We start from the raw sequence: 144,179 nt of genomic DNA, 5'->3' as shown, positions 1-144,179 counted from the left end.
CAACGAAATAGTGACTGATATAGCAGTTTAACTTCTGCAGACATGGCTTGAGCGGCATGGTCCGTTTGATGCTGTTGTAGATGGTGCCAATGTAGGCCTTGCCAATGGGCATAATTTCAGCTTTTCACAGGTGAGCGTGAAATTATTGAATTTATTAGCACATTAGGAAAGTAACCACTTAATGGTTCTTTGCCCTTGGTTGTAGCTTAACACTGTTGTTGAACAATTACGTCAAATAAGCCCTTCAAAGAGATTGCCTCTTATAATTTTGCATATAAGTCGGGTACATGGTGGTCCTGCTCAGAATCCAAAAAACAAGAGACTTATAGAAAATTGGAAAAAAAATGGCGTTCTTTATGCTACACCTCAAGGTTCAAATGATGACTGGTAATGCCGTACTTCCTTAATATTTAAGTTAGATTGAGTTGCCTAATTTCCTTTTTTTCTTATTTTACATTTCCAAAGAACCTAATGATGTTGATTGATCCATGTAGCTGACTCCATCTAGTGGGATAGGGGTTTGCTGTTGTTAATTTGTTGTACCACACATTTAGAACATTGATATGAATATAAATTCTCTATAGTCCTACAATTCAGTTGTACTAAAATGGTGTTTTGTTTATCACAGGTATTGGTTATATGCTGCTGTTAGTTGTAAATGCTTACTGCTAACAAATGACGAGATGAGGGACCACTTGTTCCAACTATTGGGTTCTAATTTTTTCCCGAGATGGAAGGAAAAACATCAGGTATTCTAAATTATCCAAGAATTTCTTATAACTCTGTCCTGATTCCAAATGCATTCATTATAAGACTATTCTGAATTCTGCTTGTCTTCTGTATCCATAACCATTGACTACCCAAGGTCAGCGACAAGGATCATAAAACTGCCCCTTGAGAAAAAAGAAATTATTAAATGGGCTGTTGCACATTGTCCTCAATTTAATTGTCAAATGCCAATATGTCTTCACACAACAATGTTTGCTTAACTGTAATACTAGGTAATCTAATAAGGAATTAGGAGGTCCTGTGTAGAATAAGCTTATGAATCCTACTACCCTGATACTTAAAAGAACTTGCATATATAGCATAATTCATCATGCTTCTGATCCAAAAAACTGCATTTTTTTGGGATGATATAGTTTGATTGAGAAATCAAGGGAAGAAGGTAACTCTATACTTGAGTTTTGGATTCAAACTTTGGAACAAATGGATTTTTATAGGAGTAAAACAAAGTAGATGCATTGTAATTTGAGCAAGAAACAAGAAGAAAAAGAATACTTGGAAGTAAAATTGGGGAAATATACCATACTATAGGTTTTAGATTTAAATATCTGTTATCTATATTACGGAATGATGGCGAAATCAATGAAAATGTCACATACAAGATGTAAACTAGATGATTAAAGTGGAGGAAGGCATTGGGCTTTAGGGTTAATTGTGATCAAAGTACCTACCAAACTCAAAAAGAAAGTCTATGGTAGTAAATGTTGGACTTTAAAGGGGCAACAAGAGGAAAAGGTGGTAGATTTGAAGATTTTAAGATGGATGTATGGTCACACATGAAAGGATAGGAAACAAAATCATTATAATAAGATATTGGTGTAGCACCTGGTGACGGATTCATAAATTTTAAATTGTGGGAACAATATTCATATATGTGGGGGCAATAGTAATATTATAGATTGATTTTTATTACAGCATTTAAATTATAGGGACAATGTATAATTATACAAGTATATGATATTAAGAAGAAAAAAAAAAACATGTTCGTGCAGCTGCCTCCAAATTTCAAAAAGTATATCTGTCCTTTGTGGCACCAATTAAAGAAAAAAGATAATAGAAAATTGGTTAAAGGGGTTTGAACATGTGCAGAGAAAGTCATTGGAAGCATCAATGAGAGTAGATTGCATGATATCTAGCCCTGTAAAAAGGGGGAGAGGGAGCTCAAGAAGGGCATTGGAGGAAATTGTTTGGAGGGATCTCAAGATAAATAATATCCCTGAGAATTTGTTTTTTAATGACATTGTGTAATCCATGTAGCTGACTTCACCTAATGGGATAAGACTTTTGTTATTGTCGTCGTCTAAAACTCACTAGAGTTTGTTATGTATCTGTGCTAGAATCAGTTCTCAAGAATTTTAGCCTTTCTTGATGCTGGATTACTGATGTATTTGTCTTTTGCCAATGATTTTTGTATTAGGTTTTTTACTCCAATAATGAAAGGATTGATGATGCATTTTTTGGTTTACAGGTTCGAACATCAGCCTCAACTTGTGGACGCTCCCTAATTATGCCTCCCCGTTATTCAATAGTTATTCAGGTGAGATGATAAACCGACTGCTTTTGTTGTTCTGTTGAATATAAAAAAACAGGTTTTCACCAAGCAAATGGTATATTGGTGGCTATAAAGTTATTCTTGCTTAGCATTGAAATATAATTCATATCTGTGTACTCAATCTGATTTTGTCCAATTCTGAGGAGCCTAGGGTTTGTCTACCCCCACTTGTATTTGTAGCTCTTCTATATTGAAAGGGAAAAAAGTGATTGACAGATAAAACTGAGCTTTCCAACTTACTTATATATGCTAAATACAATATTACTGCAGGAATCAGCCAGTGGTTGTTGGCATGTGCCAACTGTAACTACTGATGATCATGAGATCCCAAGGAAATGGTTGTGTGCCACAAGATCCAGAAAAGATTCATTACATAATCTATGAACATACTCCTCCAAGTCTGATTGCACATGAGGGAGCTGTATTTTCATCTTGGTTTGTTTTCAGTAGTCATCCCAGTTTTTTCTCATCCTGAGTTGCAGTTCATAGCAGCTATGATGAATGCAAGGCATAAGATACAATGCTGCTATTATTTCCCTCATTTTTGAGAAATCTATATTTTTTGTATCTCAATTGTTTTTTCCTTTAGCTCCAGGCTGCCCAGAAAAGCAGAAAGTTTCTCCTTCCTGTTGGAATATCTTTCAATTTTGTTTAATAGCTGATATATGCTGCCAGTATTCAGAAATAATGCTTAAAAGGCAAGTCTAAGCAGCATGCATCAGATGGCTTGGGGGAGTATCGTATTGTTCCGTGTATTCTGCTCAAGAGCCTTGAGTCAAGTGGTATTAAGTTATTTTAGGAGCTGATTGATCACAGGATCGAAACTGAGTCCAATTTAGCTTTACCTATACTTCAGTCTGCCTATGTAATCTGTATACCTCATTTGTAACAAAAATAGAACAACATTGTTGTGCAGCTTGTGCTAGCATACTTTTCCTGAAAATAGATTTGGTGTTATTGATGATTATTTGGGCCATTGAGTTCCAGACATGGATGTATAGACAGGATTCATACAAAATTTTTGGCCCCTTCACTTTATACATTTGATTTGATGTGCATCATGTATGACGAAGCACTGAAAAATGTTGTTTTATACAATTTTGGGACATTTGTTGTCCCTTAGGATTTTTATGAAGTACTCCTTATCCTTTATATAAGATCCTTTTAGTCAATTCATATTCTTTAGTTAATTTGTCAATAATTTGTACTCTTCTTTCAAAATTATCTTTTAATATTTTTTGTTTGTTTGTTTATTTAAAGGCCATATATACACACCCCCTTTAAACTAGTTAACCGTAGTGTGAGATATTGATTTGTACGGAAGAAACTAATAGCATATTTGGTTGTAAGTTGGCATGATTTTCCATATTCCTTTTAAAGCTAATAAATATTGCTTTTGCATTTTTCGGCACTTAGACATGGTTTATCATGTCATGACTGTGTTACCAAAAACACAATAAGTCGTATTATAATTATTATCATATTTGCTTCCATGAAAGATATAATTCCCTTCACATGATTTCAGGAGATGTTTAGGTTATATTTTGAAAGATATTTGATAGAAATTAGAACAAGGTGAAATGAAGCGTGCAAGTTAAAAGAAAATTTACTGGTGTCAATTTGCTCCCCACACAAAATTAAGCAGACACTAGCTGTGATGTAAAACAACAAAATATAATCATATTAAACTCAAGTCAAGCATGTAACACAGGACACAGGAAACTTCAATTGCCGTTGATCAAGCCAAACAATAATCTATTTTTGGTACTAATAATTACGGTTGTCATCTTATGTTATCCATAACCTATATGCAAGGGCCTATTGTATCCTGGCTATCTATATCTCTTGCATCTGATCGTTACAGCAATGTAATCAGTCTTCCCATTATCTTATAGAGCCAAGGAGGGAAAAATGAAATGGCTCACACTTGAGAGCAGAAACACACCATTGCACGCCAAAAACCTTAAGCTGAACATTGCTTTAACAGGGAGTTAAAGAAACATGAATTGCAAGCAGCAACTTAAAAAGCAGACTTCATTCCACCATGGGAGCAATGAATGCAACCCTCTATATTCCAATCCATTTCAAGATGATAATACATATAACATTTAATAATACATCATATCCTCAATTCAATCTCTATTGGGTAGTATAACAATTGATTCCAAAATGAAAACAGTCTTCGCCAAGCTTTTAAAATTCTGGCTCCTATGGGCAGTTTTGCTGCATTTCTTGATATTGTGAGAAATTACAGACAAATGCAGTCCATACCCTGACATTACAGCTGAAATCGCGACCACTAACCGTTTTTTAAAAACCTTGGTCTAATCTTCATCCAAAAAAGAATCAAAAAATATATAAGCCATCTTCCTCTTCTCCTTCATCATCATCATCATCATCATACAACAACATATACTCTTGCCCCAATTCCTCATCCTCACCATCATCATCATCATCATCTTCCAAACCAAAACCATGTTCTTCTCCCTGTTCTCTTCTCCTACTATTCTCCCTTCTTCTCTTGGGCACCAAATCACCAACCTCCCCATTCTCCACCCCACTCCACGGCACCCACAAATCAGCGTGGCGCCCGAGCGCCCTATCCCAATCCCCGACCACCACGGTCCCCAAATCCGCCTCCCTGGCCCTCCTCAACATCTCCGAAAAATCCGAATCATCTGAAACCAAAAACAGCCAATCAATCCCTCTACTCATCGAGTGCACCATTTGCCTCTTCAAGGCCCAATCCGCCGCCTGAGGCTTATCCTGCACAGTCTTCACAAACACCCCCGCTCGCCTCAGCTCCGCCGCCAGCCCGTACCCGACCTTGGGCACTACAAGCGTCCTCGCCGCATCGTCATACTTATGGTTCCCGCGCAAAAAACGTTCTTTGAAACGGTGCCGTTTTTTTCCTTTCAAGGACTTGAGACGGTTGAGCTTCTTCTGGCGCTCACGCTGGTGGAGCTGCTTGAAGTGTTTTTTTAGGTCGAGGTGGGTCTTGCACTTGCGCCCGCACACGCCGCACGTGTAGGGCTCCGGTGGGGTGATGATTCCCTTTCGTTCGAGGATGTCGAGGTTTTTGCGGTCGCGGCGTTGCTGGAGGACCCACTGGGGGAGGTGGACGAAGGCGTGGCGGTTGGCGTAGGCGGAGAAGTCGACAAGGTCGCCGAAGCGGGCGGCGAGGGTTTTGAGGGAGATGGCGACGTCGTAGGGTGGGCCGCGGGGGGGTTTGTTGTCGAGGTCCCAGAGGACGACCACCTTGGAGGCTTTGGGGGCGTAGATTCCTTGGCTGTTCTTCACCATGTCGATTTCGATGCTGTTGTTGTTGTTGTTGTTGCTGCAGCATTGGATGCGTGGGAAGTGACGGTTGTGAGGGAAGGGTTTGGTAGTTGTAATTGTTGTGAGGGGAATGGAAGGAAGGGTAATCTGGGAATGAAGATTGAAGTGGATTGTGTTTGCATTGTGGAGGAGAAACAGAGAATTCTTCATGTTTTTCTCATTCGCACCACTCATGGATACAAAGATAAGGGGAAAAGCCAAGGAATCTCTTCCTCTTCACACTTCAGGAGTGGATTTTTTTTTTTTTGACAATTACTTAATGCACCTCCAAATATTCTAATATGTCCTTATACCCCTTTTCTCCCTCTCTCTCTCCCACCACCTCCTCCTCCGTGTTCCTTCACTTAGCCACCATTACTCTTGCACCAAACACAACACCATCATCACCAGATCCACCACCTCCTCCTCCGTGTTCCTTCACTTAGCCACCATTACTCTTGCACCAAACACAACACCATCATCACCAGATCCACGCGTCCAAACATGATTTCATTCCATCACCTTCGTGCAATTGCACACGAAACCCACCATTATTGGCGCGCCCACCATATGCATTATGGATTGTTCAATTCGTAATGCATTTGTACTGCGGATTGAATAATTCGTTATGTTTTTTTTGTATTACAGGTTGAGCAATCCGTAATGCAAAAAAAATACATTACAGATTGAGAATCCATAATACATTTGTGTTACGGATTGAACAATCTATAATGCGATTGGAGGTACCAAAATTCAGCACCACACTTACTTATTTTCTTGACCAAAACTCAACGTCGCAATGATGCACACTTCACTCCCCTAGCTTTCTAGTCTCTCCTCACACTCATGTTCACACACTTCACTTGAAGAAAAAGGGTATATTAGAAAATTTAGAGGTGCGTTAAATAATTATCTTTTTTTGTGGGAGCTTACCAGGCTTGTCCTTATGCAGCCCAGTACATGATATTTGACTCTCTTTTTTTGTACAAGTTTTTTTTAAGTGTTGGAGGGCACATGTTATTTGAGGCGTTCATTTCTTGCACTCTCACTGTTACACTATTGCATCCTGTACCTCCTATTGTATTAAAAAAGCTCTTTCTAGAATACAAATTTATATTCTAGAATGTAGTGTGTGAAGTGTTGAATGGAAGAGTGAGAGTGCACGATACAATAACCGTTATTTTGAGTGACAATTTATAAGACTATAACCTCTGCTTTCTGATTTACAAATTTTCTTATATTTAATCTATGTTTCACCTAGCAACTATTGAATTTATTAGTATCCCTAATACTCCAACAACAACGACAATGAGTCAATGACAACAACCGAGACACAATCTCTTAATTAATTAAATTATATTTAATAATTTAATGGTATTATTAATAAATATATTAAATTGTTTTTGCTGAATTAATAAATATATTAAGTCTAGGATTCAATTTGATCAAAATAAAAAAAAATAAAACATATGTAAAATAAAGCATTAGGCCAAATTACAAAAATTTTAAAAAAAGAGAACTAAAATTGTAATAAAAAATAGAAAGATCAAAATTGTGACATGTGAATCATTTTGTGTAGGTTTATTTTAGCTTAACTAAAAGTCAAATTTGAATCTTGAATATATAATTCTGTTAAATATTTGGAGATAATTATAGCTTAAAGTGATTCTATCTTACTCAACTAAAATTGTCTTTCATAAAAGATACTGATGATTTATAAAAAAATTAAAGCACGATCAAAATTACAATTCAGTCTATTTCTTATTATCCTAACGTGTAGTGAAATTTCTCATCATATCGTCTATTAATATTAATATTTTTTTTGCTTAATGAGAAGAAAATTCTAATTTCACCCTTATACAATGAAGCCAAATAATTTAAAAGTCGAAATACATTAATTCGAAATTGAAATGCATGCTATGGCCTATGTATAAGAGGGATTCTCACTTTAGCACTAAATTATATCTTGAGAATTTCTCATCTACCAAATGAGAATTTAGTTGGGCAAAAAGAAAAGGCACCAATAAGTGCAGTGGCTCGTACATAATACTTGATCAAATTGCATCCCTCTTTTTTTTTTTAGCATATATTGGGTTAAATATTTTAAAAAAATCACTTATTAATTAATGATTTTCCGTTTGGTTAGATTTTATCAATATAGTTTTTTTTAATGAAAATTAAATTGTTAATATAAATATTGTGAACTTATATTAATAAAAAAAGTATACTATATTAATAGTGTATTGTATTGATGTAATATATCGATTTCTTAATCCAGCAAAAAAAAATATTGATTTCTTATGTTAATAAAATTATTTATTAGTAGGCTTAAATATTTTTTTTCATGTAATTTTATATTTTTTTCATTTTAATCATTACAAAACGTGTTTATTTTACTTTTCGTCCTTAAAATATGTTATATAACATTTTTTTATTGTTCAAAAGTATTTTTTTTACTGTTCAAAGTGTTGTCTAAAGCCTTTTAAGAACAATAAATAAAACAAATACATTTTATAAGAACTAGATATTTTTTTTTGGTGGGACGAAAATAATAAAAAAATATTAAATTAGCGGGACAAAAATGTGTTTAAGTTTTATTAGTATAATACATAATTTTAATGTAAATTTACAGCATTTAATATCTATACTAAAAATTTATTTCATGTTAAACAAAATTTATACTAGAGTTAAATTCAAATATAATGTTACTAAATAGATTTTTTTGAGTGGAGCTCATGGATTTGAGTAGTTTCTTCAGTATATAATGACAAGTCTGACAAATTCATTAGGTCTGCTTATGGGTTGATGGAGCAACCCAGATATTTAATTTTTAATGGTAATATTTTATTCGGAGGTAACTTATAAATATAAATTAATATTGAAGTTTGCGGTAAGTTATTTATAAATATTATAAAAGTTTGTGATGAACTCTGAGTTTAGAATAATATAACATCTCCTTCTTCGTACTTTATTATTATATTGCAAAGAAAGGATACCTTACAATGCAATTTACAGTGATCAACCAAATATCACATGCAGTTCAACTTATAAGAAAAAGTACATATCTTTAACTTATCATTGAATTAATTAAAAGCGTGAAAGAAATTCTCATTGGCCAATCCAACACGATACATTACCATCTTACGAAATATATATTATAAAGCCATTAGCTATAATTTAAGCAAAGATGTTCACTTTTCTCAGCTGCATCAATTTGAAAAACCAATTCAATTATGTCTCATAATCAGATTAATTGGTCAGAGAATGATTATTAATTATTTTGGTTGATAGCTGCTTTGTGCCATCTGTTTTGAATAAAATCAATATGAACTATATTAGAAAAATATTAAACTGCTTTAGATCAGTAACGTTACTTCAACTTCTGAAGATTAATTAGTAAACGTTGGTTTACATGTCTACCAAAAAAAAAATTTGTTGGTCTTGATTTCTGCACAAGAAGATAAAATTAGGTCTAAAATTATATTTTCAGATTTACAACACGTTGGTCTATATGCATTTACTCGTCACTGTACCGCGTACCGTGCACAGTTTTTCGCATTTTATTACATATAAATTTCCCATCTAACATAATTTTCTCTGTATATATGTTTATTTATGATAGGTAATTTGCGTCAAATAATGTGTGTCGGTGTCAACTTTTGTTCAATTCTATTTTAACTGCATGCATGATACATTGAATTTGATGCTGTATCTGCAACTTCAGTACCCCAACAATATGCATCCAATAATGTTAGCATGAAGTATTTTTCCTTTGCTTGTTTTTGTAATTTGTTTTTTTTTCCTGCACTTAGTTTGGCTCCACTATGGCCATATTGAAGTGTCTCACTCAACAATGACTTTGCCATCTGGAATGAGACTATGAGAGTCATTATTCATGGAATAAGACAAAGTTTACATGTGGAAATGTTTTTCTCCAACCTCCATCTGGAAACATAGAACACTGACTTATGATGTTTAGGACGGTGCACTTAATGGCAGAGAGACTCGCACACTTGGAATTCTTTCCCAACAATGAATGGAATGTTGGAAATCCACTCGTAAATTGAGGGTATATTTCAATAACTTTTTTAAGGCAATTGCTACAAAAATGGAATGATTTTTTTTCTTTTTTGTTTAAAAACAAAATTACTATTAACATTTAATCATGTACATATTCAGTATTCTCATTATGATTTTTATTGTACCTCTAACATAAATTTCAATAAAAAAAAATCGTTTATTAATTCTTTAGCTAGTGTTTCTAGAATATTGATCAACATTTATTAAAAATAAAAATGAGTAAACAGTACTAATACTTATTAAACTCAAAAAAAATTATTTATTTCAAAAAAATGGTACAACTACTTTCCAAATACAAAACTTTAGTTTATTTATTTATTTATTCTTCCTTTTATCAGTTTATGTCTGTCATAGTGTTATTATTCCAAAGTGCCATTGCCAATTGTGAACTTTCACACCTTAATTGTTTTTTTTTATACTTTTATAGAGGGTGTAGATAATGAGAGAACCCAAAATCAGAGTTCCGTAAAAGCACCCATTTTGCATTTGGAACTTTGCACTGAATCAGATAGAGAAAGATTGTAATGAAACGTAATGCCAATAGCAAGATTATCTACAAAGCATCACATATAGTATTAATTTTGTTTATAATATGATTAGTGGAAAATCATTTCTACTGATGACAATTTGGCCACCACTAGTGAAGGAAGTGCATGAAATGGAAAGCACAACAACTCATGCAATGCAGCCCATGTTAGTTTTTTTTTTCTCTCTCTCTCACTCTCCTTTGAAAACTAAACAAAACAAAATACTAAATCAACAAACGCGTTTGCTCTCAAATGAGAAGTATTTGTCGGTTCCAATAAAATTAAATTAAAAGATACTGACAAAGAATTCATACTCCAAGGAAAACTCAACCTTATGTGACACTTCACCTTTTTTGTTTGATAACATAACTTAAGTACATGACATATCACCTCTTATTGCATGCTTTGATTGAACAAGTCTTAGTCAATGCTCACCATACCCCATTGCCCCCTGATCATTTTCTCCTCTCCTTCATTCCTTTACCATTACTCCTCCAAAGTCCAAACCACACCCTTCATTGCTAGAACAATAATCTATGCATAAGAAATTGAAAAGGAGATAAAGCATATTTTTTTCTTTTAAAAGATCATAGATGGGTCAAGTGATACATGTTGCGGTGGTGGCAGCATCCTTGGGATGTGTTTCAACCCTTTTGATGGTTTTTATATGGCGTTTGTGTCACCACAAGAAAGAGCACAGAAACTTTGTCCAACCCAATAGTTTGGCCAGAATGGAGAGCCTCCAAGCAGGAATTGCAAGACTTCATCAACAACCAACAATCTATCACCAATTTGCTGATCACAAAAACAAAAACAAAGGCAACTTTTATGTGTTTCATAATGGTGTCTCTAGAAGAGGACATTTGTTTAATTGGGATGATCATCCCTACCTTCTTGTTGATGCTGTGGAAAATGGTTGGTCTAGATTTGCTTTTACTAACTACAAGAGCAACATGCCATCTCCTTCAAAGAGATCAACCTCAACCCTTTTAGGAGCATGTGCTGCTGGTGAATATGGAAGGGAAACTGAGGCTGAGATAAGCTGGGAAGTGTGTAATGGATCAGCTGAATATATGCAGAAGATTAGGCTCAATCCTGGGTTGAAATTTAAAAATGTTCTTCACACAAACAACTTTTCCAATATGACTGTTGCTTCTGTCATTAGGACTGCTCTGCCACTTCCTGGCCCTCCTTTGGGGAACTATGCCTTCCCACAAGAGGCCTATTTTGAAATCACCATCTTGTGTTCTTGTGTCGATGATGATCATGAATCAGTTGTCGCGAAGAGAGAAGGTGAGAAGACAAAACTCCTCATTGAAGATGGTTCAAATGGAACAGGTGAATTGGACAGTGTTGAAGAAATGAAACTTGGACAGAAAGAGGGTGGTGGAAAGAGTGGTGGATCTGTGATGTTCTCATTGGGGTTAACAGCTGGAGGGGGTGTTCCTTTGAGAGTTCCAGGTAGCTACCTTCGGAGCATTGGATTCAATTCCAGTGGTTCTGTCTTTCTTGAAGGTAACTGAATTACCTACCCTTGTTTTATTGCTTGACATGTTCTTTTTTATTTACCATTTGAGCAAAGAAAGGCTTCAAGGCCATTACATTTCCTATAGGTCCTAAATTTGTAGACAAGAGGATAGGGTCATTATTCATTAGGTGGGGTAGTGATAAGTGCAGTACAAATTCAAAATTAATGAGTCATAACTCTTAAAGTTTTGGCTTTGTGCTTATGTTTTAGAAACAGAACAGCTTGACCCAATTAAAGACACATTTCTAATTCTCACCTAAAACATCTACATCAAAGGCCCACATGAAATGTTTTAACAGTCCACATTCCACAATATAACTACAATGTCGTACTTAGAGCAGACTAGACCAGTTATAGTTGTGTTATAGTAATGATTTTAATGGACAAAATTTAAGTGCTTTTTTTTAAGTGATTTTAGTGTTGTTCTCCTGTTAGAATTTGAGTTTTACCTTGATAACTTATGCTAATATTCAAAACAAACCTTTATTATGTGGATTAAAGTGGAGCCCTAATTCTAATTGAAAAACAGTATCATAAGCATACAAGGAGCTGCATTTTAAGTTTTGTCTGATTTTAATTTGTATGTTCATCTTTCCACATAACAATTTTACAACCAATCAAAAGATAAAGATAATATTCAAATAACTTCTGCAGGGCTTTCATTGTTTTTTTTTATTATTTTAATATATCTTGAGTTTTTTTATTGGTTATTCTTTTAGTTATTGTGTTTATGATAAATTCACTCACTTGTACCAAGGAGGTCTAGCTCAATTAGTTGAGCATGGTGTGAGTATAGTAAACCCCCTAGTACTGTCTTCGATTCTTACATATAAAAAAAAAAACCACTCACTTCTACATATATAGTTCAATATTTTTGCTGATTTATTCATGTTCCTTTTGACACATCTAAATTGTGAAACTTGGATACAGGAATGAAACTTGTAATGGAGTCTGAGAAGGCACAATGGGTAGGAACTGATAGGGTAATTGGTTGCGGGTTTGATCCAAGGCAGAAAAAGGTTTTCTTCACATTGGACTCAGAGTTGGTGCATGTCATTCACTGTCAGTCAGAGGAATTTGGCACTCCACTCTGTCCAACTTTGGCTGCAAATATAGACATTCAGGTTTTGGTTAATTTTGGACAAAGTGCATTCAAATATGCACCTGCAAATGCACAAAGAACACCAAATCCATGCTTCATAGCCCCACTTGTGAATTCCCCTGGTGCTACCCTTGGTTATGATGACAGCAAGGAGCTCTTCTCCATGGGAAGGATTGATTCTCAGTGGCTTAATCGATCCGCAAACAAAGGAAACATCCCCAATGGGAATAATACTCAAATCTTAGATTTTGATGAGGCTGATCTATTTGAAATAGTCTTGGATGGTTCAGAAAAGTCTCAAAACACAGTGTCATAGCTCATAGCAAAGGAGGCATAATTCAATGTGGTTGTCTTGTCTCAGGGAATTAACCTTATTTCTCCTTGCTCAAATACCCTTTGATCTCTCTTGGACCCTTTTTCTTTCTCCTCAAAACATAGTGCGGTAACTGGAGAGGATCTAGGTCCATTCAAACATGGGTATGGTATGGCTTTGCTGCACATACATCACCTTCATCTGAGAAGCATATTCGGCTGCCATAGGGGCTTAATGAATCAGTCGTATATTGAATGTAGAAAACACACCGAAAGAAGTTCATATACATGGCTGACTTTATTGTCAAATGTGGAGAGTTTAACACTGACTAACTAGTCATAACAGTTTTTTTTTTTTTTGTCTCTTCTTTTCTATTCTTAGCTCTTAGAACATAGTTTTCTTCTTTGGTGGCTAAGCACCTAGTTTTGCTTTTCAGAAGAAAACATTTCCTTTCATATGTAAATAACTAACTATGTAATCTGATGTAGTATATTACACTTTCTGGCTTTTTCTTTCAACTTTCTACAAACATTCTAATTGCAAAGCGGCACCATGATGAAAAATGTTATGCAACAAGAGCAAATTTTCATAGATATTATTTACAATGAAATCTTTCTTATCGGTTTTCTCTAATGTTCTTCTTTGGTCTCTTTGATCTCCTTTTTAACTTGACTAAAAATATCCAAAAATCTATCGTGGCTTCGTGAGTGATCCATGTTCATTATATTGATGAATTTTATGTTGGTCGTTGAGGGCCTAACACAAACCTTCCTCCTTTACCCAGGGTTGAGACAGGTTTGGGACTGACTATGAAATCATAAGCGGAGTTATGACAAAAAATGTTACAAGCAGGAAAAGTGTTTCATTCACATCGTGGCTATTAATAAAGCCACGAAGAATCCTTATTATCCTTATTGATTAAAAAAATTACAAGAAGAATCCTGAAAGGGTTATATTTGTATGGAGCAATTTCCTGTTACAGATGATTCGGCAATTCATGAAGCCCTTTTCTAAGTGATAAGCATTTTTTCTTTTGTTGTTGTTGACAAGATTTGGCTCTAACAACGAAACTTTGAAAATGCAACCAATAATAGCATTTAGTTTAGTGAGTTTCTGGCATTTGACTAGCGATATAAAACAATATTATCAAAACATATTTACGTGTCACCAAATCTTTAAGTTTTAAGTCAACATACAAGGGTGTGTGTGCCACGCTAACTCGCAATAATCATAAACTATAGTCCTCTTAAGGATTCACCCCTCTCGCTCAACATAATCTTCATAACCTCATTAAAATAATCTTAATTCCACAATGATATGACAAACATCTTTCAACCAATCTTTGTTGTGTGGTGCATTTAATTAAATTAAACATCGTGAGGTTCACTAAGTATGACTTTCTAGGAACCACGGCACAGCACTAAGAATTGAACGTATTTAAGAAATAATTTAGGAAACAAAAAGTATGTCCTGAGACTATAGTATTTGCTATTAATCATACCCGAAAGGAAATTAGCTAGTGATAGAACCGATGGCAATATCTACGTGTTGGCATGTGAGCCTTGAGGAGCCAAGGGAATACGGAGTACCTACCATGTTTTATCAACTCCTACCTACCTTAACCAACAATGATTGGTCGTAGTGGCCGGAAGTGAACTATAATCCCATAAGAACTTTAATTGTAATATGATGTCATTGATGTGTTGATGGTTAGTCTCACAACTATGTCTATGGAATAACCAGTCAAAACCCAGAAAAATCCCTACCTTAATCACGTGTATGACTCTTAATCATGCATTACTATACTAACTAGAAACTTTTTTTTTATCCATAGGAATCGAAGACAGGTACAGGAGGATTTACAATAATTCACTTATTCTGCTCAATCAACTGAGCTAGACTTCCTTAGTATACTAATTAGAAGCTAACGAAACATGAAGCTCCACTAACTTTCCTTGTTCCTTCTCTCAGTCATTTTGGAGCTGAACACCATTTATATGGTCTCTCTGCACAAGATGTGATCAAGAAATCATTGAAGTCCTTACCTCCTTAAGTTTGCTGTCCATTGGTCACTATCAGTCAAATGCATGCCCATGTTCTGAAATTATTTTCTCATGATATTAAGTTGCTGCTTGGGTTAACGAGGCTAGCTCCCACCCATTAGAGTAATGAGTAATCACACAACTGAATCTCTTTAAATTTGACAATGTGCTTCCTTATACTCATAAATTGCAGGTCGTGCAGTTACTTTAAACTACAGGTTAGGTGATTCTATTCATCATTATATTAAGTTGATGTACTTAACAATCCAAGAAAGGGTTTATGTTTTCTGTGTTTTTAGTGCCGTAAGACCTTCAAGATAAGGCCTTCTAAAAGTTATTCTTGGTCATTAATTAGAAGCCCAGTCCTACAGCATGTTTGTTAAGGATTTTACTTTAACCCTATATCCATTTGCAAGTTTCCACACACTCTTCAAAGAACTTCTTCCTGAACGAAGCATAATTTCATTCGGTGGAAAAACAAAGCCATGAAAATTTCTTTGTTAGAGGAACTAATGCAAAAGAATAGAAAAACAATGAGAAATCTTAACACCAGTGATGTTTGAAAAAAATTGAGCAAAATCCATCTAATTACCTTTTCTTCGTTGCGAGTTTGTGTTGACCACATTCTAGTTAGAAAATTAGTTAAAAATAAACCTTCCCTTGAACATGCCATTATGTAATTTACGTGAGACTTTAAATTTTCTGCGGAAATTGAGAAACAAGTTTCTACTTCACTGCTAAAAAGTCAGAATGTTTTTTTTTTCTTCCCCTTGCGTGCAGTACTTCTGAACCCATTGATCAGAGATTATTCTTTCTAACAATTTCTGATTCTCTATTTGCTATATATCCAGAATAATTGTTCTTATTGTTAGAGTGGGTTCAATTAATAAAAGATGGCAGAACAGTGCACTAGTTATATAAAGCTGTGCCCGATGAAGTATTAGCAACACCATCCCAAACATTCAACTCACAAGTTCTCCTTGACTCAAATCGTTAGAAATTTCATATGTTCAGTTATGACATTTTATTAGCTTTGTTATAACTTTGAATTCGTTGACATACTCTTAATAGGTAAAGTTGCCAATATACTCATTTTCAACAAAAGGTAAATCTTGAAAAGTTTCAAATTTTTATAGCCTCACAATCTTAATAATTAATAGGTTTAAATTGGTGGGTAAGTGCAATTAGAAATATAAGGAGATTGGATTGGATTGGAACGAATAAGACAAGTTTAAATATAAAAGGAAAACTTTGACTACGTATTCAAACAATGGTAACTGGTAAGGACCTTCGCCGGCTTTATTGTTGAATGGCTAATGAATGAAAAATGTAACATTGATACTTTTGATATCGGAATGTAATTCATAGGTATATTCCCCAACTCATGACAAGAAACAATAAATCCTTATTCTACTACTTTAGACAACCAATGAGCAACACGCACAAAATACTGTTACCCTAAACTGGAACATAAAATACTACACAAATTAAGAACTACGGGACTTTCTCTATCGCCTGGATTTCAAAATTGCTCACCTAAACACATGGAATCGAACTTATGTTTTGGTACATTAGATGAAAAAGAAAGATGTAGAGCGTTCAATTCTGACCACCCAGGACTGATGCTACAACCTTTTTCAATGATTCAGATGCCTTGAGCAGATCAGACTCTGAATGCCCAGCAGAAACAAACAATCTAATTCCCACAGGCAAACGGCATTTGTCCAATGTTGATCTTTTGGAAACAACCACAAATACAGATTCTTCTTTCAAAACCTGCAAATACACAACATTAAGTATGATCAAAATTGAAAGCAACAAATTAAAAACATTACCAAGCATCATTCCTTACCCGTTCCGCGATATTTTCAAGCAGATGCAGGTCATCTTTCATGGAACCTCTTGATTTCTCTAATCTCAAATAAACAATAGGTGACTCTGGATTACTTGTAATTGTGATGCCTGGTATTTTTGACAATCCTGCAGTGGCCAATTTATATAAATAAAATAATCATAGTGCTTAACCAAAGCAACTATATAAAATCTTTGTTTTCATGGGTGGAAAACAAATGCAAATAAATAGCAATATTCAAACTGTTAGGTATTGTACACAAGCCAAATAGACACTACAATTACGCTTGGGAAACCAGCAGTGAAATCAAAGCCCACCTTTTCTTAAAAAAGCAATATTTTTCTTCAGCTTTTTTATCAGATTGGGATTTTCCTCCAGGACATCAATAGCTGTAATTGCAGCACTTGCAAGATATGGGGGCAAAGAAGCAGAAAAGACATAACCAGAGCTACTCAATCGCTGCCAAGGTTGAAAACAGAGATATTAGAGCATGAAACGTGGATGGGAAACAATTGTCATCATCAAACAATAAATTAGTGACAGCACACCTCTCCATCATGCAACTTTTACACTACAGTTCACGCCTATAAATTCAGGAATAAATGATGAAAAGCAAATAAAACAGAAATTTTCCTTGAGAATAAATTCTTAATTTCCACATTTACAGATTTCAGTTTTTTGTTTTCAGTATACTAAGAAACCTAACACATTACTTGTATATGGTTATTAGTTATACATCACATATGACACTTTCATACTTGGTGATCTATAACTCTTGTACTTCCAGTGCAGAATCCTCCTTCTGTGGCTAATGCATGTCCCATAGAAGCAGTTATAATGTCTATCTTCTCAACCTGTAGCATGTAACCATAAATCACAAATAGCAATATAATTTTGAATATATGCACGCATGCATCTAGGGTGAGCACATGCACACTCTCAAAACAAATAAATCCAATACATACTGGAACTCCACAGTATTCAGTGAGACCTCTTCCAGAACTTCCAAGCACACCCAATGAGTTGCTCTCATCTAGCAAAACACGAAAGCGATATTTTTCCTTCAATTTAATGATCTCGTCCAAGGGTGCTATTTCCCCAGAATTCTGAAAATATTACAGGGAAAAAGATAACCAGGTATCAGTCAAGCACTCAAACAATTGTTTTCATGTAGGCAAGGCATGTAAGTGTAGACAGATGTTAGTATGGAAAGTACAGAAAAAATTACTCTTAGAAGTTGGGCTTAAGGCCTTACTTAATCCCACAAAACCAGCTTGTAAGGTGAGGACTATCCAAGCCTTATAACTAAGTGCTTAGGCCATATTACTAGGCAATGTGGGATAAAACACACCACTCACACCCAGTACAATGAAGGTGCTTGAGGCTGTCATGCAGCCTAAAGAAGCTGCAATCAAGACAGGCTAGGGGTGATTGCAACTAAGGCAGTTTTCCAACAATATTACAATTCAAAATGATTAAGAAAACAAAGGCAAGCAAACATAGTTTTCAAATGAATGGCATTACAACAGACACTGATATCATATAAGTCTAACAGCAACACTGCCAACACACATTTTTGTTTATTTGCAACGCCATTTTGGCTCTTATAAGAATAATGTGAACAACCAAAAATTTAGAAAATAAATGAAAAAATTGCAAAAGGTTGGTTGGCAACAATTATAAGATTATTTCTCTCGAGAACCAATCACTAGCATTTACCTGAACAGCGTTAAGTTTTAGAAGAGTTGGCCATGATGCCTTCATCAATCATGTTCCCCATTTTTTTAAAAATGAAATCAAATTTTAGAATAAGGTACAGAAGGCATATGCATTGTACAGACTTTAAGCCCATGGGGCTCTACGAAGAAGTGTGTTAGAGATATAAAATTGATCACATGTCTTTGCCTAACAGCTTTCGTTTTAAGGAGAGTTGGTTATTTACACTTTCCTATTTATATGTTATAAAGGCACAAAAGTGCATACATTAAAGCATGTGCCAGATTTATAAGTAGTTTCAAGCATATAGATTTGTGTTCTTTTGAAAGCCCAAATAATTACAAGTTCATTGGATAATAATATAAAACAAACCATAGGACTGTAACTCTTTAAGGCTGGAAGTTTATTTCAATCCTTCATAATTATCTTCAATTTGCATTTGTTGATTGCCCTACTATCTCAGCAGCACTGGCAGTTCATACAGAAAAAATTACCAATATCACTGGTTGCAAGAAGCAGCATGCAATTCAAACAGCTGCTTGTTTTGAAGCTAAGGGTTATGATGTGAGAACTTCTTTGAAAACACAATGTAGAAGTGTAAAGCTGATCTATCATTCACATGATAGACAGGATTTACCTGGTAGACAGCTTCAATAACAATATAACGCCTCAAATTCTTGGCCTTCTTATATTTGGCAGTAATGTTCTCTAAAGTTTCTCTTAAAGAATCCATGTCATTGTGCTTAAAATACACCACTGTGCTTCTAGAAAGATAAAGGCCATTCTGTATTCCCCAGTGGACTCCCTCATCCCTGTAAAACATAAAAACTTACAGAACATCAGAATTAACATTAACACAGCCTCCATTGATCAGCTGGTATCAAGTGAGTAACTGAACGGAGAAGTGACTCAGTTTGTTCTTTATACCATTCTAATATAGAAGCAAAAGCAATGAGACAAAACCAAAGAAAATAATTTTATTTGTGATGGAAATGCCCACTAAAAGCATAAATAAATGTCATGAGGTAAAAAAACAGATGAAAAACTGAATATTACAAAGAAGATATTCAAAGACAAACTTAGGCATACTTACGCCACAATTACATCTCCTTTTTTAGAGAAAGCGGGAATTGCACTGAACATGGTGGAAAGTCCATAAGAGTACAGAATTGATTCAGGGGTTCCTAAAAATTTTGCTATTCTTGCTTCACAGTCAAGGTGGACATCTGGGAAAAAGAAAATTATCATAAGCATACAAGCATTTACTCAGAAACAAACTTTAAGATTGAGTCCTACCAATTGTCCCATAAAATCCACGGGGACCACAAGAACCAACACCGTATTTCGCTAAAGCAGAAGAACATGAGTCCTATAAGAAAAAGTAAATATAAATTAACTACATCAACCCAATGCCCCAAAAAAGGAATTTATTATGAATATGGAGATCATTTCCTTACAAGTAGCTTTGGATGACCTATAAACCCAAGATAGTTTGCTGAAGCAAAATTGACAACTTCTTTGCCATTAATTATGGTATGTGGCCCAGCAGCACTGCATAAAAAATCACATTATTTTATATTCGACTTTGACAAGTAGAAGGGATATCTGAAATCTCACTTAATCATAGGGGTCAGGGGAGTACTTGTTAATTTACAATCCTTTTATCAAAATAAAAGGCAAGAATTTTATAAACCTAGAGGGTTATCCAGTGCACAAGGCTCCCATTATAGTGTGTTTTGGTAGGGTCTGTCGCAACCTTAAACCAGTGAACTGAGCAGAGAGGTTGTTTCTGCTGCTATAACCCAAGACAATTATAAAAAATCAAATAATAAAAAAATAAACAACCAACACCACCATACCAAGGTGGAAAGCTTACCAAAGCACTAGAGCTCTCTCTCAAAAAATTTCATAAATCCAAGTCAAGAAAATGTAACCAATAGCAGTGAAGTTGACAAGAATAAAACATGATAGCTTCAGGATTTCATCAACAAAATGTTTAAGATATTAAAAGTAAAAAAACAAACAAGGTTGCTACAACAAAAGAAAAAGAAATCACCTCTCCAGCACTGGTGGTTCATACTGCAACTCTTTATTAAGAGAAGGAATAAGGGGTTCTGGAACCCATTCGTCACATAACTCATCAATTTCCTGCAGATATTAAGCATAAAATTTAAAAATTGACAAAATACAATAATATGATGAATCTCAGATCGCATTGTACAAGAATTAGCATGGAACATTATGCTTACAGATTTAAGTCATAAGTTTTCCTTTAAAAGAATACGGTAATTATGTCCTTTTGAAAAATAACAGTAACTTTAGAGATTCTACACAATAATCGGAAAAAAAATCTACATGGAAAATTCTAGTTATAATAAATTAAATACAGAAAGAGACTGGTAAATTTGAATTTTGAAAACATATCTTGATAGAATTTGATATTTTAAGCAGTGGCTGCTGACAGACAGAAAAAACAAATTGCTAATATAGACAGATAGATAGAGAGAGAGAGAGAAGACAGTGAGTTACAACTTACAAGTTGAGCACACAAGTTAGTTATTCTTTAAAAAAACAATAATTAACTCAATCCTCATATCAAGTATTCAAGATCTTAAAAAAATTACTATCTTAGCTACATTCCAGAAATACATAGAACAACTCAATATTGCCAGCAAAGCTACCAACATGATACCAATTACAAAAGCATAAGCCTCCTATGATAGAATTTCAGTATAGACATAAAGATTGCGTCACATACGATCTTCTATGAATCCATTCGGAGATATGTTTCTAAAAATATAACAGAATAAACAATCACCCAAATAGCAATTCCAAATACATCATAAAGAGAGCTGCTATTATACAGCCACGGAGAGCCAGTGATTAGTTCCAAACTTCACAAACTGAAATCATCCCAAATTGATTTGAAGGCAAATGAAAAGAGAACATAAATATTAGAGTAGTTCCAAGTAAGCATCAGGAAAAAAAAGCATATGCTCAGCAAATAAGCATAGCTAAAGTCCATATCAAAAGAGCATATTTTTCATCTATAGGAACTCCAAAGATTAATCAGCCTTGCAAGTTTCAAATCCTCATAAAGAATAATAAGAGATTACCCCATGTCAGGCCCCTAGAACAACTAAAAACCATAATAACTGAATGTCCAATCCAACACTAGTTTACATCAAAGAGTTAGAATAAATTCTAAAATCCAAATAGAAACCAATATTCAGCTGGGCAATAAACTCATAACAACATCGCATGCAAATTAAAGGTGAAGTCTGCTTACATTTGATGAAATAGGAAAATAAAAGTCATTGTATCAGGAAAAAAAAATAAAAACAATTGATAATTAAAGAAATGTCAACTTTATTTTCACATAAAAGTTTACACAATCCATGCACCAGCTCTACATCACATTCAAAAAATAACTAAAAACCTGAAAATATAAATAAATAAATGCCCACACACACACAAACAGCGAGATAAAAAGTATTGTTGAACTAACCTTATTTGTTAAAGGCCTTTTAGGAGGCTTGTAACTTTTCTGTGAAAGCAAGAAAAGTATGACAACTAGCAAAAACACTTCGATAAACAAATGTCCTTCAAAACACAAGGCAAAACAAATGGAGAAAAATCAATCAATTAACAATCAACTAATCAATTCAATTACATTCATAATCATCCATTCAAAAAGAAAAAAAGAGCAAGTTTGAGTCGAGGAAATGAAAAAATACCACCGATATGGACTCCGAAAACTACAGCTCGCGCAGAAGGACCATCCGACGCAAACGTCACCCAATCCAACGTCGCGTTCAAGAAATTCACGACGGCTGAGGCCATCGCAGTCTCAATATATCGCAATCGAATCCGCAAGGCAACTTTAAGAGCCGCTCATGCATGAACGAACATTCACACTTCTAAAAAATTCCGCAACACTATCAAACCAATGCAACACACGAATCAAACATGAACATGAACGTGCTAAACGACAAGTTGTACCGACGAATCAATTGTGCTGGAAATGGAAAAAAAAAAATCCGCAGCACTCACAAATCAAATCAAATCACCTCACTGCAACACACACGAACCGAACATGAACATGAACGTGCTAAACGACAAGTCGTATCGACGCAACAACGGGGAAGCAAAAACGACATGACGTACCTGGCGAGTGGGAGAGGGAAACGGCGCAAGATTCAGAATGAGATGCGAATGAATGGAAGAGAAGAACGGAAAAGAATGGCAAGTGGGGAAATTTGATGGAGTTTTGGATTGATGAATGATCCGAGGGCTAGGATGATGCCACGTCATGCATTGTTACGCGTAACTTAACGGTTGTCATGATGCACACGAAGTTTTCTTCTCTCCCTCCTTTCCTCGTCTCTTCCTTCATTCGCTTTCTATTTTTCTTTTTCACCGGAAAGTTCCCCTCTTCTTTTCTTGTTTTCTTTTTGGGCTGCATCTGCGTTGATGTGGAAGACGATAACAAAATTAAATGACGTTGATTGGAATGTAATGAAATAAATATCTTATTTATTTTTTAGATATTTTATAATCTTATTTTAATAAATTTAGACATTTTATAATCAACCATCAAGTACAATAACTAATATGATTTTTATAATGCAAAATTTTTGTTATTCTTTTATTCTCGTGGATAAAAAAAAATTAATATGATATTAGGTGAGTCTTTAAAAAATATTTTAAATAAATATATTTAAAAAAAAAACATATATGATTTGTTTCTTAAAATAAACAGAACTTTAATTTTTTTAAATAAAAACAAAGTACACAAGTACGCTAAAAAAACATAAAGTTGCTTATTTTATTAAATAAGTGTTTATTTTAATAAATATGTTTAAACAAATTGACTTATTGTTCAAGTTTATAAAATTATTTCTAGTTCAACCTTTATATATGTAACTATTTAAAAATATTTGGACAAAAAAATTGTTACACATCATAATCTTATTAAATTTAAACATGATTGTCTCTTAAAAAATATAAGATGAATTATTTATTTAATCCTTGAAAGATGTACATATTATCAATTTCTAGTTTCTGGATTTTGGAACTCATCAATTTATTCCACAAAAATGTAAATATTATAATAAATTAGTTTTGTTATTGAGTCAACATTATTTTCTTTTAACGTGAGTGTACAATGACACATCATTCGAATATGTGATAAATTCACACATGCCCAAGGTGTTTCACATTAATGCATAATATTTTGGAATAAATTGACAGTGAAAATATGATTTTTTACCGTTGCATGTAAAGTTAATGAAGATAACAACTCTAAGTATTAAATATATAGAAGTTTATTCTTCTTCTTCATGTCATTCAACAAACTTATTCTCTTTCATTCTTCTTATTTGATTTAGAGCTCCTTGGTTTGTGTGATTCCCCTAAACCATGTTAAATGGATGGTGGGTCGAATTCAACCAAAACTACAAATGTGATTGCACTAAATTGTGTTGAATAGGTGGTGGTTACCTCCCATGTTTTTTTCTTTTCATTAGGGTAAATGTTCTTTAGTGTTGTACTCGTTTGAAAAGAAAGAATACTTCGTTGGTTTCAATTTCATGAATGCCACTTATGTGTTTTCACCGGCACCTTCTTCAACCTATGTGTTTATTTTCTTCCCCAAACTAATGCATATTGCTACACGCCTACAACCACTTCAATTATAGGTCGATTCAATTTGTTACTTCTATTCATTTTCCCATTCCATATTAGAGAAACTCTTTCTTGAGTTTGCAAATGTTAATGATTTGTGTAGCAATGTTGTGATGATCATGCAACTTACATGCCACACTTGAGCCTTCTCTATAAAGATCATGCAAAATCACTAATTGAAGATGATGCCAAAAGAATTAGAAAAGATGGGAGTGCATAATACTTGAAAAGATTAATTAATAATATCTAGCGTATTTGAGGGGGAAATTGCAAGAGGGAGTGTATTAATAATAAGAGGAAGTGGAAATAGCAACCCCAAATTGTAAAAAGAAGATCCATGGCATTCATATAGAGTAGTGGGCTGGGAATGTAAATACTAGTTAAAGAAGGGTGTTGCTAAGTGCACCAACCATATTGCTTCTACACTAGCAATAAAATTTAATTCCAAAAATACCCGTATATGGTTTCTTCTTCCTTTTAAGTTTTTTTTATGGTAACACATTCATTCATTCATTTTCTCGGTTTCTTATGATTTTTTCATTGCCATGAGAGGTGCATGGTGCCGCTTCGGTCGAGGTGAAAGTGTTATAGAGGTACGTCGGTGGTGGTTGTGGTGGTGGTTGATTTGGTTGTTAATGAAAGTACGTCAGAGATATGTTAGCGTTATTTTTTTTTTTTTTGCGTAAAATATGGATTAAAGAATCCGTAAGTTATATAAAACTTATGAATTCATTAATCCATAAGTTTTATATAATTTACGGATTGGTCAATCGTATGAGTTATACAGATTATAATCTGTATAACTCATATGGATTGGTTAATCCGTATGACCTATACGGATTTATAATATTATTTTTAATTAAAAGAAATATTTTTTAAATTTTTTTATTAAATTATAAATATATTAATATGATTGTTATAAAAATTAATGTGTAAAAAAATTATTTGTTTATTTTAAATAAGTGTAATTTGATAATTAATTTGTAAGTAAATGTTTTTATATTTTTAAAATGGTATTGATTGTAAAATAATTTATACTTATAATTTATGTATAATTTATTTCAGTTGTTGTGGTATAAAATTGACTGTTTTTTGTGATTATAATTTCATGAATTATAATTAAGTTGAATAATATAATTTATTTTAGTACATATGGTTATGTTATAATTTTTTTTATCTGTTATATGGTTATCAATTTTAAGTCGAAAAAGTTGATGTTATTGGTGTTTAATACATAGGGTTATCAATTTTAATGTTTTATAATATTATATGCAGTACAAAATTAGCTAAGATTTTGTGTGATAATATATGTATGGTGCGGTTAGGGGTTATTTGTCTGTAATTGAAATTTTTGAATGTCTTGTTAAGATGGACGAAGATCAATAAATGTATGTCAGTATAATGTTCAAAGAAGTTGATATGAATGAACAAAATGAAGAAAAAGTTGGTGTAAATGAAGAACAAGTCGATAGTTCAGAAGTATTCAATACTTATCATGTATTAATATGATTTATTGTTATTAAAGTAATTAAATGAATGTTCCTTGAAGACTAAATTTATGTGGATCGCATTGTAGGTGTTTACTATCCGAGATGTTGTTCTGCATTGGGCTCGATTTGTTGCTTATGAAATTGGATTTGTGGTGATGATTATGAGGTCAGACACAAACACTAATATAAGAGGAAGGACTTCATTTGTCTTAATTGGTTGTGAAATTAATGGTCAATATAGGTTTAGGAAGCAAGATTTTGTAAAAAGAGATATTGATAGTAGAAAATGTGGGTGTCCCTTTAAATTTCATGGGAAACTAGTGGTTAGAGATCAAGGGTGGATAGTAAAGTTAATGTGTGGGAGTCACAATCATAAAATGACAAAGTCATTAGTTGGACATTCATACGTTGGTCTATTGATTAAGAATGAAAAAATAATTATTGCTGATATGACAAGGTCAATGGTGAAACCAATAAATATTCTGCTAAAATTGAAGGAACACAATTTCAATAGTTATACAACAATCAAACAAATATACAATGCAAAAAGTGTATATCGTTCTTCCACAAGAAACAATGATATTTAAATGCAACAACTAATAAAACTTCTTGAACGAGATTAGTATATTCATTGATATAGATTAAAGGATGAAGATATTGTACGTGATATCTTTTGATGTCATCCTGATGCAGTGAAGTTATGCAATGTCTATAATTTGATATTTTTTATAGATAATACCTACAAAACAAATAGGTACAGTCTCTCATTACTTGATTTTGTTAGTGTGACACCAATAGGGATGACATTCTCTACTGATTTTTTCTATTTGGAGGGAGAACATCTAAATAATGTGGCCTGAGCTTTATAACGGTTTCGAGGTCTTTTTCTAAGACATGATGTCATCCTTGGAGTTATTGTTACCGATAAAGATCTAGCATTGATGAATGCAATGAAAACTATATTCCTTGAGTGTACCAACTTGTTGTGTAGGTTTCACATTGACAAAAATGTCATGGCAAAGTGTAAATCCCTGGTTGGTAAAAAAAATGCATGGGATTATGTGATGAATGTCTGGAAGGATTTGGTTGATTGTCCTTCTGAGGATTAGTTCGACGATTGTCTTAAGAAGTTTGAAATTGTTTGTTCACCATGACCAATGTATGTTGACTATGTCAACCAAATATGGATAATTTTCCACAAAAAAAAATTTGTTAAAGCCTGAACGAATAAGGTGATGTACTTAGGAAACACAACAACAAACTGATATGAAAATGATAATTTTTTATTAGGGTTTAGGACTTAATGGATAAAAATACTTGTATTTTTATATTTTTTGCATGTATTTGCAGGGTTGAATATGCTCATTTGGTTTTAAAAAGATTATTATAGAATAACCTTGGAGACTTATGTAGTGTTTGGAAAGTTATGAACAACATGATCATAGTACAACACACTAAAATTAATGCATCTTTTGAGACAAGTACACATGTGGTTGAACATATTTTTAAAGTTATCTTACACAAAAGACTACGTCAGCTGTGTCATCCACGTGATGAACATCCTTAACAACAAGGGCAGCTTCCTGTTGCCTATGTGTAAATGTTGTGGACCTTTATCACTGAGAAGCTTCATCTGAATCACAATTATCTTTTCTCCCCAAGGTTCTTCCTATAACTCTGCCTAAAGTCCAATCCAAACCTCTAGTTCTAACCATAATCTACACATTTAAACCATCATAACAGTTTATGTCAAAAATCAAACAATACTTCAATCAATTACTATTTAATAATTCATAAATAAATAAAATTATTTATATATATATTTTCAAAATATATTTTAATTAATTTTATGTAATCAAAATAACTTCTTTATTAAAAACCAACTTTAAAAAACACTATAATTAATTAATTAAATAAAATAGCAAAAAATATGTCTCCTTGCCTATTTTTTTTTACAAAAAATAATAATATATAATAATTATAAATATATTTATAATTAAAAAATAAACAATAATTATTTCAAAACAAAAATGAAAATAATATATTTTTATTAAAATATATTAAGTATTTAAAAACAACATTATAAATAATATATTTATAATTAAAAAAACAATAACTATTTAAAAACACAATTCAAAATAATATATTTTAATTAAAAAAACAATATCTATTTAAAAACATAATTCAAAATAATATATTTTTAATTAAAAAATAACTATTTCAAAAACAAATTCTAAATAATATATTTATAATTAATAAAAAACAACTATTTCAAAACAAAAATCACAATAATATATTTATAAAAAAAATAGCTATTTAAAAAAATTAATATATTTATGATTAAATTAACAATAACTATTTAAAAACATAATTCAAAATAATCTATTTTTATTCAAAAAATTAACAATAACTATTTAAAAACAAAAATCAAAAGAATATATTTGTATTTAATAAAACATAGATATTTAAAAACAAAAATCAAAATAATATATTTATAAATAAAAAAACATTAACTATTAAAAACAAAAATAAAATTAATATATTAATAAATAAAAAATAAAACATACGGATTATGTAATCTGTATCCATATAACTCATATGGATTGTATAACCTGTATAACTCACAAATCCGTATGCCTTATACGGATTTAAAACACGACATATAAGCATGACGGAAACGAAAAAAACCTTACCTCTACGATAGAAACAACACAATAGTGGTGGAGATGACCTGAAAGAGGCAATGGAGGCTCAGGACGGCGGTGGCACGACAGAGAAAACACACAGATGGAGGAGGAAGAAGCTTCATTGCAGTGGCGTTGTATGGATTGAACGAGGGAACCTGACTTTTAAAATTTAAGTGAAGGACATTTTTGTCACTTCACTTAAATTATTAGGTGCACAAGTAATGGTGCTGGTGCATCTAGCAACACCCGGTAAACAAACGTACAGGACCATCACACAAAAAAGTGGAACCTCGACTATTTCCTCAAGTGAAAGGCCCGTAGCCTTTTTGGTCTACGAGAAAAAAACTAATTACACAAAAGTTAATTAACCTTTTCCTTATTTGTCTTTATATTTATATTTATACCTGTATCCATAAAGGCTTATATTATTTTCACTTTATATATTTTTTATAACAGTATAGTTTACAAAAAATAATAAAAACAGCATAATCCTGTTTCCACAGTTTTTAGGTAAATTCTGGAAAACAGAAAATCTAGTGAAATTTTGTAATTACAAATTAAATTATATTAACTAAATAAAAAAAATAAAGAAACTGCAGGTACCTTACCTATGTTTATTCTTTAAATTGCATTAAAAAAGTGTTCATCAACATTAAATATTTAATAGGGGCATATTTGCTTATACATTTCTATTGGATATGAATTTATTTTTTTGGTGAGCTGGATATGAGTTATAATTGACGCAAGTATTCTTATTATCTCTGAACACGCTTTGAATTTTTTTATGGAATATGTGACTATAAACGTTTTAGAGCATGTTTATTTGACATTTTTTCCCCCCCACAAACGATGCATATTGAGTGAAAAGAACTCTAATTATTGTTCATTTGGTCAAACACCCGTTGGTGTTTGTTTGTATCTAATACAAAGAGGCCTTGCATAAGGAGCCAACCTAGCTTCACCAAATCATGTGCCACTAGTAATTGTCCTCAATGCCATCTATAGGTACTTATCTATAGGTATGCCTTCAACAGCATATTGACGCACGCTAATGATGAAAGCTAACAATGATGCACATGTTCTTGTCCCCAACTCCATGCTTTAAAATAAAATGTCTAAATTTCCAAATAATAATAATAATAATAAAATGTCTAAAGCAAGAGCGAGAAGATACTTAATTTGGAAGTATATATAGCATTTTATCCAAAACAGGATATAACGGGAAGGATATTATAGCAAAACACAAAATTAGATTACTTTTTGATTTGGGTTGATAAGAAAGGGTTGGGCCACATTTGATGATTATGTTATGGGAATCAAACCTTCTCTATGAAATCAATTACAAGGCTATGCTTGGTGTAATTGAAATCAGTGCATAGAGTCAAATGAACTTAGCTATTGGACAATTGAGATATCAACGTAGTCCAAAACTAGTTCCAATTACATTATTATTATTTAATAATGATTTTGGTTAATAAAGTGAAGGGTTGCCAGAGAGAGAATGATAGGGCTAAAGCAGGCAGAAAGATGGGAGATTGATCTGGAAAAGGAGGATTAATTAGGAATGATGTTAGTGATGGAAAGGAGTGGTGGGAGCATGTGATTTAAAGGTCCACATGGGTAGAAAAAAAAAAGCATAGGGAAAAAAAAGTGGGGTATAAGAGAGGTTGGTCCAGAATAAAAGAAAGCAATGGTGCAGAGGTAACAGCCTCACTGGAAGCATAAAAGAAAAGCTACCCTTGTTTCCAAAGAAATGAATCGTAAGTTTTAATTCCTAAAGTGAACTGTGTGAAGGGTGAACGTGGCATTGTTTCATTGCTCTAATGAAATTGTTGTCTTGAGATGAGTGTGGGGAGTAATACACCAAATTAGTTAATTTCCCAAATTATTAGATCTGGTATAATCATTTTAGTCTTTAATTTTGTGATTTTATGGACTAAAGTAATTGCCGTTTAACAACATCAGAAGCTAAAGTAATAGTCCTTTAATAATTCTAGGTATTAAAAATAATGTTTTTGTAATTTTGAGATTAAATTGGTTGTTAATTTTTATAAACTAATTTGATCTATTAATTAATTAAAGAGAGTTGCACGTGTTAAATAATACAACTAAAAAATATCAAAATGTAGGAGTATTTACAAGTTGATTTGAATCGATTTTAAAGAAAAATTAAAATACAAATTAATTGAAATTGTAATATTGTATAGTTTAATTTGATCCATTTTGTTAAAAGAATTTCATCAAATTCGAAACAAACAAACTCGTAAAAAGCAAGTTAATTGGTTTGGTTCCAATTTATTGGGTCTAATATTATAATAAAATTAAAAAATATTTTAAAAAATCTTATTTTTTAAAGGTATTTGTTTTAAGGTATCATATTACATTCTAAGGAAAAGGAGTTGGAACGAGGAAGAAGGAGGATAATTTTTTTTTTTTTAAAAAAGTAATAGAAAATAGACTATCATGAAGTTAAATGTTGATGTTGTAAAAGATAAACCTAATCCCGAAAACCAATGAAGGTTGAGTCTTATTTGGTTTAATCCAAGTTAAACTTAATAATAAAAAAAAAACGAACCAACTTAAATTAATGAATTTGGTTCAAGTGATTGGATTCTTTAAATTAAACCAAACCAATGATGACCCCCCTATTAAAATGGCTAAGTACTGTGAGAAAATAATAATTATAAGGTTGTGATAATTAATAATGACCTGTTAGAACCTAACCCATCAAGAGATCGTACATAACATAACTAAACTCCCTCACTTCCCCCCCAAAGCCACAGTGTGAGTGCCATTTCGTTTGCTGTTTGGTAAGCCTGTTAGTGTGTTGTGGGATAAAAATTATTTGTCGGATGAAGGCCATGTTTCAATCACGTACCTAGCAAAAACCACTATTGTTATAATTAATTAAACTCGATCCCATGATGTTACTAGTTAAGTTAATGTCCTTCTTCTAAACTTAACTCCAAGTGCATGTTATTCGATATCAACAAATAAAACAATGATGTGTTGCCTCAAGAATCCGAAATAAGCAGTTTGATACGTGGGCCCCACTTTGTGGTTGCTTTGTTGTTTGCATCTGAGCTAACTAACGTTCGAGTGACAAAAATCCAATGAATGAAGAGTTAGGTTCGAAGAAAAAAAGGTTTTGGGATCGTATCTATGTACCCACTTTCTCTCTACAGTTATTTGTTCTTCCTTCTAACTAAAGGAGGAACCAAGACAAGTGAAGTGTGTGCACTGTGCAGGGAAATTAAAAAGAATTCGTTTTTACTACTGCAACTTTGCTTTCCTTGTAGTTCACCACATGAAGGAAAATTATAAAAAAAATAAAAGAGAGAGAGGATGGGTCGTTGTCTATTTTGAATGCAACAGGAAAATAATAGAAAAATGTTCATAATCATTACCAAGCTAGAATTTTATTTTCATTGCAATGCAAGCAAGCAGAGTAATAGCAGTAAGGCATTTTCATGGTTCAGTAGTAAATGTATATAGTATAGTGCAATGTTTTTAGTACAGACTATATTGTATTTTTTATGAAAAATAATTTTGATCGAATCCTCTATTTAAATATTTAATTAGTTGAATATCTAAAAATTAAATTTAAAACTATTAATTAAGCTAAAATAATTTAATGCTAGTTAACTTACACACTTGATGGTTAATATGGAAAATGATAATTAAGTGTATGCAAGATGGTTTATTTTGAAGAAAAAAAATCACTTATGTTTTAGACATGCGCTTTTATTGTAAACATTTTTATCAATTAATAAAATAACAACTTACATATAATTTTTGAAATAATTATTAGAAAAGTTAATAATTTACAATGATATGATAAATTTACAATAAAAGATTAATTAACAGTTATTAATTTATTATTCGTTAATAAAATCCAAACTCTAAGTATGAGTAAAGTATTTTTTTTTTTTACAAAAAAGTATTAGTAAACTAATAGATGTTGATCATATGTTTTATATTATAATTTAAATTGCAATTGACAACCATAATTGCGAAAAAACATCAAAGTCTAAAAACCTTATTTGCAGACTTTATTGCAACTGCAATTCAGACTTCTTTTTTCAGTATTTTCTCTGCAAAATCCGTAACTTGAAGGAAATCTAACCTCATATTTTGGTGTGAGTGGAAGTATAGATATTAGATAATGCCTATAATATTATCCAGAATAGAGTACAACGGTTGGATACCAGGAAATGATATATTGTAGTTATGGCCCACTAATCATTTTTTTTGCCACTCTCTATATATACGCATATAGATATAGTTGTAGGTTCATAAATCTGCAAGGTAGCACATGGAGTTTGGACCTTCAACTGAAATAATAGGAGAGTGTATATTGTAGTCAATAATATACCATCAAATTGCATTCACAAGTCACAAGTCAGTACTATCATCACATTTGGTGGCCCCTTCTGCAACTACTTTGAACGGTTTTTCAGACGCTTTTAATTTCCACTTGGCTCCATGCATTGTGTTAATTCCAATCTGAATGCATAGCTGGTTAACGGGACATATAGACATGTTGAGTTATTTTTATGGAGACAGAGTAGGGAAAGTGCATAGAGCTAGTTTTTGGCTTTTTCTAGATGAAAAGATGAAGGGTTAAAGGAGATGTGGATTTAATTATCAAAGGGTACACTGTCATTAGTGGGAATAATAATGTAAGTAGAGAGAAATTATTATATAGTAATACGTAATATGTAATTATATTTTTTAATTTATAAAAAAAACATATTATATAGAGTTTAACTTCTATGTCAGTTTTAAATTATCATCTCATCATTATTTAAATTATTTTAAGATAATTATTTTTAAAATCAACAAGCAAATTTATCATATAAATTATGATTGAATGACTTATAAATTTTTTTACATTGTTAATCTATAATCTTTCTTTTTATCATTTATTTTTTTAAAAATATAATCTTTTTTCTCTCTGTTATTTATTCTATTATTCTTTTAATTATATGATTTTTATTTTTAAAATTAAATGATAAAGTACGATAATATTCTTAAATTAAATTTTAAAAAAAAAGATTTGATGATTTTTTTATAATAATTATACTCGATTCCAATAAAATTGAAAGATTATATACAATTAAAAAAATGGATAATGTCCTATGATTTATGATGAAAGGTGAGCAATAAGTAAGTATGCATAATAATGTAGATATATATGTACTGAAACACATGTGACAGTAACTAACTGATTGTTCGTGCATATAAGCTGATCTGTATTCCGTAGACATTAAATTAACGCCGGGGGAGTGCCTTTTTCACATGAATGCGAATGTTATGGTACAAGATTTATTTCCATAATGGTATACAGTACTTCTTAATGGACGTTCGTATCAACAAGCAAAATATATTACTTTAAATGAAACTTAATTTAATGTAACCAACGTCGTACCCAAAAAAATGATATATGAACTGAACGAAGCTAACGAAAAAAGAATAACAATATTACATATAAAACTAGTGAAAGGAGTAAAAATAATTGCACATATTTTTTATTTTCATAAATCACAAACTTGCGAAATTATAAGCTGAACTTGTATATATTAATTTAAAGCATGATTAAAAAAAGGAATATAATATTTTAAAAAGTTAAGTGAGGATTAATAATTTTTTCCCGGTGAATCAAAGGTATTGGTTGGAAGTCAGAAATTAATTCTACAAAATAACGAGATCAGGAATTAATTTTTTTAATGATTTTTTTTTATATGTACAGACTTAAAAATCCAACTTCTAACATGTCACACCGTCTTCTTACGGAATTAATGTGTTAACAAAATGTGGGTACACCGAACCTTATGATGATAAAATATGTCTAAGTATCCTTATAACAAAACTGTACAGAGATACTTTTTTTTATTGTTGAATGAAAATGACGTAATATTCCACTTTTTTTTTTGGAATATGTGTAGTAGTTTTCAATTTCAGTTCAATTTCAATATATTGAAAAAATTATGGAATATGTGTAGTAGTTTTCAATTTATAATTAATGATCATAGGATAGGATGCAAATATGATGAGATATTTACAATTAAGGAGAGTGGTAATGTTTCAGCGGTGGTTAACTAGATTATTGAGGGATCTATTTGGATAAAATTTAGTTTGTTTTAAATACAAATAATTTCATGTTGTTAAATATAATTCAGATGTATATTTAAATTAATTATAATTATAAAATTAACTTGACCACAACACTTTATTTTTGGTCCTGGGGTTAGTGAGACAAGACTTAATTTAATATAACGAACATACTACAAAATCTATACATGAACGGAATGAATTTAAAGGAAAAAGAACATAACATTACTTGTAACAATAGTAAAAATACTAATGAATTCAGGGGAGAAAGAACATAACACATTACATACTATTAATACATGTAACAAAAGAACATACCACAGAAACTCACGGTTAATCGTAATAAGACTCACTATAAATTAGTAAAAAACACTCAAATTAAATTCTACCATTAAACTAAAAAATTAGTAAATTTTTTAAATCTTATATAGTAATAATAAATTCACTAAAATAAATTAAAAATCCAAGTTAAATTCTTACATCACACCACAAGAATCCTTATATAAAAACTGCATAAGTATACTTTTTTTATATAGTTGAATGAAAATGACGTGGATGTTCCACTTTTCAAGTCACGTCACTCGGTTCGATTTCCATATGTCAAAAGAATTATGGGATATGTAATGTAGTTTTCAGTTTATAATGATCATAGGATGTAAACATAATGGGATATTTACAAGAAAAACGACGCACAAATAATATCATTTCAACAGTAAATAATAATAATAATATAATTTGATAATGTTTGTTCTTCAATGGTGGCTAACTAGAGCATTGATAAGTCTCTCTGCTTTAAATTTGGACAAAACTGATTTTAACAAAATCAATTTTAAATATAGTTAAAATATATGTATAAATTAATAAGAATTACAAATTTTGTATTAGATTATGTATTACGATAGAAAATAGTTCTGAATATTTACCGAACATTAAATATGTGTTTTTTCTAGTTAAAATTGTTATTTTTTTCTCGTGGTTATGCTTTGTTTGATAAGGTAGAAGTAGAGTGGAATAAGGATGTAATTTTTACGTTTTGTTTGATAAGATAAAAATAGAGTTGAGAAAGAAAGATAAAAAGAACGTGAAATTATAAAAAGTTCGTTAATTTGCCATCCAAGAAAGAATTTATATAAAAAAAAAATGAATATAACCGTGGATCATCTTTTTAGGTGTTTTACTGTACCACTTTTACTTATCTTAGGATTCATCTAATCCTCACACTAATATTATCATATTTCATAATGAATCATCCCTCTTCCTAATCATAAACTCTTCTTTGTATTCACCAACATCAGTGTCCGCTATTATCATCTCCTCATGATACTCCTCTACCAACATTTATGGTGAGTCTACCTTATATTCACACGGGACATCATGATGATAATTGTCATTCAGACCAACAATTATACTAATATTATAATAAAAAAATATTTAAATAGGGGGTTAAGCTTGTCATATTTGGAATAATTTGTTTTATAATTGATAAAATTATTATTTTTAAGTTTTTATTTTTTTATAAAATATTTATTTTAAAATTTGTTATCAATCATACAATATTACTGCAATGCTCGACCTACAAATTAAAGTACAAATACAATGCTCTCTCTATATATATGGCTTGATAGATGAACGAGTTTAAAAAATTATTTTTTAAATTAGTGCTTCTGTTTAATCACATGTATGAGTCTATGATATAAAAAATGATAAAATCTTACAAAAATATATTTAAATATTAAATAATGTAAATAAAATAAAAAGAACAAAATATATTATTATATACTTAACATTTTAGACATATATATTATTTCTTTGAAGTGTTCCCAATATGTTTTTGTAAAACCTAAACAAGGTAATTCAAATATATATATATATAAAATGGTTCTCTATTGTAGAATATTTGAATTGTGGATCAAAATATCTGGTATAATAACCTTATCAATTTTCATGAAATGAAAATTATATGATTTTTTTTTGTCTTAGGTTAGAGATACATGATGAGTGTTCTTTAATTATTATTAGATTAATTTAAAAATATTAATCATAAATTCTTTTATTAAATAAATTATTTTCACTCCTTCAATGTAACACTTTAAGTACATAATTAGAGTGTAAATCTCTAAAATTTTACTAAAGAAACTACAGTCGTCGTCTCTACAATCTAAAGGGCAACGCATATATTAAACATGTTTAATTTGAGTCACAGGTTACAAAGGATAAACTTATTATTAGCTGCAAGTAAATTAATTAGGGGGACTGCCAGTGTCTGACCAAACGAGAGATGGGCCCCACCATATTAGAGAATTAGCTTAAGTTGCATTTGCATGTGAATTAAGAGCCCAACCAGCTGGATATGTCCAGTGGGAGGCAACGTGGGTCTCTACATTCTATTTTCTTTTATTCAGTTTATTTCTTCCCTCTCCCTCACTCCTGCACAAAGCGTTTTTCTACGTCGGTTAAAAGGCATATTTCACATGGGTTGTTAACCGTCGTTTCTATCCAATATTCTCTAGTTAATGTTTATTGACTTATAATTGGTGAATCCAATGTGGTGGCAGAAGCAGTGACACCTTCAATATAGCACCTCAATGATATATTGAAATTATCGGTAGAGATTTACTTAAAAAATCATTGCATACACTCAAACAAAAACACAATTTTATTTTATTGAATAGTAACTATTCAAATAGCTCTTAAGTTACCGAACAATCTAAAAAGTGTTATAAGTATTCAACTAGCTCTTAAAATACTAGAAAACCTCTCTAAATTAAATAACATTGTTCATCAAGTAAGATTTTAGTAATATCAGGAAATTATTAAAATTAATCTCACACATCACGATGAGAGTTAATTCTAGATTTTTTTATAACTTGTCAATCCGTATTAATAATTAATAAGTAAACTATTATTATAGATAAATATCTTTAATATATATATATATATATTATAAAAAAATAAAAAGGTACAAATTCTTATAAATATTTATTGAAATATTTTATGCCAATAGGACCTAGCTATATTATGCTGCTATTTCTACTAATGTACATTATATTACCGCTCAACCCCATCTCTTCTATCTTTCTTTTCTTTTAAAATTGGGACCATGTGGATCCTTCCTCCTTTTTCTTTTCTCATAACTCTTATGTTGTGCCACCTTTTATTCCTTTTCTGTTTCTGTTTCCTTTCAATCTTTCGGTCCAATTTTGATCTGTACGTAATTATCCTTTTCTTTCTTTCTTGATTTTTTTTTTTAAAATTCCTTTCTCTCCATCAGTTTTATATAGAACTAATAATGATAGTGAGTTAGGAGTGGCCTCAACCTAGCTGAATTGATTGGCTTCCTACATAGTTCAAGCAAATCACACTTTTTCCTTTTGCATGTCTAAACCATTATTTAGAATTTTTTATGATATTTGCGTAAAGGAATATAGAAAAAGCCAAACATGAGAAAAGGTTGCAATAAATCTTATAAAGAAAAAGTTTTTTAATATATTTAGTAATATTTTTAATTAAAATCAAAATTTTATTGTAAAAATGAATATGCTAAATTTTAATGTCAATTTTTAATTTCTACTTAAATGATTAACGTACTGTAATTTTAATTTGAAGATGACATAAACAAATATCTAGAATAATGTACTTTAAATTTTGTCTATTTGTCAAATGAAGAACCAACAAGTTTCCTTTATACGTGATGTAAAGGCTAATCATTGAAAAATAATAGTTAGAACATTTTATGTATATTGAAAAAATAGAGAATTTTTTATAACTTCCAATCTCAATATGATTACTTAATTATTATATCAATAAATCGTTGATTTGCGTTATAATGAATTTGATCTTTTTAAGTAAGATTTTGAATTTAAATTTTATGAATAAAAAATAATGATTATGATGAGAAGTAAATTAATTCCATAAAAAATGATCATCTAAATTTTTTGGTAAAGATTAGTTATCAAAAGTTGTTAAATATTTCATAGAAATAACATGACAATAAAAACTTAACTACTTACTTAAGGCTTATAAAAATATTGTTTCATGTATTTTTTTCTTTCCAAATAGTCCACAACACAAGTGTGTTATTGTGTATAGTGGTTATAACTTAGAAGGATGGAAGGCATACTTTCTTAGACCTAAAATATGAGTGCATGGGAAATTGGCATAGGGTTACATAAGCACATTACATACCCGAGGGTTAGGGTTGTGTGGGTGAAGCTAGAATGAAAAGTGGTATGGCACCTGCGAAATGTGAACGTGTGTGATTGGGACGGTGTACCGTCAAAGCTTCCCTCCCATAATGGTGTATCCGGTTCCGCATCACGTGGCTTTGTGGGCTGTTGTTATTCCTTTTTTTCTTCTTTCTTTTCTACCTTCTTCTCAAATCTACATCCCAACTACATTACATTCCATTTTCTGACAACTCTCACACCATTTCTTCACCACCTCCTACTTCTCCGCTCCTTCTCTTTTACTTTTCCCCCCCTTTTTAAAGGTGAATGAAATTCATAAACAATAGTTTCAGAAATTAAAACAAAAGGGTGGGCGTAGACGGCAGGCAGCTGCCTGCTGCGGCTGCTGTTTAACGGTAGCTACACTTTTTGGCTGTAAGTAATTAAAAAAAGAAAGAAAGAAGGGGAAAATTAGATGTAGTTTTTTTTGGGTGTACTTTTAGTATTATTATTCATTAAAACTAGTTTTAACTAACAAACCATGTAGTTCATTAAAAAATTTAAACTAGTTAGTTAGTTGGTGTATTAATGCATAAGTTGAATATTTAATTTTATATAATTTTAATTCATAATACATAAATGTTTTGATATATAAATACATTGAAATATATAAATTATATTTTGAATCTAAAATAAACAATCAAAATTGTGATATAAGATTATTTGTAACTATCAACAATTTGTTTTAAAAAAATCATTGAAATTTAATTAAGACATAGGTATATACACCAACCAATATCATTAGATTTGCAAAATGTACAATGATTATACTTTCTACAATAGTTTAGATTTGGGTATTTATATTAAAAAATTAGAAAATATATTAATATCACTTCTTTTTTGGTTTTCATGAAGTATATTTTCAATCGACAGTTGAAGATTTTATTTTTAGACTTAAAAATCATCAAGAAACTTAGTTATTTTTCAATTGAGCTATAGAGTTTGTTGGTTGTTAATAACATTTTTCTTCTTTCCTAAAAGAACATTTGTCTTCTAATGAGTTCAACTACATAAAAAAATATAAATAAAAAAAAATCTAGCTTAATTAATTAAATATGATGCATGAATCATCGTTGACATATACCTGTCTTCAAATTTGTAGAAAAGTTTTATGAAAAAAAAAAAAGAATAGATTGGGGGTAAAGCGGTAATTACGAAAGACCAAGAGATTTTAATGGTGAAGTAGAGAGGGCCGTTGTGAAAAGGAGAGGGGCAAAGTGGGAAAGAGGGGTCATAAAAGAGGTCGAGGAAGCAACCGTCTGGACAGGTACATTACAGTGATGGCAAAGGGAAAATGATAGTGGTTGTTGTTGTCCATATAGTTTAACTCGAACACCTTGGTTGCAAGCCATTCACATTTCCCAAGCTACCCTTCCCCCACTCTCTCTCCTCCTCCTCCAACTATAACTACTCTCTCCTTGCTCCCGTAGTACTACTACTAGTCACTGCAACCACAACGCTTTCTTTCTTTCTTTATCCTCCGCACACACAATGCGAAGGAACATCACAATTCACAACACAACCATTGCGCCAATTAAATTGAATTGATCTCTTTCACACTCTGCTCAACCACACCACACACACTCTTTTTCTTTCTCTCTCAGTTAAGGTAGTGTTTGGCGTTTCATTTTTTTGTGATGGTGGAAGCTGGTGAGGATTGTTGCGTGAAGGTCGCGGTCCACGTGCGACCTCTCATCGGCGAGGAGAAGGTTCAGGGATGCAAGGATTGCGTGACTGTCGTGTCAGGGAAGCCTCAGGTGCGTACGCGCATCATTTTTACACTCAACACACAATGTGACACAATGCGAATAAACGTCAACGCGACCAGATATTTAAAACCTTATGTGATAATAGGGAACACAGCTTCCACTTGCTTGCTTGCATTGTGTGTTTTTTCCTTTGCTTTTTTTTCTTTCTTTCTTTCGGATTGGTGAATCTGGCGAGAAGAGATCTGGATCCGAGATTGCTTGCGTGATTAAAGAATTAATGGTTATTGCCAATTTGGAATTGCTTTTATTATCTGATGATATGCTTGCTTGATTGGGATGTTTGTTTGACTTCTTTCTATTTGGGTTTGGGTTGCTTTTTTGGGCTTCGCCAGCATATTTTGTGGAATGGCTCAGTTTATGAAACATTATTTTCTTAGTTCCAACTGGAATACTCCATTGAGAGGCAATCTTGTTCGAAGCACCGTTAGGCAATAAATGTGGTCACATCTCTTAGCGGGGATTCAAACCTTGGATTCCCACGTTGTGGGAGACTGGCTCTTTCTGCTAGACTCAACTCCCCGCTGGTTTTGAAAAGTTATTTGTGAACTTTGTTATTTGTGAATGAATGGAATCCTTAAAACTCATATCATTTTAAACTTGGTTATAAACAAAAGTAACTCTTTGGGATGTGTGTGTGTTTTTGTTTTCTGGGTATATTGAAGATGCAAAGTGTGAACACTTTGATAAAAATGGGGAAAGGTGAGATAGTGGTGGATTGAACCTCAAAGCTTGAGCTGGTGCCAATTGAGCTACAAGCTCATTGGTAGAATGAATCCTTTTATTTTAGAGATTACAAGTCATTCTAAATAACAAGTTAGTGTTGGTAAATTAAAACAAATCTTTTGTTTCTTGGTGCAATTTAGACTATGGCTCACTTGCTTTCGACATCAGTTGGATATCCCTTGCCTTCCTACTTCCCAATTATGTTAATATTTTACTCCAGAATTTGGTAAGAATATGTCAGCTGATTTTTTTTTTTACTCATAGTAGGTCAAAGTGATGAACATATTTCATGTCTGTATATGTCTTGATTGCCTTCTATATCCAATTGATTTCTCACTTTAAGGAAATTTATCTCAGTATATTTTATTGCATGGATGAAAATAAATAGCATCCTAAGTAGCTTAAAAATTTGGAGGAAATCATATGTATTGTGATTATGATACAGGTACAAATTGGTGCACATTCATTTACATTTGATCATGTTTATGGGAGCACTGGTTCTCCCTCATCTGCAATGTTCGATGAATGTGTTGTGTCCCTTGTTGATGGTTTGTTCCAAGGATATAATGCTACTGTTCTTGCATATGGTCAGGTATAATTACAGCTAAAGGAAAAACAAGTTAAATGCCATTACACTTATGACTTCTTCCTCCTTGGTATATGACATTTTCACTCCATTGCAGACAGGTTCTGGGAAAACATACACCATGGGCACTGGCTTTAAAGATGGTTGCCAAGAGGGAATAATACCTCTAGTTATGAGTTCCCTGTTTAACAAAATTGACACCTTAAAGCATCAGATTGAATTTCAGCTGCATGTTTCCTTTATTGAGGTCAGTTAATAGCTTTGCTTTAATATCTGAAATTAAAAGATTTCATGTTTGTGAAATTGTTTAGATGAAGCATCTAACAAAAAATTTTGATTGATTAAAGATTCTAAAAGAAGAAGTAAGAGACTTGTTGGACCCATCCTCTATGAACAAACCAGAAACTGCAAATGGACATGCAGGGAAAGTGACTATTCCTGGGAAACCACCAATACAAATCCGTGAGTCATCAAATGGTGTCATTACTCTAGCAGGATGTACTGAAGTCAGTGTTACAACCCTAAAAGAAATGGCTGCTTGCCTAGAACAAGGATCATTAAGTAGAGCAACTGGGAGTACAAATATGAACAACCAATCCAGGTTGCTTATGCATTTTCCCTCCTTTTAACTGCATAAACTCATCTCTAATGAAATATTTTTTATCTCACTTTTGGATTCTTAAGCTAATTTTGGATAAATAGGCTAGGGAAATTTGTTAGAGCATGAGCTGTATAATGTGACATTTTGATAATAAAGCAAAAACTAAGAGAAGATGTGATGTATAAAACATAAATTACTTTTTGGTTTTAAACTTTCTGATGGCTTAAGCTTTCCACAATCAATCTGAGCTTTCAATTTTTTCCTTTGAAGCCAATTCCATATCAAATATTTTCTGTTTCTTGTTAGTTAAGGGAATAACTAATAGATGGAGCGATTGGTATTGCAATTTGTATGAATGCTCGCAGTCTCCTGCACTTCTAATGATTTTGTTAATGAATCAATCCAGAATTTACTTGTTGGCATCAGTTCAGCCTTCAGGGTTAAAAGTTGTTCATCGAAATGTTGTTACATTTATCTTTCTGGAGTTCTCTTCTATTACTTATTCTTCTTCTGTTATGTGTCCAACCAGTCGTTCACATGCTATCTTCACCATCACATTAGAACAAATGCGAAAGCTCAATAGTCCTGGTGAGATCAGTTTAAATGATACAATGAATGAAGAATATCTTTGTGCCAAGTTGCACTTGGTAGATCTTGCTGGATCAGAACGAGCTAAAAGAACCGGGTCTGATGGTCTGCGATTTAAGGAAGGTTAGGCACGACAATTTTCACTTGTTTCTTCTAAACTTGCTTTTGATCATTATGAATTCTCTAATAATTTTTTCTTTCAATCAGGAGTCCACATTAACAAAGGCCTTCTAGCGCTTGGTAATGTTATTAGTGCGCTTGGTGATGAAAAGAAGAGAAAAGAAGGTGTTCATGTTCCTTATAGGGATAGTAAACTTACTAGGCTTTTGCAGGTTTGAGATCTATATGTGTACCTTCCTTCTTTCAGCTTATACTCTTCTATATTATCAATTATGATGTTGAAAAAACATTCTTTATTTTATATAAATATATATAGGACGTAACCCGATTAATAGATGTATTTACCCCTTGGAATCCCTAGACTGTTCGTATAATTGGCACAAAAATCTAACTAAATATATAAAATCTAGTTTGTGTGTGTTTGGATGAGCATTGGCAAAATTGATCTTGCAAAATTAATTTTGGTTAAAATTGATTTTGAAGTGATATGTTTTATGTTTGGATGTTTTTATCATAAAAACAAGTTAGTAGTAGACCTCATTATAACGCAAAAGCGACCTAAAATTGCTTTAACTCAGATTCAATTTTAGACCCAAAATCAATTCCTTAATGTGAAACCAAACACATGGAAATTTACCTAAAATCACGATTAATTGATATTTGTTTCAGGGTGATTCTAGAGGATCGGGAAACCAAACACACACTTATACAAGCAATAATCTAGCCTAATAAGGGGAATTGATCTCCCTATAAATGCAAATTTTAAACATGGTAAAGACAGAAATCATACTGAGCTGTATAAACAGATTGGATTTGATATTCTCTTATACATTCCTTGGTAGGACTTTTTTTGTTAGAATGTCCATCCACTGTCGGCTGGCACGATGGAACATGTTTGACACTTATAATCTTATGATCAATTTTCTCCTTAATAAAATGCCTATCGATCTCCACATGCTTTGTTGGATTATGATGAACTGGATTCTTTCCAATGCTTATAGCAGCCTTGTTATCACAAAATATCCTCATGGTGTAGTTGATAGGAATTCTGATTTCATTCAACATTTGCTTGAGCCATGTTCCTTCACAAATACCATGTGCCATAGCTCTGAATTCTGCTTTTGCACTGCTCCTAGCCACGATAGACTGTTTCTTACTTCTCGAAGGAAATAGAGCCCTTGACCTGGTGTACCTTTAAGGTATTGGAGGATTCTATTCACATCTCTCATGTCAGTTTCAGTTAGGTTTGACATAGAACGACTAGCCATGCTTACAGCAAAACCAATGTCTGGTCTAGTATGAGTTAGATTAGTTTTCCAACTAGACTTTGATATATCTTTGTCAGCTGCTACACTCTCCTCTTCACTCCTTTTGACTGGTTCTATGGGAGTTTGGCTGCTTTGCATCCAAGCATCCCGGTTTCTTGAAGTAAATCCAGAGTGTACTTCCTTTGAGAAACAAAAATACCATTCTTTGTCCAAGCAATTTCCATCCCTAGAAAATACTTGAGCTGGCCTTGATCCTTGACTTCAAATTCCTTGGCTAGAAGATTCTTCAAATGATTTATTTGATCATAATTGTCTCCTGTAATTACGATATCATCTACATAGACGATAAACAAAGCTATCTTTCCATTCACAAAATGCTTAGCAAACATAATATGGTCTGTTTGACATTGAGCAAAACCATCTTGCTTGACCACTTTTGTTAGCCTGTCAAACATGCCCTTGGAGATTTTTTGAGGCCATATAGAGATTTACCAAGCTTGCGCACCATGTTTGAGGTGTTGGGTGATTCAAGTCCTGGAGGTATTTGCATATATACCTCCTTTTCTAACTCCCCATTTAGAAAAACATTCTTTATGTCTAGTTGGTGTAGAGGCCAATCTAGATTTACTGTTGGAGATAATAGGACCTAAACAGATTGAGTTTAGCAATAGGTGCGAATAATCTACTCCATATGATTGTGTAAATCCCTTTGCAACCAACCGAGCCTTGTTCCTGTTTATATTGCCAACAACATTGCATTTAATTGTGAATATCCATTTACATCCCACTGATGTCTTCCCTTTTAGAACAGTGGTGACTAGTGTGCCATTTTTTACAAGTGCTTGAACTTCTTCTGTTACAGCTGCTGCCCATTTGGGTCTTTGTAGTGCCTCTTGAATATTTCTTGGAATTTCTACATTGTCAACAGCTGCTACAAAGGACTTGTACTTTTGTGACAATTTTCCTTAGGAGACATATCTCTCAATAGGGTGTTGAGTACGAGTTTTCACCCCTTTTCTCTTAGCAATAGGAATATCAGTATCTTCTGTATTTATATCAACATGTTCAAGGTTAGGAAGAATGTTACCCGTGGGAACTTCATTTCCTAGGGCCTGGTTGGATTCATGGTTTTGCATTCGAGTAGTGCTTGACTCTACATCCTTCCTCCTTTTTCTTTTATAAACCTTCTAGTTATCTTCTCGTGTTTCTGGGCCATGGTTCTGTTGAGATGTAGTTGAAACTTTAACTACATCCTATTCAGTTTCTGCTGCAGGTTCTGTCACAACCTCTGCTGTCCTTTCAGCTGGTTTAGGTACAGGTTCAGTTGTTTGAGTGTTATGGTTCTGGTCTGGTAAGGTTTGTTCAAGTTTGTGCAGAAGTAGTGCAAGTTCGGTTATCTCAAGAGCCAAAGGTTGGTATTCTGAGTTTTCAGTTGGATAGGTGTTTGGTTGCTCCCCCTGAATGCCAACTTTGGGGTAATAGTGCTGATTTTCAAAGAAGGTTACATCCCTAGTGTGGTAAAATTTTTTAGTATGGGGAGAGTAACACCTGTATCCTTTTTTATGAGGAGAGTAACCAACAAATATGCATTTGATGGATTTTGGGTCCAATTTGCTACGATGAGGGTTTAGGTTGTGGACAAAAGCTGAACATCCAAAGATTTTTAATGGAATGGAAGAAAATATTTTGTTGGTTGGGAAGAAGGTTTGAAGTGTGGAGAAAGGGATCTTAAAGTCAAGGATATAGGAAGACATTCTATTTGAGGTAAGTTGCTGAAAGGACGGCTTCTCCCCAAAATTGTTTTGGAACATTGGAGGCTAGCATGATTGCTCTAGTCACTTCCAGAAGGTGTTTATTCTTTTGTTCCACAACCCCATTATGTTGGGGGGTGTTCACACAAGAACTTTGGTGAACAATTCCAACCTTTTGAAGATACGAATTTAGAGCAAGGTTGTAACACTCACGACCATTGTCAGTTTTGAGTACCTGAATCCTGCTTTGAAATTGTGTTTGCACACTATTGTGAAAGATTTCAAATATCCTGCCTACTTATTTTTCCTTCATTAGAAACACCCAAGTGACGCGTTGTGATCATCAATAAAGGTGACAAACCATTTTGAGCCAGTAATGTTGTGAACTCTTGATGGGTCCTCGTACATCACTATGAATTAGTGAGAAAGGTTTGGATGGTTGATAGGGTTGGGGTGGGTAATGGCTGCGTGTATGTTTAGATAATTGGCAGATTTCACACTAAATATTTTTCTTGTTTTTATTGAATAGTGAGGGAAACATATTTTCCAAGTACATGAAATTTGGGTGGCCTAATCTATAGGGCCACAACATGACAGAATTATCACTACTTGGAACTGCTGCTGCTACATAAGAATGGTTCTTGAGTTCTTCTTCTGGTTTTTCAACTTGAAGGAGGTAGAGTCCAGCACACTCTTCAGCATTGGCAATTGTCTTCCCCGACTCCAAAATCTGAAATTCACACAGGTTTGGGAAGAATTTAGTAACATATTTCAAATCTCTTGTAATCTTGCTAATGGACAGCAAGTTACAATCAAGTTTTGGCACATACAGAACTGATTTAAGTGTAATATTTTGTGAAATAGTGTTGGATCCTTTACCCATGACCTTAGAATGAGTCCCATCAGCTATCCGAACAGTATAGTTATAGGGACATGGAGAATAACTACTAAACAAAGTAAAATCTCCAGTCATGTGATCTGAAGCTCTTGAGTCAATGATCCATGACTTTGTTCTTTCTTTGCTAGTGTTTAGGGCATGTAAAAAATTACCTCTTTGAGCCACTACTGCAGTACCACCTTTTTCTGCAGTTACCATAGACTGTTGAAGTAGTTTTTGAAGAGCCTCCATCTGTTCTTTGCTGAATGGAGATGAATTAGAATTTACCTCGGCTTGTTGATGGTTAAAGGCTGTGTTGCCTCTGCCTTCCTTGCTTTTGAACTGCTTGGCTTCTAAAGGTTTTCCATGAATGATCCAGCATGTTTGTTTCCTTGGTGTGGCCTGGCCTCTTGCAATGATCACACCAGGGGCGGTTTTTCTTTTGTGGTAGTCGAGGGTTTCCTCTTGCAGCCATTGCCAAGCTCTCAATGGATGGAACTAAGATGGATGTTCCCAACATGAGTTTCCTCCTGCTTTCTTCCCTTCTTACTTCTGAGAAGACTTCCCGAATTTTGGGAAGTGGTTTGGTTCCAAGGATCCTTCCACGAACTTCATCAAGATCCTTGTTTAGTCCCAATAGGAACCTGTAAATCCTCTTTTTCTACCAGCTCCTTATACTTCTTCTTATCTTTTGTACAACACCATGAAACTTCTTCATGTATGTCCAGCTGCTGCCAATGTCTGTAGAGTATGTTAAAATACTCAGTAACAGAGGACTCTCCCTGTCGAAGGTCATGGAGTATTTTATCTCAAAAACAGCAGATGTGTTGTCCATGTTTGAGTACATTTCCTTCACTGCCTCCCATATATCTTTTGCAGTGTCATAGAACATGAAATTTTCACCAATTTCATTTGTCATGGTGTTGAGTAGCCATGACATTACTTGATTGTTCTCAAGTTTCCATTTTTGAACATTTGCGTCCCCTTTCTTAGGACACTCTGAATCTCCTGTTATGTAACCTTTCCTTCCTTTCCCTTGAAGAAAGATCTTGACTGACCTTACCCATTGGGTATAGTTCTGACCATTCAGTTTATGGCCAATGATGAGGTGAGTAAGCCCATCGTGTGAGCTGGTCGGAAATGATCCAGTCTCCACCATGAGCGATTCGTCAGATTTTTGGTCTCCCATGGCTTGGCGGCTCTAGATTTAGGGATGGTTCAAATTGAGCCCTGATACCATGCGGAAATAGGTTTTATTTTCCCTTGAATATGTGAATGGTACGTGGGAAGTATATATAGAATGCATAGGACAGAAATAAGAGCAATAATCTAGTCTAGAAATCAGGGTAATTTATCTCCCTATAAACGCAAATTCTAAACATGGTAAAGATAGTAATGACAGATAATAATTATGTACATAACTTCCTAATGAGTTATACAAACAGACTCTGTCGATTTTGAGTTGATCTTCAACAGATTTTATATTCAATTTTTTTTTCTTTGATTTTTTTAACAGTTATTTTTGTATTTATGGATAAAGTTAAATGATTTTGCAGGATTCACTTGGTGGTAACAGCAGAACTGTTATGATAGGTTGGTTGTTTTCCATGCATCTATCCCAATCAGTTCTACTTTTTTCACCTCTCATCATTGGATTTCAAAAGATAAGCTTCAAGTTACCATTACTAATCTTCAAGGAGCTCATGCTTAATAATCTGTATTTCTTTCTAATTTCATCCTACATTCAACATTTAAGTTGTCTGCATGAACATAAGTACCAGGGAAACAAGAAATATCAGAAACCAATTAAAACATGCCTTGGTAATGCATATAAACTGTGTTTTGGATTTTGCATTCTCAAATGTTTTACCCTGCTCTGCGAATGATTTTCAGAATATTTGAACCTCTGGTAACTTCTCAGTTTATCTTAAATGATTGACAAGTATTAAAATGTTGTACTATGTGTTTTTGTTCCCTCCCCTATCTGTGTCAGGTTGCATCCTAGAGAACCTGTTATATTTATAAATTTCTTCTTACATAATTTTTTTTTTCTTTTCCAGCCTGCATAAGTCCTGCTGATATTAATGCTGAGGAAACCCTTAACACTTTGAAGTATGCAAACCGTGCACGCAACATCCAAAATAAGCCTGTTGTAAGTATCTGCATTACTTTTATGTTCCTTTTCATTCATCTCACAAAATTGAGATAATTGATTGCCTTTACAATAACACTAATGCTCATCTTTTGTATATTCTTCCATAGGTCAATAGAGATCCCATGTCCAACGAGATGCTAAAAATGCGACAACAACTTGAGTATCTGCAAGCAGAACTTTTTGCTCGTTCTGGTGGCTCTCCTGAGGAAGTTCAGGTAGCTGGTTTCTGTTAAATCTTTGGCAATGTCTTGCATCAATTTTAATATATTTCCTATAATAGGTTAGTGGCAACATTGACTGGACGTGATTTATACTGCACGGTTGGAGATCAATCAATGCTCATCATATTAGTTCTTTGAAAGAAAAGGATACTAGCCTTAACTGTATCTGAGTGCTGGGTCTCTTTTTATATACACTTCTAATATATATTATTTTATAATTGATTATGTAGGTCCTCAAGGAAAGGATTGCTTGGCTTGAAGCAGTTAATGAGGATCTTCGATGTGAACTTCATGAATACCGTAGTAGATGCTCTACTGTAGAACAATGTGAAAAGGATGTTTATGTATGCCTCTGACTCTTCTGTTGATAATCTTCTTTGACTCGAAAACTATTTTTTGCTCAAATTTTCAGTGCATAGATATGTGCTTTCATCTTACCTGGGTTTTTGCATTCCACTACTTGGACTCATTTCCATTATCATAGCCATGAGTGAAAGTGAGTTCAGGATATTAACTGCTAGGCAGTACATTTAAAATTTCATTTTTTTCAGGAAAATAGCTCATGTAATGTAAAGACTGATGGGCTCAAGAGGGGCTTACCTATCACAACATCTGATTATCCAATGAGTGAAACAACAGGTCAGCATCTTCTTTGGCCTTGATTTAATAATATGTTATAATTGCCAATTTTAAAGCTGCAACTTGCTTCAACATGTTAGAACTTCTATGATTTTGGGTTACAATTGCCAATTTTAGCAGGGGATTCAAGGGAAATTGAAGAAGTAGAAAAAGAGTGGGAGCATACTCTTCTGCAAAATAGTATGGACAGAGAGTTACATGAATTGAATAAACGCTTGGAGCAAAAAGAGGTTGTAATACTGCATATGTATAATTAAACACATTGTGACATATTATGCATCAATCAGTAATACATTTAAATCAACAGAATTATGGGTAGCTTTAGTGATATATATTAAATTTACTGCAAGAAGTCTTGTTTCTGATGATTGATCAAAATTCAAATAATAGTCATGACAGAAGCTTTGAGTGATTTTCTTCTCTCTTTTGTATATTAATATACATATTGGGATTGATGTTCACACAGTCTGAGATGAAGCTTTTTGGAATATCTGATGCTGAGGCACTCAAGCAGCATTTTGGAAGGAAGATAATGGAACTGGAGGATGAGAAAAGAACTGTGCAGGTTCAATAGAAGTTCTGCAAAGTTATTTTGCTCCTACAGAAAATTCATATTTATATATGCGTCTGATTTATGTATGCAGCGAGATAGGGATCGTCTTTTGGCTGAAGTTGAAAATCTTGCTGCCAATTCTGATGGACAAATACAGAAATCAGAGGATATCCATGCCCAAAAATTGAAAACACTTGAAGCCCAGGTGAGGAGTCTTCTTTATTTCCATCTATTTTTCCTTTATAAGATTTGAATTGGAACAATTCTAAATTGCTAATATCTTTTCGAAATATACAATGCTAGATTCTGGATCTAAAGAAGAAACAGGAGAGTCAGGTCCAGCTCATGAAGCAAAAGCAAAAAAGTGATGAAGCAGCGAAACGATTGCAAGATGAAATACAATCTATAAAAGCACAAAAGGTTGATTGTTGAACTTTTTCTTATCATAGTTTTGATCAATAAATATACTCTTTCTTATACACTGAAAAATGTTGCAGGTTCAACTGCAACATAGGATAAAACAAGAGGCTGAGCAGTTTCGGCAATGGAAGGCTTCTAGAGAGAAAGAGCTGCTGCAAGTATGTCAAGCTTCCTCTTTTCTTTTTTATTTAATTTGTCCTTGATACTCCTCATCTTTATTTTATGGTAGAGAAAGTTTGTCTATTAATATTTTCCCTAAATGAAACTATTGCTTCGTTATCAGTTGAATCTTTTGTTATAAAAATGTAAACATGAATTAATATTTAATTTATAATGACTCCAACTCTCAAATTCTAGAGGCAGAATTATAGATTGACCGTGTGATGGTTGATCATGACTAATCCAACTCTTAAACATGATTTACTTGCCTGTACTGCATATATGTTCTATGACCTTGTATTAAATATATGTTTTCAAAACAGTTAAAGAAGGAAGGAAGGAGAAATGAGTTTGAACGGCATAAGCTGCAAGCTTTAAATCAGCGCCAGAAAATGGTGAGTATTGCTAACTTGTTGGACAATATATGTTATTGTACTTTGCTGATATCACTGCCAAATTTGAGTGATCACATTGCAAGTCTTTATTCTTAGGTTTCTGTTTTATATATGATCCTATCAGTAGTTTAACTATTCCCAATTTTCAGCAATAGTATAGTGTGTGTATAAGCTTTAACCGGATTTTTTTTCTGGGATAAATATTATGACTGACGAAATAGTGGGGTGACATCTTTTGTGCCTTCTTAAGGCCTTTATTTTTGCCAGTCCCTGGGGAAAAAAAGGGGGAGGGGAGGTCTTTGCATCATGAAAATATGCTTTTATATTTTGTTTTCGAGGTTTTTAATGAAACAAGAGTAATGAAAACTAAAGGAACATTTATTATGGATTAAAATCTACATAGAATAGAAGTACTTATGACTTTGGAGTTTAGAAGTCTATAGTGTATGATATGGATATGGTTCAATGTGGTAGCCCAACTGGATGAGGTATCCAAATTGTTGTAGCATGGTGTTGGTACAGTCAATTTAAACACCAGTGCTTAGCTATGTGGAAAATATTAATAAATATAGAATGCATGTTATACCTTCATTCTTTAGGCATTCTTTTGGAGATTAATATTCACTCATGCATAAAATTAAACTTTCTCTGCTTCCAGAATTAAGTATTCATAAACAAATATTCTTCTGAAAGCTATATAAAACATTGTTTTAGAACGAGGTTTTAAAAAGCCGAATCAAAATGACATGTCATTGATACATCTGTTTTCTGTTCTTTCTAGACAACATGCATAACCATCAATGTTGTTTTTGACTTCTGCGGCTATCATCATAACTGATACTTTTCATAATGAATTATTATATCTAATGACTGAAAATTTCCTTTAGGTCCTTCAAAGAAAGACTGAAGAAGCTGCAATGGCCACCAAGAGGTTAAAGGAGTTGTTAGAAGCTCGTAAATCTTCCAGCCGAGACACTTCAGGTATGGTTTGTTTTTAGCACAGATTATGCTCACTTTTAATGATTGGCATGTCCTCTTGCATGAGACATGGGAAATTTTATCAGATCATTTGAAATGGATAATCTTTTAAAATGCCTTAAGTGGAGGAAACTGTCTTTTAGTGAGGAACTTGGGGATTTAGTGCACTAACTCTTGTCTTTTGTTTATTATTCTAATTCTAATTATATTTCATCTTCCAGTTGCAATGAATGGAAGTGGAATGAATGGACAGGTAACAAACTTTCATCTCCTTAAATTTTCTTGATTGTCCATGCTAGTCATAAATAAGTAAGTTTGAATTGATTCTTTAGAGCAATGAGAAGTCCTTACAACGGTGGCTTGATCATGAGCTGGAAGTCATGGTAAAAGAGCATGAAGTTCGTTTTGAGTATGAGAAGCAGAGCCAAGTGTAAGCAGCATATATTCCTAAGTTATTTTTCTTACTGATTACTGATTAATCTGTATTTGTAATATTTTAATATTGTAATGCAATCTTCAGGCGAGCTGCCCTTGCAGAGGAGTTGGCCATGCTAAAGCAAGTAAACGGGTTTGCTGCCAAGGGTCTCACACCTCCAAGAGGAAAGAATGGATTTGCTAGGTCTGTTTTTTTTTATATAAATATAATTAACTTTGTTAATGCTTTCCTCATTACTTTTTGAAAATTTTGGCTCATTCAAATAATAGCACGTGCAATATAAAAGGAAAGCATTTCTCTCTTCCTGGTTGCTTTTAACACCTGTCATTTTTCTCAGAGCATCCTCCATGTCACCAAATGCAAGAATGGCCAGAATAGCTTCACTTGAGAGCATGCTGAACATATCATCTAATTCACTTGTGGCAATGGCTTCTCAACTTTCTGAGGCAGAAGAACGAGAACGGGCCTTCACTAATCGTGGACGTTGGAACCAGTTGCGCTCAATGGGAGAAGCCAAGAATTTGCTTCAATATTTATTCAATTCTGTTGGAGATGCTAGGTGCTTTGTTAAACCTAAATTTTTTTAATCTCTCTCTCTCTCGAAGAGAAATGTGGATTATTTGTCAGAGTAGCCAAAATTTGCATGTTTTTATCTCCATATCTGATCTAATTCAAACTTGTTGGTTTTATTTTATTTATACGAAGGTCAGTAATTCATGCAACAAACAAAAAACAACAAAAGCCTTTTCCCACTAGGGTCAGTAATTCATGCAAAACATTAGAAAAATAATTTACCACAAAATACTTTTATGGATAAACCATTTACTGTGAGTTTGTTCTTGGTCTCTTTTCACATGCATAGATCTGGCTCTGATATCTTGCTAATTCAATGATTCAGCTACACTAAATATTTACGTGATAGAATGGAAAAGATGCCTTTTAGGGCTTACAAGTTTCCCTTAATACCTGGAATCTTGTTGCTGGTTTGATCTCCATTAATACCATTTTTGCAAGAACTTGATAAGCAATAAACTAGCAGGAAAAAAATTGCTTTGAATTGTCTTTTTTCCCTTCCTGCTGAAGATCAGAATATTTAGTTTGTGAGGTGTGATTTATTAAACTGACCACTACAAAATAAGTGGAATATATATGAATATTAGTCATGTTATATACTGTTGAAATTTAAAGTGTTTGATGTTAACTACAGGTGCCAACTGTGGGAAAAGGACACCGAGATCAGGGAAATGAAAGATCAAATCAAAGAACTTGTAGGTCTACTACGGCAAAGTGAAATGAAGAGAAAGGAAGCTGAGAAGGAACTAAAAGTGAGAGAGCAAGATGTTGCAACCACATTGGCTACACCAACTTCTGTAAGATCTTATCTGCTTAAGGTTCAAGCAAAAAACAACTAAGAATTTAAAATAAATAAATAAATAGTTGTAGCGCTGCTACCAAACAGGTTGGATTCAGGCAAAAAAATTAGGCTTGTGAACAGAAAAAATTAACTTTGGCATAGCGCCTACATTTTCTTCGAACTTAAACTCTACATACCTGCAAACCAAGTAGTTAAACTCAAGCTCAAGTTGAATAACTTTCCACTAGCGAATAAATAAACCTCAAAGTACCATTGGTGTTATCTTTGTGACTAACTTTTGATCGGATATTCTTTACTTTTTGTGAATCAATCTAAGTGTCATCAATATATAGCTGTCATTATCAGTTGTTAATTTATCATCTCTGTGTCAACAGGGAAACTCACCAAATTCATTGAAACACTATGCGGAAGACATCAAGGAACCTTTATCTCCAGAGTCCCTGCCGGTACAGAAACAACGCAAATATATGCCAGGCATCACTAATAGCCAAGTGAGGGAATCAGCAGCATTTATAGATCAGAGTAGAAGGGTAATTTATCCTCCATTTATATTAATTGGTATATAGGTATCTTCACTCGGCTAAGGATGTAAATTTGCTGTCAATGCAGATGATACCCATTGGGCAACTGTCAATGAAAAAACTTGCAGTTGTAGGACAAGCTTCTGGCAAGCTATGGAGGTGGAAAAGAAGCCACCATCAGTGGCTAGTACAATTTAAATGGAAGTGGCAGAAGCCATGGAGACTTTCTGAATGGATTCGGCACAGTGATGAGACAATCATGAGAGCAAGGCCACGTTCGCAGGCTTTGCCGCGAATAATGTGAATCTGAATGTTATTGTGATCATCGATTTGCTTTGACTCTGTTCATTTTTTAACCTACAAGAATGATCCTAGAAATAAGGCAATAAAGAACCAAAAACTAGGTGCAGGTAATAACCCTTGTCCCATACAACCTTTAAAAATTATATTCTAACTTATCCTACTTTTCAACTATATATGACTTCGTTATAACTATCCAAAAAAAAATTGTTTCTTTATTGGTGAATAAAGATGCATTGATCTGATATTCTGACGCTACTTGTTTCCAGTTGCAGGGTGTAAAATTAATGGTTTCTGACAAATAACATTATATATACTGCCCGAATGTTGAAAATGTTTCCATTGTTTGCTGCATATGGAGCATCTTGCGAGGTGTGCAAAAATGTTGCCGAGGGCTACCCAAATAATCAAGAGAATAGGAGATAGTTGTTTGCTTGGAGGCATTGGTGAAGATATTGCTAGACAAATTATCTTGGAATGTTTTCTGTTTATACTTTATACCAACACTAGAAGGAGGAAAAAGGAAATATTCTTTTGTCAAGTCTTGGAAATGTGTATTGAGGGCTTCTTTTTCTTACTTGTAAGTTGTAAAATTCTATGGTCTTGCTATGTTTGTCAATCATTGATTTTTGTTGATAGAAATACTGCAGCATTCCTCTGCCACAAAGCAACAGAAGGAAAGTAGGAAACTTTTCTGTTTTACCTCTAGGTCTTGTGTGTAAAGAACATTAACTATATTGAAAGAGATTGTAATTTACCATACCAGAGTTTGTGGCAAGAGAAGGATGATAACCGATACGCTATATACACTTGTTAATCAATCCCCCACCCCCTTGGGTTACGTAACCAATATTGAACCATTCCATTTATCCCTGGCAATGTATTTATTTTGTACTGCACCTGGAATATTCGTTTAGAAGAACTTGTTTACAGTTTATTTGAACTTATTTTGGGACATAAACACTTGTGTAAATGTATAAGAAAAACTTAGGAAAATAACTTGTGTCAATAAAAGTTGTTTTCAGCTTATTTCAATAAAATTTGCTGGATAACTTATAAACACAAATTGCTGCTTATATAAAAATAGTTTAACCAGATTTCTTCTTTGTAATGGAGAGACATTGGAATGGGATCAATTTTGAGAAGGGAAACCTCTCTTTTTGGTGGCATTGTTTGTGCGCAAGCAAGATGATAAATACGTAATTGGTGCTCATTTATACAACAGTTAAGAAACTTAGGTCTTCGGCTGCAGACACATTTATTAGGTCCCTAAACACTGCCGCCCTTAACAGAATTGCGTATAAGCGTAAAACAATAAAATTATCTTAATTCAAGTGCTTGGCAAAAGAATGAAGATATCAATAATTAAATAATTATTTTTAACATTTTTTTCTTAAATCAGCAAATACTTTATATATATATATTAAAACAGAATGGTACTAGGTACTCAATAACAACAAATAACACAGCCAATATCAGCTAGCAACTCGGTTAGCCTATATTAACACCACAACTAGTATAAATATAAGCTAACCAGCAAGCATCACAAAGCTGTAACTAAACAAAACAAACGTTTTGTAGTCACTATTACCCACACGGCAGAAAAATCTTATTTCCGTTATTACATACAAAATCCGCAGAAAGAGGTGCCGTTGATTTATTTTTTAATTTCATTTTTAATTATATTTTTAAATCATAATTACAAAAACAACATATCATTTTCTCGTTATTTCTTATTTCCAAGATGTTAAGAAAAATGGTGAAAACAAGACTTATTTTCACCATATCTTTTGTGAATTCTTGAACAGGCAAAACAAATTGAAAATAAAGTATTATTTTTGTAATTTATTATTTAAACATATCAACTCAAAAGAAACGCAAAAAATATCCCAAAAATTACATAAGGTACTGTTGGCCCAAATAGTAACCAACACATTGGAATCAACATAGACATCCCAAGTGTTACTCATACAATTCTGTATTGATTGGTATGGTTTACAGCATTGAAGTCTTCAATTGACAAAGTTTGGCAGCTCTTTCCACTATGACAGTAGCATGATTTTTCCAAAGATCAAAGTATAAGGCAGACAGAACTAAGAAGTTCGCTCATTCCATCAGTCCATCTTAACGATGCACATAAAAACGTAGCATCACCATGGAAGATAGGCAACCTTAACAACACCAGTATGCATAGTGCTCGTCTTTGCGATGGTTACTAACAAGGCCTCCACACTTCAAACAGATGAAGCTGCTTCCATCAGAGACCGCATCCAACACTACTTGCATCCTGCCACTTTCTGCCAGTATGGAAGTCCCATGAGCATCAGGTTCTGGACTAATTGAGGGGGTGGTAATGTTATTGGCAGGTGGTTCGATCACTACAGGCTCAGCTTCAGCAATGGCACACTCAGCAAACAGAGAAGCCAGTTGATCAACTGCAGCATTCTCTTGCAGTCTACTTCTATACACCTCGCGGGCACGATGCAAGGAATGAAAAACAGCTTCATCACCACCTTTAGTCTTCATTGCTACAACCACCTGTTCCAATTATATGTAAATATCAGCCACCAAAAAGAAGTGCAGATAGTGTTTTGCTTTTTGCCTAGGTTTTCTCATTTGGCAAGTATATTGCACTTTCTACAATCATGATTTACGTGTCACATATCATGGCAGGCAAATCCTCTATGGAATGCTTGAATGATTGGTTTCACATCATTTTTTATTATGTAGGTTTTCGAGACATAGGAATCGAAGATTAAACTGTCACATGTCACCAAGTCGATCATAATATTGGAGAATTGAACTGTGTTTGTTTGAATGCATCAGTGAAAATATGACCTTGTGGAATGTATGACTAACAAAAAACAAATCATGTGAATGTATAACAAGAACTTCATTTGGATGATGCAAGCAAAGACATTTAAAAAAAGTATGAACTTATGTTTCTGCGCAATGTGCCTCACAAATCATGTAAATGTCTATTTAGGTAACAGTGTAACACTATCTAGGTAGTTTAGGGTAAATTTGGGAGTAGAGAGAGGAAGGAAGGAGAAATAATCTAATCAAAATGAAGGGAGAAAGAAGGGAAATGTACAGTGATTAATTAATAAGTTTACTTACGATTGTTTAGAAGTCCTACAAATTGGGGAGCTTTAAAATGTTGATAAAGTTTAGCAAGGGAGGATTTGGGGAGTTGAATGACAATCTCACTTTTTATCAAAAGAAGTGTAATTTGGTATGCATGGTGAATTCTTTTGAGATTGAAGCACATATTAGAGATACTTAACACTTGTCTTTTCCACTCCTGCATGAAGTTGGAATGTCCACACAGAAGTCGTCCAGGAGGAGTGTGAGGAGCATATATTAGTGCAAGAAAAAAATCTTTTCTTTATATTCATAAGCTCAGTCAGTATGAAATTTTATCATCTATTTCAAATAAAAAATAAGCCCCATTCAACTTATTTTGAAGAAATAATCACTTACTTTTGCCACCTTTTTGAGAGTTTTTCTGAAAAACAAACAATTGTTTCCTAAAAACTAAGCTATACAGAGCAAGAAATTAAGGTGTGCTACTAAGTACTAACTGAATAAGGGAAGTTGCCAGCAGTTGTTTCACCCTCTTAGAACTATATACTGGTCAAGGGTCATCTAAGTCAACCTGAGAACTGCCCAAGCATTATAAACTCTGCTTAGGCTATAATTCTAGTTGGTATGGTATCTCAAAAGATTTTACTTAATGCCAATATAGCATTTTGAACCTATAGCTCATCTCTGTGTATCGCCTTGCTTGTTCTGTCAGGCATATGTAGAGGGGGGATGTTTGAAATTCCCACCGCCACATCACATCACCTGATGCTTGCCACCAATCACTCAGGTGTGGTTTAAACTCCTATTGGACAACTTCACTTAATGCCAATTGATTAAGATAAAACCCAACACACCCTAAAGCAAAGTTTTCAAGGGAGTTTGCCACACAAGACAAGTGAGATGTCCCAGTATCAAATTTCAAAATCCTCAAACACTTGATGCAACAAATAAAATCCATTTATATTTTTTTATATTGCCAAATGTTAGTTTTGTTAAAAATGTCAGTTGGAGGGATTCAAGCATACGACCTCTCCGCCCTCCTTTGTGCCTTCCGCAACCACTGGGCCAAACTAATATCTCCAATAAAATCCATAAACATAATCTATAGGAAACCCATGAATTTGCATGCGTATGCTAAAATTTGCACCAAACTGGCACTGCACTGCAAATTGCAAATGTGAATTCAAATCGGGACTACTGGAAAACATCAGCATATAAAATATCCCAAATTTTTTCACCAAAAAAAATCCCTAATTTTTCTCAATTTCATTCATTTAGCAACTTATAGAACAGTGATTCATTCCATTACCATAGCAATTTCACTACGAATTTCCTTTCCAACCCTAGAGTGAGTTTAGCAGACTCAGCCACTTTGTTTAAAAAAGATGAACATTTGCAGCACAGAACGCAAATTAACAAGCCTCGAATAAATAAAAAAATCAAAGAGAAAATCTTGCAAATTAAGAATTGGAAATGAAGAGAAAGAATAATAAAAGAGGAAGAAAAGATTACAGCTTGGAGGGCCTGGGAAGGTTTGCCTTGAGTGATGAGCTGACGAGCCAATGTGAGCAAATCGCGAACGACGCCGTTCTGGCCGGAACTCGATGCCTGCGGCTGAGGCTGCGATGATGATGCCTCTGCTTCCACCATTTCTGAGTCCATCATATGATCTTTCTCTTCTTTTCTTTTTCTTTTATTATTATTCTCTATTTCTATATCCTAACTATAACAATTATTAATGTGTCATATCAAATAAAAAAGGGTTCGTTTTTCTGACACTTTTCGCTTTAATTGAATCTGAATGGAATTTGATTTTTGATGGTAAAATGAATTATGATGAATAACTGAACTGGACTAATGAAAATGCAGGGGTTGTAATTTGTAAATATCGTGCTAGTTCTAGCACGTTCTGCTGCTCTGTCGATTTCTTGCAGCGACAACGAGCATATTTATGATGTTACCTTTGATTGGGACGGGCTTAGGTTCTTGGGTTAAGCCCAAAAGATAACCCACTTGCAATACTCATACCACAGACACATCCATTAAGGGCTGCTATTCTCACCCTCTCATTTTCTTTTTCATCTTTTCATCCCTTTCTTTTAAAAAAACGTAGCAAATTATCATTTTACTCTCACCTTTATTTTCTCTTTATCTTCAATACACAACAAAAGCATGGTTTCATTGTTTATTATTCACAGTGAAACGAGGTTAGGGGTGTGTCCTCCATACATAACGGAAACATGTTTTTTTTATCGGCAAATGTTAGTTTGTTAGAATGTTAATTTTGTCAACAAAGAAGATTGAACCTGTCATTTTACTCCTCTTTTCTTCTCCCTTAACCATTCAACTTACCTTATATCCCCTTTGCTAACCAAAACAAAGGTGTTAGTTTTGTATTATGCACAACCGAAACATGAAAACATAATACATAATAGAAACATGTTTCCGCTGTGTATGGAGGATGCACCTCCTAATAGGACAAAAACATGTGTTCTATTGTGTATATTGTACAATAGAATTATAATTCTTTTGAAGAAGAAAAAAAATATGAGATGAAAAAAATACTAAAAAAGGATGAGAATAGTTGAGCCCATCCATTAATCCATAGAAATTGAGTTATAAGGTTGTCTATTGGTTGGGGAGGAAGGGTTGGAGTGATATGTAGGTGTTGGATTTGAATCTCTCCACGGATATGAATTATTAATTATTAATATTTGTGGATAAAAATTAATAATACATAGGAATTGCATGACCCAAAATCAGTCCAAGCTTCTTTTAAGTAACAACTAAACGTTAAAAGCAAATTAATTTATTAAAAAATTGAATAGAAAAGAAGCATTTGAGAGAAAAGTGATGGAGGACAACTATAACTATAATAGCTCCACTTCTATCCAAACTCAACTCAATTAATGACATAAGTTGAACGCCAAATAGAAAAAGCAAATCCTAAACTTTTCCCAACCAATAAAAATAAGCATAAAAAAGTGTCAAGTTATTATCCTTTTGGGTCGGTTCTTTTAATATTTTTCTGTTTATTTTAAAAAAAAAAACCTTGCTGCTCACCTAACTCTACCACTGGCACTGTGCTGCAGCAAAATCACTTGCACCCCACAAACACATACTACCAACCATAGACTGCGCCATTCCCTTGAGATGAACCCACTAAGCCGACTTCTCCAGGTTACTACAAAAATTCCCATTTTATAATACCTACGTTTATCAATTGGTTAGAGATAATCCTTTAAAGTTTAAACTTTTTTTCCCAACAACATTATTATCATTTAAAAAATTATCTTTCAGCTAACAAAGATTAATCCAGTTAATAAGAAACAAATTCATATTTCAAATAGACGTAAATCCAATTCTCATTATCAATGTAAAAACCTTGTTAGTAAATAAACTACAAATATTTTTATTAATACTCATTGAACCTTGAGCTTATCTTAATTCTGTAAACTCATAAACTTTCAGAATAAAAAATGTCTCTCTCAAAGAGTATAACAAATGAATCAAGTTTATTCATGGCAATGTCAAGTCGTACACATTTCCTATATATAATTCATTTTCCAAGGGAAAAAAGGCTTCCCACTTGGTTTATTTGCATGTATCCGTTGACATTTAAGACCTTACAAAACCAAAAACAGTGCCTAGTGACAAGGCCGTGTTTAGATGAATATCACACTGTTAATTAATAAAATTATGCATTGTTGGTCTCTTTTTGAGCTGGAACGCAGCATGGCCATGCATGGCTAGCTGAACTGCATTTATTAATTACCCATCAATTCCAAATTATGGGAGCAGTTGAGTTAATTTGTCAAATGAACAGAAAACTGTCTGAATTAATGTCTGATCAATCAGTGCTACACTGCTACATAAGATTGCGAACGTTATGCTGTGTATCAATAAATTTACATTTATTTAGGAATGATACATATGAAATATTGTAATTTCACAAATTTTGCCTTTACTTCACTCCCCATGTGAGTTACTTTTGAAGCATGAGGGACGGGGCCATTAGCTACACGATCATCATATGGAAAGAAGAAAAAAGAAAAAGATGGTGTGAGAGGTATGGCTAAGAAAAACAAGTGTGGCATGGCTTTGGCACCGCGAGCAATTGCTTATCCCTGAATTAGCACAAATTTTAGGACCATATATACTTTGGAAAAGCCCCTTTTTTTCTCTTGGCAATTTAGATTCTTCGCCTTTACGGTTGTTGGAGCACCTTTTCTTGACAACCTTGTGGTGTTAATGTTTGCAAAATTGTTGAATAGTAATATTGTTTGAATTTGATAGTTTGGTTTCGATTATAGGTATAACTAGTGCAATTGGAATCTGATCACAGTCAGTTTGCCAACACATGAAGCCTGCTACTAGATAGTAGTAATAATACCGGAGAACAGTTTATTTTATGTTTTTTTGTACACGGAGAACATTTTATTAGTCATACTAATTAATCCCCAATACCAAATTAATAAAGTAAAATATCAATTCAGTTCTTGACTTTATCAACAGTTAATAAATATAGTTTTTAAACTTGTCACCCCTATCTTATTTCATCATAAAGGTATAAAATCAATCAATTTAATTCCTAATTTAGAAAACAGTAACCATTTTTTATAACTCAACATATCCCCTTAACCAAAAATTTAGAGATTATTGCATTGAGATACTTAGATTTATTTAAAAAAATTAATTTTTCCTAACAAACATTCTTCCATGGACACATGCCTAAAAAAGATCAAATTATACTCAAGTGACAAGACTATTTGTCAATCATGTTATACTATATTATATATTATGTAGTAAAATAAAAATCAAATTGATCAAGATATTAGATATTAAATTGATTAATACACATTAAAATTAGGAATTATATTGAGTTACATTTACTGAAATAAATCACTAAATTTACTTTTACCTGGTGTGACCAAAATGACTCATGATACAACATTTAAGTTTTAATCTGCCATTCTCTGAGTTCTCCGAGCCACCCAATTGGAAAAAAGAAAATTATAATACAATGGCTATGATGAAATAATTTATCAGCTGCACACATTGACTTGAAATATAGAATTTATCAGAACATGGATGGACCATCACAAAGCTCATCAGTTCCAATTATACATTACACAGGAAGTTAAAAAAGAAAGAAAAGAAAAACAAAGAATTGCAACCCCAAATGCCTTAGGCATATCTAATTGTGAATGGAATGTTGAAAAGGAAGCTTACAAGGGATGAGACCATGAAACCACATGAAGGGACACATCCTTGGTGTTGCAAAGAACTCAGCACACTCCATCACTGATCTCTGGAAAGGAAGATCAGGAATACAATTGTTCCTCACATCAAGAACCCCTCTCTGAATCAGCATCCTACAAAATGGTCCCACATGTGTGAAATAGTTATCTGATAGTGAAAAGTTGACCAAATTCACTAATCCTACACACACCACTTCAGGCACCATGCCGTACAATAGATTACCACCAAAATTGAGCACTTCCACCTTCTCAAGACAACTCAAAGATAAAGGCAAAGGACCAGTTAACTGATTGTTGCCAGCATCAAACACTGTTGCCTCTTCAAGAAAACCAATCTCATAAGGCAAACAACCAGTTAACTGGTTGTTTAGTAAAAGCACTTCACTTAGAGTGGACAAAGCCTTAGGAAGACTTCTTGGAATTGGACCCATGAACTTGTTGTTTGCTAAGGTGAGTAAGAGAATATGAGTGGAGGCTAAGTTATCAGGCAACCCTTGAGTTAAAATGTTGTTGTTTATGAAAAGAACTTGGAGGTTTTGTGTGAAAATTTGTGGTGGAACTGCCCCAGAGAAGAAATTGAACCTTAAGTCCAAGAATGTTAAAGTGCTCATGCCTAGAACAGCAGTGGGAAATGGACCTGATAATTGGTTGTTGCTGACATCAAGCTCGTAGAGGTAAGAGAGTTTGGCTATTTGGGGTGAGATTGTGCCACCAAAATTGTTGGAATTTGCATGGAAAAGAGCAATATCTGGAAGATTATCAATGAAGCCATCAAGGGTGGAAGCAGATAGTTGGAAACCATTTAAGTCAATAGAGGCCAAAGCAGTGGCAGAACTATTGTCAGGTGGGGTGTCACAGTAGAAGCCTTTGTAGCTGCATATATCTGATCCTACCCAAGTTTTGGTCACTCCTAGTGGATCTGAGGTGATGGTGGACTTGAATTTTTGGACTGTTGGATACACTACTTCAAGTCTTTGGTCTGCAAATACAAGGGGAGGTGAAGAAGCTGCAGGAACTGCTTGAATGGTTGTTGATTTTTGACATGGTGTTGTGTTTGTGTCCAATTGGTTGCTGTTGCTGTTGTTGTTGTTGCAACCTTTGGCTGAGCCACCACCACCAATTTTGCTCCTGTGGCCACTAGTACTACTACTACTTTTGAAACTGTGTGTGTCTATGTTAACATCATGTGGTGACATGTGGATAGGAAGAAACACCAAGAGGATGTACAAAGTTGTGAGCAACAATTTTGCAGGCATGTTGCTACTCATCTTGTCTACACTTTCTTTGGTTTTGAAGCAAAGTAGGCAGAAAAGAAAGAGGTGCAAGTTTTATTAGGCCAACTTTCAACTAGCACTTCAGTGTGTGTGTATAAACAAAATGATTTGGCGAATACTAATCCAAAGATGTATCTGGATATTGGAATAGTATGATACACCATACTTTATATACCTTCCAGTTTCGTCACATGGGCGTCATATTTGATTCTAGACATGATATTTGTCAAAATCAATTTCTTTTGTGTTAATAATTTTTTTCTTGGCATGAAATAATTATTGTTAAAAGTAATGATTGATATTTGCTTGTGTTAATAATAATAGGTTTAAATAGGTCTTTAATTCATGTAAGTTAGTGTTTTTTTTTAATTTTTAATTCATATAATTTAATTTTTCAAATTTTAGTCTTTATATTGTATTTTTTTAATTTGGGTCATTCTAAAATATCTTGCTCATTTTTAGTTTCTTGTAAATTTACTTTTTTTAATTTTAGTTTTTTTAATGTAAATTTATGAAGATTATAAATAAAAAAATTAGAATCTTAAAGGGACTAAAATTAAAAAAAAAATATAAACTTATAACAAAATTTACAGGACTAAAATTAGAAAAATAAACCTATAAGAACTAAAAATAAAAATTAAATTAAATTAATTAAATAAAAATATATTTAAGTTATAATATATATATATATATATATATATATATATATAGTTATTGAAATAATTTAAACTTAATTTAGCAGTATTTGATTCCATTCATATTTTTTAATTGAGCATCCCCTTGGGTTGGGATAGAAGATTAAATAAAGTCACCTCTAAGATAATAACTATATAACTAATTATTGGGATAGTTAGGTAAGATTCACTTTAAAATGATGATTTCAGAATTTGATCCCTTGATATTATAGATGAATTGTCTAAAGTTACAATTCACTTTCCTTACTGTATACTAACCATTATTTAATAAAATAAAATAGTTAACATTTCTTAAAAAAAATGGTTATCCAAGTGAACCCGCTGTAGTCCATGTTAATAATCCCAGGTGTTTAGCAATGATCGGAATAAAATTTATTACTATAACTAAGTGTGACCCCGGATTTTTTTATAAAAAAAATCAATGGAATATTTTATAGAAAAGAAATGAAAAAAAAAATGATTTTTTAGTGTCCAGTAACCAGCCGTCAACACGTGGGAAGGTGTTGGAAAGTTTTTTAGTTCTCCTTTATTAAGTTTTACAACATTATAACTAAATTTATATAATTATATTATAATTTTGCAGTTTGCCCGTTGAGCTAGATATAAATATATAAATGATATAGAAAAATTAATATAAATTATTTTGAATTACCATTGTTATTTTTAGCAAATGGATAAAAACATTTATCATAGTTGAGTTAGAAATGAGTATCTTCCATTACCAATAACTCTTTAGCTTTTATTGTAATTTTTTTTAAAAAAAAAAATTATATAGACTACATGTATCTGGTAGGAGAAAAAATCATGTTTGAGTCATGCAGAAATTCTATGAGAAAAAAACTCTTCCTTCAAATATTTAGTAAATTACATGTCTAAAATTTGAATTCAAAACTGATTAAGCTAGAATGATTTTGTATCAACGGATTCACCTATTTGATGGCATTACCTTACCTTATATTTTTATATAAATAGGTGCATATGAATGCAGAATTAGAAAATCAAGAAAAACAAATTAGAAAAAAACACTATATTAATTTCCTTGTAAAGTATAGAGTTATTTATGAAATATATTTATCTTTTAATTTTTTTTCTCATAATTCTTCTTTGTTCCACTTATATTTTGTTTGCTTAATTTTTTTCATCAAAGGCATTTTTTTACAACAATTATACTTCCCTCATTTTTTGAATCAATTTAATTATTTAAAAAATAAGGTATTAAATTTTTTACTATTAAGATTTTAAACAAAATTATTTCCTAAATTTTTGAATTATTACTATCTGGCCTTTGTTTAAAAAATTCTTCAATAAAAATAATCAGAATTTTTAGAATTTGTAACATATGTAATCCAAATTATCTCTTTTAGGCCCAGAAAGTTTTCTCCTAAGTTCAAAGTTTAGAATTTATATTGGGCCCTTTGAACTAAGTAAAGACTAAGCAACCTAATCACGACCTAGCAAGTTCTCCAATCTCATCAATAAAATATTAAAATATTTTCTCTCATAGGAGGATGTGAAGTTTATGTCTTTTTTTTTTTTTCTTTCTTTGTAAAATCATGATTCTTAAGTTGTTAGTCTTGACTCTTGAGTGTGGGTGTCTGATCTGCATTTGTTTAATAGGTAGTGCATCGTTATGATACTTTTTTAGCATCCTAAATGCTTCTATAAGTGTTGTTAAACATCTTCAATGAATTATCTACTTATCTTTTGAAGAAGAAAAAAACACACCCTCTTCTCCAAGAGATTCTTGCAACACGTGGCGTCTTATTGACGGCTTAGGGAATAATAAAATAACAGTTAGTTCCACAGTTCCACTACCACCATTCGCCCATTCCCAATGGAGGAGTTGAGGAGCTGGTGCTAAAGGGAAATCCATCCTTTCATGTTGAATATCACTTCACTCAATTATATATCATGTGTAAAAGTTTTATATCTATCTCTATTAAAACTTGTGTATATTTATGAAAAATAAATAATTAAACACTACAAAACTTTCATATGACATGATTATGTGAAATTTTAACAAGAAAAAATCATTGTTTTTGCACTTTCCATCTTGAATTCTTGATTTGACTTTTATGTTGCTGCAATCGGTTAATCTTTAAGCATTCCAGCAAGTTCAAGTCTTCCGCAATTTGAGGCAGGAACACCTTTCCATTTTAATCCACCAATTATTTTCTCCTATAGTTTCGTTGTTCGTTAAAAGAGAAACAATATGAAACATATGATACTAAGGTTAGGTAGATCTCCAGATTTGATTAGCTTCTCTTGTCCCATTTGTCTAAACATTTTTCCAAATTTCCAATGAAAAACATAGGCATATAACTTAACTAGGTATGATAATTGGATTTAGAGTAAATGATTATAATGTTTGGCCAAGTAGTTCATGTGAAAGTTGAAAAATTAGTGAAAAGTGATTAAGTTAATTAGAATTAGAAGTATAGATAAAATTAGTTTTAAATTCTTAAACAAATATAAAATGACATAAAAGAGTATATTTGAATATTTGTATGATTTTTATATATATGTTGTTTTGTAGAAAAAACAATAGTTTTAAGTAATCATGAATAGAATAATATCAGCATGTCATTGGTTCGAATAAAATTAAATTTATGATATCATTTTAAGTATTGTAGTAATTATTGACATTTTACATCAATGTTAGTGATAAAAAAATAGAATAAAATAATGGTTTATTAAAGATCAATTGTTTTATTAAAAGTTAAACATAAATAGAGTAACATTAAATGACACAGTAAATGAAAATTTTCATTAAAGAATTGAGGGTATAACATGATTTTTTAATAATTTTTCATAAACATCAAAAAATTAAATATGTACCTGCAAAATTTATTCATATAATAAGGAAGAAAATTATGCACTAAATAGATATAGGTTCGAGTCTACTATTTATTGCCAAAATTTAATCCTGGCTGGGTATGAGTATGGATAGTTTGATATTCACACTGCTCGTACTTGAACAATATGATTTAATATAACAAATTTATAATGTTCGTAATTTTACACCTTGATCCGGTTGACATTGCTTCGTAATTTTTTATTGTTTATTAAATATTAAAATATTATAATATAGTATGTTGTAATTAATTTCTTTATTGTTTTGGACTTATCTTTTGCTACAATGATGATGATAGACTTGGGTTAAAGGACTTGTTTTTTTGGTGTGGGGAATTAAAAGACTTGTTTGTTATGTTTTATAACTAAGATTTGAAATATCTTCAACTATTTTTATAATAGAGTTAGATGTTTCTTTGTATTATTTTTTTACAGTTAATTTTAATATTAAATAGAATTTTTATTTTGAGTTTAATTTGCATGAATGGTTGTCTTTTATAGTTAAATTCTTATCTTATTAGTTCATAAAAAAACCGTCAAAAAGAAAACAATATTATGTATAGATCCTTCCAAAAAAAAAGTTTTGTGTATGGATATATAGATAGATACCCATGATATATGGGAATAAGAACTAAAGTTACTACTTGCATGGGTGTGACTTGTGAGTTTAGGAATAAGGATCTTTTGAAATGTAGGTATAAAAATAAATACTTTTTCCAAATCTTAACTAATGCCATCTATGTAAATATGGTTCACGTTAGGCCCAAGTTAGGTCAAGATTATTTATTAAATAAGTTAGGCCATTTAAAAGAAAAGCTACTTAATCAAAAGGCTATACTTTATGTAATTTAAAAGGTTTTATAATCTTAACAATACAACCTAGCTAAATAACAATAATAACATAATTATTGCATTAAATATTTACTATTTTCAATTTTTAATTTTTTTTAAATGAGGTTAATTTTTTTAAATAGTCAAAAACTCAAAATTGACCTTTAAAAAATTATATGAAATAAATTATTAAGCTTCTTCTCTAGCTCTAAGGTTGTTTCTAAAAAGTCTGTGGGCCTGCTGCAAGAATTTCCCTAACCCAATTAATTGGGCTTTCTTAGTCAAGTTTTACCGTATTTTGCTAAACAAACCTCCGTATTTACCTGTACACGTCCTATCTCTTATTATTTTACAAGTTGAAGCGGTTGTAAAAGCAAAATGGGAGGTGTATTTAGCATAAGCCAGATTTACCACGTGGGCCTAATCATAACTGAAGCCCAATATTCATTTATTGACCCAGAGAAAAAATCAATTGTCAAAAACAAAAAAATACTATTCATTGTGAGACCAAAAAGAAAGCGTAATACTCCTGGAGGATATTTCTACATTGTGAGACCAAAAACATTATTCTGTCTTATTTTCTTTTATGTTTTCTAATAAAATTTATTAAAAATTAAAAATTGTAATAAATCTCATTTTATTTTATTTTGTAGTTTTCATCAAACTCTAATCATTAATATGTGTGTGTGTGAGATACTATTATTTTAAGTTAGGTAAATGTTAACTAATGTTGGTTAAAGAAATAAACGCACAAATATTTTTATTAGAAAGCGTAAAATGGGTGGTCATATAATTTCAAATAAAAACTTTCTGTCAACAAGAACTTTAAGTTGTCATGTATAATTATTTTTTAATTATTAAATACAATTAAGACATGTACGTAACTTAAGAGGAGTCACAATTTTTACATTAAATAATCATTTGATTTTATCTTTTTTTTTAACTTTCTTTTCTTTATATTTGGTTCGTGAATCAAACATAGCATTAGTCTTGTAACAAAACAATTATAACTGAAAATGGCGTTTTCTTTGACATAGAACAAATGAGATGGAATTTGCTCCTTTCTATGAAGAAAAAAAAGAGATACAAATGGAATCAAAGGATAAAATTTTGGAGTTAAAACCACGCAACGAAAATACGTAATAAAACTGTAAAAAGTCTACGCAGTGATCCAAAACGAGCGTTGACTGTTGAACCAAAACAAACCTACCGTATATCATCCTAATAAAGTCCTATCAAAATTCTTAAGATTCAATTCACCTATCCATTTTTTTCAAAAAAAGAAAATTCAACTATCCATAATGATGCATATATGGATATATCATCCTCAAAATTCCAACCGGCAACGTAGTTTACGTAACCAAACACCAGAAGGAAATATTCAAAATTAATGTTTCTCGTGTTCAAAGTTCTAAAAAAAAGTTCTATTTCTCACGAACAGATTGCATGTATGGCTTACGTGACATGCAATTCACTCACCTAGGAAATTAAAATCGTAGTTCCATGTTATAAATTAGTCTCTAAAAAATGAAGAAAATTGTGAGTGTAAGAGAAACTTCCTAGTTTGTTGTTTTTCACTGTCCGTGCGTCGCTTCTGTTGGGTAAACAATTAATTGAGTTTATAAATTAAGCATTAGCTTCTTTTACTATTTTTATTTTTTTTGTATAGAGCATCTTCTATTTATTCTCACGAACAGGAACAATACGAAATTCAATAATCAAAACATTGACAAAATTCAAATATTTCACAGTGCCTGTATCAAATACATATTCGGGCAAGATATTTGATGAATATTTTAAAATTTTAAATATACTTTAAATATTTTTTCTTTTTATTTATTGAATTTTTAAAACTACACCAACAGTTGAGATGTCTCAAACGATCAATCAACGGAGAAGTTATAATTCTTATTTCTCATTTTTGTCTTTTGAAAATAAAAATTTCTATTTGAGTTGATACAAACGGGTTTTCAAACACACCCTAAGAAGTGAGATGTTATGCCAAAGCCATTATTTATTAATCCATGTTAAGTTTTTTTTAAAAAAGGAACTTTGACATAAATCAAGCCCGTTGTCTTTATATACACTGCTTGTATCACACAAATTCGTATTTTCCTAATGTAAAATCTCACAATGAAAAAGCCTAAAACGACCAGACATTAGAATTGAGAAACAAGTTTTCAACTCCTACAATTCTAATTCTGACTATGTCATTTGGTGCCAATTTAGGTCGAGTCAGGACTCTCAAAAGTCAACAAACCTTTCGTTAGGTTGTAAAAAATTCTCAATCCATTCACTCTCGTTCAAACGTAAATATGCAAAAAAACAGAATCACGCGCAGTGCTTCACCAATGACTATGAGGTTTTCTCATCAACTTTCAAACTTAAATTCAACGAAATCCACATATCAAATCAAAGCATTGCAACAATTTTCTGCTGCCCTTGTGGCATTGACTATACACCTACCCCTTTTTTTTATGTCCCCATTATCAATTAAACTACTACTATACCCATGTATACGCACAGATAATACCGTTGTCTACGTGCTAAAGAGAGAATGTGTGAGAAAAATGAAAGAAATGATATAATGGGCATTTAAAATTTAAAAAGAAAGATTTGAGTGTAGTTATCAAAAGGGGTGCAATTAGCAAGTTTCTCTAAAAAGACTCTAAACCCATCTTAGACCGCTGTAAATAAAGAAGACTATTGAATTAAATTCTGGTGTACATTAGATAGTAGAATAGAATAGTAGATTCACACTTAAGACAAGACACGTTAACCGTTATCTATATGAATGTAAAACAATAATAATATCCATAAAAACTAAAATCTCCATGCAACAACAAACTTCATCGGAACTCAACACTTCTATGCTGTTTAATTTCTTTACATTTTCTATATAATAATAAGTCTTACAAAGACCAACCAATACTCTTGTATCTAATTAATTTAATATTTCAATGAATTTTAAAATAAATACTTCAAGAAAGAAAGAAAAAAAGACAAAGACCAATAGAATTAAGAAATCATATAAATGAAGTAAAGCATTGGCATGCACTAGTCTTAAGGTTGACTAAGATGATTCAAGGATAACATTTGCCACCTCAGAAGCGATTTGCGAGTGATTATGTTCTCCTTCGTAGGTGACAACGAGCATGTTGGAATCGTCCACAGCACGCTCCACGTGTTTGCGTGCTGGGCAGCCTCTCACGCTGGTGCACTTGTAATAACCTCTGCCAATGCACATCACAACATTTTCACATTTCAGAAAATATCACCATAGAATTGTAAATTCCAACAATATATAGCTATTCTAACTTGTAAGCACAAAATTAAACAGCCCCATAGATTAAAGTAGTTGAGAACTAATTCTCTTGGGTCTGTATCTCTCTTTTAAATACATAATTTTAATATATTTTTTGTTATCTAAACCGCAAGCGCAGACTCTATCACCTTTAGTTAAATTGAAACGATCTCATACTAATTATTCATCCGTTGATGATACAGAAATTTTTAATATGATCATACTTATTTAATTATCAAGAAGAGATAAACACAAGTTTTTTACTCAATTATATGATTACGTGAAAATTTAACACCAAAAAATTAAGAATAACATAAAAAAACACTTGCCTTTGTTACCCACATCTTGCATCTAAGTTTTCTCTTACTAAGAAATGAATGAATGATGCAACAACACATCAACATACCTTGGGTGTGGTGAACCTTTTATTGGTTTCTGTCCATATTTTCTCCACGAATACTCATCGGGTGGAATATCAGCAGTCTTGGAACTAATTGCCGGCACTCTAATCACATTCTTCAACCTCAATTTCCTACACCATATTATTAAAACCTAGCTTATAACATCACACCCCTCATGTAACGTAACAAAATAGCCACAACAACACCAAGACCAAAAATCCAAATAATCCTTTCCTCTCAAAACTAAAGTGACACTTAGTATTGATTAGTTTAAGAGAAACAATTAATATTATATTAAAAAATTAAATATAACACTTATTTTAAAATATATTCTTTTTCAACTGTGACACTTAGTTTGGAAAGGGAATACTAAATTAAAAGAAAAAAATATACTACATCCATGATACCTTTTCTTGGAGCAATGGCACTGCACAGAGGACGATCCACACTTGGTATCAGGAAAACCCGTTGAATTGCACTTCCTCTTCACAGAATTTGTAGAAAGTGGAGGTTTACGCTTAAAGGAACCCCCTTGCATTGACACGTGAGAAATTTGAAACCCCGAAGAGAGACATGACCGTTGCAAACTCTCAGTGTCCCCGGATAACGTAGAAAAATGGGAGTTGGTAGTAGAACCATTTGCTTCATTCTTATGCAGAGGAAGAATGAAAGGTTGTTGTTGGTGGTGGTGATTTTGATTTTGAGGCAGAGGAGGAGAAGGAGGGGGACAATAAACCTTAAAAGCAGAGGTACTTTGTTTTTGTTTTTGTTCTGTTTTGTTCTGCAGTTTGTGTTTGGAATCATCATCCACCATTTGCTGCAACTGAACAACAGGGACAGGTGGCACTGTTGTAGGGGCCCTTCGGAAACGAGCGTGACCGGTGGTTCTGGTAATTGGTTTCTCAAGCAGCGAAATAACCTCTCTGAAGCGGTTCACCGCCACGTCAGCAACTGCCTCCAATTCAGAACCACCCTCGTTGTGTTGATTCAAAATCATGTTCACGAGTTTCTCTACGTTGTGAATCCCCGCAGAAGCTGCTTCCTTCACCGCAATCGTATTGCCATCGCTCACAGCCATAATAATAACATTAACAAAAAAAAATAAGAGAAACCAAGTTAGAGATTTTTTCTTTCGGAATGAGCCTTTCTAGTTATATACCAATCATGGGTTGAATGAAAAAAAATCTTTTTTTTCTTTCTTTGGATGTGAAATGAAATGGGTGTTGAGGGGGGGTTATTTTAGTCAAAGGGGTTGGAGTCATGGGAAGTGAAGGGTCAAACCTAACTGCGAAGGAAATTTTGTTATGTTGAGGTGGGTCCCGTTTAACGGGTTGAAGAGAAGACAAATGTGGTGGGAAGGTCAAAAGGTTGTGAATAGCCGTTGGATATTTTGATGAAAATGGATTGGTCAGTTGGGGACAGAGAGGCACATAGAGAGAGTTGACCCTTTAACTTCTTTTAATGCACAACAAGAAATCAAGAATGGATTGGGGAGGGGGAGTGGGCCCCCCAACCTCACATATATACCCTCCCTCTCAACTCACATGGGATTCTTCAACTTTTCAACCATTGCTTTTTTTAGTTTCTCCCAAATAGTTTCCTATTTTCCCTTATACATACTAATTATGTGAATAAATTATGCTGATATTTCATAAAATTACAATTGTAAACCCTAAACTATCATACACCTCTTTTTGTTCTTTTTTTCTTCCAAGTATTTGGCTCCCCGATGTATCTCCAAATTTTGGTCTTTTTTATTAGATATAAGATTAATTTTTTGTCTAAGACTTAATTGCACCCCCAAAATATATTATGTGAAAATAAAATTGTTAAACTTTTCTCCACAAATTCAATCAAATGAACTACGCTCGTTAAGTTCATACACTAACAGCTTATTAAACTCATAAAAAATGTTAATATCAGGTTTATTTGATTTTAAGTACTTAGAAGTGGTTTTTTTTTTTTACACAAGTGATAAAATTTAATTAGAATCGTAATAAATATTTTTACTTATATAAAAACTTATCACTTTTAAATACGTAATAAGGACTGGTGTTAGTAAAATCGCAAAAATAATAATTAATTTCAACGCTCAAAACTAATTTATCAAGTTATATAAAAATTTATTCACATGTGGATTTCACATATCAAAATAAGTTATAGGGTAAATAATGGATATCTTTAAAATAATTTTTTTTGTAAAAAAAAATATAGGATTTTTTTAAAAATAAGTAAAAAAAATTGTTTTTTTAAAGTAAAAGTAATTTAGAAAAATATAGTAAAAAATAAAAAATAATTATTTTATTAAAATAAGTGTTTATTTTAATAAATAAATTTATATAAATAAATGGGCTGAATATTCGGTTATAAATTGATTTTAAAATCATATACAAAATGTGAATTTCAATCATGAAAATGAGTTATTCTTGGTTTTTCCTAGCAACAGTTATATCATTAAATAGTTCTCACTTTGACTTGTAGACCCTGCAATGAAAGCCAAAAGTAACTGTAAACTTGTAGTAGTATCATATTAAAACATTTTGAATGCTTGTGCGGTGCCATAGAATAAAGGGATCAAGTGCTTTCTCTTTCCTTTACCTTCCACGTCCAATATTTTCTTGATACTTAATAATATAGGATGCGGATATGACTACATGATACAGGAAAAATAGCATGATTCAAAGACATCTTTCCTTCCCTATGAATTTTTTTCAGAATCTCTGCTTTTTTTTCCCTTTTAGTTTATTGAATGGAGGAATCTCGTTACTTGTCAAATGATGTGATCCCCAACTGTTGTTTGGCATAAATACAAACTTATCCACGTCTTTTAAGATACCAATTGATTGTTTGGACTTTGGAGTACTTTGGACTAAACCTAATTGACCACTTGTTTTGGAAAACTAAAGAAAAAAACGTAACGAAGTAGAATATATATTTTTTCTTTTTGAGACTGCATGCCTTTCTAAAGAGAAAAACGTAACAAAGTAGAATATATATTTTCTTTTTGCGACTGCATGCCTTTGTTCCATTGCCAATTAATACTCAGTGTCGTTCTATTGTGAATATTTTTCGAATTAACTTTTGCGGAGATTTTATTCTCCTATGGCAATAGTCAAAGTTATATTATTTTCCACGTACACTATCTAAAGCAAATTCAATTCGTTGCTTCAACCAAAATAAAAGTCAACCAAAAAACAGAAATATTCAAACATATATATATATATATATATATATATATATATATATATATATATATATATATATATATATAGCTGAGTGAGTGATAGATAACAAAATCCTTCGTTTTAATAAATTATAAAATAAGAAATTTTAGAGCAGATATATAGGCAGGAATTAAGAAATTACTCAGGTTTGCACTTTATTTGAAGTGGGGTCTGATATGATATGAGAAGATGCCTTGTCATGGGTTTCAATATATATATATATATATATATATATATATATATATATATATATATATATGGGTTTTCCTAGACATTATGGGATGCAAACCAGCTTTAACTTGAAAGGTATGCAGATTCCAACAAAACAATGATAAATTAAGACTCAACTCAAAAGTTGACACTAGAAACCATAGATCAAAAAGTAGAACATAATAGTGAACAATAAAAAAAAGGAAAAGAAAGCAAATCAAAACGAAACAAACAAAAAACAAAAACCTGCCTTATGACTCTCATCCATGTGCCTCTACAATATTACAGTAATCTTACTGGGGAACTGTATCAAAAAGCAGGAAGTTATGATCTAGAAGTTGAGCTGTGAAATAGTGAGAATGAAGCCCTAGAGTTAACGTGACAATATTTCCATTATTATGTAATGATATTGTCAAAATTAAAATAATAATAAATAAATATGACTTAAATAACAATTTAGTCTCTATAAAATATATTTTTTTGTTAGTTTTAATCCCGTAAAATTTAAAATTTCTAGTCTAATCTATGTCATTAACTAACAATATTAACAGATAACTTAAGCATAACACATTATTAATTTATTAATTTGTCATATTATTAATAAGTCTGACATAATAGTTACATATAATTTTTTGTCATAATCTATTTTAATCCTTCATCAATTGTTCTTAACCATTGAAAGGATTTGAAAACACAATTTTAAAAAAAATTACATGTGACTACATGTCAGTCTCCTTAATGGCTCCTTGATGGTGTAACAAATCAGTAGGTTATCAGTATTATTATTACGTCATTTATTTATGTTGTTACTTACCGGAGGCACTAAAACCAAATGTTTTTAATTTTACTAGGACTAAAAAAATCTTTTAAGGATTGGAACAAAATAGAATATTTTATAAGGACCACATTGTTATCTAAGCCAATAAATATTAATAATCATGCATTGTAGATAGATTATTAACTTTGACCGAATTTTAATTAAAGTTAATTGAAGTATCTTTACATATGAAATAAAGTCTAAGATAAGATTTTTTTTTATAACGTAAAACTCTCTAGTTCGATCAAGACACCATGAAAAATGAGTGGTTATTTATGAAAGGTACTACCATGTTGAAGTTGATAATAATTATACCACCAAAATAATAATGCGTAATAAATATTTACTACTATATATTATTATTGATCGTATTTATAAGAGTTTGAAATAAATTGAACTATATTACTTTATCTTGACGTGTCAATAAAATAACTTTTTGTAAAAAAAAACAATAAAATAACTTTATTCTGGATCCAAGTATGTTCATATATATTTTAAGAATCTTGTATACGTCTTCAAAAAAGAATTTTGTATATGGTTGCTGACTTTCATCTTAACCTACTATTTGTGTTGAGACACACTTGGGCCGAGGTAACCCATTATTCGAATTAGACCTAAAGTTTAGTTTGTAACCAAAAAAAAATGTCTAAGATTTTTTTGAATTACAAGCAGAAAGAACATAATTAATTCAACGTAAAAAAATAATTAATTTCAGTAAAGTAAAGGAATTTCAAACGTTTAATAAATAATTAATTAATTACAGTGACATTATATACTACTTATTAAACTCATTTTCAATAAATTATATTATTCTTTAAAATATAAGTTATTAAGTTAATACATAAACATATACGAATTGCAGAGACGTAACATTGTAAAACACGGTACGATTCGTTACGGGAGGTCAATGATGGACTCTCCATGGAATCTTTGATTTCTAAAATATAAAGCAAACTAATGAAGCTTTCCCATGTTGCTAAGTTTTGAATATTGTACTGTACAATCACTGCGATTTTGTCAAATCGTTTTTCCTTTCTTTTTCTTTTACCTTTTTAGATTTCTCGTTTCAGAAAATCTTCAGGCTTTCATGATTGCCTTGCTGGTATAATTGAGCGTTGAGGACTTCACTTCTATTAAAAAAGTGATTCCGTGAATGGAATATTAGATCCAGTTTCCTGTAATTTCTTTTTATTCTAATTTTCTAATTAACAGCTTGAAAATTAATTATCAGGATAAAATTAATATATACTTTTTTAAGCAATATTTATTAAAACAGTAGTCAATACTAAGAACATGAATTGCCAAAGTAAAAAATCAATATATACTTTATTCGTTTAAATCTTTTTTATATTATTATTTTGGCTTTTTTTATCTTTTTGTTTCAGTTAATCTTTTATATCTCTTTAAAAATTATCTTTTTTATTAATTAGAAAATGTAAAACTAAGAAAAGATTATGTTTTCATGAAATTATTTGTCTGTTCATATAAAAATATAAGTATAAATAAATGTGATTCTTATGTGACTTTTCTTAAATAATCATAAAATATAATTATTCATTAAAAAGAATCACGAGACATTAATTTATCTGAAAATTTGGAATTTGACACTAAAATGTATGAAATGGTAAATACAACAATCTATTTGTATAAATACAAAACAAAGGAAATAAGAATTAAAAAAAATGATCAGATTTTTTTTGTATTTAGAAATGATTTTCTTTCTTCCTATGTGCATAGAGAGAATTAAAGAAGTTATAGATTGGTGCATTTTAAAAAAAATTGATGATCAAATTGAATCTATTAAAAATCTAGAGATTAAATTAAATTTTTTAAAATAATATGAAAATTAATAATTAAACTTTTGAAGTATGATGGAGAAGTCTTGGTGTTGGGATAAATGGTGGTGATTGATGGTTGTCAACCCAAAGTTTTGATAGGATTTAACGTATCAAAAAATGAAAAAGGGAAGGGAAGAGTTAAAGCTAAAGAGTCAAGCACCGGAATAAAAATGAGATACATTTACAATAACTAAAATGTAAATAAGATACATTTAGAGGAACTAAAAATAAAATTATATGAGATAATGTGTTAAGACATATTTCTTTTAACCACTTCAACATTTAACGACGGCCAACATCCAATTTTATGTTGATAATTAAAAATAATACACAAAAATGAAAAAATAAAAAAAATGATTTTAAAAAAGTAGAAAAATAAAATAATAAAAATTCTTTATTAGTATGATCTAATCCAACCTTCTTTTGTTTTCTTTTCGAGATTTTTGTGATTTGGTTTTAAAATTTTAAAAAAAGAATACTTTATTTGAAAACTTAGTTTGATTTAATCTTTTATTTCTACGTAATATATGATACAGGAGAAAAGAGAGCTTAAAATTAACATTAAATTAATTAATAGGATAAAATATTTTTAAAAAGGTCCAAATAAATAAATAACACTCGCTTTATTTCACCTTTGGAATAAATGAGCCTCCTTTCCTTCTCAAAATCAGGCGCTAGGCTTAAAGAGAAGGGTTGCTATTCTCACCCTTGGCTTTAAAAAATGTTAAGAAACCATTTTACCCTCCCTTATTTCTCTGCACACCCCTGCCTTTCCCTTCGTCCCTCACCTCCCTTCTCCCTTCTAAATTTTGTATCACACCTCATTCAACAACGTGATCTTCGTTTGCATTCATTCGTGGAGCAAGGTGCATTTTTTTCTTCCTAATTTGGATCCAAGGGAATCATGATTTTGTTTTGTTGGGGGACAAAATAGAATCACAATTTTTTGCATAAACAAAATAAAATTGTAATTCCATTATGTTTGTGTTGAGACACGAAATTTTGATTTTGTTATATTTTTTTTCTTTAAATTGAATAATTTTTACAAACTTTCAATTCATTGTTCCCTTTTCATTAATTGTAGGATATGTGGAACGGAAAAAAGTTAGAATACTTTTATTTCTTATAAAGTTAAGATGCAAGTGGCCAGGGAATATTATTAAAGCAAGTGAGGATTCTTTTGTAAGCATCTAATACAAACAAATGATAATTGGTTTGGATATTGACCCACAACGAAATTTTCCTAATTACTCTAAATATTACATCACCACGAAGATATATTGGATAATCAACGATTCTATTTATAAGCCATATTTACTAAGTGTGTGTTGTAATAATCAATCAAACATGTTGATAAATTACATAAAACATAAATTAATCCCAAAAGATTAAGAGTTAAGAAATTTTCTTGAGATATACGAAGATATGAAAATGCGAGTGCCTCATCTCCAAATTAAGACAAATCCAGAACCGAGTTGCATTGTAAAGATTAGGCAAGATTCATAATTACAATATAGTTAAATCAATTATATATTCTAATTTAGTGACATTAGAGACAAAAATTTCACTAGTAATAATGACTTTCGTCACTAAAATTCTAATGATGAATATTTAAAAATTACTTGCAAATTGTTTTGTCCCTATTGTTAAGTTTTTTTTATAGTTCAAATATAATGTTTGTGTTTAAATAAAATGAAAAAGAAAAATTTAAATATGAATATTTAAAGTGTGAGGATATTAAAATTAATTATTATCTACATGTATATTAAAATGCAAAAAAAAATAAAAATTGAGTCAAAATAAATTTTGTAATATGTTTTCAAAACTAACTACTAATCGTCCCTTGGCAGAAGTTGATGAAGCAAGCATGAGTATGATGGGCATTCAAATAGCTGCTTGGAAGGGATGGAGGCGATTTGTGCTTGAAACGGACACCATTTTAGGGGCGCAAGCTTTCAAAAGCATAAAATTGGATCCTTGGCAGATTTGAAGCAATGAAAAAACTGTATCCAACATTACTTCTCAAATGCAATTCAGGGTTCTCACATCTATAGGGAAGGACATGATTTTGCACTTGCAGCTTAACTTACACTTGGTGCACCATTCTTCAGTCTATTTCCCCAATATATAGCTAGGTGTTAGGCACCAAAAAAGACTATTATTAGATACCGCTCCTAAAATCTACCATTAAAGCTACAGATAAAAACATTAAATTGTAATTTTCATCTTTTATAATTTTAAATCCTGTGATTTTGTTTTTCTTATTTTTTAAAAGGTTAAATGAAGTGGAAATAAAAAATATTTTAATAGAAATTCAACTTATAACTCTTTATTTATAAATAAAATAATAAATCATTAATGCACTTAGTTTGTTTAATTAACTATATTAATATTATTTTTTAAGTGACAAGAGTAATTAATTTTTCAAATTATCAAAATTTATAAATTAAAAAATATTGAATATATAAATCTATTTAACTTTATTTTATATCGTTTTATATGTTTTATTTTGAATAGTTTATATATTTTATTTTATCAAGTTTTAATTAAATTTTCATAAAGTAATATGTAAATTATTTGCATGATTTTTTTTAAAATTTATTTTAATATATAGATTATTTTTACTCTAATTATTTACATAAAATTATTCATAAACAAAGTAATAAAATATTTTTTGTTTAGTTAATTACATTAAAATTATTTTATCATTAGTTTAGAATTACTAATTTTTAAAAAATTATCAAAATTTATAATTAAAAAATATTTAATATATAAATATTTTTAATTTTATATGTTTTAATTTTGAATAATTTATATTTTTTATTTTTTTTTACCAATTTTTAATTAAATTTCATAAATTAATATGTAAAATATTTATATAATATTTTTGTAAAATGATTTTAATATAAAAATTATTTTTACTCTAACTATTCATGTAAAATTAAAAATTGTAGAGTACCAAAATTATAATTTAAGATAAAAACTAAAAAGATAAAATTCATATTTTTCATTGATACTTCCAAAGAGTGTAAACCTTACATTAAATAGTAATACTAATGGATCCATGAAAATCATACATGTGTCATCATCTAGTATTTTATGAAATTAAAATAAAAATAATACAAAAAATCACCTATTTGACCCAAAGATTGAGGCTCATCCTATCAATAGGATAGCCCTACACCCCTACCTATGTACATATTTTCTTGACTATATATTTTGAGTTTTTTATGGGTTTGGATTCAAGTCCTTCTTCCCATCTTCACTTGTTTTCTTCTTTTTGTCTTTTTGAATATATGCATGCTGCAAATGATGATGGATAAAGGCTTCAGATATGGTGGTCAAATAATTTAGCAAGCTATAGACGAGTAGTCATCGCACAAAGCTAAGCAAAGTGACAACAACAGAAGGTCAAGATTATTGGATTCTCAGGAATTCATTGGGTCCTCGCTGGGTTGAGGATGGCTATATAAGAATAGAAAGAAATTTAGTTGATTACAAATTCGGCAAATGTCAGCCATCTTACCCCACTAAAAACAAGAGATTGTTATGAATGCATACATGCATATTCCGTTTTTTTATCTATGAAAATCCAAGACTAATGTCCAAAGATTTTATAACAATTCATAGGGATGAGTTAATTTTGCAGACCCAAAAAAACGTATATATAGCACGCACCACATGCATGAATCATGATAGGGTATCGTTGGTAATTGCCTTTTTACATTCCTGATTCTGAATTGTCAAAAAAGTGTAGAAAGCAATTCATTAGATGCAGCCCGTATTGTTACCTTAATCTATATTTCTTTCTTTTTTGCGCATCCTTCTTGCTGTTGGCACTCCTTACTTTTGACAAGTTGCAATTTTACTACTTTGTCCCTACTCCTTTATTATGGCACCCAAAATAGAAAATGCAGGTTACTGTTTTATATTGTGTATTAACAAGTAAAATCAACTCCTATGGTATGGACTTTAGTAATCAATCATGACGGTGACCCATCTTACCAACTCTAATTTAAAATGTTTACTCGTTTCTTTAGAAATTAGTAACATGCATGCCATCTCACCCTCGTGTGCTGCTGAGCAGAAGTTGGAATATACTTAAGTTACTCGTATGTATGAAAAAGGTAAATCACGTTTCGGATAAGCTAACTAATTATATATTCTCAGTTCTCCCGGCTTTCACGTGGGTAAGTATTGTTTGGGCCCAAGTAACTGAGATTGTACCTGCTAATAATGTTTGACTTTAATTCTGTTAAAAAAATGTATATGGGAAAGTGGGGTGTTGGCGGTTTGGTGTAATTTTGATTTAAAATTAATTAGAATTAAATAAAAAATTAAGTGTTGTGTGATTTGATTTATATTATTTATGAAAATTGAATTAAATCAAACTAAATAAGTCTTTTGCGTTTTGAAAATTCTACTAATGGATATTAAAAAATATTTAAAATATGTTATAATTGAATAAAATTTGAATAATAATTAGTTTAACAACCAACAATATAAATGGTTAACTTAAAGTTTTATTTTGAATAATAATTATTAAATTTAAAAGTAATCATTCAACTTAAAATTTTTAATAAACTATTAAACTTAAAAGTAAAATAAATACGTAATACTTGCTTTCAAGTTCTAATGGCTAAACTTAAAAGAAAAAAATAGTAAGTGTCATCGTCGAAAAGAGTCGCCTGCTGCAAACATAGATAGGGTTGTAGGGAAAGCAAATTTAGACTTTCAGTTTAGGGTTCCATGTGAAAGGAAAGAGTGGGTGTTAAGTGTTTTAGTCTTAGATTTAAATGGGGAGTAAGTATTATCGTTTTACATAAGTTTAAAGTTATATTATCGTATATGTGTATGACTAATATGAACCCTATATTAAACTAATGAGTGTTGTTTGGTTTGGTTCATTGTTTGTTTGTCAAACCAAAACCAAACCAATGTCTTTTGGTTTTTATGTGATTTATGGTTTTTTGGGTTAGTTTTTGATTTTAGCTCGGCTTGGTTCGTTTTGAACACCTATATAGTAAAGTAATTCAAATTATTTTAAATATAAATTTTAAAATAGCTATTATAAAATTTATCATACATGATAATCCATTACTAGATGAAAATATAATCCATAAACTATTACCTTAATCTTCTGGATCTATAAGGTTGACTCAATTGTTAGGGAAAGATGAAGACAGGCGATGGGAGGGAATGTTGTGGATTTGAATAGTCTCAACTAACATTTCTAAAAACACTAACAAACAACATTTGTTGATAAAAAAAATTAAAAGTAAAAAGTATTTAGCCTTGCATTGTATGGGATAAATATATTTTATATAACTAATTTTATAATAAATAAATACTTTTAAATATATAAATTATATAATAATAAATAAATATTTTGAACATATAAATTATATTTAAGATTTATGATAAATAATTTATACTGTGATATAATATTATTTTTAATTATTGATAATTTATTTTTAAAATATTAAAATTTAAATTGAAATTAAAGATATTATAAATGATATATTGAAATAGGAGGCAATTAAGAAAAAATCCTAAAAATGTTCTCCTCCAAGAATGACAACTTAAAATATTTTCATCTAAAATAGTTATTTGAATTTATAAAAAGAGAGATATATAATCTTTTTATTTCTATTTACTGGTTTTCTATAAGTATCTTCCTAAACAAACTTATTTAAGGTGTGATTAGACATTAAATATAAATATTTTTTTCAATGAGGATTCAAACTTTAGTTTGATACATTATGAGGGATTAACACTTTCTACTTGCTCTTAAACTTGCTATCATTTGGAGTGAAAAACGAGTGCTCTCAAATTTCTAATAATTGCAAAAAGTTTTTTTGGGGGTATAATATAGTGTTAGGAAATACAAAGGAGACAAAAGTTTGAGAGATCTTCACCAATGAATTGCAAACTCATTATATAAGTGAATTTAACACTTATTTTAATTCAAAACATATAAGTGTTAAATTTGTATATCATTCTTACTTATATGTTGCTCAACTTATTTATTTTTATCCAATTTTTTATTTCACATTTACACTTACACTCTAACAAATATAGAAATAATGATATTTGAATCTAAAACTTTTATGCAATATATCCTAACCCCCCATCATTAGGTCAACTTTAATGGGTTAAAATACAGTGAAAGCTCTAAACCTTAAATTAAAAAATAGTTTAATTTCATATATTATCAATGTAAAAAAATTATATTATCAATTAATTAATAAAAATCATAAATATAATTTAAAGTAATTATTAGAAAATTAGCAATGTTATCATATGTAACAATTTATTATTAGAGAAGATAATATATATAAAAAAAATTACATTGTTAATGCATTGTGATTAAATTTTAATAAAAATAATATTTTAATTATGATACAAAACTTTAGGCTAAACTATATTCATTTTTTAATTTAATATCTGTTAATTCTGTGCGTTAAGTGTTACTTTTACCTCAAAATATCATAATTCTTTGTCAGTCAATTAATCAGTACTTTTTTATTTGATATTTTCTTTCATTTTTTAGAGTCACATAAAAACTTAATGGAACAAAACATCTCTAGAAATGGACTATCTAAAAATGAAAAGATATTTTGAAGATTCAATAATAAACTTTATAGTTACCAGAATAATAATAAACTTTTTTATAGATGAGCAATTAAAGGAATGAAAATCATAATATTTTATAGACTAAATACGTAATTTAGCCACACACAAAAAAAAGAAGAATAAAAGTCGTTACCTCAACCATATTTTGTTTTCTAAAATCTGTAGATAATTATTATAACGTCTCTCGCGAAGGAATAACATCCATGCACTCTATTTATGTATTTTAAATATAGTATGGTAAATGTTATGATAGAATTGGAGTGGGATGTTGTGTGTGTTTGTGATGGATTGAGTTAATGCATTTGAAAAGATTTATCTGAAATGGATTAAGTTGATCTTTTGGATGAATGAAATGAATCAAATTGATGTCTCAATCGAAATGGACTAAGTTTTTTTAAATCGGCAAAACAAAAGTGAATAAATAAATTATATCAGAGGTACCTAAATCAACAGTTACAGAGAGAATAGCAATACAAAAGAGAAGAAACCCCGATGTTAAAATTTATTTATACCAAAGCATATTGTGTATAAATAAGCTATATAACCTCCCAGAACATCTACAATCCATCCACTCCTCTATCATATAATTTGACAACTCCCACTACAAAACACATATATAGCCTCTTATAAATCTCCCCACCAGTGTATCAACTCCCCACAAAAATATAGCAATATTAACTAATTACAGAAAACTGAGTTGAAATGGACTAAGTTGATGTCCTAGCTGATATTTGAAGTCTCCTAGTGACATTGAGTTGATATTTACAAAAGATATTCCAACATTGAAGTCAATAAATATTCCACCAGTGTAACATTGTGAAAATAAATACATACTTCGTGTAATGATATTAATTGATTCATGATATGAGACATAAGGATTATCGAACAATATTCCCTTGTCTTAGTGTAAAAATAGGAATTCACCCAAAAAAAAAGTGTAAAAATAGGCGACTTTATTTTGAACTATTCATGATCTCAAATTAAAAATCTTACTCTTTAAGTGTTGATCTAAATTGATCCTCCATTTGAACCAAAGTGACCCATTATACAAATTGAGCCTTGAGCGAGCGGTTGAGTCCAATTTGAAACAATAAGTAATTACTAATTAATGACAAGTGTTGCTTAAATAATATAAATAAATATTACTATTAATTAGTGACATCATTGATTAATTAAAAAACAACAATAGAAATATTTATTTAAAAAAATATTATAAATACTTACTTTTGTACGTAATTAAAAATAAATAAATAGAATATACTGAATATTCTTAACCTGTGTCCTTAAAATAGTTAGCAGTAAAACTCTAAAAAGAAAAATAAACTAAGAGATCAAATTTTATCAATCAACTAAAAACTCAAGCACAAGTTGTGCCTAAGTAGCATTACAAAGTACTAGCGAATAGCCTAATATTAAAAGTAAAATTCAATGAATTAACTTATAAATTATATAGTATTTTTATTAGCACAGTAAAAGTTGAAAATACCGGTCCACACCAATATTTCTTATTGCATATCATAAAAAATAAGTGGATCCAGAATTCCAAAAATGAAGAAAAAAAAAAGTGGATCCCGCAATGCAAGTGGTACTGTTATTAATTTAAAATACACGAATGTGTGATATAGTAACAATGAAAAGGCTAAAACAAGGTGCAAGAGATGAGGAAGCTTCACTCCCATACTTTTGTGCTGCAGAAAGACAACAGAAGCGAATCTTTGGAATCCAGATAAAGTAGTTACAACCCAAAAGAAAATAAACGATGAATCCAAGTCCAGATAATGATTTCGATCGATAGCATCTTAGCATGTTATGGCGAAGTGAGCTTCAAACATCTTGCGTGTAATTGTGAAGTTCTTATCTTCTTATCACCAGACACAACTCGTAAGAAAGACCAAAAAAGTCAAAAACCAAACACAAATTACGAAAAACAAATACATTTCGGAAGCTTGCGTACTGTTATGGGCCATTGTTTTTTCCTTCTATTAGCTTAATGCAAGTTGTAATATAAATTTATTAATAAGTTTAATTTAGAAAGATATTTTAATCACGTTTAATAGATTAAAATTAATCGTGTCAAAATTAAATTATTAAAATTTAAAAATAATGGGATACTTGATTTAATAATGTTGGACCAAATACTTCATTATGGGATGTGGACCCTATGAGAAAGGCCATACGAAATACCATATATTTGGAATCTGATTGTTAAATCCTCACTCCATAATCTGTATGACGATCAAATTCCGTTTTTCGTCCTTCACTTTTTATTGTCCTTATGCCTTTGTTGTCTCTGTCAAATGTCAGAGTGCCCCCCCATCTCACACACCGGTCCAGGACCTAGTTGCTGGGAACGAAATGCTTGCAAAGTTTCACAATAATTTGATCATTTTGCTTCTTGCATGACAATTTGACAATTTGGATTCCTTGCTGGTTTTTAAATGATAGGTGCGTATAAGTTTTTCTTCTTCTTCTTCTTCAAAACTATCACTAAAATTAACGAGCCATTAATTTTTTTATTCAACATAAAACACAAAATTGATGAAAAAAAGAATTGAGTATGTCCCACAAAGGCTCAATCCAATGAATTTGATCCAAACACAAACTTCATTACTCAATGCCTCAATGGGATTGAGATGTACCTTAGATTCTAAGTGCATTGCAACACTTTTGAACTCCTAAGATTGTCTGTCATTCATTCCTTTGTCTGAGTTACTAGTTGAATAATTCATAGTTTAAAAATATCTCATTCTACTTAAAACCATGTTACATTTAGAAAATTAAATGTCATGATGGTTTATTAGTCGCATATTATATTGTCAATAAAAGGTTTTATACACTACTTGTGTGTGTTTGGAGTTGTCAAATACCGCAGAAGAGAGATGAGGTTCGGGGCACATGAAATAGCAATGAAATTTTTTAAATAAACGGATTTGAAGAGAAAAAATCACTATTAATATAGTTGCCAAAAAAACTCCTCCTTTTACAACTCTTGTCCAAGGTGTTGCCGGAAGAGTGAGATGCGCCTCCATCACCATCGGCTCCGATGTAGGACTTGGCTTGAACACAAACGCAGGGAGTGATTTTGGGCACGGCAGAGATTGCCATCGCAAGCGACAACGGCGGATAGAGAACAGGATTCAGATCGACGGGGAAGGGACCAATGAAGGCCAAATATGAGAGGTTGACATCGACGGAAGGTGGTGATTCCGGCGGAAGCGGAAGGAACCACCGTGAAACCCATTCCAACCAACATCTCATTTGTTTTTTTTTTTTTTCTTCTTCTTTTTGGCTACGGGGAAACACCCGTGAATCCCACAAATAAAAAAAATTATAATTAAGGATAAAATAGTAACTTTGTTTGTATTCTTTTTCTTTTATTATGTATCAACTTTAATTTAAATATTTTTCTTTAATTTTATTCTTTTTTTTCAATCAAATAACTCTAATTTTCACATTATTTCCTACCTATTTCTTTTTTTTTTCTTTTCTCGCTTACCTAGTTTTTCACCCTCAATTTCTTTTCCCTCAATCAAACTCAACCTAAATGATATCTTATTCAACAATCTCCACTAGAAAATTACGTGACCTAAGTAGGGATCCATCTCAAACCTAGCATCTTTTAATTAAAAAAACAGTGACAAAAGTGAAAAATATAACAATAATGATAGAGGTAACAATAGTGAGAAAGGATATGATTTTTTTTAAAAAAAAATAGAAGATAATTAAGGGAGAAAAACAATAAAAGAAATAATTTTTTAAATAAAAAATTCAAATTATTTTTTATCATAAAACAAAAATAACAAAATTCCTGAACTATTGCGTCTAATAAAACTCATGGTCCATCCATGCAAATATTAGCTAAACTCTTTCTTTAAATAAAGTGTGAAAGAATAATTTAAATACGAATGTTTAAAGCATATGAATACTAAATTTACTATCTATACATATTATTTTACTAGCTATTGTTAGGAAATTGATTAAAGAACTAAAATAATAAAATATTTAATATTAAGATCTTAGAAAAACATAAAAAATATTATAAATAATATAATTTTACGTATTTCAATTATTATTTTTCTTTTAATATTTTAAACATTAATTAATATTTATATTTTAAATTTGATAAATAAGAATCAAATTTAAGTATCAAAATATTTATAATAATTAACACATTATTTAACCAATTGAGTTAGATATTTTTGTGTGCATATATAAATTAAAAAAAAATATTTTTTTAAAAATATATACACAATAAATTTTATAATTTCTTACCCAAACTAAAGTAGTATCAAATTAAAAATAAAAAAGAAACAAAATATAAAAATCTAAAAGTTAGTATTTTTAAAAAATATTATCTTAGTAACATTTCAACAAATATTGGAAATGACTAAACAGAGAACTAAAATTTTCAGTTATTAAAAACAAACTAAAATATTTTACCTAATATAATCATAATTAAGACCGATGATTTTTCTTTATCTCTCTTTTTATTATCTTATAACTTATAATTCTTTGTCTTTTTAGGAGCACGTTAAACGTGTTGTATTTGGATTCTGTAAAGGGTAGAAAATGATGGTATCCAAAGATGTCTAAAATTTAATCTTTAGCATCGTGTTTGTATGGGAAACCACAATGAACCTTCGTACGCCACCATATATGCCAATCGTTCATTTGTCCTATTTTAATTTGGTCATGACTCTGACCGACGAAATCACCCTCATTTTCTGACTACGCTCCCGATAATCTTTTTCTTCATAGGAAACGATTTGGTAACTTTTGACGACAAAGTTTTTTATTATTTAAAAAATGAAGTGTTATACGATTTTTAGGAAAAAAATCTTATTTTTTTCTAAAATTACTTTCTCTTACAAAATTTATTAGAGTTTTATGAAATTTATAGTGCTACTGTTTTTTATATATTACTTTTCATCTAACTTTTTAAAAGGTCTTTGATCTATTGAAGACGTGGGTTGTGTGTTTTACTAATATTGAGATATTCCCGCTGTTGGAACTGGAAGGATAAAAGGGTGACGTGGGTTGTGTGTTTTACTAATATTTGATGAATGGTGGGGAGGGAGATGAGGTTTGATAGAACAACATCAGACGTAGATAATTTTGTTGATATTACTTTAATTATGGAAAATTATATTTGTAAAACAAAATATACAAGAGAGAAAAAAAAAGGACGAATCTGAATTTAAAATGTAATAAATGATTTCATAGATAAGAAATAGACATAAAATATAATATTGTATAAATTATTATTATTTATTTATTTATTTATTATTATTATTAAAAATTATACAATCAGTTAATTTGAAAGAAGAAAAAAAAGATAATATATATTTTTCAAAATTCAAATCGAAACCAAGAATCAATTCAAAACAATTATTTAAGACGTGAAAATGATAAATGAGATTATGTACATATTCTTTTTTTAGCACATATACTCTATTTAGGAAATAATCTTGTTAGAGATACCATCTAACAAAAAATATAAACACTTCTTTTAGCATAAATTCTTTAAACTTTATTTCCTAACTTTGTGAAACATTAGTCCATTTCATTGAACTCAATTACTGTTAATTATGTGCATATATTTTTATTAGTATAATATGTCCACATGTTTTTTTGTCTAAAAAAAATATGTCTACATATTTTTATTTTTGTTTAAACTTGCAATATGTCTAATTTTTTATTTTATATTATGATAACTTTTTTTAATTGTTCCAAAAAAATAATTTATCAAACCTATAGATTCATCAAAAAATTAGTTTTATAATTACATTTATGAGATACACTATGGTCAAAGGCTCAAGGAGGGAGGAAGTGAACGTTAGGGATGATGAGGTAATATCAACCCAGTGGTGTCACAGAGAACCGTCAAACTGTGGTGGGCCCCAAGAGCTGATAAGGTTTTGTGGAACTAGAGACATTATTTTGAATTAATATTTAAATAAAAGTAAGTTATTGGAATTTTTATAATTTTTGTTGCGAAGTCGTGAAAAATTAATACTTGAAAGTTATTTTATTTTTTAAATTATTTACTGGAAGTTGTAAAATGTTTAACAACCTTAAAGTTCTGTTAAATTTTTACAAAAAATTTAAATTTTTATGAATAATCTGTTCGATCTATTTTTTAACGGGCTAATAACAGGGTAAGTAAAAATAGATTAGACTGATTTATTTTATCACACCTACTCCCACTTATTTATTTTATTTTATTTTCATCATATCATATCATATCACATGAAATCTCCAACACTAATAAATAGAGATTATTCAATGGTTCTTATTTTTCCACCGGATGATCATTATTGTATCACAATAAAAATAATTGTATTATATCAATTGATCTTACTAGAAAACTACAAGGCTACACGTAAGGTATGACTAAAAACTCCTATCTTAATTACCTTATACCATTGACCTAAATTGGTTTGAGCGTCATAGCTATTATAGATAATTTTTCTTTCACATTTTCGACTTAAAATACAAAAGGAACGATCCATCAATCATCATTTCGAAGGCATGAAAAGAAGCATTTATCATCTAGCATTTTTAGCTTGTATGTGTAATTAGTTAAATTGAGTTTGGAGGATGAATCTTAAATTCTTGAGACATGTTTAAAGCAATTTTGTCTAAAATTATTTATAAATAAAATAAAATATCGTTATAAATATTTAAGAATTTAATACATATGCATTAACAATCTAAAAAAGTTTTATATTATCATTTAATTATAAATCATTGTTTAAATTATTTTAAGATAATTATTTTAAAAATTAATATACGTATCATGTATTGGGAGTTATAATTAGATGAGTATGTAAATTTTTTTACACCATAATATATAAATTTTTTCTCAATATTTAATTTTTTCTTTGCAAGTTAAAATTATAAATTGAGATAAACTTTATCCCTGGCAAGTTTAACAATCTAACAAAGGTAGTTTCACAAATACACACATACACATAAACTATAATTTTTTAAACAATTAACGGGGTATTTGATCAAAATGGGTCAATTTTTAAAAGGAAAAAATCATTTTAGATTGATTTTCAAAATATTTACTAGAATGGGTGATTTAATCCACATAGAATTTTGATGATACCAATCAACTCTTCTTTATTTGAATGGTGTCATTCTACAAATTATCACCGGTGACACCATCCTGGATAACTTTACAGAATAAGACATGTTTTTTCGAGAGGGTGTAATGTTTCCCACACCGAGGAATTGATAGATTGTTGAAAAATTACTTTGGTTTTCTTGAACTTGTAATTATGTTATATTTTATTTTATTTATATATTTTTTTAATGTTTCATTTATTTATCTTTTATGGTTGTTTAATTTTTTTTCTTCATTATAAAATTAAATATGTGATGTTATTTTTTTTATTTAGTTAATAAGTGAATATTTTTTTTGCCTAAGTTTAGTTAAAAATTATAAGAAAAACGTGCTTGTTATTTGTTACTTTGTTGGAATGAACTATAGTTGTAGAAAAGAATTTGAAGAAAAATTATAGTTGTAGAAAAAAATTATTGCTGTCATTTTATAGATTTGTAGAAAAAACAATTTTATTTAATGACTTAATATGAAATAGTATAGTTGAAGAAAAAACTCTAATAGAAATTTATTGTTGTGATTTTTTAGATTTACAGAAAAAATGTTTTATTTAATAATTTAATTGAAAATAGTATAGCGGAATAATAGTTTCTCATATCTTGTCATGTTTTCTTTCCCTATGTTATTTCTCAATAATCATCAATCCTCTGTATATGTATTGTTGGTGAAATGTGTTTGATTAGCTAAAGTCAGTCACCTAAGGTGGCGTTATCAAGTTATTCGATGTTGAGGTGACACTTTCAAAGTGACATAATCGAGTTGGAAAAGAATTGATTGACGTTACCAAAATTCTAATGACTTGAATCACAAAATACTTTGGACACCAATTCAAAATAGTATTTACTTTTAAAAAATGACCCATTTTGGATAAATACTCCAATTAACCCAATTGTCAATGTAGATATATAAAAATCGAGAAGAGATGGAAAGTGACATTGTTCTTGATCCGTAAGTAATCTACTAGTCTTCGCAAACAACTCCATGTGGTTACAACTATTCCCAACTGATGAACATAACAAAAGTAATGCTAATCATCATACATAAGCCACCAGCCAAAAAATATGTCATATATAGAAATGACATTGTATGCAAGAATCAACTCAGTTGTCGTGGTTAACATTGATTGATCACGTTGAGTCTTTGACGTCAACACTCAGCACTCTACCAGTTTGCCCATAGAACAGATGCAAAATACAAATGTTTGGCAATTTACAAAGGAAACATCACATCAATGGTGTAAAATAAAATTATAACGTTGTTATAAGTTTATATATAGAGCATAATATTTGGGACCTATAAAATATAAACTTTGTTATGATTGAGTGAATACTTTATCTGGCCTCGTAATAATATTGCGATGCAATAAAATAATTTAAAAACAAAAAAGAACATAATAAAAATCTAAATTTTAATTATGTGTGGTCCCATTGTTTGCATCACACAAAAGAAATAAACAAGAAATTTGATTCTTTGTGATGATGGGCCTGGAGTATCTGGTTTTTAATGTGTTGCTTGTGCGACTAGTTAGCTCTGTTTATTTCATGAAAAAAAAAGAGAAAATAAAAATGTGGCACTGTGGCAGTCTTCCACTCAATTAAGTCACCCACCGGAGGTGGAAGACGTGGTTCGGTTTCATTCGCATAATATCAGTTTCCGTATTGAGTGTTGACTATATTTATCGTTTAGCTCTTGAAAAATTGAGCTTTTGTCCAAGTAAGTTATGCTAATGTTGATAAGATATTTTTAAATGTTAATGATAAACGAAAAAAATGATGATAATATGTTTTATTAAAATAAGTTAAGAGTAATTTATAAAATAATTAGTATTTCCAAATTTAATTTTGTTGATGCTTTAACTAAATAATTTATGATTATTATAGTTATTATACGTGTATTTAGATTTTTAAATTAGAAAATATTTACTAAGAGATTTTGGTCGGAAAATACTTAATAAAGACATTTTTTATCTTAATCTTTTGACTTATGAGAGAAAAGAGACTCTGATTCGAAGTTTGAAAAAAAAATCTAATAAAAAATTATTTCTATACTTAAAATTAAATAATATTCTAATGATTCACTCTTAATCAAATGCAAAATATGAAAGGCGTTCCCAAAATATAAAGGGTATAAGATATGTAAAAGAAAAAAAAAAAAGAATATAAGATGGTGCACCGAGTTTATTTTTAATTTCGGACGAACATTCTTTGCAATTTTAAAATAACTGTATAAGAACGGAGTTCTTATTGTTGAATTATCGATATTTATCAAACGGTTTATTATTATTTTTATAATATAATCAAATGTTTTTAAGGGTTTATATATTTATTCAACTCTTAGAAAATGGTAGAGGATCTAAATCATAAGTTTTCTAATTTTAGGTAATTAATAAATAGAAGTATCTGTAAAAAAAAGTAATTACTGCAATAAATATATCATATGTTACATAGAGATTTTTAACTTAAATAAATATGCAACTAATTTGAATTTTTAAAATTAAAAAATTAATTTTTGAAATATAAATAAATGAAAATAATAGAAATTGAAAATCAAAATGTTAACTCTAGTCCTTTTAATTTTTAGGTAAATAATAATAAGGCCAGATATTTTCATATGTCAATGAAAAGGGGACGGACATTTTAAATCCTTCGCTGCATTAAAAAGACGCTCCAAGCACTCGCGTGGCGTGAATCGCGAGGAGGGAATATTATACTACTTTTCAAGTGTGAACTCATGTGTGTGTATTACTAGTTGACAAGCAATATTCTATGCATCTTTTAAAATAATTTGTTTATTCATCTTTTTACAAATCTTATTGTATACTAATTTAAGAAATTGTTAAATGAAAAAATATATTTGATAAGAAAAAATAAATGCATTTCATATATTAAAACATAAAAAGCATTTTAATTTTACTTTGCTTATAAGAAAAACAAATATAAAATATAGAGTTGTTTTTATTTGAAATTCATCTACAAATAATCCATTCAATAAAAATCATCAAATTGTGGCTCAACATAATTTTCACTATCAACTATTAATTTTCTTCACTGAAATGAAAAATATACTAGTAATTTTTTCTTTTTATAAATAATTATCAAGTTTGTAGCTATTCCTTTTAATAATTAATTCACTTTCATGATAAGTATGTAAAATAATTAAAAATTAGGAGGAGAATAAATATACGTGATAAAAAATTAATATAACCTTAATCTTTAAAACTAATAAATGGATAAAAAATATTCTAATAATGTATATATATATATATATATATAGTTTGTTAGCTAAGAAATGTAGTATAATTTAAACATGTGTGAAAAAAGTGTTACCTAAAAAAGTTTTTCATTTCAGGGAAAGCGTACTAATTTGTAACCTATGAATGGGTCAAGTGTCGACGATTGGTGTTGCGCGCGTGAGACAAGTGATCCAATTGTTCGTCCATGTTGTCGATTGGGGCAGCCAATTCCCCATTTAATGGGTACTCTTCTCCATTGTCCATGTCCCCTCCCTCTTTAATTCCAATCCTCATCACATGCCCTTTCTCCCTCAATCCTCATCTAACTACCATATCTTACTAAGAGCCTAGCTAAGATATTATTTTTTTTATCAATAAATCACGGTAGAAAATCAATAAATTAATAAATAAGATACCAAACCCATAATTTTGAATAATTTTCAAAAAAATAAAATTAACTAATAAGATAATACATACTTGAAAGAGTGTGTCTCGTATTGTTAACATTATTTTTTTCTTTTCAAAACCAAATATAATATATTATATCAATAAATTGTTGATGTTTTTTTTTAATAAAATCTCAAATTTAAGTCAAAAGAAAAAAATATAATTAAAATAAAAAAATTCATTAAAGATCATCAATAGATTTTTTGAAATAGATTAAAGTGGCCAATGATATGATAAAAGTAAAACACATTATATTCTCCACGTTAAATTATTAAATTCGTTATATGAATATTTTTATTTTATTTTGTTTAATAATTACCAATTGATCGTCCACGTCCCTCACGGATATGATTAGCTAGCTAATCTTGATTAATTATTATTTTAATCTAATCCACCCCGCTCACCCTATCATCTGTCTTTATAATGTCCATGTTCACTGCACCTTTCCTCACTCTCTCACCTTTCTCCTAAAACATCTCAATGGGTTCTTCTTCTATTACAACATCGCCCGCAACCATGACCATGGCTGCGATCGTGCTCCTGTTCACGGTCTTTGCCGTTTCCTCCGCCCTAGACATGTCGATAATCTCGTACGACAGCGCCCACGCGGACAAGGCCGCCACGTTGCGCACCGAGGAGGAGCTGATGTCCATGTACGAGCAGTGGCTCGTGAAGCACGGGAAGGTGTACAACGCGCTCGGCGAGAAGGAGAAGCGCTTCCAGATCTTCAAGGACAACCTGCGATTCATCGACGACCACAACTCCGCGGAGGACCGAACCTACAAGCTCGGACTGAACCGGTTCGCTGATCTCACCAACGAGGAATACAGGGCCAAGTACTTGGGAACCAAGATCGATCCCAACCGGAGGCTCGGAAAGACCCCGAGCAACCGCTACGCGCCACGTGTCGGCGACAAATTGCCTGATTCCGTTGATTGGAGGAAGGAAGGTGCTGTTCCTCCTGTCAAAGACCAAGGAGGCTGTGGTAAGCACACTATGACTCTCTAAGTTTTAAGTCTTAACTCTTACGTTCCTACTTTACCCCTTTCTTTATCAATTTAAAAAAAAAAGTTAAATTCTTTACTTGTTTTTTAATTTATCATCGTGGATCGATTTTTAATTTATGTTTCTTAAGTTTAAAATGTTTTCTGTAATTGTGGAGTTTATCTGCGATTTGATGTTTGATTAATCATCCACATGAACATGATCTATTAATATCTGAAAAAATATATTATATATCTCTGTAGTATAGCTACTACTACTTGTATACTTTACTTGCCCCTTGAAAGTTAAATACTTCTTTTTTGAGTGATAATCGTCAATCGTTTTTTAGTTTATGCTTTTGAAATTAATTTTGTGTCAATAATTGTTTGTGATTTTTTTGTGGTTTTATGCGATTTGTTGCTTTGCTGTTTGATCATCCACTTGATCTATTAATATCTGAAAAAAAAAGCTATCCACACAATACCTCCTACTTTACCCCTTTTTCAATAAAAAAGAAAAAAAAGTTGAATTGTTTACTTCCTTTTTAATTAATCATCGTGAATCAATTTTTAGTTTATGCTTTTAAAAATTAATTTCGTGTTCAATAATTGTTTATTTATTGTTTTGCTGGTGCTTGAACATCCACATGATCTATTAATATCCGGAATAAAAATATCTAAGGAATAAATTTAATATTTTATTTTGGTTTGTGGTTGGAAAAAAAGTAGTTGTGTTTCTTAGATTTGAAACTTTAATGTAAGGTTCATTTTGAGACCCCCACCCCTACCCTTTTGTCCCTATGATTAAATAATTAGGTCAGGATTACAAAAAGTAGCATGATGGCCCGTGATAGTTGATATATCTCTCACGTTTAACGTCATCAGGATTCTGGGTGTGTTCTATTTATAGTTTGGAAAACACCTAGATATTCAAATGGTTTGTGCCTATGTGCACCTTTTGCTTAACATACCAATCACTAATATAGTTCTGTCTTTGTTTACCTTACCATTTTTTTTTTTACCTTTTGCTGTCCCAGAATAATGAATATTCTTTATTTTTGAACCTAAGTGAACAGATAATAGTAAAAAAGTTCCTTTAGTCTAGGATGAAGTGAGTCTTGACTTATAGCAGAGTGAGGAGCAGGATAGTGCTTCAGTTTTTGTAGTTATATTGTTACAATTTAATGAGTTTCTGGCAGTGATCTGAATCTTTTTATAACCTATAGTTTTTTTTAACAAACTTTGCTTATCTTGAGATTTGTTTAATGTTTTTTTTCTTAATTTAGGGAGCTGTTGGGCATTCTCAGCAATCGGTGCAGTAGAAGGAATAAATAAGATAGTAACAGGCGAACTGATTTCGTTATCAGAACAAGAATTGGTGGATTGTGATACTGGATATAACCAAGGATGCAATGGAGGACTTATGGACTATGCATTTGAGTTCATAATCAACAATGGCGGCATTGATTCTGATGAGGATTACCCATACCGTGGTGTTGATGGTAGATGCGACACATATAGGGTCAGTCACTTGGTCCTGATTATTTGATGATTATAGTAGTTATCACTCAAGTTCTTATATTGATTATTTTTTGTTCGGTTATTTTGCTATTGTGCAGAAAAATGCTAAAGTCGTTTCTATTGATGACTACGAAGATGTTCCTGCCTATGATGAGTTAGCCTTGAAAAAGGCCGTTGCAAATCAGCCCGTGAGCGTTGCTATTGAAGGAGGGGGCAGGGAATTTCAATTATATGTATCTGTAAGTTTCTTAATTAATTTCTTTCATAAACTTGGAAGTGTGTCTATTGCATAGAAGAAGTAGAATGGGAAGATTCAAAATTACTGAAGCATAATTATCTAACAATGAACAATCCATTGTGGATTTTTTATATTTAATGTTTTGAGGGGTGTTTCACCACTAAAACGTGAGTTCAGTGCAGCACTTAAATTGGATTGTGCAAATGCATCAACTCAAAATCAAGTGTAGTTCTACAAGCAAGTTTGAGTTGAAGTTAGTAAAAAATTCTCCGTTAAATTTTATCACATACTTGCTTTTGATATAAATTTCTAAACTTAATCACTTTCTTTCTTAACCCAATTTTAACAAAATCAATTTGAAAAAATTAATATATCACTCATCCAAATGTGTTATTATTCTTTTCTTCTCTTATCCATTTATTCTCATTGTTACCTATACACCTGATAGAAAACGAATTTATCATATGTTCATTAATCATGTGTGGTAAGTGGTTTTGCTCTAGCTAATCGGCTTATCCTCCAAGTCATTCTCCACATCATATTTACTCTATATTGATAAAATTTTCTCATTAGTATATTTCATTTTTTGTCAGGGTGTATTCACGGGGAGATGTGGCACAGCACTAGATCATGGTGTCGTGGCTGTTGGGTATGGAACAGCTAAAGGTCATGATTATTGGATCGTAAGGAATTCATGGGGTTCTAGCTGGGGAGAGGATGGCTACATCAGATTAGAAAGAAATCTTGCTAACAGCAGATCAGGCAAGTGTGGAATTGCAATTGAGCCATCTTATCCCCTTAAGAATGGTCCAAATCCCCCTAATCCTGGACCATCACCCCCTTCACCTGTGAAGCCGCCAAATGTCTGTGACAACTACTACAGCTGTGCTGATAGTGCTACTTGTTGCTGTATTTTTGAGTTCGGAAATGCTTGCTTCGAGTGGGGTTGCTGTCCTCTTGAGGGTGCTTCCTGCTGTGATGACCACTACAGTTGCTGCCCTGCAGACTATCCCATCTGCAACACTTACGCTGGAACTTGTCTCAGGGTATGACTAAGACCATCTAATATTTTCTAGCTGCTTTCATTTTAAACTGAATTTTCATAGGGAACTAACCATTGTCTATTATTTTAGATATTGGTGGATGATAAGTTCATTTGCATAGTTCTTTCTAAATGATTATAGAGCTTATTGCATTTACACACCTCTTGAGGTTTATTGAACGTATTATCTAATGTTTGAAACAACTCTCGTACAAGAACACTCTGTGTAATATGATTCTTGGATATTAGAAGGTATCAATGTAATGTATAAGGAGTGTCAATATAATATATTTCAAACAAACAAGGAGAGTTAATATAGGGATAAGAAAATGGAGGGATGACAAGGAGAAAATTGGTAAAACCTTAAGGGGTGTTAGGTATAATTTACTCTTGATTGTAAAAATTGCTTTCTCTTTTACTTATCTGAATTTTCTGTGTATGGCAGAGCAAGAACAACCCCTTTGGAGTGAAGGCATTAAGGCGTACTCCAGCGAAACCCCATTGGACCTTCGGACGTAAGAACAAGGTCAGCAGTGCTTAAGCAGTTTAAGGAAATGTGAACGTGCAGAAGGAGCCAATGATGAAGTAAAAGGGAAGACGAAGGACTAAAGCACCAGCTGGATGCACTTCCCCCTTCTTCACATAATGCTGCACGTAACATAAAGATCTTTACCATTTTATTATGATACAAAATAGATAATGTTCTGTATCAAATTTCAGTCAGACATTGGCTCTGTACATAGGGTTATATTATCGATGCACTGTATTTGTATTCAAATTCCAAATGGCGAACATATTTGATTGCTGTTAGTTTTCAAGGTTCTGTAGATTATGTGACAATGCAGCAGCAATATTTGGATTTGTCCCATATTCACATGCTATTTTAATTTGCTTACAATGTGGAATTCATTGGACCCCTCTCCTTTATTTGCTTTGCCTTATTCTATGTTCAGTTTAGCTGCTTAAGTTGTGAGGATATTTTGGTTGCTGGAGCCTGGAATTGACTTAGCAACTTTTTAATATGTGGGCTAAAGCGATAATAATGAAGTAGGACATGCTCGTTGATAGAGTAAATAATTGTTATATTATTATCTAATAATATACTCATGTAAATTGTTGATTTTTACAATTTATTCTAAGAGTCATGTTTGATTAATAATTAATAGTATAAAAAAGTTTATATCGAGAAATTAATAACTTATATTGTATAATGGAGGGTTTAAAATTATTTTGGTTAAAAGATATTTTGGTGTACAGATCTTTTGTTGAACGGTGTCGAGTAAATTGTTTCGTGTAGGTTATCAAATAGGTAGGCGATCATATTCATGCATTCATTTTTTTCAAAGCGTCTACTATTTGTTGTCATCCCCTTCACAATTTGATATCGCGTTTCATTTTCACACTCTATCTTCATTCACATGTTTTCATCCATTTACTCTCCTCGTTTACACAGTTCATTTGAGGGGCTAAAGAAATAAGTTTTTTAGGCTAATCTTTTGATTCTTATAAAATAGGGAATTTTGATTTAGAGTACAATTTATAATAAAATAAATATATTGGTTTGAACATATTAACAACAATAAGCAACACATTCAGATCAAACAGCAGAAACAAAAAAGATAAATAAATTTTAGAGGTACCTACCCCTCCAGTCATTGTTATCGACTTTCTTTAGCCTTCACAATTTTAGCTTTCCAAACCCACACTCGCTCAAACTTGATAGTGTGTTTATCTGAAGAGAAGAATAGATTTGGTGATCAAAACTGAGAGCACCTGCTTCTATTTATAGAGCTCTACCGATCACAAAGCTCAACCTTCATGGATCAGAACGTGGGTTGTTATTTGTTGTTGAGCATTGTAGAAGATAAGGATTGAATGTGGGAAGAAAATAGACCATGTACAAAAACCCACTTCCCATACAAACTGCAACAGAAAAACAATCCAGGAATAAAGAAATTGAAAATTCTAACATTCTCCTACTTGATCCATTTAACCCAACATTAGTCATAACAAGAAATAAAATATGAGTCATGACAATAGGTCTTCTAATAGCGAGTATTATCTTCCATGTACCATAATATATCAAGTCTCTAAATGCTAGCTTTCAACTTTATGAATAAACCATATATTTATTCCAGATCTAAACTTAATAATATTTCTCAAAATAAATAAAGGAATATGTGTACAAAACCATATGAGAAAACATCAAACTAAATAAGAGTTTCAAAAATATCAATCGTACTACATGATCCTTAAAATTCTTTGGTGGTATGCCTTTAGTCAAATGATCAACAATCATCAACTTAGTGCTAATGTGTTCAAAGACCACTTTCTTTTCTTTAACACATTCTTTTATGGCTAAGTACTTGATGTCGATGTGCTTATTTTGACTTTCACTTTTATTGTTCTTAACCATGAATATCACAACAGAGTTGTTAGAGTACAACTTCAATGGCCTAGAAATAGAGTCCACAACTCTAAGCCTAGACACGAAACTCTTCAACCATACACCATGTGGGGTAGCTTCAAAACAGGAAACGAACTCAGCCTCCATAGTGGAAGTAGTAGTCAAGGTCTGCTTGACACTTCTCCAAGATACAGCTCCACCAACTAGTATAAAAATATAACCGGATGTTGATTTTTGTGAATCAACGCAGCCAACATAGTCTGAATTTGAGTAGCCAATCACCTCCAAACAATCAGTTTGTCTATACATGAACATGTAATCCTTTGTTCCTTGAAGATATCTCATCACTTTTTTTGCAGCTTTCCAGTGGTCAATACATGTATTACTCTGATATCTTCCCAAAACTCCAACAACATATGCAATGTCAGGTCTGGTGCAAACCTGAGCATACATAAGGCTTCCGACAACTGAAGCATATGGAATATTCTTCATGTGTTCTTGCTCAAAATCATTTTTCGGGTACTAACTCAAATCGAGTTTGTCACCCTTCACAATGGGAGCTACACTTGGTGAATAATCTTTCATGTTAAATCTCTCTAAAACTTTGTAGATATAGGTCTCTTGAGACAAACCCAAAATGCCTCAAGACCTTTCCCTATAGATCTTAATGCCTATGACATAAGATGTCTCTCCCATATCCTTCGTATCAAAGTTCTTTGAGAGAAGTTGTTTCGCCTCATATAGCAAATCCTTATCATTAGTTGCAAGCAAAATATAATCAACATATAACACAAGAAAAAAAATCTTACTCTCATTGACCTTTTGGTATATACATTGATCCATGATGTTCTCTTCAAAACCGAATAAAGTGATGACCTCATGAAATTTTAGATACCATTGGCAAGAGGCTTGTTTCAATCCATATATGGATTTATTAAGCTTGCAAACTAAGTGTTCACTATCACTAGAGGAGAATCCCTCAGGTTGTTTCATGTAAACCTCTTTCTATAGATGAATATTAAGGAATGTCATTTTCACATCTATCTGATGTAACTCAAAGTCAAAATGAGTTACTAATATCATAGTTACATGGAAATAATCTTTCTTAAATACAGAAGAAAATGTCTTCGTATAGTCGATTTCTTTTCTTTGAGTGAATCCTTTGGCAACAAACCTTGTCTTATGTCTCTCAATGTTGCCTTGTGAATCTTTCATTGTTTTAAAGACCCATCTACATCCAATGGTTAGATGTCATAGAATCCAACTCATCTTTCATAGCATTGTATCATAAGTTTGATTCCATAAAACTCATGGCCTGTGAAAATGATTTAGGATCATTTGTGGCTCTAATGTTGTAGTCTAATTCTTGCAAATACACCACATAATCACTAGGAATTATTGACCTTCTGACTCTATTAGACCTTCTTAATGTTGCTTCGTGATCTTCTTGAAGATTTTGTTGTTCCTCATTACCAACTTGATCTACAGGGTCATTTTCAATAGTTTGTGGAATTTCAATCACTGGTTGTCTAACACCTATTTGCACTTGAGGGGTGTGAATGACAATCAATCTATCATTTGAGCCAATGGGTTGAGTTTCATAGTGATCATTTTCAGAAGTAATATCCTGAAATGGACCATTTCCACTGATTAAGTCATTCTCAATAAATTTTACATTTCTCGATTCCACAATCTTAGTGCTATGTGATGGACAATAGAATCTATACCCTTTGGACCTTTCTGCATATCCAATGAAATACCCACTTATAGTCCTTGGGTCTAGTTTCTTTTCTTATGGGTTATAAATTCTCACTTCAAACAAGCATCTCCAAACCCGTATATGTCGCAAACTCGGTTTTCAACCTTTAAATAACTCAAAATGTGTCTTTGAGACAACCTTGGTTGGAACTTGATTTAATATATACACTGTCATCTTTAGTGTTTCAATCCACAAGAATTGAAGAAGTTTTCTATTACTCCTCATACTTCATACCATGTCCATTAAAGTTTTGTTTCTTCTTTCTACCACACCATTTCGATCCGAAGAACCAAACATAGTGTACTGGCAACAATCTCATGTTTTTGAAAAAACATCACAAATAAACTAGGTGCTTGTCCATTCTCCGTGTATCTACCATAGCACTCTCCACCTCTATCAGATTTCACGATCTTAATTTGCTTTCCATATTGTTTCTCAAATTCGACCTTAAAAACTTTAAAGGTATCTAAAGTTTCATCTTTAGAATGAAGTATGTAGAGATACATATATCGTGAATATTCATCTATAAAAGTCATAAAGTATTTTAGACCACTTGAGTCCATCTTGGGACAAAAAATATGAGTGTGTGTGATTTCTAATAGGTTTGAGCTCCTTTTTGAACCTTTTTTAGACTTGTTAGTTTGCTTACCCTTAATGCAATCTACACAAGTTTCAAAATCAACAAAATTCAAAGCACTAAGTACCCCTTCATTTACCAATTTCTTAATTCTCTCGATAGAGATGTGTCTTAATCTTCGATGCCATAACACAGAGGATTCCTCATTCACAACACATCGTTTTAACCCAACAATAACATGCATAGAATTATAGGTAGTATCATTTTGAAATTCAATAAAGTAAAGCCCATCAAGTAATGCACTAGAACCAATAATTCCAAATTTATTACTTAAAGATAAACCAAAACCTAAAAAATTAAAGGAAAAGCCCAATGGTGCAAGTCTTGATACATAAATCAAATTCTTAGAAAAACTTGGAACGTAAAATATCTTTTCTAAACACAAAATAAAATCGTTGCTTAAAACTAAATTGCATCTCCCAATGACTTCCACATATGAGCTCATCTTGCCTCCTGAATAGATGTACTGCTCACTTCCCACTGGCCTCCTTAGGTTTTCCATACCCTGCAAGGTATTATAAACATGAATTGTAGAACCAAAATCAATCCACCATGTGTTATGATTAACATTAGCCATATTAGATTAACAAACAAAAATAAGTGAAGTACCTTTCTTGTCGAGCCAGCTCTTCAATTTTGAACAATTTTTCTTCATGTGCTCTTTCTTCTTGCAAAAGAAACACTTTGACTCTTTCATTATGACAGACTAAGTAGGAATCTTGCCCTTCTTATTGACTTGATCCCTTTTCTTCTATCCCTAAGAAGTCAAATACACTTTTTCACCCTCTGCCATCATCAACCTTATCAGATGTAACAAATTAATCATCAATGGCCTTCAAAAGATCCTTGACCTTTTCATTTTGATAGACAAAACTACTAGTAGATATATTGGTTTTTATGAACATCACAGAGAGACTATTAGATCTCTCTCATTTTTTCATAAAGATCAACAACATTTGGAGTGCTAGTTTCAATAATACCCGGTGGTTCATTTTTTCTAATGACATAGTCAATATTCATCTAGCCTAAATGAAGGAGAATTTTTTCCTCTAAACCTTATAATTATTCTCTTTCAATTTGGGAATATCACATTTAATATCAGAAATGCTCGCAGATTGATTAACTGCAAAGTTCAAACATACATTCTCATTATTCAAAATTTGAGACTAAATAAAATATTATGTTTCACCAATGTAAAACATGTATTTGTTTATGAACCTAGTGGCATAAAACTTGCCTATGGGCTAAAGTCTTACTCAATTAGATTCAAACTTATATAAAACTATCAAATCATATTCCTTCTTTCTTAATTCCTACGAGTGAATTAAGAAATATAACTTGATATTTTATCCTAATTAGTCATACAAATATAATAAAATTCTCGTGGGTAGATTATATCATATTACATATGATTAATCACAACTAATGTTTTAAATGTGATTTTAACACTTAATATATATAAACCTAATCAAATTAAAGATGATGTGACTATTCTCTAATCAACTAAATTATATTAATTACTTAACATTAATTAATTCTTAATAAAAAGCTAAATATTTGCATAACATTCTCAATAATACAAATAATTGGATAACATTGCATAAATATTATTTAACGTATAATAATCATAAAATCATAGATACAAAATTTAGGAAATAAATAAACAATATATGCATATCATTATTCAATAAAAGAAAACACATAAGCTATCTAACTATTAATTTTAAGGTGCATAAATTATTTAACTTAATATTACATGCTTAAATAAATATCAAATTCAAACATACAATTAAACAAAATAAACAAATAATTTAAACACATTAAAATGCACTAAATAATTCATAACCATATATGTGCTAAACCATTCAATTTAATTATTTATGATATGTATAATCATCAATAAAAAATATACATGCAAACTCATAATTAAATTAATCTTAACACATAAATAATAAATTAATTATAAGCAACATATTAATTAAAATCATTAAAGTACTTTATAAAATTTAAATAGCAAAACCTGTGCCTATACAAAAAGCAAACAATGGACTTTCAAAAGAAAAAATGATGGCCACATCACGCTAACGTGTTTCAAAATGTCACGTGATATGAAAAGGGTAACTTGGCTTGAATTAATTAGAAACACATCAACATGTGTTGATATTTTACACGATGGTCATCGTCCTCAACCTTCAGCCGGGTCATTTTGACCCGATTGCAGCCCACGGACCTCCACATAAAGCTCGATGGTTTCTCCATTTTCAACACTGAACTCATTGTTTTTTAATTCAAGAAAACTTAGAAACTCAATTTTCATATGATTCCATGTCTTATTAATAATTTAAACGTTCAAAAACAGAATACTCATGTCTAAAAAAAAAATAACATATGAGTGTCAAAAAGTAGCAAGACAAATAAGGTTCTGATATCAAATATAATAAAATAAATATACTAGTATGAGCATGTTAAGCAACACATATTAAATAGCTGAAGTAGAGAAAAAAAAATAATTTTTAGAGGTACCTACCTCCATTTATTGTTATCGACCTTTTTGACAGCCCTTTATAATTTTAGTTTTTCAGATCCTGGTTCAAATTTGATGGTGTGTTTATGTAAAGAAAAGAATAGACTTGGTGATCAAAATTGAGAATACTTAATTTTATTTATAGAGTTTTGTCCATCACAAAGCTAAGCTTAGATCAGAACATGAGTTGTTGTTTGTTGCTCAACGGTATAGAAGATAAAAATTGAATGTGAAAAGAAAATGGATCATGTACAAAAATTCTACCTCCCATAAAAACTGCAAAAAAAAAATTGAAAATAAAGGAATTCAAAACTCCAACACAATTTGTGTAAACAATTCGAGTTCTTCATGATCGAGTTATAGGCAAACAGATCGAGTAACAGTGTATTTGAATATAGGTTTGCAAACACTGAATGTTTGTTCATCTCAATTCCATCTAGCGATAAGTTTTTCCATTTTGGCTCATTGAAATGTGTAATAATTTATATCCAAATACACTGTAGGATTGTCAACAGTTGAGAAAATAATTGTGGAGGATTTAAGCCATGAAAATACTTTATTCTATAACAAAGAAAACATTATAAATATGAAACTAGCTAGGGGTAATTAACAAGCATTGGATTTAAACTACATGAAGGTGCAGTTATTTTCAACTCTAGAATTTCAATCCGACTCTATTGAAGTTACAATGATGGGAAGCTTCCTTTCAAATTTCAATCATGCAACTTCGACAATCGAGGTAAGTGATGCAAAATTTACAAAACCTTTATATAGTAAAGCATAAGGGTACCCTATGCCTATCCATACCTAACATAAGATGATTTATGAATTTAACCCCTGCTTCTTCTTATATTTGTTGATGGTAGGAATTGAAGTATTAGAAGATTTACAATAATTCATATATATTATTTAATTAATTTAGTTAAATCTCTTTGTCTATTATATATATATATATATTTGATAAATGTTTTTATTTGTTTCCGATTGAAGCAACTAAAATATCCTTTTAATAAATCTTGTGTATTTATAGCTAAGAATTTGAGCAGAAAAATGGTGGCGTTGGGGACCAGGGGCAAAGACTAAATTAACAGCTGCTTGATGCAAACGTGAAACATCACTCACTTTCATTTCGTTTTCAACACCAGCTCACGACATGGGACACCTCACTTTAGATGGATAGGCCTGACACAAGGTCCAACTTCACTTGCAAAATGCAATCCTGCCCGGGAAAGTCTATCTTTTTTAACTTAAGGCCATCATAGCTTGGGGATCACTGGTTTTACAATGACTACAAAAATTGCAATTAACATGCATCATGTAAGGTTATCGATGAACATGTAATGTATAAGTTAAAACCATTTACATATCTTTACCTAATAGAACTTCTAAGGTAGTTTGGTTCTAAGTCTAAAGACTCTTGTGTCAAGAAATCTGTATGAAATATAATGTAAAATTTTGAGATAATTTACTTTTTTTTATTTGGGTGATCACCCGTCATTTTATCTTGTTATCTCCGAAAGGCTAGAGATTAACCTTTGCAGTATTAAGATTTATTTAAGAAATTAACTTATATTTTTTTATATATACAAATTTAGATATTTGATTATATATTTAAGAAATAAGATTATCGGTCAATCATAATACATTGTATGATAGAGATTGAAAACAAATGGATATAAATAGTTTGAAACAAATGGGAAAATATTTTTTCTTCTTTTAATTCTCAATTATTGCATAGCTGTTACCATTTTGCAATCATCAAGAGGCAAAAATATTATCCAGCCAACAACTTGGTCGCGGGGTGTTAAGACAACATCAACATCTCTTCACACGACAAAAAAAGGTGAGATGTAGTGCACAAATGAAATGAAGTAGCAGCAGATTATATCTTCACTGCATTTATATTTATTTAGCATTAATTCACAAAAGAGAAAATAGTAGACCATAAACATTCCACCTATATACCCCGTGTGGTGGCCTTGTGCTGGTAGAGAAATATAACCAACTCTCTTCAAAAACACCAAATTATTACAAGCTAACTAAAACTAAGGGATGATCATAGTCATTCTCAAATCAAGATTGCATTGATGATTCACCACACCTTTTGACACATTCTTTCTAACACACTTATTATCATCTGTTAAAATTCATTAAAAACTGCAAAATTATGAGTGCGACTCAGTAAATAAGAAGCCAAACCCACAAAATTTTGTAATTTCCAATAAAGTTAACAATGAAGTATGTGTTTAAAAGAGTGTGTTGCTAGCGGTTCTCTCTTATTTATCAAGGATTCCACCCTGCATTTTTGTTCTGATCTCCATTAGCAGCACCATGAAATCTGCACTCCTCAATCTTCACTTTGTGGTTGGTCTTATTGGTTTCAAGAACTTGAGGGGGATTATTGGAAGGAGTAACATATGGAAGCTTTGATAGCATAGCACCAAAACTACAAGACATGTTGGGCAAGGAAGGTGGAGCTGACCAAAGAGGTGACCCTTGTGTTGTTGTTGTTCCATTTTGGGGTGGTGGATTCCTACCCAAGTTGATGGATATCATGGAAAAGAAGCTGGATTTTTCCTCATGCACTCCATTGACTCTTGTGACTTGATTTGTTGCATTATAGGCAGATAGGGTCATTTCATTGCTTTCCATCATTTGTAGGTTTGGTTTGGCAATGCATGGATGTTGAATGGGTAGGTGTGGTCTTTGAATGGAAAATACACCTGGTATGCTGTGGAGGTAGCTGAACTTCCTTTGAATGCTAACCACAAAATTGAGATCTTCAGCAATCTGAAGAAGAAGAAGAACCCTTTAATTAATAGTTTTTTTAATCGGCAAATGTTAGTTTTTGTTAGTAGAAGGGATCGAATCCACGTCCTTTCCCCTCTTTCATTCTCTCTTAACCATTCAACTCACCTTATATCTCAAAAACCCTTTAATTATTAGTAAATTGGGATTTTGAACAAAATGTAGAAATAATATTTGGAAGGATAGAAATAAAAGAGACCAAGACCTTGTTAAATGAACCAAGTTGTACTAAGCCTTCTCTGACAGCAATGACAGCAATGGTCTATCAAAATGAATGACAATTTGATAACATCAATTAGATCAAATTTGATAAAAAAAAATTGATGTAAACTCTGCCATTAACACGGGTTTCTGAACCCCTTCTGAATGAATTTACTAACCTGAATACCTGAATTTAACTGAAACTCCCATGTCTTTGGTTGCTGTCAAGATTAAATGTCAAGTTATAAAACTAAAAATATAAACCAAGTGTTTTTTTTTTTGCACTTATTGTTAGCTACTTCCCTTACATGATCCATTGAAGCATTCCATGCACCAATGTAGCTAGATTCACACCCATTTTGAGTGTCACTGTAAACCCATTTATGATTATTATCTGCGGCCACTTTCCCCATTAGTCTGCAGAATATAGATATCAAATAAGAATACACTACACTTTTTCTTTTCAGGAAAAGGTAATAAGCTTTCTTTTCTTAAATGTGGCCAAAAATGTAAAAAGGGAGCAATGTCATTCTCACCCTTCTCCATAACTATAAACTTCATGAGACATTTTGAAGAATACATCAGCTCCAAACTTGTAGTTCAAGCATCCATTCCTCCCTTGTTCACATTCATTAAAATCGCAGAAACCATCTTCCCATACAAGGATCCTAACAAAGAAAACCCTCCATTATTTCAAATACCCCAAAATATACAATGTTCATGTAAAATTGTCTATGGTTTATCACAGTTCCACCAAACTTGCCAGTTTCTTTTGTTTCCCTTTGAGCGATCAAGAGCTGTTCCTCCAAATTCCCACCTACAAAGAAAATAATTAATTAAACATCAAACAAACATCCACATACATATATACAGTCAAATTTCCCATACTTACCTAGGTGGTAAATGGTAATAACATGCGTGTGGTTCATTTGTCTTACACATTCTATATATGTTGTTAAATTACTTATGACAAAAATTAGATACAATCCCATAGTTATTTTTTGTGTTGTTCTCCGATCAAAATTAGAGTTTCATTTCAGTAGTAGTCCATGTAGTAAAGGTTTTCATTAAATGTCAACATGGATTCTGGAGTGAAACTTCAATTCTGATGGAAGAACATCACCAAAAATGCCTATAGAATTGTATATAAGTTTTGTCGAATTATTACTTACCTAGGCGGAGGAAAGTTTCGAGGTACTATCCTCCAGAAGACTGCATACACCCACTTGGAAGAAGTTGAAGAAGTGGGAAATGAGCAAATGCTTCTAAGAGTGTTTTGCAAGAGACAGTCAAGGAAGGGTACTCCACTTTCCATTGTCCAAAAGAGTGGGAGGAGTAAAGGGTAGGGGGCAGAAAGTTTGGTTAAAAAGGGACCAGAAATGCTAACAATATTGCCAATGGTACCCACTTGCATTGCAGCTTGTAGTTGGAGACCACCAAGAGTGTGTTAGCTCCAATATTGAGAGTTGGTGTAGTTGAAATTTTAGAGTGGGGCCTGAACATTTTCCCTTTCTGCTTGGTCACTGGTGAGGAACATTTATAATTCAAATATCCTTAAAAACCATTGGTAATGGTTAGAGTTTGGTTTGATATTTCCATTTGCATGAAAAAGGCTTCCTCCTCTGCCACTTTCCCTCCATTCTTTCTTAGTATGGACTATAAATTCTTAATTAGGAATAATTTTTACCATGTTTCCTCTTGAGGTGTGGTTGAATACAAGAAATTAAATAAACAGAAATGTTTTTACTATGTTCAATAAGAAAAACGTGAAAGAGAACATAGAAATAATCTTTGGCATTTAAGCTATAAGTATAACTCTGTTTTAACTTTTTTTATGAACATTCTTTTTTCACTTAAATAACTTCGTTCATGTTCAATAATGATTTGAGCATGTGTGAAACGGTGCAAAATTTAAAAGTTTTACCCCTTTCTTCATATGCTGCTACAAGATAAAAACAATGAGGTTTCAATTGACTTGCTCTGTAATGCATGACCACTTTCAGAAATTTGAGTTAATTGGCATCATTCAAAACGTAGTAATAATGATGATGGTTTATTTAGATCTTTGTAGAAAAAGTCGTTGCCACAATTTCGCTAAAATTTAACCTTCATAGTTTTTGCGATTTTATCTTTTAAAAATCTAAACATACTATAAATGATTGGACTGATTTCAACAAATTATTAGTTCCTCGTTGGCCCTGCCACATCGTTACTAGGCTATCTATCTACTTGTCTCTATTGCAAGTGTGGTCTATTTCAGCATTTTATAATCACCATATATCTAATTATCCTGAAAGACAAATCCATTAAGTAAAAAATGATTTCATATTGTTATATTACTAAGAATAACAAATAGGATTTTCATTTCCATAATGGACTCTCAAACTATCGTGCAATCTTTGTCCCGTCTCAGTACTCATGTGTGTGCCTTTTTCTTTTTAGAATAAATTAAATTAAAAGGTTTGCTTAAAAATTTATAATAATTATGCAATATTAAAAAAAAAATCTCAAAAGCATATATATATATTTTTTTTCAAAATTAAAATAAAAACACGACTGAGAAAAATCAAAACGTTAAACAACAACCAACATTAGTGTGTTTTGTTTGTCGTTGAGTAACTCCGAAACGTTCGTTCATTTAAAAGCTTCCTCTCACATACCTCTTTGTTCAACGGTCTTAGAATGCAAGCTACCAACAAACCGAATACACACTAAGTGCATGTTTTGGATTGAAGTTAGAAATATTGTGTGTACATTCCAATATAAATCTAACAGATAAAAATAAAATGAAAACAAAGGTAAGAGTCTTAATTCTTTGACAAAATTACTTTTGGCTAAAAAAAAAAAAATCATCAAATTTCGAAACATGCACTAAGTGGTGCAGGTGGACCACAAGACAACCCAATCTCCTGTGCAGGGAAGATCTGGGGTCATCACTCATCAGCAAAAATAAATTTGCCTACTGGAAAAATTAATATGACCATAAAAGGAAGATGATGGTTACTTTAATGTATGCTATAAGTGTTTGGACCAGTGGATGATGCAGATGCACCCAATAGGCTGGGCAAGTAGATGGACTTGCAGCTACCCAGAACAGGGCCCAAAATCTACCCACCCACCCATTATATAATGTGTCCCCAATTTTCTACTGTTCTTCACTTCCCTGTTCTAATATTTCATTGTCTAAGTTTTAAAAGGTGCAACATACCAATACCAATGACAACTCACGTTTGGTGAAATAATTATTTCAAAATTGGTTAGTTTAATTACATGTCGTAGTGTCGTACTCAATATATATATATATTGCTGTAATGATTTTTTATGTGTATTTTAGTGCAATGCTTTTAATGGCCTAAATTGTGCACGTCGTATAATTTGTATAGCTATAGTTTCATTTCATTAAAAATAAACAAACTATATATTTTGCAAGAGTAGCATGGATATTCTTCAGGAATTGTAACTCAAGTTGATGTTGACTGTTTTCTTTCTTTCTTTTTGTTTTTTACTTTGTTTTTTCCAGACTGCTTGATCTCAAAGGAATTTCCCGCAAATGGCTTTGCCTGTCATTTTCTTACTCATTGTTTTTTTTAGACTGTTTTTTCTTTTGGTTAAGTCTTACGTAAATTTTGTTTTTATATGTACGAGAATAGAATTAAAATAAGCGTTTGTTTTTGCTTTTTGCACACTTTTTTTTTTATTTTAAAGTTTAAACGATAAAATAATCTAATTTTAGTTTATTTCCCTAAACAATATTGTGTACACTTTTTCTTTTTACACAAACAATAATGTGTATACTTAAAAATTTTGTCTTTTGATACTACTTTCTTTAATTGGTTAACTTATATTTGTTTATCTCTAAAGCTGATTTAAAAAAAATTGTTTTTTTTTTAAAACAATATTTCAGAAAGTTATAAAAGAGTAATTATTTCTTTAAAATCAACATAACCCAGCATACGTTTAATATATAAATGATACGCAGGAATGCATCAAAATCATCAAGAAAAAATAATAATGATGCATGACATATTTCAATTCAATGCTTACATATTTTATTTTTAAGATTAATTTTATTTATTAAAAATAATCTGCCATTTTAATCTTCTTTTTTTTCAAATTTAATCCCTCAATTATATAATGGTTGCAATTAAGTTATTTAATTTATTTTTATTTACATAAACAATTCATATTGGTATTTTATTTTCAAATAATTAGAGATTTAAGAGAAAATTACTTAAAAAGATTTTTGGGTAGAAAATATTCATTCAAAAAATTTGCGGTTCTGTCTAAGTGGGCCAAACTGACCCATATATGCATCTATAAATCTAACTTAGGAAGCTATTATTTAAACCACCATTTTTACTAAGTACACCACCACTCTTTTTATATTTAAATTACCCATCATACCCCTTTTTCTCTTCCGAACATGTTTTTTCAAAATAATATATACCTATTCTATTCTGGAATTAATATGTTATTCCGAAAAAACATTTTTATAATAATAAAACATACCTTAACTAACTTAAGAGTTGCAATTTGCAATTATTGACATTGTAAACCTTGATTAAAAATTAAATATTTATTTGAACGCATTTAAAAGAGGTGTAAAATAGATGAAATTACTAGATTAGTGATGAATATACTTTTTTTTAGAAGAAGTGATGAATATACTTATTCGTTTAAATACATCACAAATTATTATTATTTTATCTTTATCTATATACTCCATTTTTTTTACTATTTATTCATTTCAATTTAAAAATAATCTTACATTATAAATAAAACTATTCATTATAAATCTAAATGTAATATCTATAATTATTCATAAAGATAATTACTTATTCTTTTAAACTATATCAGTTGTCATTATTTGTTATTGTTTAGTTTAAAAAATAGAAATAGAGGCGCAAAGTGACTTTTTTTTTGCACTAGTATACCTTAAAAATATTTATCCTATAATATATAATGAACAAACTAAAATTCTAACTATAGTTATTTTAAAATATTTCAAATGAAAAACGAATAAGAAAAAATTGGATGAGTGATACATTTCTTGGCAGACACTTGACTGAACCTGAGAATTCAGAGTGTAGAATCCATTTACATCAGAAGAATTCGTCAGTGAAAGAATCGTTTTCTTCAGATCTCACAATTAGAGAGCGATGGAATATCTAGGGATTGATCTAAGCTGCGCCGTTGGATCTCTCCGCCACGGCCAGTTCCCGGAGAAGGATTGCTTGCTCCCTCTCATTTCCAAACTCCTCGGCTACGCCATCGTCGCCGCTTCCACCACCGTCAAACTTCCCCAGGCACTATTCGTTAACCGCTTTCAATTTTTCATTTCATTTGCCGCATGCGTTTCTTTTATTATGCATTTATTCCGTTTAGTACTCAAGAGTGCGCTAGGCGTTAGTTAGTTAGGGTTTTGTTTTGTTCTGTTCTGTTCGATAAATGTTGCTATATGCATGCTTAGTCTCTCTTTAGCTTAGAGTTATAACGAGGTTTCCTAATTCGGAAGTATCGTGCTCATGACTGTATGTATTATCGTGTTGATGTTCAGATTATGAAAATTCTGAAGCATCAGAGTGTGAGAGGCCTTAGCATGATATCCTTCGAGCTTGAAGTTATTGGATATACCATTGCCTTGGCTTACTGTCTCCACAAAGGCCTTCCATTTTCGGCTTACGGAGAGTTGTTGTTTCTTTTGATCCAAGGTGTGTTCACAGCTTTGCTTATGTTTTGGTCTCTGTTTGTTCTTAGTGCAGAACTGATATATTGTAGGAATTGCCTCACGTGAATTGCGTGAAATTGTGATGTGTGTTGTTTTATAGAGTAACAGACTTGTGCAATGGTGTTTAGGGTTTGACAGAAAACAAGCAGTGGACAAATATGATAATGTGATGTTCTGAAATTAGTACTTGCATGAGCATCATAGGCTTTAGAATTAGATCATGCAAGTTGTTCTGATCAATCTTTTGTTAGGTATAGCTATAGCTATGCTATGTTGTGCTTCCACTTTCTTTGAAGTTATCTAACTGCTTCTTCCTCTCCATTTTTGATACAGCTTTAGTATTGGTTGCCATAATCTACTACTATTCTCGACCTTTGCATGCAATAACATGGATCCGGGCATTGCTGTATCCTACTTGCTTGCTGAAGAGTTGGATTTTATTCTTGCGATAAACAGTATAATTGAGTATTCTCGATCATTTCCTTGACACTTTGGTTTTCAGATATTGTGCTGTAGCACCCACTATCTTAGCTGGTCAAATTGATCCTCTACTCTTTGAAGCTCTGTATGTGAGTGACAATTTTATGTTCAACATACAATTACTTATGCTGCTATAATTTTTCTCCAACTGAACCTGTCATGATCCAACTATCCCAAAAGTTTAAGCTGTAGATGGAAACACTTGAATTGTTTTATATTATATTTCTAACATGGCCCCTCACACAAGAGTCCTTTGGGCTTGAAGCATGAAAATACACAAGCCCACCTACCTTGTGCTAAAATTAAACTTTGTTTATTAAACGAATGAGGGTGGGATCAAACTCAATACCACTTGGTTGTAGAGGCTTTGGTACCATTTCATGAATGAAATATTCTTAAAGCTTAAGTTGTTAGGTCATACTCATAGGTAAAGATGCACAAATGGTTTTATATTTGTTTCTAACAGAATCTTTCGTATTCCTTCCATGCTGCTGAGCATTTTAGCCGTATTTTATAATTATTTTGGTTACTAGGTTCTCATTGCTTAATATTTTTTTGATGTGGATATGATCTTTTGCAGGCATCACAGCATGCAATCTTTCTCTTTGCAAGGATCCCACAAATATGGCAAAACTTTTCTGTAAGTGAAAGCATAAACTTAATTTTTTTGTACTTACATACATTTGATTCTGCAGTCAGAATAATGGCTACTTATTTCTTCTTCAGTAATGACTAAATGGTTCTTTCATTGTATGCTGCATGATGGATTACTTATTTACTTGACACTAATTTCATAAAAAGGAACTTGGCTTCTGAGTATGCCATAGTTGCCATCCTACTCCTACCTGCATTTTTATGAAAACTTGGAGCTTTTGCTGCTTCTGTGTAATGAAAAGCTAGGATGCTTTGAACTCTGTTGGAGTGGTTATACTGAAATTTTTCATACTATGCCTCTACATTCCTTATAGTTGTTTTATGTCTAAAATATTTCATTTGATGAAGTTTGTTGACATTTTGTTTCACCTTTCTTATTCATCATTAGTAACTTACTATGTTTGAGCAGAACAAAAGTACAGGTGAACTCAGCTTCATAACTTCTTTTATGAATTTTGGAGGTTCAATGGGTAAGCTATTATGAGTTTAATAAAATTTAGGTTAAATTTTGTGTTGTTTTGCGTACTAATGTATTTGTTTTATTTGTTGCAGTTAGAGTATTCACCACCATCCAAGAAAGTGCACCAAAAAGTGGTAGGCTTGCTTCTTAATTTGTTTTCATCATCATGTCTTCTGTTGTTGTCATCATTGTCAATGAATGTTAACTCTGTTTTTGGTGCCAATAATAATGTTTATATGTTTTGAGAAGCTTAGAGCCTATTTGATTTCAGAAAACATTTTCTGTTATAATTTTTTGTTTTTACAAATAATCACAAAATGTTGCCTTGTTTTCATGGTTTTCTATATAAATCTTCAAAACACGTTTATAGGTAGAATTTTTGTAATTATTTATGAAAAGTTGAAAATAGAACACGTTTTCTCTAGCCAAATAATCCCTTAGGACCTTTTCAATTAATGACTTTAGAAACATTTATTTTAAAAACCAAAACATGTTTGCATGATGTCTCTCTCAATTTTGACATTAGAAAATTGGAAACAGTGCAGAGATTCAAAAGTGTTTTTGAAACAGTATGATTTCAAAGTAGTGATCTTGTAATCAACCAAATTCATTTAGTAGCAATCTCATTATTTACTGTAAAAATTCTTCCTCAATAGCTTCATCGAAATTTAACAAGCATCACCAGCTATTACTTTTTTCTGTCTGCATTTTTGATGAACCACAGATTGACAGATAGAAGTGAATAACTATCTTTCCCTTTTGCCTCATCTTTTATTCTTAAATCTCTGGCTTCATAAACTGATTAGCCATCATCCCATTATTCACTTTGTAATTGTTTCCCTTGCCCCTCCTCCTTCATAAAGTTCACCTGTAAAAGTAAATTATATCCATCTTGCATCTTGAGCAAAGAAGTTACACACACACATTTAAAATAAAAAGTAAGCCGGAGAATTCTCAATGATCTGGGTTCTTTTTCCTGTTGTATTGGGTTTTTGTGCTTCTGAGATCTTGGTATTCTTTAACTTCTCCCAGCAGTAGTTTTTTGTGATTTTGGCTCCAAGTTTATAGTGTATTTTAAAGGTTTGAGTTATGCTAGTGGCCAAAAGATGTTTCAATTGGCAGAGGGGGAAGAACAAGTCTGACTTTTTAGCTTGTTTTTTTGTGCATTAGTTTTCATGGTTTGATGTTGGATTGTTGGCAATGGAGAAAGATGGTATATGTTGTTAAGTGGTTTACATCAAAGCAAATATTTAAACATTGTGTTTTTTCAATAAATATTCCCCCATGGGTGTATTCCTCCCTCCCCCCCACCCCCCCCAATATGAAATTGTTTTTAATTTTGCTTTTGAAAATTAAGAGACAAACAACTAAACTACTACTGTTTGTAGCTAAAGACTACATTTTATTATTGATTGCTGGGATTTGGATCTTTTACTTAGAAATATGACATTGTTAATTTCAAAGAAAGACTAACAAATAACAATTATGTTGCATTATTTATGATTCCTTGCACAAGAAACTGTGGGTCCTTGTGCAAGACAAGACACCAATTTTCTTAAGGATGAATTTATGGCGCATTAGCACATCATAAAATATTATATGAAGTAACATATAGTACACATTTATCTTGGAATTGATCTAGTGAATAAGAAGGGCGGAGCTTTTGAGAACACAAGCTCCCTATAGACTTGCTTTTCCTGAGCCTTAAGGACCAGAAGATTCAAATTCCATGTTTTAATTCTTGTATATACATGTATAATTGTTGTCTTGTGATGTAAAGTTCTAATGCTTGTTGAGAAAATGGTGACTTTTCAATCAAGAGTTTCCTTTTAAATAGGATGGTAATATTGAAAGCCCAGCTACGTATTGTTTCCATTATTTTGTCTATGAAATTGAACATATTTTTCTTTCAAAACCATTTCTTCCATCTCCTTGACTTGATACTTACCCCTTTCAAAATCATCCACTTTTTTGTGTCTGTATAGAAGTACTGCACATTGTAAATTTATTTCTTTACTATTTCATATAATTGTGACTGTTTCCTTGATTCTTTTGAAGTTCTATTGGGCTATGCAATTGGTGTCGCAACAAATTTTACCATCTTGAGTCAGATTATAGCATACCAAAAGCCTCAGGTTGGAAAGGAGAAGAAAACAAAGTAATAGAACCGTATCAGGTTGTGTATATCTCATCATCCGGGCCAACCCTCTGCAGGTGCCACGGCATCCAGTCCATACACAGAATTTTGTCAGTCTTCAATCGAACATTACCTTATTTCAGATTTCAACTGCTGCTAGGTGATTATTATCATTTTTATTTTGGACTGTAGGCAGCAGTGTAAAAGTAACAGGTGATTATTATCATTTTTATTTTGGTACCTGAGATACTTGAGCTTCATGATTTTATCGTTATTTATCAAAGCTAAAATTTAAAGGATGCATCCAGGTTCTTTGTAAGAATCTCATATCATGATTCTAAGGCTTAGTTCTACCTTTTTTAAATCGTAAAATGTTGAGTAAAAGAAAACTCCGGATGGTTTCTCACCCCGGTTTTAATGTGACATTAGTTTGCCTGGAAAAAAACAAAACGTACATCTAATGTTTTTGGGTGTATCGGTGTGAAGAGGAGAGGGATGGAGAGAAAAAAATAAAAGAAGAGAGACAAATTGATAGATGTGACAAATTATGTGATAGGAAATAGAGAGATAGATATATGAAAAATAAGATGAAAGAGAAGTTTGACAAATTTTAAATTGATAACAATAATCCAAATTGCCTTGAGATTTCATATAGTTTCCCCTACTCTCGTACTTGAAAGGTATATGCACTTCGGCTGAAAGTACCTTCCAAACTGCATGGGCTAAATCGCCTTGTTATTTTGGCATTTACTGGCTTCTTTCATGAGTGTGGTAGCACGCAATTTTTATAATTTTCTCTATTCCTGGCCAATATATCAGAATGGCAGTGCCATCTATTTTTCCTCATTTAAGCTTGTTCCTTGTGGCATGCATCAATTTTATAATTGAAATATGTTTTATAATATCACAGTGAAGTGGCTTTGGTTTTGGGTCATAGCAACCAACACACCCACAACAAGCCGAGTAGCCAACACCATCAAACCCTTACGATCCCGCTGCCTCTTATAAATCACCTCATGACTGATTGTGGATCCCCCCTATTACAACTCCTCATCCATCAAGATTAGTACAAGTGGAAATTTAGATCGAATCAAAAATTTTTAAACGTGTACTTATATAAGAAAATTGATAGTGAAAAATGGGTAACCATATATGTTGAAATTTGTGCTAAAAATAAAATGTATGAAGTCAGGTAAGTAATTTTTTAAACAAAACCGATGTAACATTACCATTAACCTTGATGGAGGGTCATGTAATTATCCCTTAAAAAAAATTAATTTTAAGATTTTTCCAAAAATTATGCTTGAACCCACTTCTATTTTAAGGAGACAAAAATATCTTCGTAAAGCACTACCATGATACCACTCTGCTCTTTTTGAAGTGATGGTGTCGTGTTTTGTTTGGTTGTTTTTGGTATAAAAAAAAAAAAAAACTTAAGATTTTGGTAAATTTTTTAAGCGGTGTTCGTAGGTTTTAGATTGGAACCAAAAAATTAGCTTAATGGGATTTTTACCTCCCAACTTTTTAATTTTTATAAGTTTTACCATCAATCTTTTAATTTGGCACATTTTATCTCAACATTTAAAAAATTTGTGAATTTTACTCCTAGTAATTTTTTATTAATAAGCACAAAAAATAAAGATAAAATTTACCAAAAAATAAAAATTGGAGATAAAATTTGCTAAAAAAATCAATAGTTGGGTAAGAAATTGTCAAAATAATAAAAATTGAGAGTAAAAATTACAATTATATTATAAATAAGATGAAAGAATAAAATTTGTAAGTTTTTTAAAAATTTAAGTTAAAATAGGTTAAATTAATTTGTCGAAAGTAAAATTTGTTTTTGAAGTAAAAATTACAATTAAGCAAAAAAAATGTATTAAATTAGTTCGCTTTTTTAGTTATCTAGTTTACTAACGTACTCTATTAATTAATGATGTTACGTGAGAGAGTGACTGGTGATTCATTACTTTTGTGATAAATGTATAAAATAGTTAAAAGTTAGATAAGGTAAGGACCCTTTGAGAATAATATACCACGAGAGTGGTGCTAGCAATGGAGTATTTTCTAACATACTTTTTTATTGTTTAAATTTATTAAAAAATTATAAATAAGGTTTATTAAGTAGAGTGAGATTCACAAATTTGTGTTTTTCAATAATTTCAACAAATAATAGAGAATATGTTAGCAACAGTGTGTTAGTATTTTTTAATCTGATAAAATTGAAACAATACAGAGATAAGAAGTAAGGGTAGTTATTGATTAAATAAATTGATATTATTTTAAATTTTAAAAATGAAAAATAAATAGAATCAATTTTATTTGTTTTGGAAAAACAGACAATTCTTAAGTACATTATACAAAGAGTGCTGCCGTATGGTATGAATGCAAAACGCACGAAAAACATTAAATATTAACGTGGCGTTTTCCAAAACAAATAATTAATTAAAAATTTGGAAAAATGTAAAAACAAAACTTGATGGAAATATGTCATTCGTGTGTTTTAAGCGAAAACCATTTCATAAAAAACCTTTTTTCTTATACAAGTTGTGGTAGCTCCACTAACTACGGATGAAAGGACTTCACCAATTAAGAAAATGATTGGCCTCACTCAATAAGAATTTTGAATGTTGCTTGGGGTTAACTTTTACCCAATCTAATAACCAGTCAGTAACTTAATGGAGATATTGATTTTAATGCGACAAGGTTCGATGCTTGACATAGGAAAATGGCAATTGACATTATTGGAACACGTTAGACGTTGGACCAACTTTTGGTAATCTTTTAATGCTTATTTATTTTAGACAAATGCTAACATATGTCTAGAATATTGGTTAAGAAAGTAAATATATATATTGTAACATTTCTATAATTTTAAATACATTATGATTGCTAATAAAATTGTGATCTTTCTCCAATAGTCATTAACTTAAACTATTGATCTTCCGAGACTCGAACATAATTACAATTACTTCCAAGATATATGTAATTTACTAAAACTTTCCAATATTACCCGTCATTAACTTAGATATTGGTACTTCAAAAACAAAAACTTAGATATTGGTTTAATGGACCTTGGGCCAGTGATTAAATGCTTAAAATAGGAAAATGGGAATTGGCATTATTGGAGCGAAGTACCAACTTTTGGTAAAGGTTATTTTTTTGGTTAACAACTTTTGGTAAAGCTGCGACAAGGGTCTCTAACCTCTTTTATGGTTCTGCTATCTGCACTAGTGAAAGACAAAAGCTATTTTGGACTGAACATGATTTATGGTTGGCTTGATTTTCTTTTTTACCGAATCGAAACATGACTCGTCTGGTTGTATAAACAGTCCAGCGATCATTTTTCTCGGTTGAATCAAGCCAGTTCGTATCAGTTCATCAATATTTCTGAACCTTTATTTTGACCAAACCAGTTTACATAGTCAGTTCACAATCCGGGTTTTGTGACTTTGCTTGGTAATGGCTTTCATAAAACACTCATTTATGTAATAGTTAAATCCAACGGTACATATATGCACCATAACATAAATAAGGTGTATAGTGGTAGCACTCAGCATGTATGAATCGCATTCTGTAGAAGATAAATCGTCTCCGTCCACAATCAAGACACAAAAATATGATCTAGCGGTTCACCTTAAGCAGTTGGAAGATATTATTACTACGCGTGATATAAGTAGTTGGAAAATATCGCGAAGGGGAAGATATTTTAGCAAAGAATGGCAACAAAATGCCCAAGGTAAACATGAGTGAATAAACATATTTTCCTCATATAGAGCCCACTAGACCCTTCTCTGTTAGTCCTATTCTAAGTTGAGATCATGTCCCCTCGAGATTTTTAACCTCAAACAGCATTGATTTACTTTGACGTGGTTATGAACAATTAGCAGGAAAAGTTCAGAGGAAGACAGGGTACATCAAACAATAACAAGCAGTTCATTATATTCTTTTAAATCAACAACTGTATCACTTGCCTTTATCTTCCCAAATGACAATGGATGCAAATAAAATGTCATCTGCTTGCTGCCAAGGAAATCAAATCGTGTCAAAACTCATACAGAAGTCTTCAGATTGGACTGGATACGCTCAGTTGCACCATGAAGAGGCCAAAAAATGCTATAAGCAAACATGAAAAAGTTTGCAACATAGATACACCAATCATAAATCATATAAAAGCTAGTCATCCTTATCCTCTGCAAAACAATACATGCATGCTAACATGCGGTGGTTTCCAATCCATCCAATCTAGAAATCCAGGACAAGTTGAAACAATTCTGAGCACTTGTGCAGTAGGCTAGGGGATGTGAATATTAATCAAGACAAAATTCAATAGAGTAAGACTGTTTAAAAGATACAAACGAGCCACTGCATATGATTGAGTTTTTATATTCCTACTTTTTAAACAGTATAGTATTACCCTGTATGTATATGAGTATGATATGATATTGCCCTGGATGAGCAAGTGGACAAGTAATGAGTATACCAAACAAGTATAGAGCAAGAGCACCATCTACAATTGTAAAGAGAAAGGAAAAAAATGCGATTGTCAATTGCAACCGTGAAGCTTCAATTCCAAAGGCAATAAACATCACACGGCATAAATTTCAAATTTAAGTACAAGAAATATAAAAATCAAATGATACGACAACCAAAAACAATGAAAAATGGTCAAAGACTCAGGTTTTGCTTTGGCCCTGTCCCTAACCATGGCGTGCACTAGTGCTACCACCAGACCATCTCCTAAAAGTGCTAGCCGCTGAAATCCTCGTAGGCAAAAGCCCTAACCTCGACGAACCAGACCGAGTGCTCCTCAATGCAGCCGCTGAAATCCTCGCAGACATAAGCGCAAACCTCGACGAACTAGACCGAGTGCTGCTCGATGCAGCAGCGATTTGGGCAGGCATTTGAGGGAACTCTACACCATTGTCCTGTGCCCCTCCATCACTAGCACTGGCTTCCTGAAGCTCTGCCTCACCAGTATCTAAATTAACAGCAACTGACCCTCTAGTCCTCCTCAACCAATCACCACCCTCAGGGGTAACCCCTTTACACTTCTTAACCTTCACTTTCACCAAATTCGGACACCCATTCCCCAATGCCTCCATCCCTTGATCGGAAACGGGACAACTCTTAATACACAGTTTCTTCAAAGCCACACACTTTGCAGCAATGCAAGATATCTCAGGATCACCAACCGAATCACTTCCACACAAAGCCAACCGCTCGAGATTCTGGCAATTAGACGCCAACATTTCCAAACTCGCCTTAGTAGGGTTAACCCCAATTAGCACTAATTCAAGCAAATTAGGGCAACCTTTTGCAACAGCTATCAAACCTTCGTCCCCAATTCGATTCGCCTTCCATCCATCAATATGAAGCTTCCTCAAAAGCTTGCACCTGTCTGCAATAGCAACAAGTCCAATATCAGAACATTCAGGTGTCTTAACAAGATGCAAAATCTCCAAACTCGAATAATTCGCTATCGCTTGCAATCCAACGTCGCTAATCTGAAGCCTTTCGAGGTGAACCTCAACAATTTTCGTGACTCGATCCACCAATAATTGAAAGAGCCGGTCCCAATCGCCGGAGCACCGGAAAAGCTTCAAGGTTTTCAGATTCTTCGCGCCGAGAATCAGCGTTCCGAAACACTGTCCGTTGTATAGCTCCTTCAGGCAAACAGTTTTGAGCGACGCCGCAGCCACGCCGGGACCGATCGGCTCCGCCGCTGCAGTGTCAGCGATTCCACGGAGGCGCTTCACGGAGAGCTCCTCCAGCGCGGCGCAGTTGTCGAGCACCGCGTTCATGCCTTTGGATCCAAACGTGCACGATCCACACGAGAGCTTCTTCAATCCCTTGCAGTTCTTCGCGAACGCTTCCATTCCTGCGTCGGTGAGCTCGCGACACGCGCGAAGCTTCAGGCGCGTGAGGTTAGGGCACCGCTGCGAGATCAGCACGAGCGCGTCGTCGCGTATGCTCACGGATCTGCGGTCGCACTTCAGCGCGAGCTTCGTCACCGAATCGAACCGAGAGAACAGCGACGGAATCGCCGGAAACAGATCCAGTTCGGCGTTCAGAGAAAGCCTGTGGCGGCTCTGTCCTTCGATCTGGAGCCACCGCCGGCAAACGAGCGAACAGCGGCTCCGATCGGCGGAGCTGAGAAACTGAAACACCGAAGCCAGGCACTCGTTCGGGAGATCGGAGATGTAGTCGGTGGATTCATCGGCAACGGCCTCCACGCGATGGTTTTCGCCTTCTTCGGCGGCGCCGGAGGAATAACCGGCCATCGGCGAAACCGAGGCGGTGAATCTGGTCTTGGAAGAGTTGACGGAGCGGTGGCCTTGGTCCCTCTCGCGACGGCTAGCGACGGCGGCGGAGGAAACAGATTGTCCCATCCACGGCGGTTAGGGGAACGAAAGAGAAAACGAACGGTTGAGAACTTGAGAAATTGAAGGTCCTCACCGTTCCTCAGAGGAACCACTAACTCACTCACTCACTCAGAAGTAACTAACCCTCTTCTTCGAGGTTCATCTTCTTCGTTGGAATGGTTTTTTGGTTTCGAAATTCAGTGGCGGAATTGAAATCGATATTCATTTCACCTATTTTATTTTCTGCGCTCTGTTTGGTGTGACCCAATAAAGTGGACAAATTTTTTAAACGGTACTGCCGCGACCAGCCATATATGATTCAATACGGTATGGGCGACCCCACCGTGTTACCGTGGGGTCTCGCTCGTTTTTTGCGGCACGTGTGAAGAGACGAAGCGTGTTTGTGCTCTCAAGGTTTGCAGGTGAGTGATGGAGACTTATATAGCACGGAACGCATGTCACTAATCAGTAATCACTAAACAAAAAGCTTCTGGTTGCACGCATTTTAAGAAAATTAAAGTTATTTTATTTTGAGGGATTTTTTTAGTAACGACTAATAAGAAAGGATTATTTGTTTTTTGAAAGGATAAGGAAACATTATTATAGTACACTAAAACAGTGCATCTGAAATTAGGTCACGAATGACCAATAAATACAAACCAAATCAAAGAAAATTTTGAGTTAGTTTAAAATCATCATTCTTTCAATTTGGATCTTAAAGTTAGGAATTCAATAGGATCGGTTGGGTATCAAACCAACCTAAACTCTTACTAGTATTACTTAAAAAAAATGTTGTACAATTTTAGAATTGTAGAATTTTTTATGTTGTGTGATTCTATAATTATTACTTTTAATATTATTCATTAGTTTTTTTATTTTATTTTTATTATTATTACTATTTTATTAGGTGATCCATTGACTAAAAATAGGTAAAACATTAATTAATTTTTAAGAATACAAATAAAACTAAAGATTAAAAATGGAAAAAAAATTAAAAAGATTAAAAACACTAGTAAAAATTGATGAGAAATTAGAAGTTATCCGAAGAAATTAAGAGATTCAAAATTAAATTTAAAAAACTGAGATTAAAAATTTAATTAATCCAAAGAGTATATCAATGGAGCTAGGTACCACAGATACCCCCAACCCATATCGTAAAAAAACAAGACAGTGTTCATCAACGTGAAAAATCCTGTATAAGCAAACTTGTAATATAAATACTACTCCACCTACGTGACAGAACCAAATTAACTGAATATCAGTTGTAACTTTTGTGTCCATGTGCAGTTCTATCAGTATACCTTCTTGCCACTTCCTACAATCACTTCACAGCAAAAACTCCACCTACATGACAGAACCAAATTAGCTGAATATCAGCAACCCTCTAACCTGAGAATGATCATTGAATCTCCCCATTTCCTTTTAAAAACAAAGTTATTGATTGTGTAGGCAGTTTAATTTATTTTTCCAAAAAAGAATTTCATGTGGTTATCTTTTTTTAGATGTACATGTGGTTATCTAATGCATGAGGTATTTAAATAATTATTATGAAGAATATTTTTTTAAAATTTAATAAATTCTTCTCTTGACAGAGTTACAAACTCAAACTCATGATTACTAGTTAAGGTAGGATAACTTTGCGTCAATTAATTTACCTAAAAAAATATAATAATATTATTCATAATTGGATCAATGAGTATTTTCTTTCACCAACGAGAATGAGTTACAATGTTAATAGTTTAATAAATACATGTATTTTCATGATAAATAGCATATATCTCATTAATAAACTTCACATAGGAGTATGAAAAGAAATTAAAACTTAAAATATTTGAAAGTGATGATATGCTTCTTATAATTTAAAATAAAAATTATTATTATTGTTTTTTATACAAAATAATAGAGGTAGTATCTAATAATTATTCATTTAATAGTTTAAAATATTAAAATATTTAGATTAAAATATAATTTTTCTTCTTCAATTTTCTCAAATTTGCATTTTTAGTCCCTCTATTTTTTAATTGAAACGTCTCATTTTTTACTTTTAAAAAGTTTATAATTTTAATCATCTTATTTTTTAATTGAGGTATTTCATCTCTCACTTTTAAAAAGTTGATCTTATTTTTTAATTGAGACATTTTATTTTCTGTTTTTTAAAAAAATATATAATTTTAGTCGTTATGATCAATGCCAAACATTAGTCTATGTATTTTTGTAAATATTTACTTACAACTACTTGTTTATTATATACATAATAAATATTTTTCTAAAACTATTCAATTGTTAACAAGCTTAAATTATTAAAAAAGAATTAAAAAGTACATAATTAACAAGTTTAAAATTAGTCACAAAGATTAAAATGGTATATTTTTTAAAAGTGAGAGGTGAAATGTGTCAATTAAAAAATAAAAGATTAAAATTGTAATTTTTTTAAAAGTAAAAGACAAATATTTTAATTAAAAAACAGGAGGACTAAAATGGAGAATTTAAAAAAATAAATGGATGAAAATTACATTTTAACATTAAATACATTTGGATTTATTTATTTTTAATTAAACTGGTTAAACACATGCTTTAGTCCTTGTACACGTTGCGGATTTTCAATTTAATCCTTGTACATAAACATTTATTAAAGTTTATGCATTCTTAATTTGACTTTTATATGTGAAACACTTTCTTAATTTAATATCTATTACCGTATAATACTCCCTTGTTATCTTTTATAAAGGAAAAAACACAATTTTTTTTCTTTTATAAACAAATTTTGATTACTTTTATTTTATTTAATGAGATTATATTAAAAATATTTTTCATTAAATAGGAAATTTGTGCTTAATGTTGAGTTTGAATGAATGATAGTTTTAAAAAAATATTGTTTTTAATTAAAAATAAAATAATTTAATAAAATTAATTAATTTTCTTAATAATAAAGGGAGAACCGATGAAAAATGTGTTATATGTATAAAAACCAAAATAAAAATATGTTACATATATATGAATTAAATTAAGAATGCACAAATAGCGTCATAATAGCATATAGCATAAACCTTCTGTAAAAAAAAGCATAAACCAAATCATAATCGATAATATTTACATATACAATTATTGATTTAATAATTTTTTAACTACAATAACTAAATTGAGAATTCAAAGCATGTACATGACTAAATTATGCAATTAGCCTTAAGTTAAATACAGTACTGTCTTCCAACATAAATGGGTGGAGTAATTAAGGGGTAAGCAGGCGCCGGCGAGTGGTGCTAATAAATTTCGAATAACAATGGAAGATTGCAACCCTTGGGCCAGAACAAACGAGAAAGTGAGATTTTAAGTTTCAAATTTCAAATTTTAAATATAAACATTAATTCAGTCTTTTGCAGAAATTTAATAGAGCATGGACTGGACCGTGCCTACGTTGACTACTGAGTAGACTTGGGATTTGTTTGATTTCTTTTTTATTTTTTAAAATAATTCAATGTTATTTAGCAATTAAATTTTTAAAATTAACTGTTACTTAAAAAAAATAAAATATTTGAAATATAGTGTGTAGTATCTAATATCCACGAAATACATATGAAATCTTATTGACACCTTGAGGCACATGTCAATCCTTTGGGTGAATCCTAACACATTTTATCTATAAGGTACAAATTATCTATTGATTTTTATCTTTAAACTATATATTATTTCTAACTTTATCTATACACTACCACTTATTATCTACAAGTCCATAATTATTTGTAAGGATTGTAACAATCTCTACAAATAAGGACTTTAGTTCCATTTCGTTCCTCTAAGTACCAAGTTCCTTTGAATCTTTAAGACACATCTCAAATATCAGTTTCCATACTCATATATTCATATTTTTTTTCTCTTATTTTCCTAACTCATATATTTACTTGAGTGTCAGAGTTCTTTATTTTATAAGTCTTTCTTATTCTCTTAACAAACGTGACTTTCAATCAACTTGTAAAATTCATGAATCTACCTTAGCTAAGTTCATCCTCAATTTTAGATTTTAATAAATACATAGTGCTTTGTTCTATTCTTTTTTTTTTCAAGTACCTGTGAGACAAACTTCTTGAACATGAACATATCTTTAAGATACTATTTGCTTTTAAAAATGTTAAAGAAACAAATAGATTTTTTTTTAAAAAAAAACTAGTTAAAAAAAAAATAAACTAACAAGTCTCCGTTTTTCTTTTCCAACTTCCTCTGTTCACTATGTTGACTAACATAGAATGATAGAATACTCTCCAAGTAAGTAAAACACGGAACCATGTAGAAATTGCATATTGTTTTTTTCTTCGTAATAAGATCATTGATAGAAAGAATATTTTTTTAATCAGAATTAGTATTTTAACATGTGTAATATATATTATAAATGTTTATTTTTAATTTAACTAAAACTTGTATTTTATCCATATCATAATAATCGTCGTAAAAAAATAAATCTTAAAATAATTATTATTTTAATTTTTCAATTTAATATTAATTTTAAAAATCAATTAATTGTTATATCAAATTAAATTTGATTATGATATAAGACATAGACAAATATCATCCATACATAGTACCTCAAGCATCAAGTCTAAAATACATAGATTATTTTAACGATCGGTCTCTATAAGGCAAATGGTCCTCGATACAAAAATATGGGTATTACATTACGACTAGATTATGGGTACCACATAGTGTATAACCACTAAAAAACACGTATTTATTAAAATCAACAGTTCGATTTTAGAAATGTCAAACAAAATCTGAAGTAAATCGATCAACTATACAAAAAATGGTTCCAAGAAAATCTAAAGAAATTCGTCAAATTTCAATGATTTTTGGTTCCATTTGTTATTTGTCTTTTAATTTATCAGATTTGAACACCTGTAATACATAGTGAGTGAAAATAAAATCAAAAAGGTCATTACTGTGTTTATTTTGGATTATTTGAAACGGAGAGATTTAGAAAGGAAAAATTTAGGAAAGTGTTGTATATTTCGTTTTTTGTTTGGAAGAGGAATCAGGAAGGAGAAGTTGTAAAAATTAAATAATTTATATAATATTTTTAAAATTAATAAAAAATGTTAAAAAATAATAGTGAATTTTTTAATGATATAAAAATATTTGTATGTAATTTTTCTCTTTCTTTTTATTCATCCAAATAAATAGAGATTTTTTTCTTACTTATATCCATCTAAACAACACATTTTTTCTAAACTATTTTTTTTTATTTTAACATTTTCATTTCTTTATTTCCTAATTTTTTTTTATCTCTATTATTCTTAATGGAAACAAACCATACGTGATAATGTGCATATGATTTGAGGTGCACAAAAATTAGTTTCTTTCTTTGAGTTGTGAGTCATGGACGAATGGTAATGCGTTGAATGATAATGGTAAACTTTAGAAAAATCAAATGGTGCGTTTTAACTGTATTTTTTGGGTTGTGACTCAGTCATGGACTAATAATAATAGAATGAATGATAATAGAGAACCTAGAAAAATCAAATGGTGCTGTGTTGATCCCAACTGCCATTTCATTCATAATAATCTTTGGGACAACTATTCACCTTCTTTGTAGATTGTTCTCTAGTAAGCATGATACGTGGATCCATTGACAATGGACCCATTGTTACATCTTCTCTGTGGTTTGCTTGTGAAGAGAAAAATAATACGAGTTATTAAAAAAAATTTCTAATTTTAGTCAATAAAAAATAATTTTAAAGTAACTATTATAAAATTCATAAACTTATTAGGGGTAGCAGTAGAAAAATATTATTAGGAGTATATACAATAGTTTGTAATTAAATAATAGTGAATATATACAAATTAACTTAAAAAATAAAATGGGAAATATATTATTTTTTAATAAAACTATTAATTTAGTCTTTTATATTCTGAGTTTTAGTTTTGTTTTTAAAATATAAAATTAACTTTTCTTTTCATAAAAACTAAATTATTTTAAATTGAATTGTGAATACTTTTGTTAGGTGATTAAAAAATAGAGAAAACTTAAATAAGATGATTTTGATTTATTAGTACTATTTCATAATTAAAATTATATGTTATATCAATTATATTAATTGTTGTTTTGATGTCGATAACATAAGCACTAGTTTTTTAAAATTAAATATCAATTTTTGTTAATAGATAACATTGCCAATACTTATGGTGTTACATCTAGATTTTGTCCTAACAATCTTGATAACAAAAAATGTTGCAATTTTTTTCCCGATATTGTTGCAATCTTCTATGTTTATATAGAATAGTTATTTTGAATGAGAATATTTTTAAATGTTATATTTTAATGATATTTTTTTGGAACTTTTTTAAACAATAACGTTTTTAGATATATTTTTTAATTTTTTTAATCCACCACTTTAATATTTAATTTAAATTAAATTTGAATATAGTATTTTTAAAATTTTCAATAATTAAAAATAACTTTATATCACAATATAAATTTTTTATGCCATATCTAGAATATAAATTTTATGATAACAAATATTTACTTATGATAAATTTTTTAAATAAAATATTTTATATATTTAAAAAGTATTTATTTATTAAAAGTTATAATTATATAATTTATTGTGTGTTGCAATGCTAAAATACTTGTTAAAAAATTAAAATTCACATTAACAAAAGAAAGTTATAAAACAATTTATAAAGAATATTTAAAAATAAAGAGAGTGATAAAAAAATGAAATTGAGATTTGAGACTTTGAATAACCATACAAGACTAAGCATATATATTTTTATCTAAAATTATAAAGAATATTTTAAAAATTGAATTGTAGAGATAAAGTTGATATAATTTGGTATATAGTGCCAGGAATTAAAAATTATAAATTTCAGACTCAAACTTCTAAAATTATATAACTATCACTTAATTTTACACAAACTTTTTACACGAGTTGTGATATAACATAATAATCAACATGAGACCACTTTATTTATACAATAATTAAATGGATTGTTCAATATTAATGACTTTTCACTTACTTCCAGCTCTTATATTTGTAGATTTTTTTTCAACAGTCTGATATTTATAGATGAATATGCCAAATTAGGAGTTTGGTCCGATAGATACCTCTAATCTCTGACTTGCTAAATATTAACTCATAACATAAAAATATTCATGTAACTTTCATGTAAATAGAGTTGGCTTACTTGGTAAGATTTTCACTCTAAGAAAGTCAAAACATGAATTCAATCTCATTAAGATGGTAATATTTTCTCAACTTTACGTGGGAGCAAGTCTTCCCTTATTATATTGATGAATCGTCCTAAAAAAATATTAATAGTTATGTATTATCAATTTAAAAGAAATTTATATAATCTATTAATTATAAATCATTAGTAGGACTTTTAATGTAGTTAATTCATTATTGTAAAACATAATAAACTTATTTATACATGTGATTTATGATTAAATGTCGATATAAAATTATTTTACATTATGAAGATATAAATTTTTTTAAAGTCATTTTTCATTATCATTGATCTTTTCACATGTCAAGTTTTATATTTGCAACCCACCACAGGGCTCTTTTTATCTCTTGTTTTTTGGTTAGGTTACTCATTATATTTATTACTTTCCCTTTATTTTTCTCTTACCTCTCTTTTTCCTCTCAAAGTATGCATGACACTACTTCAACAAAAATTAATCATGAAATATGATTTAAATTGAAGTTGACTGGTTTAAATGAACTTTAATTGTAATAAATGGTAGTCTAAATTTTACTAAAAACACTTACACTTTATTTTTTAAATATATTTTATCAAGAAAGAAGTTGGACCAATAAAAATAGAGGAGAAAAATGCAATTATATCACTAGGAAAATAGAAGAAATATGTGTAAAAGGAAGAAAAAAAACATGTGCAATTCCTCGTCATGGTGAAAATTTGGGAAAAAGTACTTTGGGATCAAGTTTTCATGTTTTTTTAGGAGAAGTTTTCATGTTATGTTAGACTTATTTGGTATAATTATATTCACTTTTTTATATTTATTTTTATTTATTTGAAATAAATAAGCTTAATTGCATAAAATAAATAATTAATATATTATTTAAACAAGTCAAGAATTTATTGATATTGATAATGATATTGATATAAGAAAATATACTTGTACAATGAAATATACAACTAAAAGAAAAAAAAGATAAATTTAAATTGAAAATGTAATAAATGATAGGACGGGGGAAAGAGATATACAGAAAACATATTATTGTATAAATTTGTGCACATATATCACTTCTCTATTGAAATAGGTTGACACCTAGACATTGATAATTGATATAATAATTTGTGAAAGGGTTGTTTGATATTCAGAAAGAAAAAAAAAAGTTGTTTGATATACGTTTATTGGTGAAGGGAGTATTTGAAATTTACTATACATTTTTTTGTTGTGTATGGTGAATTCACAGCCCCAGTTTTCGTTTATAACACAACGAAAGCAAATTTTCATCAAAAGTATTTTTGTAAACAAGAGATAAATAAAAGATAAGGACGTGAAGTTAGCAAAAAGGAGAGTGAGAACAACAAAAGTCGTTATTCGGCTGCAATAACTTGTCTCTATATGGACTTTTTTCATTTGCACCTTCCAATTCAGTAAGTACACCTATTACTCTCTCTTTTTTTAATAATTTTTTTTATCACCAAACATAAATTTTGTATAAAAATAATAAAAATCTTAGTTCTGTATCTGTATTGTTATTCTTTAAATCCCATTTTCGCAACCTCCATTTTAATTATTTTTTAAACTCTAATTTTGCACATCCATTTCATTATTCTCTAAAATCTAATTTTGCACCTCATTTTCATTATTCCTTAAACCTTTTACACGTATTTTTTGCATTATTTTCTTCTCTATAAAACATAATAAATTTTCATCATAATTTCATTCCTTACATTGAATACGATATTATTCACCAAGCTCAATATTAATACCATGCGGTTTCCATCAATGTTATGTTGTGCACATTTCATAAATCCCGTAGTAGTACTATTGCATTTTTTCACAAGTCACTGTAACAATTACTTCATTCAAAGGAATGCACTGCATTGTATTTGTTCGACAATATTGTAAAAATGACCACGCTGCAATGCTATAAAAATTTGCTCTCTAGAAATATATATATACCTAGTTTAAAAACTAATTCACGAAACTATACATTACCAAATTTTTTCTAGAAAAATACTAACTAGTGTCCTTAAAACATTAACAAAAAAATTTAAAAGTAAATATATATATATATATATATATATATATATATATATATATATATATATATATATATATATATATATGAATACATTACCACGTTTCTAGAAGAAAAGGACGTGAAAGAATAAAGGGGATTAACAACATTCATGTAAGAACTAGGGGAGTAACAAATGAAGTAAATGAAATTAGTAAATTGAAAGGTGTAATTAGTAAAAGGCTTTCATTGTATAATCGAACAGGGCTCTATTCCAAAAATAGGGAGTTGAACCCGCTGTTCGCCGAGCATCACAACCAGCAATGGCCGCTAGGCATTTTCTGCTTCACCGCCTTCGGTTGCGTAGCTTCCAAGGGTTCACCGTCGCGGCGCCCAAGGGCCACCGTCTCTGGTGCAGTGCCACGTCAGCACCGGAGGAAGCAGCTTCCAACGCGGAGGTGGATGACCCCGAGTGGAGGAAGAAAGAAGAGAAGATCGTGAGGGACGTTGAGCCAATCGTTTCGTTAACCATGCAAATTCTCTACTCATCAAGGTATTGTCAGATTATTAAATCAATTCATTATTGTTAAGATTGCAAGTCTCTGAAACGACGACTTGTCTCTTTGCCAGGTACATGAATGGGGAGATACTGACTATGGAGGATGAAAGAGCCGTGGTAGAGAACATTCTCATTTACCATCCGGATTATGAAGATAAGATAGGAAGTGGGCTGAACTCCATTATGGTAAGTGAAGTTAATAATTGCATGTTTATTTGATTTGTAGGTCTTAAGTGAAATTTTAGATACAAATGAAGGAAATTACTCAAATAATTTAGATAAAAAAGTATAGTCTTACAATCTTTTGCAGCCTTTGTCACATTGGCAACAATTCACCAAGTCAAAGTATTATCATAAAAAACCAGCTTGTCATCATCAGCTTCTCCATCTCCACCTATTTCTCCTACCACCAACTCATTACTGTCATCAATGTCATATAGGAGAATGAGATTAATTCATATCACAAGTATCAAAATGCTTTTAAGAGCTTGGTTAACTTAATAGAAACCGAGTCCGGCAACTTTTGTTGCTCAAGAATCAAGCCTCCTCTTCTTAGTGTGCATGTTTATGTATGTAATAAGGTTATTCTCACCAAAGTTATCCAAATCTTATGATTTGATACAATTTGGCTACCTACCTATTTGTATCCATAAGATGAATCTTAAACGAGTGTGTGTATCTTACGATACATTAATGAATCTATTCAACGATTCACTTTTTTTTTTTTTTTTTTTTACTTTCCTTTCACTGATTCTCATGAAAAAATTGAAAAGTCATATAAACTTAAATTGTTAAATAAAAAGGAATTGAAGCAACATTTTTAAGCTTATCTTATTTGATTATTTCACTGCTTTATTTGTCACTCACCTGTTACTTTATCTAGCTATTGAATTGCTTTCTTTCCATCCTTCTAAATTAAAATCTTCACAAACTCATGTATAACTAATGTTAAGTTGTTTTATCTATTTCTAGTTTAAATTTTTTACAATGAACACAAAATATCATCTATCATCTATATGATATATTTGAAGTAATTTTTCATTGATTCAATCATCAATCATCAATTTGATAACCTTGATTTTCACAATCACTGTATGAAACTCTTTAAAATTTGTCATTTAACATTCTATTGATGACAGCAAAAATGTCTTTGTACTTTACTTTATTTCCATTCAAAGTTTTTTGAATAGCTTCCTTGGCCATATCCATTGCTTCATGTGTAACATTTTGCTGACTTTTTTAAATTATAAACAAGACTAAGAACATTCCAAAGGTTCCATAGCCTTAAAAAAGTATATAACATCATTCCATTAGGGTTATTAGATTTCTTAGACTTTAACAACTCATTCGAAGTGAACATCTTTTCAAAGTTTCTCCAATGCCAGTGTGCCATGCCATGTCAAGGTTATGACCTGTAGTTTTACTTGTGCACAAGAGTCTGAGGCAAAAGTGCTCTGTGAAGTTGTTTTGTTCCCTGTGGCTTAGTAGATGATATCACTGACTGGTGGTGACTGATGAGAAGTTAAGCTCACTCTGAACACATTAAAAAAAAAAAGGGCAACAAAATAGAACAGAGACTTTTGCTGCAACTCACAGGAATACAGGATGTCTACTAAATACACCAAAATGAAAGGCAAGACTGCAACTCAAAGGAAATTGATAGGGACTAAGGTATTATTGGGTGCCTAAGTTCCACATCGAGTGGTATGAGATGCTCAGTTTTAAGTGCTTGGTTCTCCCCCCTTGACAGCTAGCTTTTAAGGGAGGGTTTCCCAAGTGTTCGGGTGCTTATCACCTTCACACTGGGCTCAGACTGCAAATATGCAAAATGCTAGTTCTCCTTTTGTTCTTAATACCATATGCTTTTAAAAGTTGTACATTATGTGTCTTTCTGATAACTCTTCAAATTGGTGTTCAAATATTGTTGGAAAAAATGTTGGGCTCAATTATAGTTTTAATTGCAACATTGTTTTCCATGTAGGTTTCTAATTGATGAAATAAGTTCCTGTTGTCAGATATACATGAACCTTGAACCATGAACCTGATGCTCTTTTTGCTTATGTGGCATTGTGCCCCATCATTTTTGTGTAAGCAAAATCAGCAAGAAGATCTATGCATCCTAAAGAAGGATTGTTTTATAAGAAATAACAGAATACACCACCATCAAACTGACAAGGATGCTTGATTTAATCAAGTAGATGTTGATGGATTGATAAGTGTACCGATTCGTTCCAAGTAATAAAGTTAAAACGGAAGATCAAGTATCGTATCTACAAGAACTTTGTTTGTACTTAGGTAGATAAATATTTGATTAGTAAAAGAAGTTAAAGAAAAATTGATTTAAAAAAGGTATGAAAAAAACAGTAATTTAAGTTGGTAGAAAATTAAATTAAACAAAAGAAAAAATTAAACAAAAATTTAAATTAATTATTTAAAAACAAAAAGGAAAAGAAATACCAATTATTATAGAAGTTAAATTTAGAAGATGAGAATATTGGAAACTTAACTTACCAGAGCTATTCCTTGATGTAATGTTAATGATTTTTTTTTCTATACATAATTATTCCAATTTACTATACTCTAGCTTTGGTCCCCCGCATGAAAGAGTCGAATTTATCTATTTTGTCTCCTAAATCCCTTTGCAGAGCTAAAATAGTAAATTGCATTAAGAATAGAGTTGTATAACAGCCTAAACAAATATCAACCTATCCATAGTGATGACTTTATCTAGATACCATTTTCTAGTTCTATTAGAAAATAACGTTTCCCAACCCTATCCCTAAAACTTACCATGCAAATGGGTGATCAAGACACAAGCAATAATATTAAGCACAAAAAAAATAATGCAAATGTAATATTCATAAATAGATAGGAAGACAAATTACATCAAGAGTAGTTGACTGTCAAGTTTCCAACAAAGGAGGTTTAGTCTCTCATAGTTATAGGAGGCTTTACAATTGAAGGGAAATATTTAGTGAAGGGAAAAAGATAAGAAAAGGGGAGGAAAAGAAGGAATGACTCCTAATGATTACTTCTCATTCTTTTGGTATTTATCTTCTATAAGGAATTATATTCTCTTGAAATTTATGTGTTTTTCCTTTTTCTCTCTTCTTCTTTTATAGGTGTAAATTAGCTTAGCTAACCGAGCTTTTCGCGCTAAACCCGCTTTTACTTTCCTGAATTAGTATGCTTTCTTTAATTAATCATGTTTTTCTTAATTAGACTGTTTTTCTTAATTAAGCATGTTTTCCTTAATTATCCTATTATTTTTTTTACTTTATTTTACTCACAAAGTATCATAAATTCATCACTTTTAATATTTTGTGCACAAAAACTTAAATGATGTTAATTTAACAATTATTTGCTCAAAAAGAAAAAATTAGGAGAAAAAAATTACAAATTTCTATATAATTTAACCTCAAAATATACTCATAATTAGCAATTATTAATAGATGACAATGTAGCAATTAAAACCTGAGACAAAAATCAAACAGTGAAAGTAGAGGAGTTCGTGTGTAATTAAGCTGAAATGTTACACATAAAAAATTGATTATCACCTACTCTTAGAGGAATTCGAGTGCATTGGTTTTCTACTCTCTTGCTTCCTGAAACGGTAATAACCACATTTTCTTCTTTGATGTAATGCATTTTAAAGGAGCACCTATCATGTATTATCATCTAGGTTATCACTGCAATCAGATAAAATGTACTAGTATATTGTGCTGCTGATAACATTAGGTGTGCATAAGTATTGCGCTGGAAGCTTATGAATATGTAGTTATGCTCAATTAAATTTATACACTTTTAATCTCCTATGCATTTGTTGGCTTGTCAATACAATTTATTGGTCAGATAGCATTTTGCTAATTGGTACGATGACATGAGAACAAGATAAACACCTTTGCTTTCATGATACTCAAAAGTTTGTCTCCCAAGTTCCAACTATCAAGGAATGGAGGCCCTCTAAAATTAGATGTCAATTTATCCTTCGTTACTTGACTTCGAATATTGATACTGTATTTGATAAGCTAAAGCCTGAAATCCAATTGAATGTTCTTGCATTCTCATTCACCATTTTTTTAATTGTAAGCTTCTATGTTTTTCAAATGCATTTCCTATTAAACGTAGATTTACATGATTGGCACCTAGAGTATTAAGCTTCAGCCACTATTGTTTATATATTTGATCTATTCTATCTCAAAGCTGGCAGTAAGTGCAGATTGTGTGACTTTATTTTCTTGTAGGTTGATCAACATCCCCTATATCTATTCCCAAGATGCCTTTTTGTTGTAAGAACTGATGGTAGCTGGATCGACTTCTCCTATCGGGTGTGCATTGAGGAATACATTAAAAATAAGTACCAAGTAAGTGCAGAAAGGTTTGTTAAGAGAAGGTTTCTTAGAGATCTTATTAAACGTTGGGGTATTTGATATGTATGTATTGGAACTTACAATTTGTGTAGTTAATGGTAGTAGATGACAATTGACCGGGATGCCTAGCTTGTTTGTCAAGGGAACATAGAAAATGATTGAAGTTAACTTGCAGTTTGTTAACTAGCGGAACACTTTGTGTTGTGGAGAAATTCATGATTAGGTAACTTGCAGACAGTAAGTAATGATGTTTTGTTGATTGGCAGCCTTTAGTATAGTTGAAAATTTGCTTGTATTTAGCCTCTGTCTTACATCATTTTTTAAAGAGGGGCTAGGAATGCACTCTCTTACACACTTCTTTTAACACTTATATTAATGGTTTAAATTTATCAAAAACTATAAAATTATGTGAGACTCATTAATTAAGAAGTGAGGTTCACAAAATTATGTTTTTCAATAAGTCAGTTAACAGTGTGTGTTGTTAGGATTTATCTTTTTTAAATGTTGCACTGCATTTAGCATGGAATGTTGAACTGCTAAGATGTTTGGAGGATATTTTCACCATATATGAAACTATGGAGGACATAAATATAGTGCTACCACATCTCTCATTTCAAGTCACCACTTCATTTTCTGCTCATGTACAGATTCCGTCACATACTCTTACGAGACATGGGATGTGCAACTAGACCTTTTTGGTGGACTAAAGATAAATAGCAAGAATTTATAAAATTTCCTGAAAATGAGTGGGAAATGGGAAGCCTAGGATTGTACTGATTCTTGTTTGTGTCCAGCTATTGTTCACGGGTTATTTTAGGAGTGATTGAGGACAGACAAATAGGAGTCAAAAGGGTCTATATCATCTGGGGCCTGGGGCAACTAGGTTCATTGTTACATTGCACAAGTCAAAATTGGGGAGAAATTTTACTTGTTTTTTAGATGTTTAGTTGCATGTGTTTCTAAATCCGAAGACAGAGTCACCTTTCTTTCCATATATTGGTTTGATGATTGCTGACAAGTCTTTGCCATCATTGCATCATCATCATTTTCTTGTGGCAAGGTGTGATAGATTAAAACTTAAACGAGTATTTTCTATTACTACTTTTAATCTTCCATTTCCTTTTAGTTGAATTTAATTATTTTTTTAATTTACAGGATGCAGAAATAGAAATCTGTCTTTCCTAAAAGAGAGGTTGATTCTCTCTCTTTTTTTGGAACGACGATTCTTTCTTTATTCTGTCAATGGCACTGCATCTTTTTTTTCACTTTTGGTTCCATTTTTCTTTTTCCCATGGTCCAACTATTGGTTCTTCAGCTCACGGTAAGTTTCATAGATTGCTTTAGTTAAGAGAGTGTGTTAGATTTGGACAATCTCTTAAGGACAGTGTTAAAGAGAAAAAGACAAAATATTGAGCCAATGAAGCCTTAAGTAATGATGGGTTCCCGTAAATATAGTTTTTATATTTTTTATGGGCATTCGATGACTCAAGAAAATCCTCAATAACGTGATAGTGTGCTGTCTTCTCCAGAAAAAAGGACTATTCCATCGAGTTTTTATTGATATTCAAAACTGATGAGTGTCAATGCCGTAACGACTAAGGTTGATTTAAAATAGGGGACAACCTAATGGTTGACAAAATTTTGGGACCCATTTTGGTGCAAAAATCTCGGCCTCTTGAATAATTTCCTAACTTATGTTTAGCTGTGTTTCATTTAAGAACCACAAACAATTTATACCATCCGAATCTACATAACGAGGAACATCATTTAATTGAAACTACACTCCCAACTTAGGAGGCAAGTTTTTGAATTGACCTTGACTTTCATTCTGTGGTTTTAGTGCCATCTTTTCTGTTTTTAAAGAAATGATTATGCACCAGAAATTATCAGTTATGAAGTTGGGATGTCTTGTCTTACGAATTAATATTACGAATGAACAATAGAGAATTGTATTATTCCCGTTCAGAAGTTTTCATTCCATGACAAATGCTGTACATACTTTTAAATATATTTTTATTGTTGAATATATGTGGATCTCACTACAAAAGTTTTGAATTCATCGGCTCAGTATTAAAAACACGTAAAAAAATATATATTGTTAGTCTTTAATTTACCTAATCCTTGTACATAATTCATTGTCATATCAAAATTTTGTTGTTCTCCCTAATATGCGTGAATGTCAGTTCTTTTAGCACATGTAGATGTTTAACTGTAAAATAACTTTATTTATAATTTAAGATTATATATATATATTAAATAACAATTACATGTATATATAATCTTTTTTTCTTAAAACCGTTAAGTTTATGTACACATGCTTATGTTTAGCAACTATAATTATTATTTTTGTTATTATGTTATTGATGCAAAATATTTATTTGTGATCATGGAAGATTTTCTCATATTATATTAGGGTTGTGGTGTCTTTAGTATAGAAGAGAGAAATAAAATGAATGAAAAATTAAAAATAAAAAACATCAATAACAATAGCTGAGAAATAAAATAAAAATTTAAAGTATTTTATTAAAAAAATAGAGAAAAAAGATAATGATTTGAATAAAAATAAGTTAAAAATAAAATAAAAAAGTATTAATGACCCTATTCTATTACTACTCAACCAAATAACCAAAAACATTTTCTAAATAGTTTGTAAAAAAAGTCCTAGATCGATCAATCACGCCAATAACTTTTTGTATCTTAACTTTGTCTCTGTAAAGGAAAATGAATTCTCTATGTTACTTTATTATTCAAACATCCAATCCAATTGGATTAGCAGAGTTTACTCTCCTTTGATCCCTTTTTTCTTCTTCTAAAAACCTTCAAAAAACAGCACGGTGAAAAGTGGGTAAATAAAAAATAAAAAAGAGTAAGAACAAAAGTAGAAGTAGAAGGTAAGTGGAGATGAGTGATGAGACAGAGTTGAGAAAGGTAAACCCAATGGCTATTATGTACTGTCATGTTATTTTATGATTAGGGCAAAAACATTATGATTAACCTCTGACTATGTGTTGTGGGGCTATCTGAGTGGTCTCGTGGACCGGACCCTACTGGAAGACGATCCATGTGGGACAGTATACCACAAATCATATTTTGATCATCATCATACAGTTCGGCTGATGGTGAATTCTTGTTTTTTAAGAGTCAGCTGATCTTTGCAATTCCACCACTTTACCTTTTTAGTAAAAGTAGCCAACATCTGTCATCACACTTATATCAATCGTAATACTAGTATTGTACAAGTGTACAACAACAAAATCAATAAAAATACATGAAATTATATGCATGGGGTGCTGGTGTACAAAAATTTATTTTTTAATGTCAATGCCTTACCAGGTTATAATTAAATATTATCTTATAATATATAAATAATATTATTTGTTAATGTATTCATAATTAAAAATATGAATATGT

General features: G+C 31.3%; 12 protein-coding genes, 1 long non-coding RNA gene and 1 other non-coding gene across 25 annotated transcripts in view; 6 read left to right on the top strand and 8 right to left on the bottom strand.

The window, feature by feature from the left end:
• Nucleotides 1-3,281, top strand: part of LOC100787851 (proteinaceous RNase P 1, chloroplastic/mitochondrial) — a 5,153-nt gene extending 1,872 nt beyond the window's left edge. Inside the window, exons 3-7 of the mRNA XM_003549342.5 lie at nt 41-130; nt 206-387; nt 629-749; nt 2,255-2,323; nt 2,609-3,281. Coding sequence (XP_003549390.1) covers nt 41-130; nt 206-387; nt 629-749; nt 2,255-2,323; nt 2,609-2,722 — 576 coding nt within the window. The 3' untranslated portion in view covers nt 2,723-3,281. The remainder of the gene's footprint in view (nt 1-40; nt 131-205; nt 388-628; nt 750-2,254; nt 2,324-2,608) is intronic.
• A 1,111-nt stretch (nt 3,282-4,392) lies between these two features.
• Nucleotides 4,393-5,954, bottom strand: LOC100787323 (uncharacterized). Its single transcript, XR_003265229.2, has one exon. It is a non-coding gene; the product is annotated as an uncharacterized protein (transcript).
• A 4,587-nt stretch (nt 5,955-10,541) lies between these two features.
• Nucleotides 10,542-13,724, top strand: LOC100810314 (uncharacterized). Its single transcript, XM_003550282.5, has 2 exons — nt 10,542-11,778; nt 12,722-13,724. The coding sequence occupies exons 1-2, from the start codon at nt 10,857-10,859 to the stop codon at nt 13,207-13,209; spliced, it is 1,410 nt and encodes a 469-aa protein (XP_003550330.2). The 5' UTR covers nt 10,542-10,856; the 3' UTR covers nt 13,210-13,724.
• Nucleotides 13,725-16,569: 2,845 nt separating this feature from the next.
• On the bottom strand, nt 16,570-23,286 carry LOC100809783 (long chain base biosynthesis protein 1). Of its 8 annotated transcripts, none has more exons than XM_006601214.3 (13): nt 22,984-23,126; nt 22,554-22,754; nt 22,325-22,419; nt 20,873-20,964; nt 20,274-20,367; nt 20,113-20,185; nt 19,910-20,042; nt 19,454-19,628; nt 18,066-18,206; nt 17,859-17,954; nt 17,418-17,559; nt 17,101-17,228; nt 16,570-17,024 (listed from the first exon to the last, which is right to left on the bottom strand). In XM_006601214.3, the coding sequence occupies exons 2-13, from the start codon at nt 22,657-22,659 to the stop codon at nt 16,848-16,850; spliced, it is 1,452 nt and encodes a 483-aa protein (XP_006601277.1). In that variant the 5' UTR covers nt 22,660-22,754; nt 22,984-23,126; the 3' UTR covers nt 16,570-16,847. The 8 variants fall into 8 exon arrangements, with proteins under 8 accessions (XP_006601277.1, XP_014625438.1, XP_040867443.1 ...); XM_014769952.2 differs by having other exon boundaries at nt 22,554-22,736; nt 22,984-23,125; XM_041011509.1 differs by having other exon boundaries at nt 22,554-22,890; nt 22,984-23,112.
• Nucleotides 23,287-40,252: 16,966 nt separating this feature from the next.
• On the top strand, nt 40,253-56,213 carry LOC100786770 (kinesin-like protein KIN-4A). Of its 4 annotated transcripts, none has more exons than XM_006601211.4 (26): nt 40,253-40,775; nt 41,956-42,102; nt 42,194-42,343; nt 42,444-42,697; nt 43,227-43,408; nt 43,493-43,617; nt 48,858-48,894; nt 49,362-49,453; nt 49,564-49,671; nt 49,908-50,021; nt 50,229-50,316; nt 50,434-50,546; nt 50,783-50,881; nt 50,961-51,074; nt 51,173-51,289; nt 51,367-51,447; nt 51,772-51,843; nt 52,731-52,824; nt 53,043-53,074; nt 53,154-53,251; nt 53,342-53,440; nt 53,595-53,816; nt 54,465-54,627; nt 55,007-55,162; nt 55,242-55,563; nt 55,729-56,213. In XM_006601211.4, exons 1-25 carry the CDS (start codon nt 40,656-40,658, stop codon nt 55,455-55,457), a joined length of 3,093 nt encoding a protein of 1,030 aa, XP_006601274.1. In that variant the 5' UTR covers nt 40,253-40,655; the 3' UTR covers nt 55,458-55,563; nt 55,729-56,213. The 4 variants fall into 4 exon arrangements, with proteins under 4 accessions (XP_006601274.1, XP_003549388.1, XP_006601275.1 ...); XM_003549340.5 differs by having other exon boundaries at nt 40,254-40,775; nt 55,723-56,213; XM_006601212.4 differs by having other exon boundaries at nt 40,255-40,775; nt 50,437-50,546; nt 55,723-56,213.
• A 1,058-nt stretch (nt 56,214-57,271) lies between these two features.
• Nucleotides 57,272-60,463, bottom strand: LOC100809247 (uncharacterized). Its single transcript, XM_003550280.4, has 2 exons — nt 60,053-60,463; nt 57,272-57,991 (listed from the first exon to the last, which is right to left on the bottom strand). The coding sequence occupies exons 1-2, from the start codon at nt 60,203-60,205 to the stop codon at nt 57,626-57,628; spliced, it is 519 nt and encodes a 172-aa protein (XP_003550328.1). The 5' UTR covers nt 60,206-60,463; the 3' UTR covers nt 57,272-57,625.
• Nucleotides 60,464-63,573: 3,110 nt separating this feature from the next.
• Nucleotides 63,574-65,210, bottom strand: LOC100808707 (uncharacterized protein At4g06744). The gene has a single exon (XM_003550279.4). The coding sequence runs from the start codon at nt 65,067-65,069 to the stop codon at nt 63,738-63,740; it is 1,332 nt and encodes a 443-aa protein (XP_003550327.1). The 5' UTR covers nt 65,070-65,210; the 3' UTR covers nt 63,574-63,737.
• Nucleotides 65,211-72,306: 7,096 nt separating this feature from the next.
• On the bottom strand, nt 72,307-74,425 carry LOC100786245 (probable WRKY transcription factor 7). Its single transcript, XM_041011507.1, has 3 exons — nt 73,567-74,425; nt 73,165-73,290; nt 72,307-72,687 (listed from the first exon to the last, which is right to left on the bottom strand). Exons 1-3 carry the CDS (start codon nt 74,235-74,237, stop codon nt 72,528-72,530), a joined length of 957 nt encoding a protein of 318 aa, XP_040867441.1. The 5' UTR covers nt 74,238-74,425; the 3' UTR covers nt 72,307-72,527.
• A 22,109-nt stretch (nt 74,426-96,534) lies between these two features.
• LOC100805702 (cysteine proteinase RD21A) lies at nt 96,535-101,381 on the top strand. Its single transcript, XM_003550273.4, has 5 exons — nt 96,535-97,677; nt 98,962-99,197; nt 99,295-99,435; nt 100,028-100,480; nt 100,922-101,381. The coding sequence occupies exons 1-5, from the start codon at nt 97,173-97,175 to the stop codon at nt 101,015-101,017; spliced, it is 1,431 nt and encodes a 476-aa protein (XP_003550321.1). The 5' UTR covers nt 96,535-97,172; the 3' UTR covers nt 101,018-101,381.
• A 4,212-nt stretch (nt 101,382-105,593) lies between these two features.
• On the bottom strand, nt 105,594-107,910 carry LOC102665578 (uncharacterized). The gene is made up of 3 exons (XR_419256.4): nt 107,807-107,910; nt 105,889-106,079; nt 105,594-105,784 (listed from the first exon to the last, which is right to left on the bottom strand). It is a non-coding gene; the product is annotated as an uncharacterized lncRNA (long non-coding RNA).
• Nucleotides 107,911-109,666: 1,756 nt separating this feature from the next.
• Nucleotides 109,667-112,314, bottom strand: LOC100807289 (uncharacterized). Its single transcript, XM_003550276.5, has 7 exons — nt 111,985-112,314; nt 111,576-111,629; nt 111,349-111,480; nt 111,121-111,229; nt 110,992-111,033; nt 110,817-110,873; nt 109,667-110,593 (listed from the first exon to the last, which is right to left on the bottom strand). The coding sequence occupies exons 1-7, from the start codon at nt 112,224-112,226 to the stop codon at nt 110,087-110,089; spliced, it is 1,143 nt and encodes a 380-aa protein (XP_003550324.2). The 5' UTR covers nt 112,227-112,314; the 3' UTR covers nt 109,667-110,086.
• Nucleotides 112,315-115,864: 3,550 nt separating this feature from the next.
• On the top strand, nt 115,865-120,574 carry LOC100806764 (mannose-P-dolichol utilization defect 1 protein homolog). Its single transcript, NM_001255382.2, is given in 8 exon segments — nt 115,865-116,118; nt 116,370-116,523; nt 116,874-116,946; nt 117,043-117,109; nt 117,601-117,660; nt 118,084-118,144; nt 118,227-118,268; nt 120,193-120,574. Coding segments are annotated over 8 exon segments (708 nt in total). The 5' UTR covers nt 115,865-115,971; the 3' UTR covers nt 120,297-120,574.
• Nucleotides 120,575-124,814: 4,240 nt separating this feature from the next.
• On the bottom strand, nt 124,815-127,041 carry LOC100806231 (F-box protein At1g47056). Its single transcript, XM_003550274.5, has one exon. The coding sequence runs from the start codon at nt 126,661-126,663 to the stop codon at nt 124,972-124,974; it is 1,692 nt and encodes a 563-aa protein (XP_003550322.1). The 5' UTR covers nt 126,664-127,041; the 3' UTR covers nt 124,815-124,971.
• Nucleotides 127,042-136,108: 9,067 nt separating this feature from the next.
• On the top strand, nt 136,109-142,218 carry LOC100805162 (protein DCL homolog, chloroplastic). Of its 2 annotated transcripts, XM_041011505.1 has the most exons (4): nt 136,113-136,392; nt 136,470-136,584; nt 140,643-140,762; nt 141,416-142,218. In XM_041011505.1, the coding sequence occupies exons 1-4, from the start codon at nt 136,163-136,165 to the stop codon at nt 141,455-141,457; spliced, it is 507 nt and encodes a 168-aa protein (XP_040867439.1). In that variant the 5' UTR covers nt 136,113-136,162; the 3' UTR covers nt 141,458-142,218. The 2 variants fall into 2 exon arrangements, with proteins under 2 accessions (XP_003550320.1, XP_040867439.1); XM_003550272.5 differs by lacking the exon at nt 141,416-142,218 and having other exon boundaries at nt 136,109-136,392; nt 140,643-141,009.
• The last annotated feature ends 1,961 nt before the right edge of the window (nt 142,219-144,179 follow it).

Source organism: Glycine max, chromosome 17 (genome assembly GCF_000004515.6).
Source record: "Glycine max cultivar Williams 82 chromosome 17, Glycine_max_v4.0, whole genome shotgun sequence".
In the NCBI taxonomy this organism is placed as follows: domain Eukaryota; kingdom Viridiplantae; phylum Streptophyta; class Magnoliopsida; order Fabales; family Fabaceae; genus Glycine; species Glycine max.
This window is presented reverse-complemented; position numbering and strand designations above follow the sequence as displayed.

What these genes read in the sequence shown, in the direction of transcription:
- LOC100810314 (XM_003550282.5), top strand. Translation starts at nt 10,857, where the DNA reads ATGGGTCAAGTGATACATGTTGCGGTGGTGGCAGCATCCTTGGGATGT. An exon ending in TGGTTCTGTCTTTCTTGAAG is followed by an intron (nt 11,779 to 12,721) that starts GTAACTGAATTA and finishes ACTTGGATACAG; the next exon opens with GAATGAAACTTGTAATGGAG.
- LOC100809783 (XM_006601214.3), bottom strand. Translation starts at nt 22,659, where the DNA reads ATGGCCTCAGCCGTCGTGAATTTCTTGAACGCGACGTTGGATTGGGTG. An exon ending in TTTCGGAGTCCATATCGGTG is followed by an intron (nt 22,420 to 22,553) that starts GTATTTTTTCAT and finishes TGTGTTTTGAAG; the next exon opens with GACATTTGTTTATCGAAGTG. An exon ending in CTGAATACTGTGGAGTTCCA is followed by an intron (nt 17,955 to 18,065) that starts GTATGTATTGGA and finishes TACATGCTACAG; the next exon opens with GTTGAGAAGATAGACATTAT.
- LOC100786770 (XM_006601211.4), top strand. Translation starts at nt 40,656, where the DNA reads ATGGTGGAAGCTGGTGAGGATTGTTGCGTGAAGGTCGCGGTCCACGTG. An exon ending in AATATGAACAACCAATCCAG is followed by an intron (nt 42,698 to 43,226) that starts GTTGCTTATGCA and finishes GTGTCCAACCAG; the next exon opens with TCGTTCACATGCTATCTTCA. An exon ending in AATGTGAAAAGGATGTTTAT is followed by an intron (nt 50,022 to 50,228) that starts GTATGCCTCTGA and finishes CATTTTTTTCAG; the next exon opens with GAAAATAGCTCATGTAATGT.
- LOC100809247 (XM_003550280.4), bottom strand. Translation starts at nt 60,205, where the DNA reads ATGATGGACTCAGAAATGGTGGAAGCAGAGGCATCATCATCGCAGCCT. An exon ending in CTTCCCAGGCCCTCCAAGCT is followed by an intron (nt 57,992 to 60,052) that starts GTAATCTTTTCT and finishes TAATTGGAACAG; the next exon opens with GTGGTTGTAGCAATGAAGAC.
- LOC100808707 (XM_003550279.4), bottom strand. Translation starts at nt 65,069, where the DNA reads ATGAGTAGCAACATGCCTGCAAAATTGTTGCTCACAACTTTGTACATC.
- LOC100786245 (XM_041011507.1), bottom strand. Translation starts at nt 74,237, where the DNA reads ATGGCTGTGAGCGATGGCAATACGATTGCGGTGAAGGAAGCAGCTTCT. An exon ending in TGCCATTGCTCCAAGAAAAG is followed by an intron (nt 73,291 to 73,566) that starts GTATCATGGATG and finishes AATATGGTGTAG; the next exon opens with GAAATTGAGGTTGAAGAATG. An exon ending in AAAGGTTCACCACACCCAAG is followed by an intron (nt 72,688 to 73,164) that starts GTATGTTGATGT and finishes GTGCATTGGCAG; the next exon opens with AGGTTATTACAAGTGCACCA.
- LOC100805702 (XM_003550273.4), top strand. Translation starts at nt 97,173, where the DNA reads ATGGGTTCTTCTTCTATTACAACATCGCCCGCAACCATGACCATGGCT. An exon ending in CAAAGACCAAGGAGGCTGTG is followed by an intron (nt 97,678 to 98,961) that starts GTAAGCACACTA and finishes TTCTTAATTTAG; the next exon opens with GGAGCTGTTGGGCATTCTCA. An exon ending in GTAGATGCGACACATATAGG is followed by an intron (nt 99,198 to 99,294) that starts GTCAGTCACTTG and finishes GCTATTGTGCAG; the next exon opens with AAAAATGCTAAAGTCGTTTC.
- LOC100807289 (XM_003550276.5), bottom strand. Translation starts at nt 112,226, where the DNA reads ATGCAAGTGGGTACCATTGGCAATATTGTTAGCATTTCTGGTCCCTTT. An exon ending in GTTTATAGTTATGGAGAAGG is followed by an intron (nt 111,230 to 111,348) that starts GTGAGAATGACA and finishes TATATTCTGCAG; the next exon opens with ACTAATGGGGAAAGTGGCCG. An exon ending in AACTTGGTTCATTTAACAAG is followed by an intron (nt 110,594 to 110,816) that starts GTCTTGGTCTCT and finishes CTTCTTCTTCAG; the next exon opens with ATTGCTGAAGATCTCAATTT.
- LOC100806231 (XM_003550274.5), bottom strand. Translation starts at nt 126,663, where the DNA reads ATGGGACAATCTGTTTCCTCCGCCGCCGTCGCTAGCCGTCGCGAGAGG.
- LOC100805162 (XM_003550272.5), top strand. Translation starts at nt 136,163, where the DNA reads ATGGCCGCTAGGCATTTTCTGCTTCACCGCCTTCGGTTGCGTAGCTTC. An exon ending in CAAATTCTCTACTCATCAAG is followed by an intron (nt 136,393 to 136,469) that starts GTATTGTCAGAT and finishes TCTCTTTGCCAG; the next exon opens with GTACATGAATGGGGAGATAC. An exon ending in GTGGGCTGAACTCCATTATG is followed by an intron (nt 136,585 to 140,642) that starts GTAAGTGAAGTT and finishes ATTTTCTTGTAG; the next exon opens with GTTGATCAACATCCCCTATA.